The sequence below is a fragment of the Vipera ursinii genome, assembly GCF_947247035.1.
Source record: "Vipera ursinii genome assembly, chromosome: 1".
In the NCBI taxonomy this organism is placed as follows: Eukaryota; Metazoa; Chordata; class Lepidosauria; order Squamata; family Viperidae; genus Vipera; species Vipera ursinii.
In genome coordinates this window covers 6596468-6740646 of record NC_139512.1, presented here as the reverse complement: position 1 = coordinate 6740646, position 144179 = coordinate 6596468, and the positions used below count along the sequence as shown (strand labels likewise).

The 144179-nt window shown below is 45.1% G+C and overlaps 1 protein-coding gene across 1 annotated transcript; it reads left to right on the top strand.

Moving 5' to 3' along the window:
* Window positions 1–55586: 55586 nt before the first annotated feature.
* On the top strand, window positions 55587–139547 carry NCAN (neurocan; the record flags this gene model as incomplete). Its single annotated transcript, XM_083349286.1, has 14 exons — window positions 55587–55632; window positions 68925–69326; window positions 73619–73793; window positions 78825–78952; window positions 85127–85424; window positions 98256–99202; window positions 111673–113052; window positions 120664–120780; window positions 123572–123685; window positions 128180–128338; window positions 128704–128786; window positions 131264–131408; window positions 137168–137350; window positions 139405–139547. The coding sequence occupies 14 exons, from the start codon at window positions 55587–55589 to the stop codon at window positions 139545–139547; spliced, it is 4320 nt and encodes a 1439-aa protein (XP_083205412.1).
* Window positions 139548–144179: the final 4632 nt, after the last annotated feature.

Sequence of the window (144179 nt, the reverse complement as noted above, 5' to 3'; positions counted from 1 at the left end):
GGGGATGCTACAACAGTCATAAGTGTGAAAAACAGTCCTAAGTCACTTTTTGCAGTGCGGTTGTAACTTTGAACAGTCACTAAACAAACTGTTGTAAGTTGAGGACTTTATGTAAAGATAGACCTAGAACAGTGATGGCGAACCTTTTAGAGACCGAGTGCCCAAACTGCAACCCAAAACCCGCTTATGTATCGTTGGGTGCTGGGTGGGCGTGGCCCATTGGGTGGGTGTGGCCCATTGGGTGGGCGTGACCCATTGGGTGGGTGTGGCTGCAGTGGTAACAGCAGACTGGGTGGGACTAAAGTTCAATCAATCAATTCCAACTTGGCAAGATCTTTTTTTTTCCATGAGAAGTTGAAATTGATTGACAACCTTTTTTTTTTTTGCACACGGCGGCGGAGGCCTAAAGCAAAAAGATTTTATAAAACCCAGCTGAAGGCCTAGGACTGGGGCGACAACGCGCGTGCCCACAGAGAGGGCTCTGCGTGCCACCTGTGGCACACGTGCCATAGTTTCGCCACCACGGACCTAGAATCTCTGGTTGTGCTTCTTACCTGGAAGACATATAGACCTCAAATTGTGACACTAATAGAACCTGCCCATCACAAGTTATAACTTGTGATGTTCATAAAGTGGCTTGGTCATGTGATTTTATGATCATCTTTGTGGCGGTTGTTAAGCGAATCCACAGTAGTTAAGCAAACTCCACAGTCATTTAAGCGAACCAATGGTTTGGTATGGGCCAGTTTTGCTGAAAACTGGAAGTTTTAGCAAAAGTGTCCTAAAATGCAGTCAAATGACTGTGAGAGGCTGCAAATGGCTGTAAATGTAGCCTGGTTGCCGAGTGCCCAATATATATGGTCACATGACTGCAAGGGAGGCAACCGTGGAAACTGGGTCGTAAATACCCCCCTGGTTGGTCTGGCAGAACTTCAAATGGTCATTAAGTGACCTAACATGCATTGAGGACTAGCAGTTCTTTGAAGAGCTAACAGCAAGGAACAGCATGAAAGAATTAAGTTGAGATGGTTTGGTCCCATCAAAAAAAGCCCTGAATGAAGATCAAATTGCACAATTAACATATGAACGAAGGACGGTGGGGTAGGGTGGAATGAGCAGGTTGTAATCTTGAAGAAAGTGAACTGAAGCTTCAAGGATGTGAAGCAGAATATAGACCTGATGGAAACAAGGATAGTTGGTAAACTAGACAGAGGTGGAGTACTATAAAAAATGGTGTTGGTATTAATTAAATTTAATTAGATAGTTTTCTTTATGGATGAGCTCATATCTGATTTCTTTGGCTTACTACATCTTACTCCTTGTAGGAGGAAAGCTGTGTTAGTCTACGGTGCTTAAGAAACTCGGGAATCTGATAGCACCTTTTCCAACTAATGCATTTTATTAAAAGACATCAGCTTTTGTGAGTTGCATAAAATACCTTTCTGCATTCTGATACCCCTAAAGGAATAGCATAATTGGCACAGTAGATATTTACTTAAAGAAAGAGAATGAAAGGTGAATCTGTCTGCTAGTGAGAAACTTGCCTCAGACTCTCCTCTGATTTAAAAGATTGTAGGGAACATTTAGTGGGAAAGACTCTGTTCTGCCTTAGACTTAGGCCAGGGGTAGGCAACCTTGGCTCTTTTATGACTCGTGGACTTCAACTCCCAGAATTCCTGAGCCAGCTGTGCTGAGGGGAAAGAGAGAGGTTTCCAAGCTGAGCCATGCTGGCTCAGGAATTCTGGGAGTTGAAGTCCACGAGTCATAAAAGAGCCAAGGTTGCCTATCCCTGACTTAGGCTCAAGGAGTACAAGGAGTGTTGATTTACGATCATAATGGAGCCTGCCCATCATAACTGCAAGTTGTGATGGTTGTAATGCGTGTCACCCACATGACTTATCTGATTTTACAGACTTTTGTGTGGTGGTTGTTAAGTGAATCTACTGTTCGCTGTGGGCCAGTTTTGCAAGAGCCAGAAGTAAATGCCAATTTTTGGCAAAAATACCATAAAATGCCATTGTGTGATGCAGGATGTTACAAATGGCTCTAAATGTAGGCCAGTTGCCAAGCATCTGAAATTTGTTCTTGTGACCATCAGGCTTTGGAACTGGATTATAAATACCCCTGGGAGATCCATTGTAACTTTGAATGGTTTCTGAATGAGCAATCATAAATCAAGGACTAGCTGTATCCCTTTCATGGATTACTGCCTTGTTGTGGCGAAGAGGCTTGCGTAATTCAATGAAGCTATGAGCTATGCCGTGCAGGGCCACCCAAGACGGAAAGGTCATAGCAGAGAGTTCTGACAAAATGTGATCCACTGGAGAAGGAAATGGCAACCCACTCCAGTATCTTTGCCATGAAAACCCTATGGACAGTACCAAAAGGCAAAACGATATGACGCTGGAAGATGAGCCCCTCAGGTTGGAAGGCGTCCAATATGCTACTGGGGAAGAGCAGAGGGCTAGTACTAGTAGCTCCAGAAAGAATGAAGTGACTGGGCCAAAGTCGAAAGGACGCTCAGCTGTGGATGTGTCTGGTGGTGAAAGGAAAGTCTGATGCTGTAAAGATTTTTTTCTCCATAGGAACCTGGAATGTAATATCCATGAATCAAGGAAAGCTGGACGTGGTCAAAAAAGAGATGACAAGACTGAACATCGACATCTTAGGTATCAGCGAACTAAAATGGACAGGAATGGGTGAATTTAATTCAGATGACCATCAGGTATACTATTGCAGGCAAGAATCCCTCAGAAGAAATGGAGTAGCCTTCATAGTCAATAAAAGAGTAGGAAAAGCAATACTGGAATACAATCCTCAAAATGACAGAATGATCTCAGTTCGAATCCAAGGCAAACCATTCAATATCACAGTAGTCCAAGTCTATGCCCCAACCACCAGTGCTGAATAGGATGAAATTGACCAGTTCTATGAAGCCCTACAGCACCTTATAGAACTAACACCAAAAAATGATGTCCTTATCATCATGGGGGATTGGAATGCTAAAGTAGGAAGCCAAAAGATAACCGGAATAACAGGCAAGTTTGGCCTTGGAGTACAAAATGAAGCAGGGCACAGGCTGATAGAATTTTGTCAAGAGAATACAATGGTCATAGCAAACACTCTTTTCCAACAACCCAAGAGACGGCTCTACACATGGACATCACCAGACGGTCAACACAGAAATCAGATTGACTATATGCTCTGCAGCCAAAGATGGAGGAGCTCTATACAGTCAGTAAAAACAAGACCAGGAGCTGACTGTGGCTCAGATCATGAGCTTCTCATTGCAAAGTTTAGGCTTAAACTGAAGAAAGTAGGAAAAAGAACTAGGCCACTCAGGTATGAATTAAATCATATCCCTGTTGAATATACAGTAGAGGTGACAAATAGATTTAAGGAATTAGATCTGATAGACAGAGTGCCTGAAGAACTATGGACAGAGGTTTGCAACATTGTACAACAGGTAGCAACCAAAACCATCCCAAAGAAAAAGAAATGCAAGAAAGCAAAATGGCTGTCTGAGGAAGCTTTGCAAATAGCTGAGGAAAGGAGGGAAGCGAAAGGCAAGGGAGAAAAAGAAAGATACGCCCAATTGAATGCAGAATTCCAGAGAATAGCTAGAAGAGATAAGAATGCCTTCTTAAATGAACACTGCAAAGAAATAGAAGAAAACAATAGAATAGGGAGGACCAGAGATCTCTTCAAGAAAATTGGAGAGATGAAGGGAACATTTCATGCAAAAATGGGCATGATAAAGGATCAAAATGGCAGGGACCTAACAGAGGCAGAAGAGATTAAGAAGAGGTGGCAAAATTACACAGAAGAACTATACAAGAATGAGCTTAACGTCCCTGATAACCACAATGAGGTAGTCACTGACCTTGAGCCAGACATCCTAGAATGTGAAGTGGGCCTTAGAAAAGCTGAGCAACAACAAAGCTAGTGGAGGTGACAGTATTCCAGCTGAGCTATTCAAAATCTTAAAGGACGATGCAGTAAAAGTGCTACACTCAATTTGCCAGCAAATTTGGAAAACTCAACAGTGGCCACAGGTTTGGAAAAGATCAGTTTACATTCCAATTCCAAAGAAAGGCAGTGCCAAAGAATGTTCAAACTATCGCACCATTGCACTCATTTCTCATGCTAGTAAAGTTATGCTTAAAATCCTACAAGCTAGATTCCAGCAGTATGTGGACTGAGAACTACCAGAAGTACTGGCAAGATTTCGAAGAGGCAGAGGAACTAGAGATCAAATTGCCAACATACGTTGGATCATGGAGAAAGCTAGGGAGTTCCAGAAAAACATCTACTTCTGCTTCATTGACTATGCTAAAGCCTTTGATTGTGTGAATCATAACAAACTGTGGCAAGTTCTTAAAGAGATGGGCGTACCAGACCATCTTATTTGTCTCTTGAGAAAACTATATGTGGGCCAAGAAGCAACAGTGAGAATGGGACACGGAACCACTGATTGGTTCAAAATTGGGAAAGGAGTCCGGCAAGGCTGTATACTGTCACCCTGCCTATTTAAGTTATATGCAGACCACATCATGAGAAAGGCAGGGTTAGAGGAATCAAAAGTTGGAATTAAGATTGCTGGAAGAAATATCAACAACTTAAGATATGCAGATGATACCACTCTAATGGCAGAAAGTGAAGAAGAACTAAAGAGCCTCTTGTTGCGGGTGAAGAAGGAGAGTGCAAAACTTGGGTTGAAACTTAACATTAAGAAAACCAAGATCATGGCATCCGGCCCTCTCAATTCCTGGCAAATAGATGGGGAAGAAATGGAGGTAGTGACAGATTTTATTTTCCTGGGCTCCAAAATCACCGCAGACGGGGACTGCAGCCAAGAAATTAAAAGACACTTGCTCCTAGGGAGGAAAGCCATGGCAAATCTAAATAGCACACTAAAGAGCAGAGATATCACCCTGTCAACAAAAGTGCATATAGTCAAGGCTATGGTCTTTCCAGTTGCAATGTATGGCAGCGAAAGTTGGACCATAAAAAAGGCTGAGCGCCAAAGAATTGAGGCCTTTGAACTATGGTGCTGGAGAAGACTCCTGCGAGTCCCTTGGACTGCAAGGCGATCAAACCGGTCAGTCCTAGAGGAGATCAACCCTTGCTCTTTAGAAGGCCAGATCCTGAAGCTAAAACTCAAATACTTTGGCCACCTAATGAGAAGGAAGGACTCACTGGAGAAGAGCCTAATGCTGGGAAAGATTGAGGGCAAGAGAAGAAGGGGACGACAGAGAATGAGGTGGCTGGATGGAGTCACTGAAGCAGTAGGCGTGAGTTTAAATGGACTCCAGAAGATGGTAGAGGACAGGAAGGCCTGGAGGAATGTTGTCCATAGCGTTGCGATGAGTCGGACATGACTTTGCAGCTAACAACAACAGCTATATCAGGTTAGAAAAAATCCACTTTTCATAAAAATGGATCTGTTCAGACAAACATTATCAGATCAGACAACCACTAGATGTCAGCAAAGAGACACAGAAAATCTTGACATTCTACTACCACCCAGTGGTCATCTGTATTTTTGCAGCACAAATTTGTTGCTCTACACCAGAGGTCCCCAACCTTTTGGGCACCAGGGACTGGTTCCGTGGAGAGAGGTTTTTCCATGGATCGGAGGGCGTGTGGTTTTGTGTGCTGGCTATGGATGGGGCTTTGCTTGTTTATGTGGACCGGTTGCTGGCATGCTGTGGCCCGGTACTGGTCCATGGACCGTGGGTTGGGAACCCCTGCCCTACACAACACATTTGTTCTGGTTACTGAACGCACCAATTCTGGAGGTTTACGACAGATGTTAAACTGTAAGCAAATGAACTGAATTCACAAATAATAAACCATACATTCATAATTCTAAACAAGGTTAATACAGATCAGACTTAACACGCTTTGCCAGCATATCTGCTTGACCCTTAACTAACCTGATTAAGCGTGATATAAATAGTGTGTTTAGCATGATATTTGCATACTCAAGATTTTGTGCTTTGTCCTAAGATTTATTGTTCAATGAATTCAAGTGAAGAGGGAGAAATAGATTTTTAGGACAGGGACACCCAACCTTGGCAACTTTAAGACTTGTGGATTTCAGCTCCTAGAATTCTGGGAGTTGAAGTCCAGACATCTTAAAGTTGCCAAGGTTGGACACTCCTGCTTTAGCATGAGCGGATTGTGTGACATGATGCAAACTACCACTAGCTTTTTTTGTTTCAAAAGGAAGATGCATTGAATCACATAACCAGGAAAGCAATTTCTTCTGGCTGTTTCTAAAAAGGAAGAGAGTTGAGTTCTGGGGGCAAATTCCCCCAAACAAGTTTCTTTGTTTTTGATAGCCGGAAGAATGAACATTATTTAAAAAGAAAAAAAAGAAAAGTGCTGCAAAACAGACCTGGGCAGAACTGCAGACCCAGGAAAATATATGCAATTTCTAGAGGCTGCGGTGGAATTTTGGGTGTGTGTACACTAAAGGTTTTGTGTATGTGTTTCGGAGAGGATTTTGTGCATTAACTGTTGCACTCTTCCTTCATCTCTCCACCAGGTACTTTAGTTCCTGATACGACCCAGAGACCAGATCGGGTTTTGTAGCCTCTGGCTTCTCATCCTCAGCTTAGAAAAATCAAGAGAGGGAAAAAGAGGATGGGAAAGTGCCTTGGCAGGAGTGGGTGAGTTTTTGTCTGCCTGCCTGCCTGCCTGCCTGTCTCTGTGTGCATGTGTGTCTCTGTGTGAAGGCAGCCTGGAGAACAAAGAGTTTTCAGGCACATCTTGTAGCCTCTTCTTCAGATCTGAGAATCAGGTCCATTTTGTCTCCCTTTCCTGATGGATTTCTCTCTCTTTCTCTCTCTCTTTTCGGGGAACAAGGAAAAGCTACACTGGAATTTAGCAATATTTTCCAGCCAATGAAATGTTGCAGGGTGGGGAGCTAGTGGGAAGAGAGAAGGGGGAGGGAGGGATGGACTGATGAACAAAGAGGAGGAAACAAGACATACATACAGTAGCGTGCTCCTATGTTATCCTGAATGGAAATGGGAAGGAAGGAAGGAAGGAGAAGGAGAAGGAGAAGGAGAGAAGGAGAAGAAGGAGAAGAAGGAGAAGGAGAAGGAGAAGGAGAAGGAGAAAGGGAAGGAAGGATTAAAAAGAGAATTAATATAAGCTAGAAGGTGGGAGAAAGAAAGAAAGAAAGAAAGAAAGAAAGAAAGAAAGAAAGAAAGAAAGAAAGAAAGAAAGAAAGAAAGAAAGAAAGAAAGAAAGAAAGAAAGAAAGAAAGAAAGAAAGAAAGAAAGAAAGAAAGAAAGAAAGAAAGAAGGAAAGAATTTTGTTTTGGTACATGATAACTGCAGCAAGATTATTGTATGCACAAAAATAGAAAGATTTGGCACTACCCACAAAGGAGGAATGGTTGGTGAAGATGATAGAACTTGCTGAGATGGCTAAATTGACAATTTTTTGATCAGAGGAAAGACAGTATTGTACCCACATTCATTGCTGACTGAAATCTCCTTATGGACTTTTCTGCCTGAATCAGAAAAAGTGAAATTACGATTTATGGCTTTGATGATTAGACAGGACAGATTATAGAGAGAGGTTACGTTGTAACCAGGGAGGTAGATTTATAATTGCACTTTTAACTGCTCTAAAAAAGTTTGGAAGCTACTTCTTTACACTTCTTTTCTTTTTTTTTCTTTTTTTTCTTTTATTCCCCTCTTTTCTGGCTTTCCCTTTGATTTCTTTCTTTTTACTATTCTTTTTCTAACATTACATTAGCTTGTACTAGTTTTTTTCCCCTCTTCCTTTTTATTAAACAACCCTAATAAAAATTACATATATCAAGCAATTAAATCCCAGCTCTCCTTCACGTTGCTGCCAAACTGCCTTTTTTAATCAACAGAAATTAAGTCGATCAAGGAGGAACCCATCATGTTAACAGCCTCGCCTTTCACATAATATCGAATTTACTCTCGTTAAATCAAAGGTCATTTTTTTAGACCGTCCTCCCCCAAGTGTGCCATTCAAAAACCCACTGCGTGAACCCCTAAAATTTGCACAGTTTCGACTCGGGGTTCCATTTGCGATGGCCGGCGGGGGTGATGGGAGATGTGGGCCGACGTTTCTGGGGGTGGGTTGGGAAAGACAAACAGAGTGCTCTTTTCTCGGGCTCACCTGCTCCCTCCTTCCGTCGCCCCCTTTTCTCCACTTCTCTAAACCCTTCGGGGGGGGGGAAGACTGCCTCAATGGCACACAAACGCCCCTGGCTGCCTCAGCTTAACTCCGGTTGCACAGAGCCCAATCCATGCCAAGGGAGCACAATTACCGACCCTGAGACTTTCAATGCCACAAAGGGGCAGGAAGCAGACCCCAGTTTGATATGCAAAGGAGTTATAGAAGAGGCTAGGAAGCCAAACCTTCGCTCTCTATAGGATACAGAGCCCCCTTCCCCACCCCCACCCCTGCACATCCTATGGAAATGAATCGGTGACGTCTCCCTTCCTAGAGATGCTGCCAAAGATAGGCAAAATGAATCCCTTTCTTTCTCCTCCACACACCCCCCCGCCCGCCCACTCCCCCTCAGCTTTTTGCAGGATAAGACAAATTGAGACTTCTGTCTCTACAATGCTGTGTGAATGAGCCCATGTGTGGAAGGAAAAAAGGGTAATGCAGGCCCACTCCACTTCCGTGCAATCCTGTCTCAGGTCATCATTTGCTCAGAGGTGTGGGGGGGAGGGAGATGGTTGCCCCCCCTTCCCCCCCCCTGCCCCAGATGAAGCAGGTCCTAGCACAGGGCTGGCCGGAAAGAGCCCAAGACAGCTCAGGAATTGGCTGACGACAGCTGAACACAGGTAATCCTCGACGTACGACCACAAGCGAGCCCAAAATTTCTGTCATTAAGAGAGACGGTTGTCAAGTGTGTTTCGCCCCATTTTATGACCTCTCTTGCCTCCATTTGTGAAGCGAATCGCTGCAGCTGATAAGCGAAGTGAACCTGGCTTCCCCCATTGACTTTGCTTGTCAGAAGCTCACAAAAGGTGGATCACGTGACCTGGGGACACTCCCACCATCATAAACAGGAACCAGTTTCCTGGCGTCTGGATTTTGATCATGTGACCATGGGGGATGCCGCAAAGGTAGCAATTGTGGGGGGGGGGAAAGTCCCTTTTTTCGAGAGCCGTTGCTAACTTTGAACGGTCAATAAACGAACTGTTGTAAGTCGAGGACTCCCTTTACAGGTGCCCCTCAACTTACAACCATTCCTTTAGCAACTGTTCAAAAAGCGGAAAAATGACTTACAGCCAGCCCTCCTATTTATGACCATTAAAGCAGGTCCATTTGCAATGGCTGCAGCATCCCAGGGTCACGCATTCACCATCTGTCACTTTCCCAGCCAGCTTCCACAAGCAAAGTCAATGGTGGAAGCTGGATTTGTTTAATGATTGTGGCAAAAAGGGTTGTAAAAATCAGTTACAATCATGTGACGACTCACTTAACGACTGCATCACTTAGCGGTGGAAATTCTGGTCCTCATAAGTCGAGGACTAGCTGTGATGGTAGGGTAGCTCCAGGCTGTGTATTAAAGCTCACGCTTGGCAACCATTTCTGGCTGGGGCAAGGGTCTGCAACCTTGACAACTTTAAGACTTGTGGACTTCAGCTCCCAGAATTCCTCTGCCAGCATTGCTGGCTGAGGAATTCTGGGACCTGAAGTCCACAAGTCTTAAAGTTGTCAAGGTTGCAGACCCCTGGTCTAGTGGCTAAGGCACCAGACTAGAAACCAGGAGATGGTGAGTTTTAATCCCACCTGAGCTATGAAAGCCATCTGGGTAACTTTTAGGCCAATCATCAGGAGACTGTGAGTTCAAATCCCACCTTAGCTGTAAAAACCAGCTGGGTGACTCTGGGCTAATCACCAGGAGCATAGCTGGCTGAGGAATTCTGGGACCTGAAGTCCACAAGTCTTAAAGTTGTCAAGGTTGCAGACCCCTGGGCTGGAAAATCCTAGATACTGAAGTCCATGCATCTTAAAGTTGCTGAGGCTGAGAAACCCTGGTTTAAATAAACACCCCTAGTGAAAGAAAGTAAACACTTCCCAAGGCAGTCTGTTCCATTATTAAACGGCTCTTACTTTTGGGATATTCTTAAAGTCCAGCTAAAATTTTAGCTGATTAAAATGACAGCAGTCTTCCAGTATTTGAGAGGCTATTGACAAAGAAGAGGGAGTCAAGCTATTCTCCAAAGCGCCTGAAGGCAGGACAAGAAGCCACAGATGGAAACTAATCAAGGAGAGAAGCAACCTAGAACTAAGGAGAAACTTCCTGATAGTTAGAACAATTAATATCAGTAGAATGGCTTGCCTCCAGAAGTTGTGAAAGTTGCAACCCTGGAGGTTTTTAGGAAGAGATTGAACAACCATTTGTCTGGAATGGTACAGGATCTTCTGCTTGAGCAGGGGGTTGGACTAGAAGACCTCCAGGGTCCCTTCCAAATCTATTATTCTGTCAAATTTTAACCATTATTTCTTGTCCTGCCTTCTGAACAATTTTGGATAATTCTTCCACGCAACAGCCTTTCAGGTACACGAGGAACAGCTATTGTGTCTTCCAACTGTACTCTGTTCTCAGATTAAATATATCCAATTTCTCAGATTCTTCTTTAAATCAATGCTTTATTCGTAATCTTGAGATCTGGAATTAGTTTGGGTGATAAACCAGGTGCTTTCCAAACAGAATCCACAGATTCTCCAGGGCTGGAAAAGAGTCCAAGTCTCTGTGTTGGTGAAGAACATTAAACAAAATTGATAATATGGAATGACATATCTTTTTATACAGTAAGTATAGGCAGTCCTCGGCTTACCAGCACAATTGGACTGGAACTTCTGTTGTTAAGTGAGTCACACCTGATTTTATGGGCTTTTTTGCCATGGTCAAAATCAACGTGGTTGTTAAATGAATCCTGTGGCTTTCCCCTATTGACTTTGCTTGTTGGAAAGCGGACTCAGAAGGTCACAAATGGCAATCACATGACCCCGGGACACTGCAACCATCCTAGATCCATCCATTTGCTAAGAGCCCAAATTTTGATCATCTGACCACATGGATGCCATGATGGTCATAAGTGTGAGGACAAATTGCAAGTCAGTTTTTTAAAAAGTTGTAACTTTAAATGATTGTTATGTAATAATAATAATAGAGTTGGAAGGGACCTTGGAGGTCATCTAGTCCAACCCCCTGCTCAGGCAGGAAACCCTATACCATTTCAGACAAATGGCTGTCCAGTCTCTTCTTAAAAACTTCCAGAGTTGGAGCATTCACCGCTTCTGGAGGCAAGTTGTTCCACTGATTAATTGTTCTAACTGTCAGGAAATTTCTCCTTAGTTCTAGGTTGCTTCTCTCCTTGGTTAGTTTCCATCTGTTGCTTCTTGTCCTGCCCTCAGGTGCTTTGGAAAATAGCTTGACTTCTTTGTGGCAGCCCCTGAGATACTGGAAGACTGCTATCATGTCACCCCTTGTCTTTCTCTTCATTAAACTAAAGGTAAAGGTAAAAGTTCCCCCGCACATGCGTGCTAGTCGTTTCCAACTCTGGGGGCCGGTGCTCATCTCCGTTTCAAAGCCGAAGAACCAGCACTTGTCAGAGGACGTCTCCGTGGTCATGTGACCGGCATGACTAGACGCCAAAGGCGCACGGAACGCTGTTACCTTCCCACCGTAGTGGTCCCTATTTTTCTACTTGCATTTTTACGTGCTTTCAAACTGCTAGGTTGGCTGAAGCTGGAACGAGTAACAGGCGCTCACTCTGTTACGCGGCACTCGGGATTCAACCCGCCAAACTGCCGACCTTCTGATCGACAAGCTCAGCGTCCTAACCCACTGAGCCACCGCGTCCCTAAGTACATTCTTGGAACAATTAAATAATTTCTGTCACAACAGTGTGCAATTCCACTGACTTTCCCTCATCTAGTCCAACCCCCTGCTCAGGCAGGAAACCCTATACCATTTCAGGCAAATGGCTGTCCTGTCTCTTCTTAAAAAGTTCCAGTGTTGGAGCATTCACAGCTTCTGGAGGCAGGTTGTTCCACTGGTTAATTGTTCTAACTGTCAGGAAGTTTCTCCTTAGTTCTAGGTTGCTTCTCTCCTTGGTTAGTTTCCATCTGTTGCTTCTTGTCCTGCTGAAAGAAATTTAAGTAGAGGTCTTCTGATCCAGCCTCCCTCTCAAGCAGGCGACCCTGTACCATTTCAGACAAATGACTGTCCAATCTAAATCTAAAACTTATTGCAGCTGACCCCCCCATATGCAGTTATCTAACCGTTCCTCGGATGCACCCATGAACTTTTTTTTAATTAAAGTCCCCATTGATGGAGGAAGAGAAGAAGAAGAAGAAGAAGAAGAAGAAGAAGAAGAAGAAGAAGAAGAAGAAGAAGAAGAAGAAGAAGAAGAAGAAGAAGAAGAAGAAGAAGAAGAAGAAGAAGAAGAAGAAGAAGAAGAAGAAGGTGGGGGGGGGGGGGGGCAGGAGAAAAATAGGAGATCATTGTCTCTGCCAGCCACCCCTCCCCCCTAGATTTACAGGATGGGGTGAGCCCACGAGCGCATGCGCCGCTCCCACCCACCCCCCCACCCCCTTCTGTCTTGCGATGCCGTTGCGCTCCGTCTTTCTGCCGAGGAGCGGGCGGGCAGGTGGGCAAGGCACCGCGAGCGGGGAGGGTCGGAGAGAGCCGGAGGAAGGGGTTGCATCCTGTCTGGCTCCCCCCATGGAGAAGCAGGGCGCAGGGAGGGGGGGCCTGCCAACCTCTCTGCCGCTCCCCCCCGGCTGAACCGCGCCGGGCGCCCCCTTTGTTTCCCCCAAGCTGCTCGCTGGGATTGGCTGCAGCCCCCCCCGCTCCTTCCCTCCCCCTACGCCCCTCTCCCCCTCCTTTGCAGGGGATGCAACCGATGGGGCTCAGCCCCCTCTGAGCGGGTCGATCGCCCCCACCCACCCACCTTTTTTTTTTTGGAAAATCCCCCTCCGCCTGGGAGCCGGCGGTATTTGAACCCCTGACGGCGCTCGCCTGGAGGAAGGAAGGGGCTTTTTTTTTCGCGGCGACGGAAGCCATGCATTCCTGCGGAGTCTGAAGGCGATTCAGGTAAGGGGGGGGGCGCCGCTGATCTTGGTGGTTTGCGTTCTCCTAACCTTGGGGGGGGAAAGGGGGGGGGGAGAGGAAAGAGAGACAAACTTCCAACTTGGGGAGGAACGGGGAGCTTTGACTGCTCTCTCCCCCCGCCCCCCCCACCCCGGCGCACAACCGGGCTCCGGGCAGCTTTCGGCGCATCTCTGGACTCGCTCAAGTGAGCTTTGTTTCGCCCACCGCGCACGCCCCGAAGCCGGCTGGAGCTCCGTCAAGGTGCGCCTTTTCCTTCTGCTCCATCCAGAAAAGGCTCGGCAAGGCGAGCTTAGCGCTCCGGGGTGGAAGGACAATTCAAGAAGAAAGAGGAGAAAAAAGAAAGAAGAAAGAAGAAAGAGGAGGAGGAGGAGGAGGAGGAGGAGGAGGAGGAGGAGGAGGAGGAGGAGAAGGAGAAGAAGGAGGAGGAGGAGAAGAAGAAGAAGAAGAAGAGGAAGAAGAAGAAGAAGAAGAAGAAGAAGGAGGAGGAGGAGGAGGAGGAGGAGGAGGAGGAGGAGGAGGAGGAGGAGGAGGAGGAAGAAGAAGAAGGAGGAGGAGGAGGAGGAAGAGAAGAAGGAGGAGGAGGAAGAAGAAGAAGAAGAAGGAGGAGGAGGAGGAGAAGAAGGAGGAGGAGGAGGAGGAGGAGGAGAAGGAGGAGGAGAAGGAGGAGGAGAAGAAGAAGAAGAAGAAGAAGAAGAAGAAGAAGAAGAAGAAGAAGAAGAAGAAGAAGAAGAAGAAGAAGGGGGGAAAGGAGAGTATACGTGAGAAGAGAAGGGGAGCTTAATTTGGGGAGGGGGGAGCTTTTGGCAGATAAGGCTGGCGGTGCGGGCGTTTTTGTTAGGTTTGAACCGTGTGTCGGTGGATCTGTCAGGTCAGTTTCACCCTTTGGGAAAAGGACCAGCTGCATTGCCCAGCTCCACAAACCACCAAAGATATATATTTTTTTCTTTTCTTTTTCCTTAGCACTTTGGACAAAGAAGAAGTATTTGTTTGTTTGTTTCTTTATAAGATAGGCTGCCTTTTGCCTTTTTTCGCACATGGAAAAGAAAAGGCTATTTTTTTTGGGGGGGGAGGTGGGGAAGAGAAGCAAAGCGTGGAGGGGGTGTGTGAAGAGTTTAAAAGAGAGAGAAGGAAGGAGGGGGGGGGGTTTTCCATCGAAGTACACGACGACAGCTGCCGAAATTGGAAGATGGAAGGAAAAGAGGGTGGTGTCGTGTGGGGGTTTGTTTTTTTTTGGTGGGTGCCAAGTCCATGTTTTAGAGGTGCTGTAAGACAGCGTGGAGCTTTCCACATGTGGCTGGGGTTGATGGAAACTGTAGTCTGGTGTGTCAGGGGAGAGGTGAGATTGGGGAAGGAGGCAGGGGGGACACCTGCCCCCTTTTGGGAAGTCAGGGAGGGGGGGGAAAGCACAGGAAGCGTGAAGGGAGGGTATGTCAAACAGGTGAGCTTCTGAACAAGGGTTTTACAAAGATGTGTGACTAAAGGGAAGTCAAAAACCGGGTATGAACAGCCAGGGCTTACAAGATAAGCGGAGGGCGAGAGAACTGAGGATCAGCTGATGGAGACATTCTGTGGAAAGCGGATAATTAGGCAAATGAATGAACGGTTGAAGAAACTGTCTTGGCTTAGGGTGTCTGGTGGAAGAGAGAATCCCGAGAATCCCTTTTGACCGGAATGCTCAGATCCTCCAGTGTGCATTAGAATCAGAGTAACACTTGGCCGTGATGATCATCCTCATTATCCTCCTCCGTGGAATGAAAGCTGACTCCTTACCCTTAATGTTTAATTGCGAAATAAAAATTTAAAAAAAAATCTCATTACCAAGGAGTGAGTTCAATTCACTTTCTGCTTGGGAAACCTGCTCAGAAATAAGCTGGAGGGGTTTTGGCAAGACTGTAGATCAAGTTCCATTTTGGGGACACCTTATGATGTGGCGGAATGTCGGCAGTTTTGATGGGAACAATCTTTCTTTTCTTTTCTTTCTTTCTTTTTTAACCCTGGTTGCTGTTAAATGTATCTCTGCCCCTCTCACAGTGTAAAATGGCCCTTAATGGGGTGAGAAAGGAAGGCTCCCAGCCCAAGGCTTAATATCTAGAGGTGATAAATGGAAAGGGGGTGGGAGAGAAAGGAGAAACAAAGGATGAATCTGCTCAAAAACAGGGCTGTGCAGCGGGGGCCTTCGACAGAATTTCTACAGGAATTAATTACAGTTGAGTTCAGGGTTTAGTCTGTAAGCCAGGATTTAGGGCAAAGGGTATTATTTGAAGCCAGTTGAGGTTTATTCAGTAAACCATACCTAAGCAAATGTGGTTAGGCAGGCTATGAACATATATCTTATTGTGTCATATTGGTTATAATAACACCCAGAGCCATCAATCAGCCAACCGCACTTTAGTGGATGGTCTGAACCCAACTAGTTTTGTTGCATTTACAGTTCAGGATATCATGTGAACCCTGAAAAATGGATTAAGCAAACCGTGATTCATTCAAACCTGGAGACGTATACTGTGTGGAATGAGCCTTCATGTTCTCTGGGGCTTACGCCTCAAAGGCGGAGTGCTGGCAATACGATGCGCCCACCAGGGGCTGCTCTCTGGTGCCAAATAAGTATTGCAAAAACTGCCCAAGGAGTGTTGGGTTGCTTGTCTTAAACTAGCTTTTTAGCCAAGTGTGGCAAAAAGATGAATCTAGAACTTCAGTGACTCTGGAGAAAGTCAGTTGTCTTAACAATAGCAACACAACAAGGAGACGCAATGGAGAAAACTGGGTGATTCCTTTTACTGCTGAGATGCAAAAGAAATTCTGGACTTACAGATTTTTATTTCATTTGAATAGTCTTTCTGCAGCCATCCCTGGGGTTTAGAAATGTGTGTATGTGTGTGTGTTAAAAACATGCTCCCAACGTGTCCTTTCTTACTTCATTCAACAGTGGTGTAATTGTGGTTGTTGTGGTTTGTAAGCAAGCATCCAGTTCCCCCCAAGTCCATTCCCGACTTCTTAGAGCTTGTCTTCTAAAGTGATGAGAATTAAGTGTCAAATGTTGTAAATTGCGTGAGACTTAAATTTCTTTCAGCATCTTTGCAAAGCAAACTTTTTCCAATGCAGTATGATGGGATGGTTAGGAAAGAGATATCTCTTGTTCTCTCAAAATTCTGCTCTGATGCTGCTATGCTAAATTACAGGCAGTAATTACAGGCAGTCCTTGACAGATGACCTCAATGGAGCTCAACATTTCTGCTACTAAGCAAGACAGCTGCTAAGTGACTTTTGTTCCATTTTACGACCTTCCTTGCCACAGTTAAGTGGCACTGTTAAGAATCACTGCCGTGGTTAAGTCAGTATAATGCTGGTTAAGTGAAGCTGGCTTCCCCATTGACTTTCCTTGTCAGAAGGTTACAAATGGCAGTCGCGTGACTCCAGGACACGGCCGCCTTCGTAAATATGAACTCGTTGCCAAGCATCCAAATTATGTTCACGTGACCAATGGGATGCTGCAATGGTAGTGTGAAAAACGGGCATGTCACTTTTTCAGTGCTGTTGTAACTTCAAAGGGTCATGGAATGAACAGTTGTAAGTCAAGGACTACCTGTATTTTAACATTTCCATATGGCACCTGGGGATACAGGTATAGTACCCAAGCAGGTTTCATCGCATCTGTTGCACAAGTGTAGGTTTTGCACTTGGGAAGCGTTTGTGAAAATCACTTCCACTAAGAGGGACAGGTTCCCTAATTTGACACAGTGTGGGATATATGGATGAGCCATACTTTAGTCTAATTTACCTCCACGAAGGTTGTGAGGGGGAAAAAAATTACCATCTTGAATTTTATGGAGGAAAGACAGAATTGTAAAAGATAAGATAGGTAGCCTTTTGATTAGAAATGAACAAATTGTTTGCCCACACAAGCTGCAGGATTCTACAGCATTCGCCTTGGGTTAAACAAAAAAAATAAAAAATAAAATACAAATTTTGCTATGCTAAAACAGTATTATTGCTACAACATTGTTCTGTTAATTAGCCCCTAATTGCTGCTTGTTTTCTATATGGCTGTTTGCAAAATTAATTAAAGGAAATAAAAAGCTAAACAAATTTGGGATGGGAACTACATTTGTCAACTGCTACTAGATATAATTGCTACATGGAACCTCTACATCAGATGCTTTGTATTTTAATACCGGTTTTCTGAAATGGATGGGACTTAAATACACCTTAGATGAAAATAAGATTTCAGGGTTAACAGAACATAATTACTATGATCACGAAAGAGACTGTGCCCAGATAAGAAAACATAAGATTCTTAATGTGACAACCTGATTCACACAACCAGCTGAAACATAAATGACTGCACCCTTTTGAATTTTGTCCTGTATGGATGTGCATCTAGTCATAACATTCTTGACAGGATAAGTCTTAAACTAATGGAGCCCCTATTAATGATCTAGCTCTAAATGAATTCAGGGAGGCAAATTACCATCGGGGACACTCTGTGAATCTCTGGATAACTTCAGGAAAGATTCTTCTTACAGCCTTAAAAATAGTTTAGCAATTGTTTGAAAAAGAGGTCAGGACATTCCTAGTGCTTTTGCTAGTTAAGAAATAAAGGTAAAGGTAAAGGTTCCCCCACACATGCATGCTAGTCGTTTCCGACTCTAGGGGCCGGTGCTCATCTCCGTTTCAAAGCCCAAGAGCCAGCGCTTGTCCGAGGACGTCTCTGTGGTCATGTGGCTGGCATGACTGGACGCCAAAGGCGCACGGAACGCTGTTACCTTCCCACTGTAGTGGTCCCTATTTTTCTACTTGCATTTTTACGTGCTTTTGAACTGCTAGGTTGGCAGAAGCTGGGACGAGTAACAGGCGCTCACTCTGTTACGTGGCACTCAGGATTTGACCCGCCAAACTGCCAACCTTCTGATCGACAGGCTCAGCATCCTAACCCACTGAGCCACCACGACCCTTAGTTAAGAAATAGGAGGGGCATTAATCATGAGGTGACAAGAGTCTTACATAGACTTACAATCATTCGTTTAGTGACTGTTCAGAGTTACAACACCACTGAAAAAAAAGTGACCTATGACTAGTTTTCACATTTATGACCGTTGCAACATCCCCATTGCTCACATGATCAAAATTCGGATGCTTGGCAACTGGCATGCACTTATGACAGTTGCACTGTCCTGGTGGTCATGTGATTACCATTTGTGACCTTCCCAGCTGGCTTCCGACAAGCAAAGTCGGTGGGGGAAGCCAGGTTCACAGCTGCATGATCCACTGAATAACTGCAGCGATTTGCTCAACAACTGTGGCCAAAAAAAAAAATGTTGTGAAAGGAGCACAACTTGCTTAACAACTGTCTCCTTTAGCAACAGAAATGTTGGGCTCAATTATGGTTGTAAGTCAGGGGTTTCAAACTGCCAGTCTGCAGGCCGGTTGCTTCATGCAGAGGCCTCAGTCACCCCAGCTCCGGCAATGCGAAAAAAAGTCACGACACGTCACGTGATGCGGTGAGTTTGACACCCGTGTTGTAAGTGGAGGACTACCTGTAATGTAATGGAGCAGCAAAAAAAAAAAAAATAGCAAGCAACCCTCCACTGCAGGAGAGTTTAAGGATGGGGATTTACTTTATTTTGGACCCATAATACACAGCAGGATGCAGTTATCCAGTTTAAACAGGTTTTCTGAAATGCCCAAATATCTTTGACTCCTGTCGTATGGTCCGTCAATAAAATATCTGCGCAGTCTGAGACAGAAGAGGGTAGGATATTAAAAAAAATGGCTTTTAAAAGTATCATGGAGCATTTTCTAAGCCAGGGATTTCACCATTGTTGTTAGTTGCGAAGTCGTGTCCGACCCATCGCGACCCCATGGACAACATTCCTCCAGGCCTTCTTGTCCTCTACCATCTTCTGGAGTCCATTTAAGCTCACGCCTGCTGCTTCAGTGACTCCATCCAGCCACCTCATTCTCTGTCGTCCCCTTCTTCTCTTGCCCTCAACCTTTCCCAGCATTAGGCTCTTCTCCAGTGAGTCCTTCCTTCTCATTAGGTGGCCAAAGTATTTGAGTTTTAGCTTCAGGATCTGGCCTTCTGAAGAGCAGTCAGGGTTGATCTCCTCTAGGACTGACTGGTTTAGGTTGATCTCCTCTAGGACTGACCAGGGCTTAGAGAATAACAAACCACCAAGGGTTGTGACTGTGTAAGCCAACATTTTAAAAGCACAATGGCTTGGTCCACACAGACATTGAGCTTGGAAGGGGTAAAGGAAGAAGTTGCAGAGCAGCTATGCAGTTGCAATGCTCTTTGTGCAGGTCCAGTGAAAATGGTTTAGAACAGTGTTTCTCAGCCTTGGCAACTTGAAGATGTGTGGACTTCAACTCCCATAATTCCCCAGCCAGAGGCTGCATTAACGCAGTACAGAGAACCAGGTTAGCTGAAAACCAAGAGATTGCATTCGTGCAAATATCAACTTGGATTGCAGGTTTTGTGGCTTATGCTGGTGAGCAAATCCATTGGGTTATTGATCGATGTAATCGTGCAAAGAACTCAGGACATGGTTTAATTCAGGAACCAGGGTAAGAAGCCTGGTGCCTGAGTGCAGCTGTTGATATTCGAGGGAGGGTGGAAGCTGCTAGTTTGCTTTTGATTACATCACATCGTAAATCTAGATTTCAAATTGCTTACGTATATGCCAAAATTAGGCCTAACGCAAAGCTGATATCGGTAAGATAGGAAAGAAAGTCTGCTGCAACAGAACAAAACAACCTCATTCTGGGTTGCCATTTCTTCACTTCTCCAACCAAAGCGTCTTTATCATTATCATTATCATTATCATTATCATTTCCATATTTGTGCTGTTCTGCTCCAGTGCCTGCTTGTTAAAGAGCAAAAGTTCCTACAATATTTTCTTTTTCTGCTTCTGGGTTGTTTTTTTTTAAGTCCCGTGTAATGAACTCCTGTTGGGACAGGTTGCCTAAAACAACGTCCCTCCCTCATCTCTTTGCGTTTTCTTCAATCTCATGGATAGATTTTTGTCTTTGAAATAAATTGCACGCATTGCCTCTGAGGAGATGAAGAAGCCTTGTTCATTCCATCAAACAGCTGTCTCCCTTTTAAACCACCTTTTCCGGGTAGCATCAGAGGAGCAAATGCTGAGTAATATAAAAATGCACACCGCTCCCACTGGAGAAGCTGAGGGGGTTGAATGTGGCTTCTGGCTGCTTTGTTCTGGCAAAGCTATTAACTGGCAAGGCGTCAGCCACAATTGGGAGCAATTGACTAGGGTCTCAGCTGCAGTCACTCAAGGGCAACTGTGGCGTCTTTTTTGGCGACAACTTCTGGGGAAGCTAAATAATATCGATGATGATGAACTGCAACTTTCTGTAGCCTGGCATCTGTCACCCTCCAGATGCAGCTGGTCTGCAGCATTTACCAGCTCCAGTCAGCCCAGTCAGTGGAGAGGAATGCTGGGAATTGTAGTCAGGCAGCATCCTAAAGGTTACCCAGTCTTAATCAAGCCAATTTTTAAATGTTGAGAAATGCACTGGATCTCCAGGTATCCTATTGTCACTTGTCATTTAACTTGATGAGTACAGTACAGTTCAGCTCAGATTCTTTTCTATTGAGCAGGAATATACAGGTAGTGTTCTGTACCAGCCTGCTACCGGCCCTGCAGAAAAGGCAGGGACAACCCCTCCACAAACGGCAAGAGACTGGAATTACGCCTGCCAAATTTATTGCAACAAAAACAAACAAGACACGAACCAAGAAACAGAAGCTGAACCATCCAAGCGGTTGCCTTCAGCAAACCAGCCCTCCCAGACATTCCCCTTATATAGAGTTCAGGGCGTGGCTTCTCTCTGCCTCCTTCCGAGAAGCCCCATTGCCTTCCTCTGTTTACTCCTAATTGACTGCCTCCTGTGTCAGGCGTCCTTGAACAGGGCCAGCTGTGGGTCATCTTCATCCACACCTTCAGGCTCACACAGCTGGGTCTCCGTGGTGACCAAGTGGGAGGGGCCTGGCTGAGGGCTCTCATCAGCAAGATCTTCAACCCCCTCAGCAAGGTCTTCAACACCCCCCTCCTCCTCTGAGTCATCCGACCCAACTGCCGAACCCACAGGCTGACCCTGAATCACAACAGGTAGTCCCCGACTCACAGCAGTTCATTTAGTGACTGTTAAAAGTTACAACGGTACTGAAAAAGATACCTTATGACCGTTTGTCACCCCTACGACCATTTGCAGCATCCCCATGGCCATGTGATTAAAATTCAGATGACTCATATTTATGACGGTTGCAGTGTCCCAGGGTCATGTGATGCCCTTTTGTGACCTTCTGACAAGCAAAGCCAATGGGGAAGCCAGATTGACTTAACAGCCATGTGACTAACTTAACAGTGATTCACTTAACATCTGTGGCAAGAAAGGTCGTAAAACAGGGCAACATTCACTTAATAAATCTTCTATAAGCAACAAAAATTTTGGACTTAATTTTGGTCATAAGTCAAGGACTACATTTATAAATACTTTCTCCATGGAACTGGTCCCTGGTGCCCAAAAGCTTGGGGAGCTCTGGGTTAAATGTATATTCCACCATTCCTATAGGAGCTCACACATAGTGCTCCCTCTTCTTTCTTTTATTTTCCCCCACAACAATCCTTTGAGGTAGGCTAAGCTAAGTCTCAGGGACTGGCCCTAAGTCAGATTGTGGATTTTCCTGACTGAATGAAGGCTAGAATTTGGGTTTCAATATTTTCACCTCTGAACTGGCCCAAAATTGCCAGGAGGCTTCTGTAGCTGATGGGTAGGGAGCCTAGGTGTCCACAGTTCAACCTTTCACCACTATCCCACTCTATCTGTAGGGTGAGAGAGGCAGGACTAGAACTCTTGGTCTCCTGGTGATTGGCCCAAAGTCACCAGATATAAGAGACGACCAGGCTAAACCCGAGGGTGGGGTCAAACACATCATGAGTTTGGCATTGAGAGAGACAGATTGGCCCAAAGTCCCTGAGGAAGTTTCTGTGGTTCATGGGGGACTGGAAGGTTGGTCTCCCCACTCCTAACACAGCACATTCACCAATACACCACAGAAGTGGAAAGGGAACTAACCTGGGCTAAGAGGGGACATTTACTTACTCCTGCTTTTAAAAAACTTTTTATAAGCCCTTTGGAGAAGCTAATTCTTAAAGAGGGTAAAAACCAGTTGCTTCTCTCTCATTCAGGACCCAGGACAGCTCCCGAAAGCAGGCGGAGATTTATCCAATACTGTAGACATCTCTGTACCATAAAGTTTGTACCATTCCTCCCAATCAGGCTGCAGATTCCAAAAGTTTTACAATCTGTAGGGTAGTGCTGAGGGGCTGAACTAAGACATGTTTCTAGTTCCATAAATAAATAAATGAACAGATTCAGGGACATAGACAGAATACTGAACATGGATCATTTCATCCACATTTCATCTCCACCTATTGGGATACTGTCTTTTGGGTGGAAAAAGCATCCTCAGCATAAGCAGAGCAGGCAGAGATAAATTTTTGAGTCTTTGGGGGATATATTTTGGGGTAACGATGGTCGATTCCTGTACATGGGTACCTTAAGGCCAGCAAGGGCAAACCACACCGGTTTCTGATCCAGTTGTGAGAAAGCCAAGAAAAATCACATCTGCAGAGTTTTTGTGAGAAGTATGGAGAAACCCAAAATTGGACTATAGCTGAATATGGGTTGCCTGACTTTACGTTATGCTTTCTCTTCAATACTGATGTCTCCACATATGAAGGCTGAAAAAGCTTCTATGCCATTAGAACCAATCTTGATATGATTCTCCATGAAAATATGCAGGATCCTTTTTGTATGGGTAGTCCTCGACTTACAACCATACATTTAGTGACTGTTCAAAGTTAACAATGAAAAAAGTGATTTATGACCAGACGTTACAGTTATGAGCACTGCAGTATCCCCACAGTCATGTGATCAAAATGTGGGTGTTGACTGAGGAATTCTAGGAGTTGAAGTCCACCCATCTGAAAGTTACCAAGCTGGAAAAACATGGCATAGATTAAACTTCCAGAACTAAAGAATTTTAGAATGGGAATCTTTTCATCTTTAGTCAGAGGAGGAATTTATTTGGGAATGGTGGAACAGCTTAATTCAGCTATAAAGGAGGATTTTCCAGCAAGATTTCCAAGGAATTCCATATCTGAAACCCTGAGAAATTGAGAGTGTGGAAAGAAATCGCCTGGACATCAACCAGCCAAAGAACATGAGACTATATTGAGCCAATGGCATTTAAATTTGTGTCAATTTTATGATCAAATTCAGTGCAAATGTAAAGTGGCCAGTGACTCACCATGATTCAGTTTGAGAATGTTTGTTGATTTGCAAGTCAGGTTTTCATTTGATTATTAAATTTGCTGATCTGCTTTTATTTTAATGCAAACCATCAAATATTTGCTTTGCAATTTATGAAATGTTCAGGGAATTAATGAATTTTGTTCAAGCTCAGAAAGATGTTAACTAGAGAGCTATTTCCTTACTCGTAAATCCCACTGCAACCAGGCCAAATTACTTCAGTGCAATCTACCCCTTTGTTTTCTTCTATCTATCCTGATGATCATTCCTTCTAAATCCAATGCTTAGGCAACCTAAGATTTGCAGCAGTAGAAAACAAAAAATTGGGGAGATGGGGGGGCGGGAGAGCAAAAAAGAACTAAGAGACCTTGCCGTTTATTTGGAGATGAAAGCCAAGAGGGAATTTGCAGTGCCATCATAAGAATGGGGGTTCCAAATATATATACGTATATATGTATATATACATATATGTTAACATATGACACATATATGTATGTATATATATGGGTGTGTGTGTGTATGTATGTGTGTGTGTGTGTGTGTGTGTGTAATGTATATGTATATGTATATGTATATGTATATGTATATGTATATGTATATGTATATGTATATGTATATGTATATGTATATGTATCATTGGGACGCGGTGGCTCAGTGGGTTAGGATGCTGAGCTTGTCGATCAGAAGGTCGGCAGTTTGGCGGGTCGAATCCCGAGTGCCGCGTAACAGAGTGAGCGCCTGTTACTCGTCCCAGCTTCTGCCAACCTAGCAGTTCGAAAGCATGTAAAAATGCAAGTAGAAAAATAGGGACCACTCCGGTGGGAAGGTAACGGCGTTCCATGCGCCTTTGGCGTCTAGTCATGCCGGCCACATGACCACGGAGACGTCCTCGGACAAGCGCTGGCTCTTCGGCTTTGAAACGGAGATGAGCACTGGCCCCTAGAGTCGGAAACGACTAGCACGCATGTGCGGGGGAACCTTTACCTTTACCTTTATGTATATGTATATGTATATGTATATGTATATATCCCAAGCCAGTAGAAACCAAGAAATTCATGCATGTGAAAGCTCAAAATAGTTGGGTCTTTCAGGTTTGGACAAAGGATATCTGAAAGGTAGGAAGATCTGAGACACTTAATGAGAGATTTATTGTGATCAGGGACATTTAGAGAATCAAGATGGTGTCTGTGTAAATGAAGACATTGATTGTGTGGTTAGGGCCAGTATATTGACTTTTTTTAAAAAAAATAATCCTGTTCATGGACCTCTCTGAGGCATGAAAAGATTTCCAGAAACATTTTCCTCACTATCCACTAATGATAATTAATGTTAGCTAAATCAGACTGAACCCCCCCAAAAAGAGCAATTTCTCCTAGGGTCCTGGTCATTGGCCCAAAATCACCCAGCTGGCTTACATGCCTAAGGTGGGATTAGAACTCGTGGTCTCCTGGTGATTGGCCCAAAGTCACCGGATATAAGAGACAACCAGGCTAAAACTGAGGGTGGTGTCAAACACATCATGAGTTTGGAATTTCTATACCCCCATTAATGATCTACATCCAGTCCCCCTTTGAGGTCTGTGAACTCTTATCTGGCACAATTCACCCTGACCGTTAGTTCAGATCCTTATGTATAGGTAGCATGAAATAAATGTGTAGCTCTTTTGAACTCTGCCTTGCTTCCTGCCTCTTCTTGCCCCTGACACCCAGCTGGCTTTTATGCTTAAGGCGGGACTGGTTTCTAGCCTGGTGCCTTAACCAACTGACCAAACAGCCTCTCTTGCATGACAATGTACGTAAAATGGTTGGAGTTGCCATCTTGACTTTTTTTTATTTACACACACACACACCAGATTCCCTAGGTTTAGAAAAGAAAGATCTCTTTCAATTAATTCTATGCCTTAAAGCAGGGGTGTGAAACCGCACCCATCCCATTGCCAGCAATGGGGAAAAAATCGCGATACATCGCAACATGTCGCGTGATGTTGTAAGTTTGACACCCCTGCCTTAAAGGGATCCCTTTACCCATGGCTTCACAAAGTCTGTAGCCACCCCCTCTATTTACACCCCACCCCGGCATTTTCCAATTTTTGTTGGATCTGTTGCTTCATTTGATGATGTTTACTTTTCAGCATGGACAGCTACAATGTGCTACCTTATTCCAATTTGGTTAAGAAATGCCAGTCTCATCCAAAAAAGGCAGATTGTTCACATTCACACCATATTGAGAGGAATTGCGGTGAAAAGGGAGGGGGAAATAGCCACCCACCCCACAGATGCAAAGTATTTTCGAAGAGAAATGGGGAGGGTCAGAAAAAAATGTTCATCTATATGGATGTGAATAATCTGGTAGCATCTCTTCCGGCTTGCAACTTTATTAAAAGGCATAAAAGCTTATGCCTTTTAATATGCCTATTAATAGAGGTAGTCCTCAACTTACGACCACAATTGAGCCCAAAATTTATGTTGCTAAGTGAGACATTTGTTAAATGAACATTGCCTCATTTTACAGCTTTTCTTGCCACATTTGTTAAATCAATCTCTGCAGTTATTAATTTAGTACTTAACTGAATTAATTTAGACGTTTAAGTGGCTACATCACCTTGTTTGTGTTGTAGATCCCAGGGACCTGTTTTTGGGGAAACATGATCAGAAGAAATGTTTTTGTTCCTCTGAACCCAGGAATTTTCCTGTAACTTAGGTGAATTCACTAAAAGGTCAACTTCTTTATGGCTGTTGGCCATTAAATAATAATGATAATGATAATGATGATGACAACAACAAAAACATTGGAAGGGACCTTGGAGGTCATCTAGTCCAACCCCCTGCTCAGGTAGGAAACTCGATATCATTTCAGACAAATGGCTGTCCAGTCTCTTCTTAAAAACTTCCAGTGTTGGAGCATTCACCACTTCTGGAGGCAGGTTGTTCCACTGGTTAATTGTTCTGTCAGGAAGTTTCTCCTTAGTTCTAGGTTGCTTCTCTCCTTGGTTAGTTTCCATCCATTACACCTTGTCCTGCCTTCAGGTGCTTTGGATAATAGCTTGACTCCCTCTTCTTTGGGGCAGCCCCTGAGATATTGGAAGACTGCTATCATGTCCCCCCTTGTCCTTCTCTTCGTTAAACTACACATACCCAATTCCAGCAACCGTTCCCTATATGTTTTAGCCTCCAGCCCCCCAATCATCTTTGTGCTCTTCTCTGCACTCTTTCTAGAGTGTCAATAACTTTTTACATGGGAAACGCCACATTCAAGTACAGCATATCTGATGCTGAAGACAAATGTTGGTTTATCTCTTTTTAAAAGAAGTTGTAAACTCTTTAAAAAGATCTGCCATTATTCCAGTGATTACAAGATTGCAAATCACTTTGCCTCATTTATTTTATCAGTTTGTGACAGCCACAGACTGTGTTCTGCTCTATTTTTCTTTATAACCATCTTGTGAGGTACGTCATAGGATACTGACCAACTGGACAATTGTGGTTCTTAAACTGAGGGTAATTATTCCTAAAAAGGTAATTACTCCTAAAAAGGGACGCGGTGGCTCAGTGGGTTAGGATACTGAGCCTGTCGATCAGAAGGTCGGCAGTTTGGTGGGTCAAATCCCGAGTGCCGCGTAACAGAGTGAGCGCCTGTTACTCGTCCCAGCTTCTGCCAACCTAGCAGTTCGAAAGCACATAAAAATGCAAGTAAAAATAGGGACCACTATGGTGGGAAGGTAACAGTGTTCCGTGCGCCTTTGGCGTCTAGTCATGCCGGCCACATGACCACGGAGATGTCCTTGGACAAGCGCTGGCTCTTCGGCTTTGAAACGGAGATGAGCACCGGCCCCTAGAGTTGGAAACGACTAGCACGCATGTGTGGGGGAACTGTTACCTTTTTAATTACTCCTAAGAGGTATTTTGGGCATATTCTGGAGGTATTGTTTTTTTTATTAAAAAGTTTTACAATACATTTTTAAATACAAAAAACTCCCTCCTCCCCCTCCCCTCTCCCCAACCCTCCCCTCCCCTCCCCCCTCCCCGACTTCCCAGAGCTGAATACAGGGTATAGTAATACAAGCATAAGCTAAAATATGCTAACAACAAAAATAAAACATTAAATTCTATCGCACTAACTCTCCATAGTCATAATATTAATAACAAATAACAAATAACTAATTATGCATCATAAAAATCCCCTTCTTATTTAAATGCTAGATCAGACATGTCAAACACAAGGCCCGGGGGCCGGATCCGGCCCGCAAAGTGGTTTCATGTGGCCCGCGAAGCCATCCTGGAAACAGTGAGGGAACGGCCCCCACTGCCTTGGCCCTGGCCCAGAGACCCTCCTTCAGCCAGAGACCCTCAGATCTGTCCCACTCCTGCCCAGGCCCCCATAGGCAGCCTTGATGCGAACGATGTAGAGCTGGCCACACCCACCCACTAGGCCACGCCCACCTTGGCCATACCCACCCGGCCCCCTGAGGGCAACCGCAATGCTGATGCGGCCCTCAATGAAATTGAGTTTGACACCCCTGTGCTAGATGAAACTTTTTAGTCCCATATTTATTCTGAATATATTCAATCCATCTTCTCCATTCCACAGTATATCTCTGTTGCGATTGATCTTTCAAATATGCTGAAATCTTTGCCATTTCCGCCAAGTTAAAAACTTTCAAAGTCCACTCTTCTATAGTCGGCAGTTCCTCCTTCTTCCAATATTGCGCAACTAAAAGTCTTGCTGCCGTGATTAGATTCAACATCAACTTAGTATCTATAACAGTAGTATCTGTAATAATACCCAATAAAAACAACTACGGAGAAAACTTTATCCTTTTCTTAAATATCTTTTGCATATTCCACCAAATTTTAATCCAAAAAGCTTTAACCTTTTTACAAGTCCACCATATATGAAAATACGTTGCATCCTCACAACCACACCTCCAACATTTGGGCTAGCAGTTTGGATACATACTTGCTAATTTTTAGGGTTTAAGTGCCACCTATAAAACATTTTATAAAAACTCTCTCTTAAATTTTGGGCCTGTGTAAATTTTACATTTCTAACCCAAATCTTTTCCCAAGTATCCATTGTTATAACCTCTTGAAAATTCTGGGCCCACTTTATCATACAATCTTTAACAAGTTCCGTTTCTGAATCAATTTCTATCAATGCATTGTATATCCTTTTTATATCTGGAGGTATTGTTGTAATTGTTTTGTTGTGATCCATTTTGAGCTGAGGGATAGAATCAAGATCAGGTGAAGTGTTAATAGCATATTATAATGCCTTGGTAAGATCACATTTGGAATATTGCATCCAATTTTGGTTGCCACGATACAAAAATAATGTTGAAGCTCTAAAAAGAGTGCAGAGAAGGGCAATGAGGATGATTAGGGGACTGGATAAAACTTATGAAGAATGGTTGCTTGAACTGGGTTATGTCTAGTCTAATGAAAAGAAGGACTAGGGGTGACATGATAGCAGTCTTCCAATATCTCAGGGGTTGCCACAGAGAAGAGGGAGTCCAGCTATTCTCCAAAGCACCTGAAAGCAGGAGAAGAAGCAATGGATGGAAACTATCCAATGAAAGATACAATCTAGAACTAAGGAGAAATTTCCTGACAGTGGAACAGCTTGCCTCCAGAACTGCTCAATCACTGGAGGTTTTTAAGAAGAGATTGGGCAGCTATTTGTCTAAAATGGTCTAGGCTCTCCTGCTCCAGCAGGGGGTTGGACCAGAAGACCTCTGAAGTTCCTTAGCTATGGAGACTTTCAATCATATGGGTCATAATTATCCCAAAGGTGCTTTTCCAGATATCTCCCTGATCTCTGAAGGGAGAATATTCCAGAAAACAGGGGCTATAGCAGAGAAGTCACATCTCCTGTTTCCCGCCACACAACAATTCTTGGCCAACAAGACCCCCAGCATGCCCAACCTGCCAGCTGAACAGGACAGGTAGAAATGACTGGAAGAAGATGTTCCCTTAGATAATGCAGCCTCACGCCATGTTGCATTAGGTGTCTTTACTGTTCTGAAAATTTGTTCTGTGCTCTGTTTCCCTAAATATCCTTAGATAGACGGGTCCTTTGTAAGCATCCTCTCCTGTCTGGCAATCCTCCAAGTGAGTGGCAATCCCCACTGCTACGTCTAGGCCAGGGGTAGGCAACCTTGGCTCTTTTATGACTCGTGGACTTCAACTCCCAGAATTCCTGAGCCAGCATGGCTCAGCTTGGAAACTCTCCTTTTCCCCTCAGCATGGCTGGCTCAGGAATTCTGGGAGTTGAAGTCCACGAGTCATAAAAGAGCCAAGGTTGCCTACCCCTGGTCTAGGCAAATGAATCCCCCAGATTCCTTATGCCCTGACTGAAGCATGCTTCTGCACGTTCTCCATTTCCTTCCAGGCATCTCCAGTTCATGGTGCTGGGTCTGGTGGCCAGACCTGCACCGACTGAATGTTGACTGCATCTTTATTTATTTGTTTATAACCCACTTTATTATTTTTACAAATAACTCAAGGCAGCAAGCATATCCAACACGCCTTCCTCCTCGTATTTTTCCCTCAGCAACAACCCTGTGAGGTGAGTTGGGCTGAGAGAGAGAGAGCAACAAGCCCAAAGTCACCCAGCTGAAATTCATGCCTAAGGCGGGACTAGAACTCACTGTCTCCTGGTGATTGGCCCAGAGTCACCCAGCTGTTTTTTACTGCTAAGGTGGGATTTGAACTCACAGTCTCCTGGTGATTGGCCTAAAGTTACCCAGATGGCTTTCATAGCTCAGGTGGGAACTAGAACTCACCATCTCCTGGTTTCTAGTCTGGTGCCTTAGCCACTAGATCAGGGGTCTGCAACCTTGACAACTTTTAAGACTTGTGGGCTTCAGCTCCCAGAGCTGGCTGAGGAATTCTGGGAGCTGAAGTCCACAAGTCTTAAAAGTTGTCAAGGTTGCAGACCCCTGCGCTAGACCATACTGAGAGACTGGGTGGGAAGGGCCTTAAGGACACCAATCTCAAGATCCCAGACAGAATGAAATCTGGGCTAAGCCGTCATCTTCTCTTTGGACCCTGGCATGGCTCTAGGGCACAAACTGTTCTTGCCGACATGGAGAGGAAAGAGGCAATAGACATTTTGGTGTGGGAGGGAGATTCTAATATCTTGCCAAGATTTAAATTGCATTTTATGTGATGCTAATCCCTCCTCATTAGATTGACATATTCATGTGGTTTATGAATTATTCAAAAGATGACAGATGTGAAGGGGGGAGGAGAATGGAGGGAGGGGAAAAAAACTGCCTGTGAAATCTATCCGTCCCTTTGTAGCTTTTTTGCTAGCTGGAATTTTATCTGCCACAAAACGCATTTTCCTCTCTCTCCAGAAAGCAAACTTCTGAGGCTTTGCTTGGAGCTAGGCAAAGCTTTTTTTTCCTTTGAGGAGGGGGCTTACGGGGTCCCGTCCTCAGAAAGGCCTGTATTGACAAGGAAGGCAAATAGGGTGGAAGTATTGGGTTTGAAACCGTAGCTCACCAGTTTCTTCTCTTTGTGAAAATCTGCAGGACTCTCATCCTATTTTCCTGACCACAGAAAAGGCTCCGGCAGTTGAGCTTCAAAGATTTCTTTCTGATTTTCCACCTCTCCCTCCCTCGCTCCTCCGTCCCTCACAAGTGACAATTTCTGAGAAGCAGCTGAAAAGCCTACGTGGGGATCTCTTTCTCTCCTTTTTCTCTCCTTTTATTGTTCTTTCCGTACCTTTTCTTTAAATCGGCAGCAGGTAGAAGCCAGCGAAATAGTCACATCATCTCAATGAACAGTTTTCAGGCCGTATAGCAGCTTGATCTCCATTTGGGGCTCTCCAGATGCGGCAGGTTGTGGCAGAGGTCAGCAACTAGGGGCCGTCGGGCCAAAGCCTGTCCATGAGCCTTCTTTTTTTTGTAGCCCTTTGGCTGGGATAAGGGGTACAAACACCCTAGTGACTGGCTTCTTACCACAGACACACACACGAGCTCTTCCCCAGCTGTTGACAGGTTATCCTCGACTTACAACCGTTCATGTAGTGACCGTTCAAAGTTTACAACGGCATTGGAAAAAAAGTGACTTATGGCCGTTTTTCACACTTAACAACTGTTGCAGCATCCCCACGGTCACGTGATTAAAATTCAGATACTTGGCAACTGGTTTACATTTATGAAATTTGCAGTGTCCCCAGGGGGAGGTGTCACATGATCCCCTTTCACGACCTCCTGACAAGCAGAGTCAACGGGGAAGCCAGATCCACTTAACAACCGTGTTACTAACTGAATGACTGCAGGGATTCTCTTAAGAACAGTGGCAGGGAAAGGTGGGCAAATGGGGCAAAATTCACTTAAGAAACGTTTTGATTAGCCACCAAAATTCTGCATTCCATTGTGGTCGTAAGTCAAGGACTACCTGTGTTTAATTTTTAATTTTTTTAAAAAATGAAAAGGATGCTGGCACGTTGGCAAAGTACCAGCATAATCTGGGTTTCCAGCATTGCCTCCAAGCAGCACAGAGACCCATGGAAGCTTTAAGAGACGAAAATGGGAGGGGCTGCAGTCCCAGGACTTGCTTTGGAAGTGCTCAGGGCCCCAGGGGTAGGCAACCTTGGCTCTTTTATGACTCGTGGACTTCAACTCCCAGAATTCCTGAGCCAGCATGGCTCAGCTCAGAAACCTCTCCCTTTCCCCTCAGCATGGCTGGCTCAGGAATTCTGGGAGTTGAAGTCCACGAGTCATAAAGCGGCCTAGGCCATGGGTAGGCAACCTTGGCTCTTTTATGACTCGTGGACTTCAACTCCCAGAATTCCTGAGCCAGCACGCCTCAGCTCGGAAACCTCTCCCTTTCCCCTCAGCATGGCTGGCTCAGGAATTCTGGGAGTTGAAGTCCACGAGTCATAAAGCGGCCTAGGCCTAGGCCATGGGTAGGCAACCTTGGCACTTTTATGACTCGTGGACTTCAACTCCCAGAATTCCTGAGCCAGCATGGCTCAGCTCGGAAACCTCTCCCTTTCCCCTCAGCATGGCTGGCTCAGGAATTCTTGGAGTTGAAGTCCACGAGTCATAAAAGAGCCAAGGTTGCCTACCCTTGGCCCAGGCAGAAGGCAAGGGGAGCCATGAGGAAACCCGCTGTTTCCACGGCAAAGTGCCTGTCACAAGAACTCTCGGATGGTTTGAACCTTGAGTAACAACATGCCTAAAACCAAGTTAGCAGCCTCCTTTCCCCTCCCCTTCCCCTCCCTCTCTTCCCCCCCCCACTTTCCTTCCCCTAACAAGAAAGGCAGGCACTTAATGGTCAGAGAAAGAAACTTAGCAGCGATCTGCCCTAATGGGTCACCAGCCACTCAGAGCCGCCTCGAAGCGTGAGACGGGCAGCATATAAATTTAATAAGTAAATAAAGCTGTTCGAAGCGGCGATGGGCAGTTTGTGCCTTCAGACTTGCAAGATTGATGTCAGCCCTTCCAGGTAAAGCAGACAGGAGACGGGATTAGCTGAACAAATTCTTCTTTCTTGTGAGGTGTGATTAGCAGGCTCTTGAAAGTCTGAAGACATAAAACATCCCTTGCCAGCAGTTTCAACTGTTTGGTCCATTAGAGTGGATCGTTCCTAAGTTTCTTTCTCTTAGCTGACTGAGGGTCCTGCCTCTCTGCCTGGTTGTTTCCTAGGCAGTTTCTTTCCCCCTTGTTCACCAAGACTATCCACACATCCACATATCCTCTCGTATGGTATTGTGGTTTGGTATGCTGGTCTGACAGCCGCGGATAGGAAAGTATTACAGAGGGAATTGAGCACAGCACAAGACATTGTGGGCTGTTCCCTGACACCACTGGATGACCTCGCCAGGGCTCGTTGCCTTGGAAAAGTGAGGAAGATTCTCAGGGATGACTCACACCCTGGACGGTATCTCTTTACTCTCCTACCATCCGGTAGGAGATATAGGAATATAGCCAGCCGTACCAACAGGCTGAAAAATAGCTTTTATCCGTGGGCTGTTAGGCTTTTAAATGGGACATAATCTCATGCAGAATTGACTTGGGAGGCCGGTGTGTGGTGTAGTTGGTTCACACGGTGTGGTGGGATGGAGGGTTTGTTGTCACTGTGTGTTGGGGGGAGAGAGAGCACGGGGGGGGGGGAGCTCAGCTAATCTCAATGTACACATGTTGTACTTTGACAATAAAGGTTTATTATTTATACATTCCCTTCCCTCCCCTCCCTCCTGCCCTCCCCCTTCCCTCCATTAACTGGTATGCCTCCAGAACAGAGAACCAAATATAACAACAAAAAACACCTCCAGGATCTCAACAGCCCTCCCCCTCCCCTCCCCGCCCCCTCCCTCTTGCCCCTTGGAAGAGCTGCCAATGGGGTTTAGTCCCCCTTTACTCCGTCCTTGTCTGCCGCTTGAAGCAGTTGTCCCATTAAGGATGGAGCCACCCTTAACAAGAATTGAAAGAATGGCCAAAGCTCAAAAAATCTTTAGCAAACCCCACAAAGCTGCACCTCTGAAATAGTTCTGCCAGGGGCTTTGTGTTTCCACTGTCCATGATGTGGATTATTAAGGGAAAATAGCAGATGATGCGTGGGGAAAAGAACAGAGTGTGGCCGCTTGAATTAAAAACTGGGATCCCTCACTGCTTGCGGGCTCCGCTTCCCTCTTCCCATGCTCCATCTTAAGGTTGGCTTCTACTTCAAGACTCTTTCTTTCTTTCTTTCTTTCTTTCTTTCTTTCTTTCTTTCTTTCTTTCTTTCTTTCTTTCTCCTTCCTTCCCTCTCTCTTTCTTTGTCTCTCTTTCCTTCTTTCTCTCTTTCTCTTTCTCTCCCTCCTTCTGTCTTTTCTTCCTCATTACTTTCTTTTTCTGTCTCCTTTCTTCCTTCCTTCCCTGTCTCTCCTTCCTTCCTTCCTTCCTTCATTCCTTCCTTCCTTCCTCTTTCCCTCCTCCTGTCCTTTCTTCCTCCTTCTTTCTCTTTCATTCTTTTTCTGTCTCTTTCCTTTCTCCTTCCTTCCTTCCCTGTCTTCCTTCCCTGTCTTTCTTTCTTTCTTTCTTTCTTTCTTTCTTTCTTTCTTTCTTTCTTTCTTTCTTTCTTTCTTTCTTTCTTTCTTCCTTCCTTCCTTCCTTCCTTCCTTCCTCTCTCTCTCTCTCTCTCTCTCTCTCTCTCTCTCTCTCTCTCTCTCTCTCTCTCTCTCTCTCTAACTCTCTCTCTCTCTCCCTCCCTCCCTCCCTCCCTCCCTCCCTCCCTCCCTCCCTCCCTCTCCCTCCATCTCTTTCTCTTTCTTTCTCTCTCTCTGGCTCATTACCAGCCTGCGAGTATTGTTGAACTTCCAGGCTAATGAAAGTGTTTTGGTGACCTCCAAACTTTGAGGTTGAAGCAAAAGCAGGGGTTTTTCCATTCTGAGGAGCTGATAACAGGCCGGAGACAAGCCAAGTGTAGGATGCATTTGCCAAAAGACTTTGGCACAGCAAACACGAAGCACTGCGTGAAGCAAGGGAGGGGAAGAGCTGCCAACATTCAGTGGCAAAATCATTAAGGTTCGGTGATAGCATTTTGTTTCCTTTCTCTTTTTCGCATCTAAAGGTAGTGATCAGAACAAAAGGCCCTGCTTCCATTGTCAACCTTTAAGTTCCCCAGAAACCTGAAAGAAAAATGTCCTAACCTTTCGTACCCTTCAATTTCTCTCATTTTGGAACTGAAGACAATGTAAGGGGCTATCATGAGATCAGCTTCAAGGAACAGGAGGAAGAGCCGCAACCCAAGACAATGGCCAGATAAGAGAAATCTGAGTCCGGGGCAGAAATGTAATCTGAGATAGTATCATAGACTTGGCCCTTTTGAGTTCTCTTGTAGTTAAAGGCAGAGAGGAGGGAAGCATCTCTGGGCTTGGTTACTCTCTATAATAAAAAGTAGTACAGGTAGTCCTCGACTTACAACCAAAATTGAACCTAAAATTTATGTTGCTAAGTGAGAAATTTGTTAAGTGAGTTTTGCCCTATTTTATGACCTTTCTTGCCGCATTTGTTAAGTGAATCACTGCAGTGGTTAAGTCGGTGACAGGATTGTTAAGTGAATCTGGCTTCCCCCATTGACTTTGCTTGTCAGACGGTCTCAAGAGGTGATCACATGACACCCCCAGGACGCTGCAACCGTCATAAATATGAGCCAATTGTCAAGCATCTGAATGTAAATTATGGGGATGCTTCAATGGTTGCAAGTGTGAAAAATGGTCATAAGTCACTTTTTCGGTGCTGTTATAACTTTGAATGGTCACTAAAAGAACTGTCGTGAAGTCGAGGACTACCCGTAGTTAAGAAGGTAATGGAAAGCCCAGAACATACAACACCCAGATAAGCAGGGATTAACACCAGACAAAGAATCAAGGAGAAAACCACCCTCATCAACATTGGCAGAACTAACCGCTGTATATAAACAGGGAGCGGATCTGACACTCACAAGCACTGATGTTGTTACCTAGTTCGGGCAATGAAACATCTGCAAGAAAACAACCAAGCTCAGAGAATGCCAAGGTCCACCCCCCTAGTATTTATAACTTTGATTTTCTGGTCTGATCTACCACGGAGGGTTGACATTTACCCTGAATTGAGGAGAAGAGTTAAAGGTAGGAAAGACAACAGCCTTCAACTCCATCTCCTAATCCACCCATAAAATCTGCACATGTGAGAAAATGGATTGAACGCTTTTGGCCTGGCAGCTACCTCTAATATCATGACAGCATGCTGAGTGAATTGAGCCCTTGTCATTGGCAAACCGTGGTTTAGAGAGCTCAGAGCGACCCCCCAACGTCTGGGCTTCGATTCCTAGAATTCCCAGTGGTTAGGGAATTCTGAAAACTGAAGTCCATTCAGCTAGAAAGCACTCGGGCTAAGGAACATTGATTTTCAAAAATGATGTTCATATTGAGTCTTCTGTCTGTAGCCAAAGTTTACAACAGGGATTGAGCAATTTTGTTTTGGTTGAAGAATGTCCTTTTCAAAGAACTGGGAGGAGAGGGACTGAGATCCATGGGGGTACAGCCAGTGAGGTCAACCAAGAGGGAGATGGATGGATGGATGGATGGATGGATGGATGGATGGATAGATAGATAGATAGATAGATAGATAGATAGATAGATAGATAGATAGATAGGTGTTTGTGTAGGTGTGGATGTGAGAGATGAGAGAGAGAGTGAGAGAGAGGCACAGATAGCTGCATGAATCAATGGATAGATAGTCAGACAGATGGCTGGGTGAACACATGTATGAATGAATGTATGTGTGGGTGGGTGGGTGGGTGGATGGATGAGTGGGTGGATAGAGAGACAGAATCAGTGGTGGGATTCAGCCGGTTCACAGCACTTTGGCAGAACCGGTAGCTAATTTTTTGTTGTTGTTGCCCAGGCCCAGAATGGACTTCCAGAAGCGGCATCCACACAGAGAACCGGTTGTTCACCTATTTGAATCCCACCACTAGACAGAATGTATAGACTGCCTCCAGTCTAAAAAGGCTCCAAGTCGTATTTTTTCTGAGATTGGTGTGTTAGCATAGTACTGAAGGTTCTGAATTCAATTTTTTCTTAAGGGAACAACTGAAAGACTTGAAAATATTTAACCCCAAGAACAGAAGAGAAGGACTCCAGTTAAGAGTTTCCAAATATCTGAAGGGCTGATGACTGTTTTCTTTCTTTCTTTCTTTCTTTCTTTCTTTCTTTCTTTCTTTCTTTCTTTCTTTCTTTCTTTCTTTCTTTCTTTCTTTCTTTCTTTCTTTCTTTCTTTCTTTCTTTCTTTCTTTCTTGTTAATCAAAGGCCGGGCTAGAAGTGATGAGTAGAACTAGCTATCAAATTGATATGGCGGTAAAGATGACATGAACATACAGGTAGTCCTTGACTTGACATCCACAATGAAGCCCAAAATTTCCATTGCTAAATGAGACAGTTGTGAAGCGAGGTTTGCCTCATTTTACGGCTTTTCTTGCCACAGTTGTTAAGTGAATCACTGCAGTTGTTAAGTTAGTAACACAGTTGTTACGTGAATCTGTGACCCCAGGACACTGCAGCCATCAGAAATATGAACCAGTTATTAAGGGTCTGAATTTTGATCCTGTGACCATGGGGAGGCTGTAACAATCAGGTGCAAAACGGTCATAAGTCACGTTTTTCCCCCAGTGCTGTTGTAACTTTGAACAGTCACATAAATGAATGGTTGTAAGTTGAGGACTACTTGTGTCATAGCAGACAAATCTATTAGGCAAGAGAGGAGGACACTCTTGCCAGCTGGAGAATCCTGGGAGTTGAAGTCCACGCAACCTTAGGCTGCCGAGGCTGACAAACTCTGCTTTAGGAGGACTTTGCCTTCTCTCCAGCCCAGGATACCGTATATGTTACGTTTTGTTCCGGATTTTCGTAATTAAAATCCTACCATTCTCAAACAATGCTGAAAAGGGAGACAGTTATTCTGCGTGGCTGCCTACTGTGGCTGAGCCAATCTGTGGAGGGTGTGTGTGACCCTCAACACAAACTCATACGTTTCCTCCTGATATGCTTTCTCTCTATTCTTCTTTTTCTTCCCACATTCAAGCTGGCCAGCCAGTGAGTTGATGATGATGGGGCATTTTACTTTATTTTAATTTCATCTATTGGTATGTTCCACGGGAGAAATTGTGCAGGGCTCAGATGCCCGCTGGTTCAAGGCTGATGAAAGCTTTCGTTCCCCCTAAGACTTCATTCCTCCAGAGAATTGTGTTCCTTGTGCAGTTTTTTTCAACAGTCAGAAGGGGGGAAAAAGGAAAAAGCCAGGCTGCATCTTATTAATCACAGGCTTGGCTGTGGAGTGTTTAATCTGTAGCATTGGCCACAGGGAGGGAGGGAAAGACAGTTGCTCATGCTGATAAATGGAGTGAAGGTTTCCGTGTGTTTTCCACCAGAAAGGTGGCAATATCCATGTTTTTTTTTCCAGTTGGCAGGGCTGAGAAACACATATATTCCTATTTTCTATTGTTTAGATTCATAGCAACTTACGCTCTGATTTAAAATGCCATTAGCAACACAGCCATCCCGAACAGCACAAATCGTTCATCAAAAGATCACAATTACCTTGCTAGGATTGCAAGGGTGGGGAGGGGGGGAAGAGAAGCTCTTCCAAATTCAGAGGTGATCGCTTTAAAACACATTCCAGTCAAGCCGATCAGAAGTCAGGACACCTGGCTATAAACACAGGACCCGGGTTAGTCCTTGCTCGTTTGCCTGTGGTTCGGATAGTAGGCTATGACTATGGAGATTCTCAAACATCCAGGTCATCCTTGTCCCAAAGGTGCTTTTTTTGGAAGAGAAAAAAAAAGGCAATTGGACTTGAAGAGGTTTTGCTTCTCATCCAAGAAGCTTCTTCAGTTCTGAGTCAGAACCGAAGAAGCTTCTTGGATGAGAAGCAAAAGATCTTCAAGGAAAAACAAAGACCCAGTTGCCTTTTTAAAAAAAAGCATCTTTGGGTTGCTAGGCTATGTTGCCTCTGAAGATGCCGGACGCAGTTGTCACTTAAATGTTAGAAAATCTCTTTTCTAGACCATAGTTACCAAATTCTGAAGCCCACCACTGCCTGACAGACACCAGCCAGGAAAGCCTGTACCAATATATATTTATATAATTTCTTGCAATACTGCTGGTCTACTCTCAGTTTTCTCATAGAAATGCTGAAATTTCAGCCACTTTGCAATATGCAGATGATCCCTTATGAGAGCCCAGGGATTTTGTGCGAAATCTCACAAGATTTCAGACGTCGGGGAGAAAGCTCCAGCGCCATGTCCAAGGTCATATGATGGCGCCAAAGCCCCAAACATATGCTTTTTCCAAAAAGCAACTGGACTGTCTTAGGGTTTGGGATTTTTTTTTTCATTTCACTTCTCATTCGAGAAGCTTCTTCAGTTCTAACTGACTGGTAGGGAGTGGAAGGATTTATATTCTTTGCAGTCATCTGGATACGAGCGTCACTGAGGCCACTTGGGGGTTTATCTGTATCCTCAGAGTCACCTGAAAAAGAGTGCAAATGGGGGTGGAACCTTTTTCAAAGAGAAAAGGGCTTCTGTCAAAATGACAAAATTAAAATTGCATCGTTGCAATATAGAAGAAGGGGACGACAGAGAATGAGGTGGCTGGATGGAGTCACTGAAGCAGTAGGCGTGAGCTTCAATGGACTCCAGAAGATGGTAAAGGACAGGAAGGCCTGGAGGAACGTTGTCCATGGGGTCGCGATGGGTTGGACACGACTTCGCAACTAACAACAACAATACAAAGTCCATTCCTTTCATAGGTGCATGTGACATCACACACATACAAAAGGAGTAGAACTTGAGTTGCATTGGGGTGATGCTGTTGTCATAATTTGCAAAACCCTTGATCATTCGTTAAGTCATGTATAGGTAGTCCTTGAATTATGATCAGTATCTTATTGACTGTTTGAAGTTACAATGGACCACTCCGGGAATACATAGGACCTGGATTCAAATCACCAAGGTTGTTTTCTCATACCTGGTGTCATATGACCACATATATGGCCAGTTGTAGCATCCTGTGATTACATGACTGAATTTTATGACATTTTTTGCCAAAAAAACCCCAGCATTTGCTTCCAGATTTTGGCAAAACCAGCCCAAAACCAGGAGTTGAATGTATGGCTGCAGTGCTCACTTAATAACCACCACACACAAAAAAATGTAAAATCAGTCGGTCATGTGGGTGACCTGAATTATGACTGTTATGACCATGGTGGGCAGTTTCCATTACAGTTGTAGTCCAAATACAGCAGCTAAAAGTCCAAACAAGGTGCAGAGATTAGTATTGTGCTCTGCACTGGCTGCCAGTTGCCTGCCAAACACAATTTAAGGTGTTGGTACTGATTACTAAAGCCTTAAAGACTCAGAGGTAGGCAACCTTGGGTCTTTTATGGACTTCAACTCCCCGAATTCCTGAGCCAGCATGGCTCAACTTGGAAACCTCTCCCTTTCCCCTCAGCATGGCTGGCTCAGGAATTCTGGGAGTTGAAGTCCACGAGTCATAAAAGAGCCAAGGTTGCCTACCCCTGTATAAACTATTCTTGCATGCTCTGGACCAATTCTCCCACACTCGGTTGGAATCAAATCAACTCTCACGTAAAAGTTGACTTACATCCCTTGGCAGATGATGCCTGCTCCTCCTGAATCTCCTATTAGCTCAGCAGAACCAGTATGGATTTTCCTCGCAAGATAAAATTAATTAGAAAAAAAAACACGAAATGCTCAAAAGAAGTTCCTTTGATCATTCCCCCCACCCCACCCCCTGTTTGTTCTTCTGACTCATTCTTGTTTGTGGATGCCTCTGTTCCTCAGTACTTCTTTTTAATTTGCCGTCACCGATGAATAAAACAATAGGGAGACACACACATTTACACACAAACAACATCTACTCCTTAGCCGAGCATATTTGCAATGGCTGGATAGGCCGTAGGATTAGTGACAAGGAAGGAAGGGAAAAGAAGAATTATGCTAAACTCTCGTTCTGTGAGTGACCTCAGGGAACTTCCAGAAACAATATTGCGGGGGGGGGGGGGGGAAACCACCTTCAAATTTGTAAGCCTAGCGGATGGTTTAAATTGATTCGACTCCTAATCTACTCCACGGTCTCCATTTTAAGAACTGAAAAAGCGGAGGCGAATGTTTGTCATTTAAATAAAATATGGGCTATTTACTCACCCGTATTGGCACCCCAGGCCTTCTAGCTGAGCAAACAGAAGTTGAGCACCAGCCGCCACAGCTGTGCTAAAGAAGCTTTTTCCTCTCGTTCTCTCAAAGGTGCGATGGAATAAGTCCTTCCTGTGGTTTGGGGCTCTGCGTCCTGCCAGTGTTGGCTGGTCTCAGCTACGGTAGAATCCCAGGGTGGGAAGGGGTCCTGAAGGCCATCTAGACTGACCTTATTTGGCGGAGGAAAACTACTCTTGTCAGAACACACATACAGGTAGTCCCTGACTTAGGGCCACGGCGAAGCCCAAAATTTCTATTGCTAAGCAAGACAGTTGTTAAGTGATATTTTTTTGCTCCACTTTATGACATTTCTTGCTACAGATTTTAAGTGAATCGCTGTAGCTATTCAGTTACTAACACGGTTTTGAGGTGCATCTGGCTACCCCCATTGGCTTTGTGTGTCAGAAAGGCACAGAAAGGGGATCCCCTGACCCCAAGACACTGCAACCGCCCTAAATATGAATAAGTTGCCATATGCCTGAATTCTGATCACGTGACCATCGGGGATGCTGCAATGGTCGTAAGTGTGAAAAATAGTCATAAGTCACTTTTCCCACTGCCTTTGTAATTTCAGACTGTCACTAGACAAATGGCTGTAAGTCGAGGATTACCTGTTGCTACCTGTACTCCTCAACTTACAACCATTTTCTTTGCCGACCGCTTGAAGTTACAGGGGTATTGAAAAACGTAGCTTATGACCATCACGCGATCGTGATCATGATTTACAATGGGGTCGTATGAACCTCATTTGTGATTTTCCCTGCTGTTCTTCCCACAAGCAAAGTCAATGGATGAAGCTGGATTCACTTAATGACTATGACCAGTGGCGGGATTCCAATATGTGAACAACGGGTTCTCTGTGTGGATGCCACTTCCGGAAGTCCATTCTGGGCCTGGGCAACAAAAAATTAGCTACCGGTTTTGCTGATCTGGTGCGAACCGGCTGAATCCCACCACTGACTGTAATAAAAACAAGTGCAGTCATGTGATGACTCACTGAATGATGGTCCCAATCGTGGTCATAAGTTGAGGACTACCTGCATTGTTTAACCTCACCTTGAATAGCAATAGCAACAGCATTTAGGCTTAAATACCATCCCATAGTGCTTTACAGCACCCTCTGGGTGGTTTACAATGTATTATTTCCATATTGTCCCCCTCAACAATCCGGGTCCTCCTTTTTCCGACCTTGAAAAGGATGAAAGGCTGAGTCAACTTTTAGCGCCGTCTGGATCGAACTCCAGGCTGTGGACAGAGTTTGCCTGCAATACTGCATTCTAGCCATTGGGCCACCAGAATTCCCACGTGAATGCAGCAGGCATGGATCCCTTTAACAAAGTAGCTGGACATGCTTCCGTTGAAGGCCTTTCAGTCCCTGCTTTTCAACATTTATGCATCCTTTTCATTTGTATGAAAAGAGCAACCAAGATGATCCAAGGCCTGGAGACTAAAACATATGAAGAACGGCTGTGGGACTTGGGTTTGGCTAATCTAAAGAAAAGAAGAAATAGAGGCAATCTGATAGTAGTATTCTACTATTTGAGGGGCTGCCACAGAGAAGAGGGCATCAAACTATTCTCCAAAGCGCCAGAGGGCAGGACAAGAAACAATGGTTGGAAACTAACCAAAGAGAGAAGCAACCTAGAACTAAGGAGAAACTTCCTGACAGTGAGGACAATTAACCAGTGGAACAGCTTGCCTCCAGAAATTGTGGGCTCTCCATCATTGGAGGTTTTTAAGAAGAGACTAAACTTGTCTGAAATGGCATAAGTTCTCCTGCTCAAGCAGGGGGCTAGACTAGAAGACCTCCAAGGTCCCTTCCAGCTCTATTCTATTCTATTCTATTCTATTCTATTCTATTCTATTCTATTCTATTCTATTCTATTCTATTCTATTCTATTCTATTCTATTCTATTCTATTCTATTCTATTCTCCTCCCCATCCTACAGGTAGTCCTCAACTTACAACCACAACTGAGCCCAATATTGATTTTGCTAAGTGAGACAATTGATAAGTGAGTTTGGTCTCATTTTGTGATTTTTCTTGCCACAGTTAAGTGAATCAGTTGTTAAGGTGGTCACGTGGTTGTGACGAGAATCTGGTTTTCCCCATTGCCTTTGCCTGTCAGAAGGTCGCAAAAGGGGATCACACGACCCCGGGACACTGCAACTGTCATAAATGGGAGTCAGCATCCGAGTGTAAATCATGTGACCCTAGGGATGATGCAACGGTTATAAGTGTGAAAATGGTCATAAGTCATTTTTTTCACTGTCATTGTAACTTTGAGCGGTGACTAAGCGAACTTTTGTAGGCTTCTACTCCCAACTCCCAATGAGATATAATAATAGTAATAGTAATAATAGTAATAAAGTTGGAAGGGAACTTGGAGGTCATCTAGTCCAACCCCCTGCTCAGGCAGGAAACCCTATACCATTTCAGACAAATGGCTGTCCAGTCTCTTCTTAAAAACTTCCAGCGTTGGAACATTCACCGCTTCTGGAGGCAGGTTGTTCCTCTGGTTAATTGTTTGATAAACTCTAACCCGGGAAATCAAGATATTTGCATCTGGGCCCATCTGCTACTTAAAGCATCATTGTGGCTGCTTATAATTCCTCCTTTGCCATTTATTGTGGATTGCTGGGTTATCAATTTGTTCTCTTCCCAGTTCTCTTGGCTGGGAGGGGAAGGACGGGCTGAAGACAGAGATTTGCAAGAAATCTTTTTTTGGGTGAGCCCCCTCCCTTTCCTCCCCAAGGGAAAATCGGTGAGACATTATTGCACACTTGAATGCCTGGATCCATTCCATTGAGATGCAAATTTTGACTTTCTCCCAGACAGGGAGACATCTTAGCTTGCCATCACAAATAATTAGCTGTGATGGGGAAGGAGGAATCGCATTGCTAAGAGACCATGGACCGCAGAGTCAGTCCTGTCTTTCTTCTTCCTTCCTTCCTTCCCATTCTTCTGCATTCTTCGGCAGGTTGCATAGTTCTGTACAAGTCGTCCTCGACTTACAACCGTTTCGTTTAGTGACCATTTGAAGTTACAACGGAACTGAAAAAAAGCGACTTATGGCCGTTTTCACACTTACGATCAATCGCAGCACACACACACACACACACACACACACACACACACACACCGTGGTCACATGATCCAAATTCAGATGCTTGGTGTGTATTTATGCCTGTTGCAGGGCCCTGGGATCATGTGATCCCCTTTTGTGATCTTTTGATAAGCAAAGTCAATGGGGAAAGTCAGATTCACCTAGCCACCATGTTACTGAGGTAACAGTGATTCGATTACCAACTGTGGCAAGAAAAGTCATAAAATGGGACACAACTCTCTTAACAACCGTCTTGCTTAGCAACAGAAATTTTGGGCTTACTTGCGGTCGTAAGTCAAGGCCTACTTGTAATCTTCACCTGATCTTGTTGGTGGAAGGTACATTTGAAGCTTTGTGCCTCTTCATGTAGACACACAAATAAGCCAGATGTATTTTGGCTTTCACTGATCGTTTTATTAGGTGGTGCCCTAGGATTACTTTTAAAATCTTACCAAATGTTAAAATATGGGGTCTTTTTTAAATTTCCAGGGCTGTGTTTCTCAACCTTAGCAACTCTTAAGAGGCGTGAACATCTACTCCCAGAATTCCCCAGCCAGCAAACTTCATCAGAGATGGGCAATAAATAAATAAAATCTGTCAACAATTTCTGTCTTGTTGTGCCCCCCCCCCCCCCCAAATTAGGTAGTGCTGTCCATGAAGAGACCCAGGAGCTGAACTTGACTCAAAGGGTTTTATTTCTTGTGTTTACAAGTGGTCTTTGACTTATGACTGTAATGAATCCTGCTCATTATGGTTGTATGTCGTGATAGTCATAAAGTGGCTCCACCCACGTGACCAATCCGATTTTACAACCTTTTTTGTGGTGGTTGTTAAGTGCATTCCCTGGTTGTTAAGTAGATCCATTGTTTGTTAGGGCCGGTTTTACTGAAAATTGGAAGTAAATGATGGGGGGGGGGGGAGACAGTTGTCAGAATTTTGGAACTGGGTCCTATGTACCCCAAGAGAGGTCTGTTGAACTTTCAGTGGTCCCTAAGCAATCAGTCATAAGTTGAAGACTACTGTTCTGTCCCAGCCTATGTACGTCCTTGTTACTTCAAAAAGACAACCCCTCTTTTAACAGTAGACTGGAAAAATAAACCCTTTTTATTTGAGTTACAGACCTGATAATTTTCCCAGAAAAACAAAAGCAACAAAACACTTTTCCAACGCAGACCTTGTCCGAAAGCAAAATGGAGCACAAGTAAAACAGGAAATAACTCACAGACAAAATAAACAGACCATGATCTCTTGACACTGAAGTTCTTTGCAAACGGTTGCCTCCAGCAACCAGCCCTGCCCACACGTTTCCTTTTTGTTACGCAGCCCCCAAGGCGTGGCTTCTCGCTGCTTTCTCCTTCTACCCTGGAGTCGCCCCATTGCCTCCCTCTGACCTCGTGTGACCTGTCTACATTTACAAGCAGACAGGTCTCTGAGGTCTTCAAGCTGGGCTTCCTCCGAGTCTGACTCAGCCTCCCAGCACAGCTGGCTCTGAGCTTGATCACGAGTGGAGGGGCCAGGTTCTTCCTCACTTTGTAAGTCCTGTAGCTCATCAGAGCCTTCCTCCGACTCTGATGCTCCCCAGGCCCCTCCTCCTCCTCTTCCTCTGATTCCCCGGACTCAACTGCCGGGATCACAGGCTGGCACGGAATCACAACAACTACCTGTATAAGGCTGCACATCTTGCCCTAGTGCCTCCAAGTGGCAAACAAAACATAAAATAGATGAAAATAAAATAAATGCAATCCAGATGTTGGATTGCAACAACCGGCCCAGTTGGGAGGAAGGGTCAAGCAGGGAATTTAGACTCACTACATGAACACAAGAGGGCAAGGTATGACCTCCCACCGAATACCTTTGAGCCTTATCTGGTCTTTCCCAGTCTGGAGAGATTCCTGTGTTATAGGCAGAGAACAATAAAGTAACCAGTTTGAACTCTACATGTGTGAATCTGGTTGTTTGTGCCTGACACCAAGACAATATAATTCAACGTTTGCAATAGCAGCAAATATCTGTACCTCGGGTGTAGGATGAGGGTGAAAGTTCGGTCTCAAAGCTTGGGGTTTGGTTTCTGAATATTTCATTACCAGGCTAGGTAACGTCTTCAGCAGAGTTTAGAGGATGTCAGCGTCGAGGTTCTGTTTATAAGGGCTTCAGGTGAGGGTGTGTCAAGTGAGGGTCTTGTGATTGGTCAGGTGTGAGTCATTGGTGAGAGGCTTGTGATGGGGAGGTTACATCAGGTCAGGGCCGCTGGGAGGTGAAATATTGGTGGGGGGGCCCTGCGTGGGTTGGATGAGGGTCAAGGGTTGGTGCTGTCTCTGGCACCGCATAGTTCAGGGGTCTGCAACCTTGATAACTTTACAAGTGGTGGACTTCAACTCCCAGAATTCCTCAGTCAGCATAGCTGCAAAGAACAGCTGTCCGATGAATTCTGAGAGTTGAAGTCCACAAGCCGTAAAGTTGTCAAGGTTGGAGACCCCTGGCATAGTCAACTAGAGACAGTAGGCAGCAAGCCCCCCCTCCCCCACACCATCAGTTCACTTCCCAATGACCCTGACCTGATGTAACTTCCCCATCACAAGACTCTTACTGATGACTCACACCTGGCCCATCACAAGAGCCACCACAGGTCCTCACTTGGCACACCCACACCTGAGGCCCTTATAAACAGAAGAATGCTGACACTGCCACCCCCTAAACCAGGGGTCTTCAAACTCGGCCCTTTTATGACTCGTGGACTTCAACTCCCAGAATTCCTCAGCCAGGCATGCTGGCTGAGGAATTCTGGGAATTGAAGTCCACGAGTCATAAAAGGGCCGAGTTGGAAGACCCCTGCCCTAAACTCTGCTGAAGATGTTACCTAGCCTCGTAACGAAATGTTCAGAAACCAACCCACAAGCTCGGAGAATGAACCTTCATTCACCCTCATAATTCAGTGCAAATGAGACTGGAAACCTCAGCTAAAGCACATCGTAAAGCAGGGCTCCTCAAACTTGGCCACTTTAAGACTTGTGGACTTCAGCTCCCAGAATTCCATGGGAGTTGAAGTCCAGAATTCTGGGAGTTGAAGTCCAGAAGTCTTAAAGTGGCCAGGTTTGAGGAGCCCTGTCATAAAGCATACATACCAGACCCACTTAAAATTCTGGGCCCAATAAGTGAGAAATGCCTTCTGGAAACGCAGCAGGCCTGGGGCCATCTAAATCTCAGGAGGGAAGTTGTTTCCTGGGAGAGAAACAGCGCCGGCACACCTGAGCCCAGTAGGGGATTCATGAATTTGATGAATGAAGAGGAAAGGATACATTCTTCCCTGCTTTCAAATTCCAACATATAGGCTTATCTAATGAAAAAAGGCTGCAGTTCATTTAATTCCCTCAAAAGTAAATATTTCTCAGTTACGCTTGTAATTGATTTTGGAAAAACTGAGATGCAGGGATAGAAAGAAGAGCTATAATTCAAGCTTAGCACAACCTTTGGCACATTCAGCCTCTGCTATTTTCCGGGGGGGGGGGAGGACCCAGCAACACTAATTCCTTCTTTTCTCACCCTCTGGTTGGACTACTAGGAAGCACTCTACTTGGGGCTGCCCTTGAAGATGACTCAGAAATTTCAGTTGGTCCAAAATGCAGCAGCCTGCATGTGTTTATTTTTTTTTAGCATCCAGTGTTGGGAGCATACAACACCACAGTTTTCAACCCTGCACTGGTTGCCAGTTGGTTTCTGGATAGTTTAAGGTGATGGTTTAAACCTATAAATAATAACAATAACAACAATAACAATGATAATAATGTTGGATGGGATCTTGGAGGTCATCTAGTAGTCCAACCCCCTGCTTACGCAGGAAACCCTATACCATTTCAGACAAATGGCTGTCCAGTCTCTTCTTAAAAACTTCCAGTGTTGGAGCATTCACTGCTTCTGGAGGCAGGTTGTTCCACTGGTTAATTGTTATAACTGTCAGGAAGTTTCTCCTTAGTTCTAGGTTGCTTCTCTCTTTGGTTAGTTTCCATCCGTTGCTTCTTGTCCTGCCTTCAGGTGCTTTGGAGAATAGCTTGACTCCCTCTTCTTTGTAGCAACCCCTGAGATATTGGAAGACTGCTATCCTGTCACCCCTCATCCTTCTCTTCGTTAAACCAGACATTCCCAATTCCAGCAACCGTTCCTTATATATTTTAGCCTCCACTCCAAGAGCACCTTTGTTGCTCTTCTCTGCACTCTTTCTAGAGTCTCAACATCTTTTTTTATGGCTGGGTGCCTACATGTATGAACGACCATCTATTCAAACCACTAACAATCCAAACGATCAAATCAAACCCAGAGAAATATGTTCCAATAAAAGAGGATCTCTGTAGCTCAGGGTTGAACTGTGAAGTCCTTGGTGCTCTCTCTGAGCTTGGGTGTTTTCTTGCAGATGTTTCATTACCCAACTAGGTAACATCATCAGTGTTGGTGAGTGTGGAGTTTGCTTCTTGTTTATATTACAGTAGCTTGCTCTTCCAGTGTTTGGTGGTGTGGGTGAGGTTCTTCTTGGTAGTTCTTTGATCCTTACAGAGACAAACCACATTTACATACTATTCAAAAGAGTCAGTAAAAAAGTTAGGAAGGAAACAGGAAGACCAGAACATATCCTCTCCAGCAACCAATACCCAGATAAGCAAGGATTAACGCCAGACAAACAATCAAGAAGAAAACTACCCTAATCAAGGAGAAAACTAACCTCCACCAACATTGGCAGGGCAAACTACTATATATAAACAGGGAGTGAGCCCAACACTCACAAGCACTGATGATATTATCTAGTCGGGTAATGAAATGTCTGCATGCAAACAAACAACCTCAGGGAGCACCAGGGACTCCATGGCAGAAACTTATTATTCAGAGGTTTTCATGACATTTGGAGGGTTGATGGGAGAAGCTGCTGCTTTCTGAAATAACCTCCCGGTAGAGATCAAGCTAGAAGGGAAAGACTTGCCTGGTGGTGAAACATGACACAGATTTTCTTTTTAATTGTTATTATTATCAAATGCCGGCATCAAATGCCCTTCGCCCAGTGCGCTCCCACAGGGAGGGTCTGCTCAGGGTTCCGCCGGTGAGAGATTGCCGGCGGACGACACCCAGGGATAGGGCCTTCTCAGTGGGAGCGCCTGCCCTCTGGAACCAGCTGCCGGTGGAGCTGAGAACTGCCCCCGACCTCCGATCATTCCGCCGGGGCCTGAAGACCTGGCTCTTTGAGCTCTCGGGCCCAGGCTGAGGAGAAATTTTTAATTGGGGTTTTAATTGTGTACAGGGTCAATTTAATATTTTTTAATTTGGTTTTAACTTTTGTATGTTGGATTTTTTAATTCCCTGTAAACCGCCCTGAGTCCTCAGGGAAAGGGCGGTATATAAATGTAACTAAATAAATAAATAAATAAATTATTATTCATATTTTTTTCTCTCCAGAGTGGAAGAAATGCTGCTGAAAGCTAGAGGCAAGAATTACGCCCAGGCCCCTCAGTCCTTTAGGACAGTTTGGGGAATGGGTTGACTTGTTCTAAGAAGTCCATTTGCATCCATGGCTCCTTCCAAGGAGAAATGGGATTGCAACAGGAAGCACCCAGCCTGGGCATCTGTGGCTGGGAAGGATAAGGAGGTGGTTGGGCAAGGGGTGGGGGCTGGAGAAAATAAAGGAGGAATATGAGGAGGAACATGGAAGAAAGTAATGAGCAGGGCAAAGGAGAAGGAGGGGAGGGAGGGAGGGAGGGAAGCAAGGGAGGGAGGGAGGAGGAGAGGGAGGGAGAGGAAAGGAAAGGAAAGGAAAGGAAAGGAAAGGAAGAACAGGAGAGGGGAATGAAAAGGAGAAAGAAAGAAGGGAAGAGCGAATAGGGCAATGGAGGGAGGGAGTAAAAGAACATTTTGAAGTTAAAGAAGGAAAAAAGAAAGAGATGTGCAATGCCGGAAAGAAGGAAGAAAATACAATGCAGAGTAGAAAAAGAGATGGAAAGAAAGAGAGGTATTTAGGGGAGGAAAAATATGTACAAAGAGAACAGTTCAGGCCACTGGAGATTCATATTCCCCCCTCTCTTTATTCCTCCAGATTAAGGATGGTCCATCTAGTGCAAGATATTGGCTGCTGGTTCCTGCTTGGCTACTTCCTCTGTCTCTCAGCTCTGGGTAAGTGAAAAGGATAATACAAAATGATAAGTATGTGAGTAGCTTGATTTATCTAGACAGAATTCATTCCTCAGCCTGTGATGCTCAACCCCAATGATGAAATATTGTGGGGGAATTTTGTTGACTTTCTGATCTTCCCAGGTGCTTCTGGGTTCCTAAAAAAAAAATCTGTTTGGATGTTGTTTGAAGCTGTGTGCTGGGCTGTCTGTCATTTATTTATTTTTCTACATTGATGGATCTTTCCTTTGGTCTGTTTTTGAACAAGTATTCCTCAGTCTACTCCAGTGTTTCACAACCTTGTCAAGTTTAAGATGGGTGGATGCCGACTAGGGAATTCTGGGAAGTGAAGTCCACCCGTCTTAAACTTGACAAGTTAGAGAAATACTGGTCTAGTCAAAAGAACTTATCAAATGGAGGTAGTCTCTGACTTACAACCATTCGTTTAGTGACCTAAGTTACAACAGCACTCCAACAGCCAATTACAACTAGTCCTGTGCTTATGACTGTCATAGCATCCCCCATGGTCATGTGATCAGAATTCAGGACACTTGACAACTGGCTTGTATTTACGACGGTTGCAGCATCCTGTCACTATTTGCTTCCTTCCAAGCTGGCTTCTCACAAGTAAAGCCAATGGGGGAAGCCAGATTTGCTTCATGAGCGCATGATTCACTTAACAACTGCAGTGATTCACTTAACAACCGTGGCAAAAACAACTGCGTGAATGTCTCATTATCCTTCAGATCCTTCAACACTCAAGTGGGACTATTGTTGCCACAGTGAAACATTTTGACTAAGGTTTGCGAATGCGTACAAAATATGCACAGATGTCAAGGAGATCAACCATGTCAAAAGTGCTCTGAAGTGTATGTGTGCACCTTTGTATAAGGTGTGTTATCAAGGTACACAAAGAAGAAGAGGTTGCAACAAACTGAAGGAATTAAGCATTGCTTAATTTTTGATCGTATGCTATCAAGTGGTGGCCAATTTTTAGCAACCACATGGAGAGTTTTCTACACGTTGTGATCTGTCTTAAAGCTGCTCCTTCCAGCATCCGTTGCTGTTAAGTCCACCCATTTACTCATAATCATAATCATAATAGTAAAGTTGGAAGGTACCTTGGAGGTCATCTAGTCCAACCCCCTGCTCATGCAGGAAACCCTATACCAATGGCTGTCCAGTCTCTTCTTAAAAACTTTCATTGTTGGAGCATTCACAGCTTCTGGAGGCAGGTTGTTCCACTGGTTAATTGTTCTCACTGTCAGGAAGTTTCTCCTTAGTTCTAGGTTGCTTCTCTCCTTGATTAATTTCCATCTGTTGCTTCTTGTCCTGCCTTCAGGCACTTTGGAGAATAGCTTGACTCCCTCTTCTTTGGGGCAGCCCCTGAGATACTGGAAGACTGCTGTCCTGTCCCCCCTCATCCTTCTCTTCATTAAACTAGACATACCCGATTCCAGCAGCCGTTCCTTATATGTTTTAGCCTCCAGTCCCCTAATCATCTTTGTTACTGGTTGTGTTCTTCTTCTCTTCCCTTCCCAGCATTATGGGCTCTCCAGGAAAGTAGGTCTTTGAATAATGTGCCCAAAGCACGATAATTTGAGCCTGGCCATTTGTACCTTGAACCTGAACCTTTATTATTATCAAAGTACAACATGTGTACAGTGAGATTGTCCTCCCCCCAACAACTCACAGTGACAACAAACCCACCATCTTATTACACCATGTGAGCTAATTGCACAACACAGCGGCCTCGCAAGTCAATCATATACATAAGAGTTGTTTCCCATTCAGTAGCCTATGTTCTATTTGTTTTCTTGGTTATCCATTGTATCCTCAAGAGTCTTTCCAACACCAAAATGCGAAACTGTCAGTATTCTATCCAGTTTCTTCTAAGTCCAATTGCTTCAGAGCTCATCTTGAACTGAATTTAAGAAGAATATTCTCAGAATAACAGAGTTGGATGGGACCTTGGAGGTCTTCTAGTCCAACCCTCTGCCTCAAGGAGGAAACCCTTGTACCGTTTCAGACAAATGGCTGTCCAAATCTCTTCTGAAAAACCTCCAGTTTTCAAATCTGACAGCTTCTGGAGGCAAGCCATGCCACTGATTCATTGCTCTCACTGTCAGGAAATTTCTCCTTAGTTCTAGGTTGGTTTTCTCTTTGATTAGTTTCCATCCGTTGCTCCTTGCCCTGCCTTCGGGTGCTTTGGAGAATAGCTTGACCACTAGGTAAAGGTAAAGGTTCCCCCGCACATGCGTGCTAGTCGTTTCCAACTCTAGGGGCCGGTGCTCATCTCCGTTTCAGAGCCGAAGAGCCAGCGCTTGTCCGAGGACGTCTCCGTGGTCATGTGGCCGGCATGACTAGACGCCAAAGGCGCACGGAATGCTGTTACCTTCCCACCGGAGTGGTCCCTATTTTTCTACTTGCATTTTTACGTGCTTTCGAACTGCTAGGTTGGCAGAAGCTGGGACGAGTAACAGGCGCTCACTCTGTTACGCGGCACTCGGGATTCGACCTGCCAAACTGCCGACCTTCTGATCGACAAGCTCAGCGTCCTAACCCACTGAGCCACCGCGTCCCTTGCTTGACCACTACCACCCCCTTTTTTGCTGTCATCCCTTTGTACAGATTGCCCTCAACCCTGTCCCTGCTCCCCGGTGGCCTGATTCAGCCATGGGAAGAGCTACAGGTTACCCTTGACTTCTTCCGCAACCAGCATCTCCTTTTCATCTCCATGGGCCAAGAACTGCCCCCTTACACGTGGTGAAAGGCCTCTCCTTTTTCTGACACCACCGAGAGGAAACAAGCCCTACATGGGTACTGAATTCCAAGCTGCAAATAATGCACAGGCAATTAATTATTAACGGTAACTGTAAGAAAGCATAAATAAAGAATGAAGGTAAAAGAAAAGAAACACAGCTTCAAAATACTCGCCACTAATGTCAGCTGGACTTCCTTTCCTTGCGCTCATTCAACACTCGACAAACCACTCTCGGGGTCCAGATAATAGGTTCCCAATTGCAAAATTCTGTGCTGAGTACACACACACACACACACACACACACACACAGACACACATGCACACAAACGCACACTTTCACCTGCCTTTTTCTTAGAAACAGAAATATTATATTAATGGGATAAATTAGCAAAATGTGACCTCTACTTATAGGATACTTTGTAGATCCTGGTCTGAGTCCAAAGGTCTCTCCCTGCCGAAGATAATAATAATAATAATAATAATAATAATAATAATAATAATAATAATAATAATAATAATAATAATAATAATAATAATAATAATAAAAAGTTGGAAGGGACCTTGGAGGTCATCTAGTCCAACCCCCTGGTCAGACAGGAAATGTCTAGTTTAATGAAGAGAAAGACGAGTGGTGATGTGATAGCAGCCTTCCAGTATCTCAGGGGCTGCCCCAAAGAAGAGGGAGTCAAGCTATTCTCCAGAGCGCCTGAAGGCATGACTAGAAGCAACGGATGGAAACTAACAAAAGAGAGAAGCAACCTAGAACTAAGGAGAAACTTCCTGACAGTGAGAACAATTAACCAGTGGAACAACCTGCCTCCAGAAGCTGTGAATGCTCCAACACTGGAAGTTTTTAAGACGAGCCTGGACGGCCATTTGTCTGAAATGGTATAGGCAGGGTTTCCTGCCTGAGCAGGGGGTTGGACTGGATGACCTCCAAGGTCCCTTCCAAGTTTATTGTTTATTATTATTATTATTATTATTATTATTATTATTATTATTATTATATCTCCAGGATGAGACATCCAAACCCCTATCAGAAACCTTCTGGGTGGGGAAGTGGGGAGGAAAGAGATGGGGAGCAGGAGAAAAGAGAAATGAGGTAGTTTTGTCCACCTGCCCCACTGTCAACCGTGGCTGTCATATTCCATGAGAAAATGTGATTTCCGGTAGAAGGAAGAAACCTCCGTGTTTTCATGCTCTGGGAAAATCCCATAGACTCCAGCTTCCTCTAAACAAAGGTAGTCCTCGATTTACAACAGCCCATTTAGTGACCGTTCCAAGTTAACAACAGCACTGTAAAAAGGTTACTCGTGACCGTTTTTCACACTTACGACCATTGCAGCGTCCCCCCACGAGGATGCCGGATTCATTTTACAGCTGTGTTACCGACTTAACAACTGCAGAGATTCACTTTAAAAAAATGCGGCAAGAAAGGTCGTAAAACGGGGCAGAGTTCAGTTAAGAAATGTCATCCTTAGCAACAGAAATTTTGGACTCAGTTATGGTCATTAAGTCGAGGACTACCTGTAACAAATAGATTCCTAAATTGTTTATGTGCCATTGCATTAGTGTAGAGACTCTTGACCACCATGAAGGAAGAGTTTATTTATTTATTTATTTATTTATTTATTTATTTATTTATTTATTTATTTATTTATTTATTTATTTATTTATTTATTTATTTATGGGACTTATATGCCGCCCTATCTCCCGAAGGACTCAGGGCGGCTCACAACAATAAAACAGCTATTAAAAAAACAGTAATACAAATATTAAAAAAGAATTAAATTACAAAGCCCCATAATTAATTACTAAAAGCAATAAAAATTAAAACAATATTAAAAAACCCCATCCTCAGTCCAGGTCAGCCAGTTGGAAAAGATACGTCTTTAGGTCGCGACGAAAGGACCGGAGATCTGGGGCCATCCGAAGTTCTCGGGGGAGCTGATTCCAAAGGGCAGGCGCCCCGACAGAGAAGGCCCTCCCCCTGGGGTTCGCCAGCCGACACTGTCTAGCCGACGGCACCCTGAGGAGACCCTCTCTGTGTGAGCGCACAGGGCGGAGGGAAGTCGTTCCTGGCAGCAGACAGTCCTGTAAGTATCCCGGACCTAAGCCATTAGAGTTACTCCAGGAGGACCATCTTCTTCCAGGAGGTTCTGCTTCTTCAGGTCTTCCATCAAGATCCACTTTTTCAGGTCTCAACCTCTTTCTTCAAGTCTTCCCAAGGTCCTCCTATCACTGCTGTAATTCAGTTCATCCTCCTGAACTTTGCTGGTCATCCTCCTCTTCTCTTTCTTTCCACCTTTCCCAGCAATAGAGTCTGCTCCAGAGAATTGGGTCTTTGCGTAATGAATCCAGAACGGGATCATTTAAGCCTGGCCATTTATGTCTCAAGTGAGAACTCTTGAGTTGATTTCTTGATCCATCGGTTTGTTTTCTTGGCTACCCACCATATTCTCAGGAGTGTTCCCCAACACCAAAGTTCAAAAGCATCAATACTTTTCCTGTCCTGCTTCTTTAGACTCCCAATATGTCCTTCCACCTGGGGTCCCAGTGAAGACCATGGCTTGTATGATTCTCATCTTTGTAGACACAGCATCTGAATATCTTGTCTAAGGCCTTCATCGAAGAAGTATTGTGCAAGATCGGAAGATGTGGAGAGACCTGGCCCATAGAAGTACAGCCAATTTTGGTCACCGTACCACAAAAAAGATGTTGAGAGTTTGGAAAAAGAATTCAGAAAAGAGCAACTATGATGATCCAAGGCCTGGAGACTAAAACATACGAAGAACGGCTGCGGGACTTGGGTTTGGCCAGTCTAAAGAAAAGAAGAAATAGGGGAGACACGATAGCAGCGTTCCAGTATCTGAGGGGCTGCCACAAGGCAGAGGGGGCCAGGTTGTTCAGCAGAGCACCAGAGGGAAGGACGAGAAACAATGGTTGGAAACTGATCAAGGAGAGAAGCAACCTGGAATTAAGGAAAAAACGTCTTGACAGTGACGACAATCAACCAGTGGAACAGCTTACCCCCGGAAATTGTGGGCACTCCATTACTGGAGATTTTTAAGAGGAGATTGGATATTCACCTGTCTGAGATGGTATAGGTTCTCCTGCTTCAGCAGGGGGCTGAAGAGCTCCAAGGCCCCTTCCAGCTCTATTCTATTCAATAAGAATTGCCAAGAGTTGGATATGACTGACTGAATGGATAACATCGCCATAGAAGAATAACAGAATTGGAAGGGACCTTGGAGGTCTTCTAGTCCAACAACGTCCTGCTCAAGCAGAACACCCTATACCACTCCAAACTGTTCTTGAAAGCCTCCAGTGATGGAGCACCCACAACTTCTGAAGGCAAGTCGTCCCACTGGTTAATTGTTCTAACTGTTCTAACTAATTTCTCCTCAATTTCAGGTTGCTTCTCTCTTTGATTTAGCTCCCATCCGTTGCTTCTTGTCCTGCCTTCAGGTGCTTTGGAGAATAGGTTGACCTCCTCTTCTTTGGGGCAGCTCCTCAAATATTGGAATGCTGTTCTACAAAGTAGAGTAGAAACACAAACAAATAGCTTTCGTGAGTGGGACTGAACCCTCTTTTTTCCATATTTGATGGCTGAGATGAGGCTGTTCTCTACCAGCCTGCTACCGGCCCTGCAGCAAAAGCAGGGACAACCCCTTTACAAACGGCAAGAGGCTGGAATAAAGCCTGCCAAATTTATTAACATAAAACAGAGCAAGACAAGACACCAACCATGAAACAGGAGCTATGAAACAGGAACTATCCAAGCGGTTGCCTTCAGCAAACCAGCCCTCCCACACATTCCCCTTAAATACAGTTCAGGGCGTGGCCTCTCTCTGCCTCCTTCCGAGGTGCCCCATTGCCTTCCTCTGTTTACTCCTGATTGACTGCCTCCTGCGTCGGTTGTCCTTGAACAGGGCCAGCTGTGGGTCATCTTCATCCACGCTGTCAGGCTCACACAGCTGGGTCTCCGTCGTGACCAGGTGGGAGGGGCCTGGCTGAGGGCTCTGCGGAGCCTCAAGGCCATCATCAGCAAGCTCTTCAACACCCCCTCCTCCTCCTCTGAGTCGTCTGACCCAACTGCCGAAGCCACAGGCTGACCCTGAATCACAACAGAGGCCATAGGGATAGTTGCTTGGGCAAATGAGGCTGGTCACATGTTCAAATTCTGCACTGGTTGCCAATTGGTTTCTAGATAGTTTAAGGTGCTGGTTTAAAGCTATAAAGCTGTTTATGTCTGGGTGTCTAAATTTATGAAACACCATTTATTCAGATTACTAACAATCCAATTGATCAGCTCAAACATGGGGAAACATATTCTAATAAAAGAGAATCTCCGTAGCTCATGGTTGAACTATGAAGTCCTTGGTGCTCTCTGAGCTTGGGTGTTTTCTTGCAGATGTTTCATTACCGGTAGTTCTTGGTTGTTAAGCGAGTCACACACCATTTTACAACCTTTTTGCCATGGTAGTTAAGCAAATCTCTGCTACTGTTAAGTGAGTCACATGGTTGTTAAGCAATTTCAGCTTCCTCCATTGACTTGGCTTGTTGGAAGCTGGGTAGGAAAGTCGCAAATGGTGATCCTATGAATTGTTGGAATTGTCATTAATACAGGCTGGTTGCCAAACAGCTGAATATTGATCACATGACTGTGGGGATGCTCCGGCGGTCATAAGTGCAAGGACTGGTCATACCCCACTTTTTTCAGTGCCGTCATATCTTTGAATGGTCACCAAATGAATGGTTGTAAGTCAAGGACTACATGTAATTTACTAGGCAGCTGGGTTGAAGGGGTCTAGCAAGAATAGTTCAGCTGTTTCCTCCCCTCCTTGCTCAGCTTTAAATAGATAATAAAAACTCTTCTTGTCCCCCTGCTTTTTAAAAAAAATCCTGTATGAAGTTTCAATAGCAGCCTTTCATTGTATAAGGTAGCCTAACTTCCTTTTTGAATTCTACGCGTTCCTTGCTTTTGAATAGTAAAATTTAATCAACATTTTACTGAATGTAGCCCCGATTGCACGGTAAAAGCGGAAGAGGCCATGTATCAACTTAATAACTAAAGGAATGAATATACCTACCAACCAAATAGACCTTTTTGCATTTTATGTTCCTTAATAACCATATCTGCAAGCAGATCATGCCACTCTGTAAGTCTCCTTGGCTATGTTTCTTCAAAAGAAAAGGATGCGCTATTCACAGTTCTACAGCGAACCTTTCAGTGAAAAATCCAAAGTGGGGGTGTCGTATCTGTGGGAGCGCCAGCCCTGTGGAACCAGCTCCCCCCTGAGCTTCGGATGGCCCCAGATCTCCAGTCCTTTCGCCGCGGCCTCAAAACACTCCTTTTCCACCTGGCTGACCTGGACCGACAGGGATTTTAATTATGTTTTTAATTTTTAACTCTAATTTTTAATTTATTTTAATTTTAATAATTTATTGTAAAGAGGCCTTTAATTTTAATTTCATCTTAACTTCTGTATTTATTATATGTCATTGTTGTTAGCCGCCCTGAGTCCTTCGGGAGATAGGGCGGCATATAAGTCCCAATAATAAATAAATAAATAAATCACACACGTAGAGAGGAATGTGATTTTCTTTCCCCCCCCCCAAATGTTCAGAAGGTGGGGGTTTTTTTGTTTTTTTTTGCCTTTGGTTTTTTTCTAAATGGCTGAAGTGTTTACACACACATGCCGTCTTTCCTTTTGCAAATACTGTAACTAGATGGGTCCTTTACTGCCTCACGGGCCTCTGTTCCTGGTTATAACCAGTTTCCGCATTTTTTTAAAAAATTCCATTTATATCCCGCCCTTCTCCGAAGACTCAGGGCGGCTTACAAGCTTAGCAGTAGCCTTCATTCTATGTATATGCCTGCTTATTAGGGCTTTCACACACACACACCAAGCGGCATTATTACAAAGTCAGCTTAATTGCCCCCAACAATCTGGGTCCTCATTTTACCTACCTCGGAAGGATGGAAGGCTGAGTCAACCTTGAGCCTGGTGGGACTCGAACCTGCACTAATTGCAGGCAGCTGGTGTTACTTAAGGAGGCATTAGCCCACTGCGCCACCAAGGCTCTTTTTGTTTGTTTGTTTTACGACTACTGTTTCTTGTTGTCGTCTTCTGAGGCAGTCTTGATTCCTAGTGACTGTGTGTCAACAGGTGCAATGCAGTTGTCTTGACAACATTTTAATTTAATTTAATTTATTCGATTTAAACACTGCCTGAAGTTGGTACCTAAATTGAATTACTTTAATTTCAATTAAATTTCCAGGAGTGGTTAACCCCTGTCCTCTTCTGGGTTGCTTTTCGATTTCCCAGTCTAAAGCTGAGAAGGATAGATGGGCCCAAAGATTCGTAGGAAGATTCTATGGCATAGAAGGTTTAAAAAAAAAAACTAAGTCCCCCCCCACTCCTAATCCATCCCTTTCCCCACTCCATCTAATTGGCTCTTGGGCTGAGAGGGAGGGGCTGAAACAAATTCAGCCAGTGAATTTCTGAGGCTGAAGGGGGACTGGAACCTGGGTTTCCCATGTCTAGTCCAGCCCCTTCCTCATTCCACCTGATTGGTTCTTGGGCTCAGAGGGAGGGGCTCACCCAAATTCAGCCAATGAGCTTTCAGCCTGAAAGGGGACTAGAACCTGGATTTCCCATATCTAGTCTAGCCCCTTCCCCAGTCCACCTGATTGACTCTTGAGCTTAGAGGGAGGGGCTGGCCCAAATTCAGCCAATGAGCTTCAAGGCTGAAAGGGGATTAGAACTTGCGTTTCCCATGTCTAGTTCAGCCCCTTTCCCGCTCCATCTGATTGGGTCTTGGGCTGAGAGGGAGGGGCTGTCCCAAATTTAACCAATGAGCTATAGAGGCTGGAGTGGGAAACTAGACCCTAGATCTCCTCACTCTTAGTTCGGCACCTTTATAAAACTCCATGCTAGCTCTTGGGCTGAGAGAAAGAGATTTCACTCAAAATATCATTCAGGAAAAGTTAAACGAAAACAATAAGAGATCAGAAATAACAAACCATTATCCAGCAAATAGAAAAAATAAAAATAAAATAGCAGAACAAACTGGTGAATTCAGGAAAATTGCTAGCCAAAGGCTGGCTGAATAAGTCAGATCCTTATGGTCTTCATGAATGCCAATAAAGCTAGGGCAACAAGGACCTCGAGACAGGATTGTGGGAGAGAGACTGTCCCAGTCGGGAGGAGGCGTCAAGCAGGGTATCAGTCTGGAATCATTACATAGACACAAGAGGGCAGGATCCAACCTCCTTGAATGCTAATGGGCCTTATCTAGTCTTTCTCAGTCTGAGAAGATTGCTGTGAAATAAGCACTGAGCAATCAAGTAACTGGTTTATTCTCTACACCAGGGGTCTTCAAACTTGGCAACTTTAAGACTTGTGGACTTCAACTCCCAGAATTCCTCAGCCAGCCCGGGCTGGCTGAGGAATTCTGGGAGTTGAAGTCCACAAGTCTTAAAGTTGCCAAGTTTGAAGACCCCTGCTCTACACATGTGGGTGGGGTGCTTTGCTTTTGTTTCAGAAGACAGGAGTAGTAACAGAAAGGCATTCCTCCAGGATCCATAAGAGTGACATTTCTTCACTGAGTAGAGCATGCTGACCCTACTGGATCTTATGAGACATAGAGAGGCAACTGAAGACACTTAGAGAGACATGTTCCTGTGAATAATGAGATCCTAAGCCATGGATGGCTTTAGAGATGTCCATCAATTGAAACCTGAAGCCAACTGGCAAGCAGTACAGCTCATCTAGTAGCACTACATGCGTATATTGAAGTGCGCCCGTAAGTACAGATAGTCCTGGACTTATGATCATTACTGATCAAAGTTACAATGGCACTGGAAAAAGTGACTTATGACCATTTTCCACATTTATGACCCTTGTAGCCTCTCCACTGTCCCGTGATCAAATTCTGAACGCTTGGCCACTGCCTTGTATTTATGATAATTGCAGTGTCCCTGGGATCCCCTTTTGCGACCTTCTGACAAGCAAAGTCAAGGGGGAAGCCAGATTCACTTAACAACCGTGTTACTGACTTAAACAGCTGCAGTGATTCTGTGGCAAGAAAGGTCGTAAAATGAGGCAAATCTCACTCTACAACTGTCTTGCTGAGCAATAGGGATTTTGGGCTCAGACGTGGTTGCAAGTTGAGAATTCCCTGTGGTTGTGTCCTCCTATTCCAGACTGGTTGCATTTGAAAGCAACCGGTGACTTCCCTCAGGGTAAATGGATGACAAAGCCAAGAAGATTTTATTCTCTGGAGACTGTCATTGGAGAGTGTTGGGGGAGAAAAAAGACAACTTTATTATTGTACAGCTAGGGATAATTTAAGCTTTTCTCTCTCCCTCAAGCGTTGGCGACAAGATAAAGACAGCCTCATGACAACTAGCAATGATCTATGAGGAAGACCTTGAGAGTCAAGGGGGGGGGGAAACGCTGCCTAGGGAACAGTCAGATAAGAGAAGGCATAGCCCGCAGCTGCATAATGTGTGGAGAGAAAGCTTAGAAGGGATGCAAAGGGGCAGTTCAAAGGCTGTAAAGGAGTCAGCGGGAGGTTTGTACTTTCAGACTTTGCAAGATTTTGTTAAAGTAGCCTTACAATGGAGTAGAATTAGCTTATCTGTCATGTTTCCTGTCCGGTCTTCCTACTCAGCAGAGCAAAGAAAATGTCACGACACATCTCAGAAGGTTAGGTGCAATCCAGCTGCATCGCATAAATAGTGTCAATTCCTTCCTTGGGGGGATCATATGGGTAATAGGGTCATCCTCATTGGGGGAGGGCATCCTGAAAGTTGAGACTGGACAATTGTTTGATTAACAACAACAACAACGATGATGATGATGATGGAAGGTACCTTGGAGGTCATCTAGTCCAACCCCCTGCTCAGGCAGGAAACCCTAAGGCAGGTATAGGCAACCTTGGCTCTTTTATGACTCGTGGACTTCAACTCCCAGAATTCCTGAGCCAGCATGGCTCAGCTTGGAAACCTCTCCCTTTCCCCTCAGCATGGCTGGCTCAGGAATTCTGGGAGTTGAAGTCCACATGTCACAAAAGGGCCAAGGTTTCCTACCCCTGCCCTAAGGTAATAAATAAATTTTATTTATTAACCAGATTGACAGCCTGCTACAATTTCAGGGATTATCAGGGGGCTCACACAATATCAATAAGAGCATAAAAACACAATGCAATTATAACCTCCAACAGTACATGCCACTGGATTCCCCCTGAGTCCTTTACGAAAGCTGTCTTCAACATTATCCAGAACACAGAGACTGTTGGAGACCAAAGAACCTCCAACAGAAAGCCCCAAAGGTGCTTTTTCAGAAGGCAATTGGACCTCTGTCTTTTGAAAAAGCATCCTTGAGACAACAATGGCCTGGATGACTGAAAATCTCCATAGACATACTTCTAACAGAAGGTAATTCCAATAGGCTATCCCCATCACTGAAAACCATACTGTTTTTTATCATGTTGTAAGCCACCCAGAGTCACATAATAGCAAGATGGGCAGAATACACATCGAAGGAATTAATTAATTAATTAATTAATTAATTAAAACAATGCTTCTGGTTTTCAGTCTTCCTGATTCCTGAAAATGGGGGACAACCAGATGCTTCTCCTGACACAAATGCAGTGGTTGGAGCAACTTTAGTAGGGAGATGTGGCTCTATAGGTAACCCAGCACCAAGTCATAAAAAGCTTCATAAATTAAAATTAACACATTAAACTTAAATTAAACTTAAATTAATTTAAACTCAAATTAAGGTTAAAAATTTAATTAAATTAAAATTAAAATTAACTTACTTAAATTAAGATTAAATTAAATGGGACGTACATTCAAACGGGGCATGGCTTTAATCACACAGTCATGGATGATACCATGACTTTTCGGACAACTCGTCTCCCATGGATGCTCCTGGCTAGTTCCTCTCTCATCTTAAAGCCTGGAGTTAAAAGGAGCAAAAGTATATGGCCTTCACTTCTTCACCCTCATCCTTGATGTAAAAAGAGATGCTGCAGAGAAGCTGGCAGAAGTTTACCAAACTAGAGTCTGAAGGAGGGCAATAGGTTAGAGCAGCCTGTTTGAAGGATTGCAGTACAGGGCTAATTTCTACCAAAGATCAAGGGGAAAATGGATAAAGATAAAACCTGGCAATGTCTTACAACTGGAACTTTTTTAAAAAAAGAAAGAAAGAAACTGAAGGCTTGATTTTGGCTGTGCAAGAGCAAGCTATTTGAAGTAGTATAATTAAGGCAAGGGATGCGGTGGCTCAGTGGGTTAGGATGCTGACCTTGTCGATCAGAAGGTCGGCAGTTTGGCGGGTCGAATCCCGAGTGCCGCGTAACAGAGTGAGCGCCTGTTACTTGTCCCAGCTTCTGCCAACCTAGCAGTTCGAAAGCATGTAAAAATGCAAGTAGAAAAATAGGGACCATTCCGGTGGGAAGGTAACAGCGTTCCGTGCGCCTTTGGCATCTAGTCATGCCGGCCACATGACCATGGAGACGTCCTCGGACAAGCGCTGGTTCTTCGGCTTTGAAACGGAGATGAGCACCGGCCCCTAGAGTTGGAAACGACTAGCACGCATGTGCAGGGGAACCTTTACCTTTACCTTTTACCTAATTAAGGCAAACTATGATGCTGGAGAAGACTCCTGCGAGTCCCTTGGACTGCAAGGCGATCAAACCGGTCACTCCTAGAGGAGATCAACCCCGACTGCTCTTTAGAAGGCCTGATCCTGAAGTTGAAACTCAAATACTTTGGCCACCTAATGAGAAGGAAGGACTCACTGGAGAAGAGCCTAATGGTGGGAAAGATTGAGGGCAAGAGAAGAAGGGGATGACAGAGAATGAGGTGGCTGGATGGAGTCTCTGAAGCAGTAGGCGTGAGCTTAAACGGACTCCAGAAGATGGTAGAGGACAGGAAGGCCTGGAGGAACATTGTCCACAGGGTTGCGATGGGTCAGACACAACTTCGCAGCTAACAACAACAACAAATTAACAGCAGAACTGAAAAATCACCAAATGATTCAAAGTGCAGATCGCGCAAAGCAGCAGAAGGAACAATAGATCAGATACTCAGCTTACGCAAGAAGATTGCACAAGCTGATTATGAACAACAACATATCACGATTGGCAAAATGATTCACTGGAACATCTGTAAAAATTATCATGTGTTGGTAATGAAAAACTGGTGAGAACATAGAATTGAAAAAGTAGTTGCAAATGAGCAAAGCAAAATATTGTGGCATTTCCAACTACAAACTGATAAAGTCTTGGTCCATAATACACCCGACTGAGCTGTGGTTGAACAGGAAAAAAAAGTGAATAATTGATGTGGCAATACCAGGCGATTGAAGACGAAGAATTGGTTAAGATTACAAAGTATTAAGATCTGAAAATCAAAACTGAAAGATTATGCAATAACCCAGAGATGGAGGTCACAGTGGTTATTGGCACAATGGTACCGTACCCCAGAATTTTAGATGGCACTTGAAAAAATCTACACATTGACGATATTTCCATCAGTCAATCACAAATGGCTGCACTGCTTGAATCTTCTCTTATGCAATGCCAATACATGGCAACATGCCAGGTTTTGGGGGAAGAAATCAATGTTTTTAAGACCAATACCAGCTAAAGAACTGGCAGCTGTGATTTCACATTGTTGTAAACAGGAAAGAATATAATATATTAAATTCTGCCAGCTTCCACTGATTCTTGACAGTCATTAAAGCAACAATAAAGCAACTCATGAAAGCAGCTGTGTCTTTTTTCTAAACTCAACCAACAGGCGCTGTGTTCACACTCTTACCTTTTTTTGAAGCATCTCTTCTGGACAGATACCAAAGCACTGCACAGTGCTGAAAAAACACTTCATTTGCAACTGGGTCCCTCTGTCTTGTGGCTAATGCTTCATTTCAAGATGCTCAAGATGACATAGAAATATAGAAAAGCAACAGCAGAAGTCTGCCCTTTGAGATTTTTTTTAAAAAACTATTTCATTTTTGTCAGATGATGGACATGTGTTTATCCCAAGCATGTTTAAACTCAGTTAGTAATAATTGATCCACTACCTCATCTGGAAGTTGGTTCCATGCATATTCTCTTCTTGCTTCATTCTCACAGCACCACTGCAAAGCAGGTTTGGCTTAGAGGCCACCATCTCGTAACACTTGCAGAGACCTTCACAGATGCAAAGATTGTTTTTAAACCTGGTTAGAAGTGTGTGAATGCGTGTGTGTTGGAGGCTTAGCATGTTGGGCAAACCCAACCAACTTGCTTAGTTTATGATTCCATCCATTGCGGAACACTAATTTTTGTTGATGAAGGTTATGATTACCAGATATCTGAGCAGGCAAAGAGAGACATGGAGAAAAGAAGACATACTAACTGTTTGAACAGTGAAAAACTGCAAAAAAGTATGCTTAGGCCTCCTCCCAGAAGGTGACAAGGAAAACAGGTTGTGAAGAGAATATGTAGTGTCCCAGACAATCCTGCAGACTTCACTGTCTCTTTGTCCTCTGGAATGCAGCCCCTCATTCCATGAAATCCCAACTATATTCCATCACACTATATAAGAAATTACTTTTTCCAGCATCAAAAAGACTGGTTTTCCAATCGCTGTACAGGAAGGCGGTGCAGAGAGTGGTGAGGACGGCTGAAAAGATCATTGGCAGTTCCCTCCCTCCCATCCAGGACACAGCACAGAAGCGTTGCTTGAGCAGGGTCCGTAAGATTATCTGGGACACGACACATCCTCTTTACGACCTGTTTTCTTTGTTACCTTCTGGGAGGAGGGGGCTTTGTGGTATCCGTAGCAGAACATCCAGATTCAGCCATAGTTTCATTCCATACAGCATTAACCTTGTGAACTCTCAAGCTTCCTCCTTCCATTATATATTCAAGATGGACAGCGATTAATATTTATATGTTACTTATATGTAAGGGTGTAGGTCTATACATAGGTTGTATATAATATGTTTTTAAATGTGTGTTATATATGTCTACACTTTGAGAGCAAGCAACTAAAATTTATTTTTAATGCATGCCATTGTGCCCACAGGAAAAAAAATGACAATAAAGGTTATCATCATCATCATATTTTCCCAACAAATCTTTATCTTCAAAAACCTACGCTAGCGGCAATATAGGATTGGACAACAAAATGCTTTTCAAATTTCACCGAAGAATCGTATGACATGTCATGTGATCTACAGATTGCAGTGATTATAGATTTGTAAGGGCTGGATTGAAACCAATTACTGGAATCAGAAAATCAGCTGAATAACATAAATCGAGGCTGTCGAGTCTGTAGATCGACACGGGAAAGGAAGAAAGAAACGGATAATTATAAATGACTAAATAAATAGATAAGACACTCAAAAAATGGACAATATTTGATTGCAAGGCTATGCCTGTTGGACAGAGGAGATTAAAACAAAAAGGGGTATTTGAATGGCTGTCACAGAGAAGAGGCGGGCTGACCTATTCTCGAAAGCATCTGAGGCAGTGGTGGGATTCAAATATGTGAACAACCGGTTCTCTGTGTGGATGCCGCTTCCGGAAGTCTCCATTCTGGGCCTGGGCAACCATAAATTAGCTACCGGTTCTGCCAAAGTGGTGCGAACTGGCTGAATCCCACCACTGATCTGAGGCCTGGAGGAGAAGTAACAAGTAAAAGATCATTAAAGAAAGATCCAACCAAGAATTAAGGAGAAGTTTCTTGACAGTGAGAACAATTAATCAGCGGAATGATTTGCCTCTAGAAGTTGTGGGTGCTCCATCAACTGGAGGTTTTCAAGAAGAGACTGGGCAGCCATTTGTCCAGTACGGCACTATCGGATCTCCTGCTTGAGTAGGGGGTTCGACAAAAGACCTCCAACGTCCCTTCTAAACCTATTATTTTATATTTTATGTTCCTTTTGCCAGATACCTAGTAACCCTAATGGAGGATCACAATCTCTTGGAGGGCCATATGGTGGATGGAGCCCCAACCAGTGTTGGGCGGTGCTAAAACAAAGACTCGTCTTTTTTCATTCTGCTCAGCAGACTCCTGGGGCAAAGGGGAAAGACCGTTCACCCTGGCCAGAGATCACTTTAAGGGAACTTTCGGAGTTTAGCTGGGGGGAGGGGCAAGCCCTTGCTGTAACCACTGCTCCACACTATTTTTCTAGCTAGAATTTCTCTAGAAAAACAAGTGATTACGGTACTCCTTATTCTTGATCACGTTCGTTTAGCTTGATTTCTAGGGGGAGTGAAGCTGGACTTTGAAAGTAGCTCCTTGGCTAGAATTATCGTTACTCATTGCACTCAATGGGATCGCTGAGACAGCAAAACCCATCCGTTAAGTCCCCGAGAGTAGCAGCTTCCCCTACCTTCCTCTTTCCTTCCCATTTGCTATAATTGGGTCCAGTTGGCTGCAGAGAAAAATCAATCAGAAGGACGAGAAAATATCTGCCTCTGCACAGGGATGATTGATTTCAGCCTAGCCCAGTCTGGGGAGAGGAAAACAGGTTTTTCATCACTGTGAAAAAGTGCACCCATAATCTGTTGCAGGGGAGGGGGCTGAGAGATCTGATTTATACGTATTTTAAGTCTTTAACTAAATTTAGGGTGGAAGGAAGAGATACTGATATATTAAACTCTGAGGAGCGACTCCCAATTGAAATCTTACTATCAGAGAAAGTGCAAAAAAGATCTTGTTCAAACTTCTGCCTGGTCCTGAGCAGAATGTTGAGGCAGAAGATTTTCCCCTGTGTTCATACGACATGCTAGGCTAAGATAAAAGGGAGGTGATCTCCTCTGTGGTTCAGCACATTGTCTTAGTAGTCTGTTGTATAATCTGGTAAAAGTACTTGGTTTGTGGAGGGAATAACAAGTTATGGGTAGTCCTTGACTTAACCATCACAGTTGGGACTAGAACATTGAAGACTAGGTGATGCCATTGCTAAGGGAGGCGGTGCCTTATTTTACAACTTTTTCTGATTGTTAAGTGAATCACAACGTTGTTAAGCAAATCTGGCTTCTCCCATTGATTTTGCTTGTTGGAAGCCCCCTGGGAAAGTTGCAAATGATGATCACGTGATCCCAGGATGCTACGACTGTCATAAATATATGCCCGCTGCCTAGCACCCCAATTTGATCACATGACTGCTAGGATGCTGTACAGGTAGTTCTCGACTTACGACCAATTGTTGTAATACAGTTGTCGTAGCACAGTTGCAAAGTGAATCTGGCTTCCACTTTGACTTTGCCTGTCAGAAGGTCACAAAAGGAGATCACATGAGCCCAGGACACTGCAGTGGTCATAAATACAAACCAGTTACCAAGCATCTGAATTCTGATCACGTGAGCATGGGCTACAATGGTCATAAATGTAAAAAATGGTCACAAGTCACTTTTTTCAGCGCTGTTGTAACTTTCAGTGGTCACTAAATGAATGGTTGTAAGTCAAGGACTACCTGTAACGATCGTAAGTTTGAGAACTGGTCATAAGTCACTTTTTTCAGTGCCATTGTAACTTTGTACAGTCGTTAAATGAACAGTCGTAAGTCAAGGACTACCTGTGTGTGAAAACAGCCAGGTCTGTCTTTCAGGAAGAAATCATTTCAGATTTAGGCGTGTACCTCCTCCAACTCATGGCCATATTCTGCCTTTAGGTTCACAGGACCCTGGAAAAGTGATCCACATTAACAAAGTCAGCCATCAGCCCGTGCGGGTCGGGCTGGCAGAACCGGTCTCCCTGCCGTGCCTGTTTCAATTGCAAGTCTCCGTCCACCCAAACCCCGGTGAGCTGCCTGATCCCCCCCGTATCAAGTGGAGCAAAGTACAGTCTGCCACCGGACAGCCGGAAGATCTCTCCGTGCTGGTAGCCAAGGATAACGTGGTGAAGGTCTCCAAAAGCTACGAGGGTAGAATCGCCTTGCCCGCATATCCCTACCACCGAGAAAACGCCACCCTCTTGTTTCTTTCTGCTCGGGCCAGCGATGCGGGACTTTATCGTTGTGAGATTGTCACTGGGATTCATGATGAGCAAGACTTGGTCCCTCTGGAGGTCACAGGTAAGAAAAGGGCTCTGTCTGTCTGTCTGTCTGTCTGTCTGTCTGTCTGTCTGTCTGTCTCTCTCTCTCTCTCTCTCTCTCTCTCTCTCTATCTTTGGTCATTCGGGTTTTTTCCCACATAAAATTGGAGGTATCAGGGCAACGTTTCGACGAAATCTCATCCGTCATCCTCAGGCTGGTGACTTCGGCTTCGTTCTTCTGGGAGAAGTGTGGGGAAAGTGTGGGGAAAAAAACCCAAATGACCAAAGATCTACATACAAACACCCAGAAAAACCTCAGAAAACATATATATCTGTCTCCATCTCTGTCTCCGTCTCCATCTCCATCTATCTCTATCTCTAAATAATAATAATAATAATAATAATAATAATAATAATAATAATAATAATAATAATAATAATAATAATAATAATAATAATAATAATAATAATAATAATAAAAAGTTGGAAGGGACCTTGGAGGTCATCTAGTCCAACCCCCTGCTCAGGCAGGAAACCCTATACCATTTCAGGCAAATGGCTGTCCAGTCTCATCTTAAAAACTTCCAGTGTTGGAGCATTCACCACTTCTGGAGGCAGGTTGTTCCACTGGTTAATTGTTCTAACTGTCAGGAAGTTTCTCCTTAGTTCTAGGTTGCCTCTCTCCTTGACTAGTTTCCATCCGTTGCTTCTTGTCCTGCTTTCAGGTGCTTTGGAGAATAGCTTGACTCCCTCTTCTTTGTGGTAGCCCCTGAGATATTGGAAAACTGCTATCATGTCACCCCTCACCCTTCTCTTCATTAAATTACGTTCCCTATATGTTTTAGCCTCCAGCCCCCTAATCATCTTTGTTGCTCTTCTCTGTACCCTTTCTAGAGTCTCGACATCTTTTTTACATCGTGGTGACCAAAACTGGATGCAGTATTCCAGGTGTGGCCTTACCAAAGCATTGTAAAGTGGTATTAGTACTTCACTTGATCTTGATTCTATCCCTCTGTTAATGCAGCCTAGGACTGTGTTGGCTTTTTTGGCAGCTGCAGCATACTGCTGGCTCATATTGAAGTGATTGTCTACTAAGACTCTGAGATCCCTCTCACAGTTACTACTATTGAGCAAGGTACCACCTGTACTATACCTATGCATTTGATTTTTCCTGCCTAAATGTAGAACCTTACTTTTTTCACCATTGAATTTCATTTTGTTAGATAGTGCCCAGTGATATAGATCTATATCTATATCTATATCTATATCTATATCTATATCTATATCTATATCTATATCTATATCTATATATCTATATCTATATCTATATCAACCTGACATAACAATTAACCAGTGGAACAACCTGCCTCCAGAAGTGGTGAATGCTCCAACACTGGAAGTTTTTAAGAAGAGACTGGCCAGCCATTTGTCAAAATGATATAGGGGGTTGGAATAGATGACCTCCAAGCTCCCTTCCAACATTATTTTTATTAGTAGTAGTAATAATAACAATAACAATAATAATAATAATAATAATAATAATAATAATAAATCTTTATCTTGATATAGATAAATCTTTATCTTGATATATCTATATCTATATAGATATAGATATATTAAGGATGGGTGGAAGACATTTGCAGGGCTCTGTTTTATGCCTCTCAGAAGGAGATGAGAACTATTTGGTGACTGATGGAAGAGAGGCAAAAACGCTTCTAAACACTGATCAAAACTGCAAAATAATCACCGAAGATGATGTGACAAGATTCTATTATGCAGTGCTTCTCATGCCTCTGTGTAAATTACCTAAAATTGAGCAAAATTGTTTTTTCTTTGGGTAACGACGCAGGAGCCCTTTACCCAAACAAAACAGGTGTTTTTAATTGACTTAAACTGATTTAATTTTGCCATGTGTACTAAAATACATTCAGAAATCCCCCCAAAGGATTGATGGAAATTGATGGAAATTGATGAAATTACCAACGGTGATCTGTTGAAATGACATAAAAGGTCATTCAGTGATAAGGTTTTTATAATGCAGGTAGTCCTTGAGTTACGACCATTCGTTCACTGTCTGCTCGGAGTTACAGCAGTGCTGAAGGAAAAGCATTGCACTTGGTCCTCAAAGTTTGATTGAGACTTTCTGATAAGCAGTTTTGAGTAATAAAGGAAGAAAATTGGGAAGCATTGCATTAATGCCATCTATAGGCGATCCTCGATTTATGGCCACAATTGAGCCCAAAATTTATGTTGCTAAGTGAGACATTTCTTAAGTGAGTTTTGCTCTATTTTACCCCAGTTCTTGCCACAGTTGTTAAGTGAATCGCTGCACTTATTAAATTAGTAACACAGTTGTTAAGTGAATCTGGCTTCCCCATTACCTTTGCTTCTCAGAAGGTCCCAAAAGGTGATTACATGACCCTGGGACACGGCAACTGTCGTAAATACATGCCAGTTGCCAAGCCTCTGAATGTTAATCACATGACCATGTCAGGGGCAGGCAACCTTGGCTCTTTTATGACTCGTGGACTTTAACTCCCAGAATTCCTGAGCCAGCATGGCTCAGCTCGGAAACCTCTCCCTTTCCCCTCAGCATGGCTGGCTCAGAAATTCTGGGAGTTGAAGTCCACGAGTCATAAAAGAGCCAAGGTTGCCTACCCCTGAATGGGGATGCTGCAGCAGTCATAAGTATGAAAAATGATCATAGGTCACTTTTGTCGGTGCCGTTGTATCTTCGAACGGTCACTAAATGAATGGTTGTAAGTCAAGGATTACGTCTATGAGGGAATCTGGCCGCACTTTTTCCAATGAAAGATTTTTTTCAAAAGACAGCAGCTTTCAGGAGCCACAGCTCAATTTGTTCAAAGTCTTTTAAAAATGGTTCTGTCTCTTAAAAGGTGTGGCCAGACTTATCATGATTTAATGCCGATGTCAAGGCTGCTTACATCAGATGTTTTTGAATTGACAACAGATGGAAATGTAGCCATCTTTTCCCCTTTCGCTTTTAGAGTTAGATGGTGCTGGGAGGGGGGGGGGAGAAATGTGAATGCGAGTCCAGCTAGACATAACAACACTAAACGTAGAGTGAGAATCAAGGTTACTGAGCCCAGTACTGATAAAGAATTGGCGGGCTGGAGAGGAAGCCCGTGCTTCAAGCTAATTGGGGAATGTGATTTATGACTGTTAATTGGAGGAGGGAATTGTGCTTTGATACTAGGTGCCCAGGGGAGGGGAATTCAGTTTTTGGCTTCGATTATGTAAGTGCCAATGTTATGCTACTCGAATAAAAGATCCTTTAAGGTAAACAATGCCTAGAAGTTCTTTTGAAGAATTTGATCTGTCGGAACCAGGGCAACCGATCCCTTCAGCACACATTTATGGAGTTGGCAGGCCCAGATGATTAGTCATTTACTCTCTCTTTCTCCCCCCACCCCGTTGAATTTGATACAGGGCCTCGTGAGAAGCAATTCAGTCTCAGCTTTTCATTTCTATCGGTTTAATCATATTCCTGCCTCTGCCTTCCTACCAAAGGGGTGTGTGGGTGTGCATGAATGAAAAACTACAGAAAACAATCTGGTTGTGATTGCATGTAGACTTTGAGCCTCACTTGTATGCTAATTAAAGGACTTCATGGTGCTTTATGAAGTTCAATAATTTGACAGCCTCTGTCATGGAGCTTTTGGAGCAAGAGACATGACACGAAAAGGACAAAGGAAGGAGGAGGCAGAAGGTTGTGCCGTGCTCAATCAGTGTGCAAGAGATCCTTCAGAAAGAATTCAGACGGCAGTGGTCAAAGGTTGTATTGCACAATATTTTATTAAAAGGAGAGAAGATGCCCTTGAGGTGTGCGATTGCCTCCATCGCAAATATCTTAGCAACACTGCCGCGCAGAAGTGGTTTGACCTAGCCTTTTCCCAAGAGTTTTATTTTCCGTTCAGCCAGACGCTTTCCCATCCAAGAACTAACCAGGATTGATCCCGCTTAGCTTTAGAGATCAGCCAAGAACAGTTAGACACCCTCTGTCAGGTGTCAGCCAAGTTTGATTAAGTGCTGCTCTGTTTTGTTTTGGTGGTTTTTTTTGGTTCTAGCAAGTTTTGTTTTGTTTTGTTTTACTCCTGCCTGGAAAATCTCTGCAGTTTTCTTGGGAAGTTGAGCTGAGAGTCATGGTCCAAGTTCAACCAGCAAGAGTTATTTTCCAAATCTAGACTAGAACTCCCAGTCTCCCAGTCTGATGCCTTTCACCATCCTACCAAACTGGCCCTGCCTGTTAATGACCTCCTGTTTGCCTCTAACTTACATCTCTTTGTCTTCTCGCTTTTCAACCCTGCCTAGGTGTGGTTTTTCACTACCGAGCGGCTAGCAACCGCTACGCTTTGACTTTCTCAGAGGCGCAGAAGGCCTGCGAAGAGAACTCGGCCGTCATTGCTTCCCCTGCTCATCTTGAGGAGGCCTTTCAGGATGGTTACGACAACTGTGATGCCGGATGGCTCTCTGACCACACTGTTAGGTATATGGAAGAACGTACATTCTAACTAGCTTGATTTTGGATGGAATATTCTTTTGTCCTGATTTTTTTTCCCCTTTCAAGAGGAAGAGGCGATGCCTTCCCTGTTCTCTCTGTACAGCATATTTTGTGTATTTCCAAATGTTACACCACCAAAGGTGTGCTCAGGTGCATTTTGATTTTTTTTTAATTGCAGCGAAATATAGCTGCAGGCTAAACTAAACTTTGGGCTGCCTTGACATAAACCTACAGGTAAACCTTGACTTACGACCATAACGGAGCCTGCCATGACGGTCGTTAAGTCATAACCGTTGTAAAACAGGATGTCATTGTGACCAACCCGAAGTTATGACCTTTTTCTGTGGTGGTTGTTAAGGAAACGCCACAGTTTTTAAATAAACCATTTTTTTTTACTGTGGGTTAGTTTTGCTGAAAATTGGAAGTAAATGCAAATGCCAGTTTTTGGCAAAAATGTGACCCTGCAAACGGCTGTAAATGCAGGCCATTGTTGAGTATGTGAAATGCAGTCATGTGACTCCAGGAAATTTACAATTGGGTTGTAAGTGTCCCCGAGGAGTTGTGTCAGACTCTGAGTGGTTGCCAAGTCGTAAGTCGAGAACTACCTGTAGTCCATCCTCATCTGATATGCTTGCTCCAGACAGCTGCATTTTAAGAAGGACTATGCAATCTGCACCTCTTTGAGTCATTGCTTCAGAGATATTTCCTTATCAGATTCCTCATGCCTTCAACAATGGCAGAACTGGACAAATTCTTAAAAAACCAGGGAGAGATTCTGAGTATTTGAATTTATGCATCTGTCTTGAAAGTAGCCCATGTTGAACTGTAAAGCACAGTCAAACATCGGGAATTGACCACAGGAAATAATGAATAGAATAGAATAGAATAGAATAGAATAGAATAGAATAGAATAGAATAGAATAGAATAGAATAGAATAGAATAGAATAGAATAGAATAGAATAGAACAGAATAGCTTTATTGTCACTTTAAATGTACACTAATCGGCATACATTAAAATGAAATTTTGTTGCATACAGCTCTCAAGGGGTCACCACCTCCAATATGCACTATATAATATGGGGGGGGGAAATTCATATACCCACATACCCATATATACTCCATGACACAGAGAAACAACACAGTCTAGTTCAGATGTATACATGTACATGGCAAGAAACACGAATCTTGCGAGTTTACCAGACGGATGGCATAGGAAACAAAGTGGTTAAAGAATGGGGTAGTCCTGCTTGAAATACTTGGAAACCTCCTGCCAGAGGGGAGCAACAGAAACAGACCATAAGGTCGGGGTGTGGGGTGTCTAACAATGCTTTGAGCTCTAAGCACATAGTGCTTATAAGCAGTGTCCTGAATAAATGTCTTAGTGACATTCTGTATTATGTCATAAAATGCTTTATGATAATGTTTATGTCATAAAATGTTTTATAAAATTTGCCAAATTTTGGCTCCCTGGGAGTCACGGATCCTAGATTTTTGATGCATTTTGTAAATCAGCCTATTTGAGGTACCTTGGTTGAAAACGTTTTGCCCCTCTGATGCACCATTTCACCCAGTTAAAAGATACAGACTAGAGAGAGTGGGAGAAATACAATGAAGATGGCTTATAGGTATGATAGTCAAATCTCAGATTGAAGAAACTGGGCATGTTTCGCTTCCAGAAGAAAAATTGGAGTGGAGGTGAGAAAGTAGGCCTCTGCAGTGCTTCAAATTCTGTTTGGAGGCAGATGCAGCTATTTTAATGACTCACAGAAAGGGCTACAGTCACACCCCACCATTTTCCAAAACCCCTCTTCCCTATCAGATCCAAATACAAAGTTGTCTATATAGTTATCCACAATAGGTCTTCTGCAATCCTTAAAGGTCTGATATGGAAGAAGAACACTGTAAAAAGCAAGGCAAGACCGAACAGGTTTCAGTTTAAAAAGGGTAGATTTGATGAACAAAATCTTCCCTCCTGCAGGTTCAATTGAACAATGGAGTTGATTAGTTAGAGCAGCTATAGCATTTTTGATGCTGTGGCTCAGGATCTCGCATCAAGCAGAGATTAAGCTATATTTAGCGCAGCATCCTAGACTAGGCTAAAATGGGACTCAGCATGTTCTGGGTTCCCAGTCATTGACCTAGCATGCTATAGGTCAGGGGTAGGCAACCTTGGCTCTGTTATGACTCGTGGACTTCAACTCCCAGAATTCCTGAGCCAGCATGGCTCAGCTTAGAAACCTCTCTCTTTCCCCTCAGCATGGCTGGCTCAGGAATTGACCTATAAAGCCCTAAATGGCTTGGGTCCGGATTATCTGAGGGAACACTGCTGCCGGCATCAACTTCCCATCGTCCTGTGTGCTCCCACAGGAAGGGCCTTCTTAGGGTACCGCCGGTGAAGGATTGCCGGCGGGTGACTCTCAGAGAGAGGGCCTTCTCTGTGAGTGCGCCTGCCCTTTGGAACCAACTTCCGATGGAACTTAGGACTGCCTCCGACCTTCGCTCATTCCGCCAGGACCTGAAAACTTGGCTCTTTGAGCTGTCGGGCCTAGACTGAGGGGTTTTAATTGGGTTTTTAATGTTTTAACTTTTTAAATGTTGGGCTTTAAATTTAATTAATTGTTTTAATTTTTTTTAAACTTTTGTACGGTATGATTTTAATTGCCCTGTAAACTGCCCTGAGTCCTACGGGAATAGGGCGGTATATAAGTCAAAATAATAAATAAATAAAATAAATAAATTCTGGGAGTTGGTCCATGAGTCATAAAAAAGCCAAGGTTGCCTACCCCTGCTATAGGTAGTCCTTGACTTACAAATTCAGTGACCGTTTGAAGTTACAACAGCACTGAGAAAAGTGACTTATGACTGTTTTTCACGCTTAACGACCGCTGTAGCGTCCCCATGATCACGTAACGAAAATTCAGATATTTGGTAACTGACTCATATTTATGACAGTTGCAGTGTCCTGGGGTCACGTGATCACCTTTTGCAACCTTCTGGCAAGCAAAGTCAATGGGGAAGCCAGATTCACGTAATAACAGTGTTACTAATTTAACAGCTACAGTGATTCACTTAACAACTGCAGCAAGAATGGTCGTAAAAGGGGGAAAATTCACTTAACAAATGTCTCACTTAGCAACAAAAATTTTGGGCTCCATTGTGGTTGTAAGTCGAGGGCTACCTGTATGGCATGCTATGAGCCTCAGCTTTTACGTTTACAATTATGCACGTATGGACCTAAAGCAAGACACCACTTTCAGTCCAGCCACAATCCCTATGTCCCCATAGCAGATAATCTGTAGTCTTCTAAATGTCAGTGAACTTCAGGTCCCAGCAACACCTACCTGCAGGGGCCAAATGGGAGGCATGCTGGGAATTGTAGTTCAGCAACATAGATGACCAACCAGACTTCTAAATGTTGGCCAATGCATCGGAATAGCAGTTTTTCTATTGTCCACATCCTTCAGATATATCAGCTGGATCATCAGTTCTTTAGATGCGTTCCTTTCCCATTGTGCAGCGACATTCGCTGCACAAAAAAAACACCTTGTTGCAATTGTCTGCATAAACACAGGGATTTTGCTACTCCTCTCTCCCCATGGTATCCTGTATTATTGTATCAATGTGCCCGCAATCATCAGTAATGGGGATAGGAGGGAATCCCTGGAAGTTGCTCCTGAATAGGAGTAACTAAGCGGCAAAAAGACCATACAGAGCACTCAATACTGGAATTAATTTTATAAATTCTCCTAGTTAAATTGGAATTAGGGAAGAGAAGTGAATTGAGCAGAACGACACAAAAGAGCAATAAAAGAACTGAACCAAGGGGAAATCGCTCGTTGCTCACTGCAAGAGACCGATTTGGGGATTGCCATTTTGAAGATGCAAATTAGTAGAAAGACATTTGACAATTTGTGACAAGGCATGTTAAAGGCAAGAAGGACTTGGGCAGTTTGCCACTGCGGTCCTTTTGCAAAAGAATTCAGGTCTGGTCTTGAGACAAAGATGGGAGAAGGAAAATTATTATTCAGTCCTGGAAAAGGAGGAAGTGTGTGTGGGGGGGGGAAAGACACAGAACGGCAGTACTTTGATTTTTGTTCTTCAACAGAGTAAGCTTTCAAGGTTCTGCTAATACAGACATGTCAAACACAAGGCCCGGGGGCCAGATCCGGCCCGTGAAGTGGTTTCATGCGGCCCACAAAGCCATCCTGGAAACAGTGAGGGAACGGCCCCCACTGCCTTGGCCCTGGCCCAGAGACCCTCCTCCCGCCAGAGACCCTCAGATCTGTCCCACTCCTGCCCAGGCCCCCATTGGCACCCTTGATGCGAACGAGGTAGAGCTGGCCACGCCCATCCAGTAGGCCATACGCACTTTAACCACGCCCACCCAGTAGGCCACACCTACCCAGGCCACACCCACCCGCCCCCCTGAGGGCAACCGCAATGGTGATGCGGCCCTCAATGAAATTGAGTTTGACACCCCTGTGCTAATAGACTCTGCAACAGACCTGGGGCATTTTTACAGCCCCCAGCAAACATCTAGCTCTTTGGCTGTCCGTGTCTGGACCTGTGCGAGCTTAATCGGAAATTAGAAATCAAATGTAAATAAACACATGTCATGCATGCAATACAGGTAGTCCTTGACTTAACGGCCACAACTGAGCCCTGATCACTTGGAGAATAGCTTGACTGACTCTTCTTTGTGGCAACCCCTGAGATATTGGATAACTGGATAATCACATCACACACACCCCATCCTTCTTTTCACTAGACTAGACATACCCAATTCCTGCAACTATTCTCCAGTCCCCTAATCACCTTTGTTGATCTTCTCTGTACTCTTTCCAGAATCTTAAGGATTGACACCTTTGTCCCTTAAACCCACCCATGCTTTTCCTGACCTCTTTATGGTATGGCTTTCCCTCAGAGGTAAAAGAAGCCTTAGTGATGGAGTTTAAAGCAGCTGCATCCTTTTACTTCCCTCAATTCCACTCCCACTCCCCTCGGTCTTCATACAGGTATCCCATCACCCTGTCAAGACCTGGTTGCTATGGAGATCGCAATAGCCTCCCAGGAGTCCGCAGCTATGGCAAGAGAGATGTCAAAGAAGCATACGATGTCTACTGCTATTCCAGAGAACTCCAAGGCAAGTTACGAGCAGAATATACTGGATTTATTGGACTCTTTCCAGGGCTAAAATGCATGGTTATTTTGGGGGTGGGGGGAAATGGAGAGAATATTGTGCTTGGTGCACCAATGGATTTGGAATCTGTGTGGGGTTGTGTAATAGAGATGAAAACATTTCTCACTTGGAATCCCATGTTCAGGATTAAAAACAGGGGTTCTGACTTTCCTGGAAATGTTCCAGTACAGGTGGTCTTCAACTTATGACCACAACTGAATTTTCTGTTGCTAAGCAAGACAATGGTTAAGTGCCCCATTTTACGGCCTTTCTTGCCCCAGTTGTTAAGCAAATCAATGCAGTTGTTAAGTTAGTAATACAGTTTCTTAAGTGAATCTGGCTTCCCCATTGACTTGGCTTGTCAGAAGGTCAGAAAAGGTGATCACGTGGCCCCGGGGCCGTCATAAATATGAGTCAGTTGCCAAGCATCTGAATTTTCATCACATGATTTTGGGCATGCTGCACATTTGTACAGTAAGTGTGAAAAACAGTCATAAGTCACTTTTTTCAGTGCTGTTGTAACTTTGAATGGTCATTAAACGAACTGTTGTAAGTCGAGGACTATCTGTATTTTAAACTGTCAATCGTTCTTTTGACTGTGAAATAGGAATATTTCAGGCTTGACATATTTTGAATGTGAAATTTTTTTCCCATCTCTAGCTTTGTATCCCCTGAACTCCAATCGATGGAATTTAGGCAGAGAATGCATAAAATATGCAAAGCTAAACACCCCAGGTTAGCAGGCCTCAGGCTGTCTGCTAAATGGTAGGTAGGCAGAGACTCAAAAGTGAGTGGAGCCAGGAAGAAAAAAAAATCCCCAATTGAATTAACTGAGTTTTATTTCCATTAAATTCATTAAATATTGTTGATTTAATTATTAGGGCTGAGGGATTCTGTCCAAAAGACATGCTTTGAAGATTGCAGGAATGCAAATGTAGCACCTGCCTATAGCATTTGAAACTGGTTGCCTCTTTTGGTTTATCTCTTTAGCCCGACAGGTAGTCTTCAAATTATGACCATAATGGAGCCCGCCCATCACAGTTGTAAGCTGTGATGGTCGTAAATGGGGTCACCTGGGTGGACTGGTCCAACTTTGTGACCTTTTTTGCAGCAGTCGTTAAGTGAATGTTGTGGCTGTTAAGCAAACCAGTGGTTTTCGCTGAAAAGCAAAACTTAATGCTGGTTTTTGGCAAAAAAAAATGTTGTAAAATGTGGTCACATGACTGAGATGCTGCAAACAGCCATTAGTGTGGGCTATTTGCTGAGCACCCAACATGTGGTTATGTGACTGTGGGGATGGTGGCCATCAAACCTTCGGAACTGGCTTGTAACTATTCCCAGGGAAGTCCGTCATAACCAGTTGTAAATGTAGTACAAACTACTATCTTAATTTGCACACTTTAAGCTAAAACACACAGCAGAATAAACCTGAAATGTTTTTGCACGGAAATGGCCCTGTGCTGTTTTCCAAAACTGGAAAATGGGTTTTATCTTACATTTGCTCCCTATTTATCAATCAGCCTCTAAATGCCACTCTGCTAGGACAGACTGTGGAGGCTTCTCAGAAACAACTTATAGGTCATTCTGGGAAGCAGTAAAATGTACTTCAAGGACCTATTTTGAGCAGATGGCTGATGATTGAATGATACCTGCCAGAAGCAAATGAAATGCCACTCTCTTAGAAGCTCCTTGGAAACTCTTGTTGCTGATTGTTGGAAAAGAGCTGAAGCTGGCTTCATCTTGAGTAACCCAATTGAGCATCACTTTGTGTTGCAAAATGGAGTTCCAAGTTTCCCTTCTATCCCAGTCCTGCCTAAACCCAAATTGTGTTGGCTTAAGCAAGTTGGCTTGATCCTATCTGCTCAATCCATTCCTCACATATCTTGTGTACATCCCTTGTTTATATTTACAGAGGAACATAAACAAATGAGAAATCCCCAATCCTTGGGAACTTACAGTTAATTAAAACTAAGAAGGGGACATGGAATGAGGCTCCATTCAAAAGTGGGTTTGATGTTGGCCCCAAGCAAATACCGGTATTTGGCTTCCTGCGTGGTACCTATCCCGCCTGTTGTTGTTGTTGTTGTTAGTTGTGAAGTCATGTCCGACCCATTGTGACCCTATGGACAATGTTCCTCCAGGCCTTCCTGTCCTCTACCATCTTCTGGAGTCCATTTAGACTCACGCCTACTGCTTCAGTGACTCCATCCAGCCACCTCATTCTCTGTCGTCCCCTTCTTCTCTTGCCCTCAACCTTTCCCAGCATTAGGCTCTTCTCCAGTGAGTCCTTCCTTTTCATTAGGTGGCCAAAGGATTTGAGTTTCAGCTTCAGGATCTGGCCTTCTAAAGAGCAGTCAGGGTTGATCTCCTCTAGGACTGACCGGTTTGATCGCCTTGCAGTCCAAGGGACTCGCAGGAGTCTTCTCCAGCACCACAGTTCAAAGGCCTCAATTCTTTGGCGCTCAGCCTTTTTTATGGTCCAGCTTTCACTGCCATACATTGCAACTGGGAAGACCATAGCCTTGACTGTACCTATCCCGCCTAGTGTAATGCAAAGCTATGTCTGGCCGTTTTTACAGAGGTTCAGATGTTTTTTCAGCAAAAGAAATAGACCGAAGAGGGACCAGACTTCTGGCCAGGTGGCCATCTCATTCTCTTCCAGAAAAACCAGCCATTAACTCTGATGGTGTAGAAGAAGCCTTGGCTTGGTTGGTGCTTCAGAGATGAGAAATAGTAGTTGTAGCCAAGCACCCTTTGGCCAAGGAACAATGAATAGGGAAGAGAGAGGGAGGATTGGATAAAGGACAAGAGAGAGAGAAGCTGAACAGAAGGTGGGATATAGAGAGGGATGAAACAAAGAGCTGAAACAGAAGGAAAAGCTGGAAGCAGGTGGTGGGAACAGAGAATGGGAGGAATAGAGGAGAAGAGGAAGACAAAGAAGAAAGACAGGAAGATGGAGAGAGAGAGAGAAGCAGACAGAAGGGAACATAGGTGAGAGGGAAGTGAAGAGAGAAAAGGAGAAAGGCTGAGAGGACACAGAGGGGAAAAGAGGAGAAAGTCTTTAAGATGATGGGGGAAACAGAAAGACAGCTTGAGAACCAAAACTGCGAGTTTCAAAACAAAACAAAACAAAACAAAAATCCTTGGAATCAAAACTTTTTTTAAAAAAATGAATAAGGTTTGAAAATAAATGAAGTTGAAACTGCAGAATCATCAGCTGCTCTTTCATTTAACCCCTGATTTCAGTGTTGATTCTTGTACATGTCACCGAAACCTCAAATCTTAAAAAAAAAACATCCTCCAAGGGAATGAAATCAGCAAACAAAGGCTGTTCGTGAAAAATAATGATAACAGTGTACAGGAACACATTTGAATTGAAAAGCTGTAAAAATAAATAAATCCCTGTCTTCAAACTCGGAGCAGGATGTCCTTAATCCACTTCCCTGGCAATTATCGTTTGTTCTCCCTAATTAAATGCAACATTAGTGGATTGATTTGCCATTGAAACCCATGAAAGGTTGCCAGGAGCCTTTCTTATTTACCACCGATCAATCACATTTTCAAACCTGAAATTGGATCTTTTCACTATTGTTCGGGCTCCCGAGATGCCAGCAGGCAAATTTACAATCCAAAAAAAAAAATATGTCTGCGACAGGCTGATAAATGTTCCTCTAGCTTTGTTTGGAAACAGGTGACACTGACACACAATCCCACACGTTGACCAAAGTGAATCCTGAATCCTCTGTTTCGTCCATCAAAAAGGAACAGACACGGCCATTTTGGGGGGAAATGTTCCTAATGAAATGAAAGAGGCCATCAAAACTGTTGTTCTGTCTCCCGAGAGCCTTGAGGGGAAGATCGGAAAGACGGGTGGCTTTGATAAACCGGCCTGCTGCTCAGTTACTTTTCTCTTGTCTGTTCCTGGAGAGAAGAAGGCTGGGCAACTTATCCTTCACTGGGCTTTGTTCCTTAAGTAATGAAGTTTTTCCCCCCTCCTTAACACTCAGCTGCCTCTTTGAAGATGAACAGACCAAAAGAAAGACAGATTTAACCTAAACAGCCAGAGCTGAGGGAACCTCTTTCAAAACAACTCCACCCTTTCCAATAAAAGTCCTTTTTTCTATCCGGCAGAGAGTTGAATTTGCTTACAGGCAGTCCTCGGCTTACGAACACAATTGAGCCATTGCTAAGCAAAACAGTTGTTAAGTGAATTGTCCTCCATTTTACGAACTTTCTTGTCCTGGTTGTAAATGAATCATGCGGTTGTTAAGCGAATCTGGCTTCCTCAAGTGAGTTTGCTTGTCGGAAGCCGGCTGGGAAGTTTACCAATGGTGATCAGGATAGTGCAACTGTCAGAAGTACATGACAGTTGCCAAGTGCCCAAATTTTGATTATGTGACCGTGGAGATGCTGTGGATGAAAGTGTGAAAATAATGGATCAAAAGTCACTTTTTTCACTACCTGGAAACTGTTTCTGGACTTTGTGCTTGAGGTGGGGAAAAAATGAAACTTTAATTTTGAGTTTTACTGATTTGATTGATTTGTTGTTATAGAAATGGCTAGTTTATACCACGGAAAAGTAAAAACTTGAGGTTTGCTATTAATGCTTTAGTCTACCCGCAACAGAGGGAGTTCAAAATCACTTTTTTTTCTTTCCCCCCCCTTCCACACTTTTCTCTTTCCCTTCCCCTCCCCTGTTTCCTACTATTTGCATTTTTGTATTTTATACTGTAAGCCAGACATGTCAAACACAAGGCCCGGGGGCCGGATCAGGCCCGCAGAGTGGTTTCATGTGGCCCGCGAAGCCATCCTGGAAACTGAGGGAACGGCCCCCACTGTCTTGGCCCTGGCCCAGAGACCCTCCTTCTGCCAGAGACCCTCAGATCTGTCCCACTCCTGCCCAGGCACCCATAGGCACCCTTGATGCGAACGATGTAGAGCTGGCCACGCCCACCCAGTAGGCCATACGCACTCTAGCCATGCCCACCCAGTAGGCCACGCCCACCCTGGCCACACCCACCCGGCCCCTTGAGGGCAACCGCAATGCTGATGCGGCCCTCAATGAAATTGAGTTTGACACCCCTGCTGTAAGCCAATAAAAAATTAAGAATTCAAAACAAGTCACTTTTTTCAGGACTTTTATAACTTCGAACGGTGACTAAATGAAGTCACCTGTATTGAATCAATCCATTTTTCACACAATACACGGAACCAAAAATCAAGTAAAAGTCATTTGCTGCCCGTTTTTAGACATTTAATGTGAAAAAAAGCTAGATGTTTCCAAAACCACGTGTAAATGTACAGGTAGTCCTCAACTTACAACTGTTCCTTTAGAGACCATTCAAAGTTACAATGGCACTGAAAAAAAGTTATTTATGACCAGTTTTCACGCTTTGGACCCGTTGAAGCATTCCACGATCAAAATTCGGATGCTTTGCAACTTGCTGCATATTTATGACGGTTGCGGTGTCCCAGGGGTGTGTGTATGTGCCATGTGATCCCCTTTTGCGACCGGACAAGCAAAGTCAATGGGGAAGCCAAGTTTTCCCTTCACAACCATGTTACTAACTTAACAACTGCAGTGATTCACTTAACAACCGGGGCAAGAAAAGTCATAAAATGTCTAAATTTGGTTGTGGTTGTAAGTCAAGGATTACCAGTATACAAGTGGAAAACTAGAGGTAGGGTAATGTCCTGCCTGGGTCCACCCCAGGGATAGGCAACCTTGGCTCTTTTATGACTCATGGACTTCAACTCCCAGAATTCCTGAGCCAGCCGTGCTGAGGGGAAAGGGAGAGGTTTCCAAGCTGAGCCATGCTGCCTCAGGAATTCTGGGAGTTGAAGTCCACAAGTCATAAAAGAGCCAAGGTTCCCCACCCCTGTTATAGACCAACTCTACATCCGGTGGAACTACTGGTTTGTAAGTTTAGAGCAGGGTTCTTCAAACTTGGCCCTTTTATGACTCGTGGACTTCAACTCCCAGAATTCCTGAGCCAGCCATGCTGAGGGGAAAGGGAGAGGTTTCCAAGCTGAGCCATGCTGGCTCAGGAATTCTGGGAGTTGAAGTCCACGAGTCATAAAAGAGCCAAGGTTGCCTACCCCTGGTCCACCCTAATGATGTTTTTCCTGTGATTTTAGGAAAAGTGTTTTACACAACCAGCCCAGGTCGGCTGACATTTCAAATGGCCCAGAAGCACTGCCTGAGTCGAGGGGCTCAACTAGCAACCACGGGACAGTTATACCTTGCCTGGCAGGAAGGACTGGACCAGTGTGACCCAGGATGGCTGGCTGACGGAAGTGTGCGCTATCCAATCCAAACCCCACGGAAGAAATGTGGCGGAGATGAACCTGGTGTAAGGACCACCTATCAATTCTCAAACAGGACTGGCTTCCCAGATCCAGCATCCAAATTTGATGCTTACTGCTACAAAGGTTTGTAGGATTTGGGGTTTTTAAAAAAATTATATCTCAATTTTTGTTTCATCGTCTTGATTTGGATCCTGCTTGCTTGAAATATCCTGGGCATGATGCAAACTCCTTGTTGCAATCTCCATTTAAAAAAGAGTTTAAAAGCACGCTGCCCATATTTTGTAGATGCTTCCAGAATATGTGTTTCTCCCTGTATTATCATATCTTACATCTTTGATTTGGTTTTCAGTGTCATCCAGTTGATTGATGGATTATGTGCCATCAGGTCATTTCCAACTCCTAGTGACCACATCACTGGAGGTTTTTAAGAAGAGACTGAACAGTCATTTGTCTGAGATGGTATAGGTTCTCCTGCTTGAGCAGGGGGCTGGACTAGAAGACCTCCAAGGTCCCTTCCAGCTCTATTCTATTCTATTCTATTCTATTCTATTCTATTCTATTCTATTCTATTCTATTCTATTCTATTCTATTCTATTCTATTCTATTCTATTCTATTCTATTCTATTCTATTCTATTCTATTCTACATAGATATTCTCCATGATGATCTGTTCTTAACAGGTCTTTCAGGTCTTCCCATTGTTTGCCCAATTTTACAACCTTTTTGGTCGCATTGTTAAGCAAATCACCGCAGTTGAAGTGAATTGCATGGTCATTAAGTGAATCTGGCAACCGGCCAGTATTGACTTTGCTTGTTGGAAGCCAGCTGGGGAGATCACAAATGGCGATCATGTGACCCTGGTGGTACACTGCAACATGGTAAATACGTGTTGGTTGCCACGCACCCGAATTTTGATCACGTAACTGTAGGGATGCTGCGATGGGCGTAGGTGCGAGGACCAGTTATAAGTGACTTCTTTCAGTCCTGTTGTACCTTTGAACAGTCACTAAATGAAAGGTTGTAAGTCAAAGATTCCCTGTATTTGAGAGATGGTTTGCCTGTGCCTTATTTCATTGAATTATTTTCATTTATTTACTGTATATCCCGCCTTTGTTATTTGCACGAATAACTCAAGGCAGCAAACATATCCAAAACATTTTCCTTCTCCTATTTTCCACACAACAACAACAACCCTGTGAGGTGAGGTGGGTTGAGCTGAGAGGGAGGGACCACACCAAGGTCATCCGGTCGGCTTGCATGACTAAAATGGGACTTAAACTCATGGTCTCTTGCTTTCTAGCCTAGTGTCATAACCACTAGACCAAACTGTCTGCCTGCCTGCCTGCCTGCTTGCCTATCTATCTATCTGTCTGTCTGTCTGTCTGTCTGTCTGTCTGTCTGTCTGTCTGTCTGTCTATCTATCTATCTATCTATCTATCTATCTATCTATCTATCTATCTATCTATCTATCTATCTATCTATCTATCTAATAGAATCCTTTATTGGCCAAGTGTGGTTGAACACACAAGTAATTTAATTTATAGAAGTCTATTGTATCTATCTCTAGATACTTTACCAATTTTGCAGGGTAATAGAAAGATAGATAGATAAATAGATAGATAGATAGATAGATAGATAGATAGATAGATAGATAGATAGATAGACAGACAGACAGACAGACAGACAGACAGACAGACAGACAGACAGACAGACATGGACTTCCCAGGCCTCTCCTATCCAAATACAGGCCAACCCTGCTCACCTGCTGAACATTACATGCTATAACTAATTCTTTCAACTGGTAGTATCTCCATTTGAACTAGCAAAGTTCTGTAGGCAAAGATTCTAGTCCACATGCTTCTGAATAAAGGGTGAATGCAGTCAGAATTCTTGAGGTCAGCCTAGGTTAAGAGATTTCTCCAGTCTGAAGGCAGAAATTGTTTTTTGCTACCCCCTATTATTCACAACCATGAACTAGGAACTTTTTATGTAAGAAGCTGGTTTTCACCCTGAGTAATGGTTGCAATTATTTTCTCGGTAAAAGCCAGCCTAAATGGCCTCTCTCTGGTCCTTGTGTGTGCATTGCAAAAAAGCACAATTGGCCTATTGGTGCCTGGGCTTTCAAGTCTCTGGGAAAAAAGAGCATTAATGTGAGCAATTCTCTGTCAGCATCTCCCAAAAGCATCCCTATTATTGATGGATTGATTTAATTTATACCCTGCTTTCCAGCTTGGCAAAACCATCAAAGTTGCAGCGACACAAATAGAAGCAAAGACACAGTGTACAAAATAGAAAAGAATGATCTAATGCCAGTCACAGTTTCTCAGCCCAGCCTACTTCTGAAGTTTCTTTTTTTATGGATATATAATTGGAAGACAGTATCCTACAGAGCTTACATAGACCTGCTGGGGGAAAGAGGGATGTAAATCCAATTAATCAAACAAATCACCGAAAAAAAGTAGAAGGCAAAGCTCAAAACCTTCTTTAAGAATAAGATCTGGTCCAAAAGGTGTCCAAATGATATGGATCTGATTTATCTGAATGCAATGAAAACAGGCAACAGACCCACAAGTTTAGAAACAATTCAGGATGGAGCATTTTCCTGCTTGCTGACAAACAGAGCTTGTAAAAGGATTTCTACTTCCAATTTTAGTGTCTGGAGAGGTCGCTAAGGTACTTAGGCTTTAAATTAGTTAGCACTTTGAAGAGGGAAGCCAATATATTGAATTGTATTTGGAAAATAAGTGGCAACCAGTCTTAAATGTCTATGGAGATTCTCAGTCATCCAGGTCATGGCTGTCCCAAAAGTGCTTTTTCAAAAGACAAGTGGACTCCATAACAGACAAAGGAGAGAACAATAAATGAAGCAGTGTTGCCATTCCACACATTGCAGAACTATCCCCAAAAGCTCAGGAGGATTTTCAATCAACACAGCATACATCCAAACTTTAAACTCAAGAATACACCAAGGCAGAAGCTTGTCCACCCCAAGGATAAAAACACTCAGACCACAAACTGAGCAATGTGATATATGCAGCACAATGCATATGCATCTATACATTGGAGAAACAAAACAACCACTTCACCAAACCTAGGAGGACACAACCTATAGGAGAACAAACCTATCACTTGCAGCCTGTATCTACAGCAGAGGCATGCGTGGGGGGAAGTCAAGGAAGACACATGTGTACGAAGGTCGTCGTGCAAATGCCCCAGCTTCTCTACCTGCATCAGTTGTTAGGAGGCATGTATGTCGTGACGGGGTGGCTCAGTGGGTTAGGACGCTGAGCTTGTCAATCAGAAGGTCGGCAGTTTGGCGGGTCGAATCCCGAGTGCCGCGTAACAGAGTGAGCGCCTGTTACTCTTCCCAGCTTCTGCCAACCTAGCAGTTCGAAAGCACCTAAAAATGCAAGTAGAAAAATAGGGACCATCACGGTAGGAAGGTAACAGCGTTCTGTGAGCCTTTGGCGTCTAGTCATGCTGGCCACATGACCATGGAGATGTCCTCGGACAAACGCTGGCTCTTCGGCTTTGAAACGGAGATGAGCACCGGCCCCTAGAGTTGGAAACGACTAGCACGCATGTGCGGGGGAAACTTTACCTTTACTTTACCTATGTCATGGTATTTGTATGACAATGCCATAGTGCACATGTGGCCCTTGTGGCTTGCAGCTGCGAATGCCCCTTGCCTACGGTCTTCAAAACAGCCAGGGATGAAATCTGCTTACATCGCTTGTTTCTTCTTTGTCAGTCAGCATAACTGCTACTATTTCGGCTTGGGATTTCCTGCTGCTCACCCGTCTTCCTTAATTAGCTGGAGCTTTTTTTTTTTTTTTTTGCTGCTTCTCCAATGACTTCCTGGTCAGCGGTAGACTTTCCTGAAGTTGCGAGTCGCTTATTTGCAGCTGCATGGCATCTCCCCCTCCCCCTAAACAAGTAGTTGGGATAACAACCAGGGAGGGGAAAGGGACATGTTGGGATTTATAACCCACCCTGAGATGCCAGCACTAGAGTAAACAAGGCAGGCACTTTGTTTTATTTAAAGGGAGAGGGTTTGAAAGAAGCGGCATGCGTGTCTCCTTCCTCTTTCCAGCAGCCTACTCATAAATCAGCCCGCCAGGCCAGGGAGTGGGCCAGCCCGCTTTGGCTGACAAAAGGAAAATTGAGTCCCTGGCCCTCCAACCGGCTTGCAGCTCCGAGCATTTGCAATAATTGCCCCTTCAATCCTGCTTTCTCAATCAGAGAGGCAGAGAGGGAAGGGGAGTTAGCTGAGGGAAGCAAAATGGGGTGCCCCTCTCCTGCTCTCCTTTGAAAAAGTAGCCTTCTGTTTTAGGAGTGGTTTTAGGAGAATAGCTCTTCAGTTGCAGCTCTATTTAAACAAAAAAAGGAATCAAAATGCCCCAAAGTGGATTTATTTTATTTTTATTTTTAATTTTAATCCCATTTATATCCCGCCCTTCTCCGAAGACTCAGGGCGGCATACAATCTAAAGCACAAATCAATGTGCTTAGCAATAGCCTTCATTCTATGTATATGCCTGTTTATTAGGGCTTTCGCCCCCCCCCAAGCGGCATTATTATAAAGTCAGCTTATTGCCCCCAACAATCTGGGTCCTCATTTTACCCACCTCGGAAGGATGGAAGGCTGAGTCAACCTTGAGCCTGGTGGGACTCGAACCTGCACTAATTGCAGGCAGCTGGTATTACTTAAGGAGGCATTAGCCCACTGCTCCACCAAGGCTCTTTGGAACTCAAATATATAAAGAACGGTTGTTGGAATTGGGTATGTCTAGATTAATGACAAGAAGGACGATGGGGGACAGGATAGCAGTCTTCCGGTATTTGAAGGGCTGCCCCAAAGAAGATGGAGTCAAGCGATTCTCCAAAGCACCTAAAGGCAGGATAAGAAGCAATGGATGGAAACTAATCAAGGAGAGACGCAGCCTAGAACTAAGGAATAATTTTCTAATAGAACAATTAGCCAGTGGAACGACTTGCCTCCAGAAGCTGTGGATGCTCCAATACTGGGAGTTTTTTTAAGAAGAGACTGGACAGCCGTTGGTTTGAAATGGTATAACATTTCTCGCTTGGGCAGGGGATTGGACTGGAAGATCTGCAAGGTCCCTTCCAACTCTGTAATTCTGTATTCCGTATTCTGTAAAAAAAAAACCTAACCCATAGAGGTAATAAAGGTAGTCCTTGACTTACAGCTATTTTTTTAGTGACTGTTCTAAGTTACCATGGCACCGAAGAAGGGACGTATGCCCCAGTTCTTGCACTTGCTCTATAAGCCACATGATCAAATTTGGGGCACTTGGTAACAGGTATGTATCTACGATGACTGCAGAAGCAACCCAGGGTCCTATGATCACCACTTGCAACCTTTCTAACCAGCTTCTGACAAGCAAAGTCAATGGGGGTAGCTGGAGTCATTTAATGACCCCATGATTCACTTAAGAACTGCAGTGATTTGCTTGACAACTGCGGCCCCCCCAAAAAAAGTCCTAAAATCAGGCGCAGCTCACTGAACAATCATCTGGCTTAGCAAGGGGAATTCTGGTTTCAGGTGTGTGTGTGTGTGTGTGTGTGTGTGTGTGTAAGTACAAGGACTATCTGCATCCCAAGAGAAAATTGTGTAATTTGTAAGCCGCTCAGAGTCGCCTTGTAAGGAAGATGGGCGGCATAAAAATTGAATAAATAAATGGAAGCACTAAAGACAGTTTCATAGAGCTGTTTTTATGATCTTAGTCTCAAAAGATGGCAAGCTTACTTAAAACACAAACACTGCCATGGTTCCTACAGATGAAACTCTTCAAAAGAACTTCGAGGAGTTGTTTACCCTAAAGGATCTTTTATTCGAGTAGCATAACATCGGCACTTACATAATCGAAGCCAAAAACTGAATTCCCCGCCGCTGGGCACCTAGTATCAAAGCACAATTCCCTCCTCCAATTAACAGTCATAAATCACATTCCCCAATTAGCTTAAAGCGCGGGCTTCCTCTCCAGCATTTCAGCCCACCAATTCTTTTATCAACTCCGATTTCAATAACCTTGATTCTCACGCTAAACTCAGTGTTGTTATGTCTGGCTGGACTCTCATTCACATCCCCCTTCTCCCAGCATCATCTAACCCTAAAAGTGAAAGGTAAAAAATGGCTACATTTCCATCTCTTGTCAATGCAAAAACATCCAATGTTAGCAGCGTTGACAAACACACTGTAGGAGGTGACCAGGTGGAGCCTGAGGGGCGGGGTGTCAAATGTATCATCAATTTGGAGTCTCTAACCGCCCCCCTCCCCGAGACATCAATCGGCCTCCCTTGAAGTCCGTTGACTCTTCCCAGCTGCCTTGACCGTTAGTAGTTCATATCCTTGTTGTTTAGTTTGCATGAAATAAACCCGTGTTACTTTTAAAATCTATCCTGGCTGCTGACATCTTGCACCTGACACATACCAACAGTATGATGTACAGAGAGCCTTCAACTTACAACAGCTCATTTAGTGACTGTTCAAAGCTACAATAGCACTGAAAAACGTGACTTATGATGGCTTTTTCACAGTTACGACCGTTGCGGCATCCCTATGATCATGTGATCAAAATCTGGACCCTTGGCAACTGGATGATATTTTTTTTTATTAAAGAGTTTTACAAAAAACAAAATTTTACAATATATCCCCAAATCCCTCCCACCCCAAACCCACCCACTTCCCCCCCACACTTCCCAGAGCTAAATAATTTAATTTAATTTAATTTAATAATATTTGTATACCGCCCTTCTCCCTGAGGACTCAGGGCGGTTCACAGGGCAGAATAAAATACTAAATACAAACATTAAAAAAAAAGATTAAATGATTGCCCAAGTTAAAACAATTGGAATAAAATTCTAAAACACCAAGTTAAAATTAAGACACCAAAAATAAAAAACCCCACCAATCCCCATCAGGCTAGGCCGGCTTGAACAAACAGAAACGTCTTAAGATCGCGACGAAAGGAGCGAAGATCGGGCGCCATCGGGAGCTCTACCGGTAGCTGATTCCACAGCTCTGGGGTGCCCACAGAGAAGGATCTCCCCCTGGGGGCCACCAATCGACATTCTCTGATCGGTGGCACCCTGAGGAGGCCCTCTCTGTGGGAACGCACAGGGCGCAGGGAGCTTGATGCCGGCAGCAGATGTTCCCTAAGGTACTCCGGCCCCATGCCATGGAGGGCTTTAAACACCGTTACCAGTACCTTGAATCTCACCCGGAAGACAACTGGCAACCAATGCAGCTCACGGAGCAGAGGTGTAACGTGGGAGTATCGGGAGACTCCCAACACAACTCTCGCGGCTGCATTCTGTACCAGTTGGAGCTTCCGGGTGGTCCTCAAGGGCAGCCCCATGTAGAGAGCGTTGCAGTAGTCCAGACGAGAGGACACGAGCGCATGAGTGACCGTGCACAAATCATCCCGGCTAAGATAGGGCCGCAACTGGCGCACCAGGCGAACCTGGGCGAAGGCCCCCCTAGTCACAGCTCCTATATGGTCTTCCAAGGTGAGCCGTGAATCTAGGAGGACTCCCAAGTTGCGAGCCCTATCTACGGGGGGTAATAGTTCACCCCCCATAGCCAGAGGTGGAATGTCCGAATAAACCCGGGATGAAGGTATGCAAAGCCACTCAGTCTTGTCGGGGTTGAGTTGAAGTCTGTTCCTCCCCATCCAGACCCGAACCGCCTCCAGGCAACGGGACATCACGTTGAGGGCATCACTGGGGTGGTTTGGGGTCGAAAGGAAAAGTTGGGTATCATCAGCGTACTGATGATACCCAACTCCAAAGCCACGAATGATCTCACCCAGCGGTTTCATGTAGATGTTGAACAGGAGAGGCGAGAGGACCGACCCCTGAGGAACTCCACAAATGAGAGACCTCGCGGTCGACCTCTGCCCCCCTGCCAACACCGACTGCGAAGGTCCCTGGAGATAGGAGGAGAACCACTGTAAGACTGTGCCTCCCACTCCCAATCCCCTGAGACGCCGCAGCAAGATACCATGGTCGATGGTATCGAAAGCCGCCGAGAGGTCTAATAGGACTAGAACAGAGGAATATCCCCTGTCCCGAGCCCTCCAGATATCATTCACCAGCGCGACCAATGCCGTCTCCATGCTGTGCCCGGGCCTGAAACCCGATTGGTACGGGTCCAGATAATCCGCTTCATCCAGGACCAGAGGGAGCTGATGCGCCACCACACTCTCAACAACCTTCGCAAGAAAGCGAAGGTTGGAGACAGGACGAAAGTTGTTCAATACAGCTGGGTCCAAGGCAGGCTTCTTGAGGAGAGGCCTCACCACCGCCTCTTTCAAGATGGCGGGGAAGCTACCCTCACTCAGAGAAGCCGATATAACTGCCTGGAACCAGCTGCGTGTCCTCTCCCGGGCTGCATAGACCAGCCAGGAAGGGCACGGGTCCAATAAACATGTGGTGGTGCTCAGCCTCCCCATGATCCTGTCCACTTCCTCCAGAGTCACAGAATCAAACTCCTCCCAGGTGATCTCGACAAGACCGCCCGTGTCCTGATCATCAGACTCTGCCCAGTCAGAGTCCAGACCGGTCCGAATCCGAGCGATTTTGTCCGACAGATGTTGGTTAAACTCCTCGGCACGACCCTGCAAGGGATCCTCCCTCACCTCCTGATTTAGGAGGGAGCGAGTCACCCTAAACAGGGCGGCCGGGCGATTATCTGCGGACGCGATAAGGGTGGCGAAGTGGTTAGACCTCGCCTCCCTTATCGCAGCGAGATAAGACCTAATGTAGGCTCTTAGTCGCAATCGGTCGGCTTCGGATCGGCTGGACCTCCAACCGCTCTCTAGGCCCCGTCTCCGACGCTTCATCTCCCGGAGCTCCGCAGAGAACCATGGAGCTCGACGGGATCTGCACCGGGTCAGGGGCCGCAGGGATACAACCCGGTCAAGAGCCTCAGTGGCCGTCCTTTCCCAGGCTTCCACTAAGGCATCTGCCGAGCTGTGAGCAAGGGAGGCAGGTGGGGACCCCAGCGATGCCTGGAACCTCTGGGGATCCATCAAGCGTCTGGGGCGGTACCATTTAATTGGTTCCAAACACCCACGGCGGGGGGTGGCAAAACGGAAGACCAGCCGCAGGAGATGATGATCGGTCCATGACAGGGGCATAATAATTGGAGAGCCCCCACCAAGATCATCTAACCACCGTCCAGATAAGAAAACTAGGTCAAGGGTGTGGCCTCCCTCATGAGTCGGTCCCGAAATTACTTGCGTCAGGTCCATGGCCGTCATGGAAGCCATGAACTCCCGAGCCAACTCAGATTATAGTTACAATAACCATATTCTAAATAAAAATTATGCATAAATTATGCAACTGGATTATATTTATGATGCACGCAGTATCCCAAGATCACGTGATCACCTTTTGTGACAAGCAAAGTCCATGGGGAAGCCAGGTTCATTTAACAACCAGGTTACTCACATCGGTTGCAGGGATTGACTTAACAAGGGTGGCAAAAAAGGTTGTAAAGTGGTGCAAAACTCATTTAACAAATGTCTCACTGAACAACAGAAATTTTGGGCTCAGTTGTGGTCTTAAGTTGAGGACTACCAATACTTAACTGGGGTGACGGGAAAGGAATTATTTTAGTATCAAACAAGGCTATGGTCTGTTTGAAGCTAAATCAACTCCCTGCAGTAAAGACCCATTGAAGTGTGCCATCCAATGGACTGTTTTCTATCACCAACTGTGCTCACTGAATGTATTTAAGTTAGTTACTGCATTCTCATTTTCTAGGCTCACGTATACACTGAAGCATGAACTAACCAGCAGGCTCGGTTAAAACTAATCAAGCTTAGCATGTGGTCCAGTTGCAGTTGTTCAGCAGACCTGCTAAAGCATGTCATACAAACCCAGGCATGGTGGAATCCATCTGTTGGACTACACTTACCATTCCCTTTCCCATCTCTCTGAGCTCAAATGGGTGGTGGTGGGAGGGGAATACAGCCTCCCCCGACCTGTCCTTTGCAACATCGATCATGATCAGATATTGCTGTTGTTGTTGTATAGATTGTGGTCTTCAATCTAAGGGAAAATAAAGAAAACATACCCCCACACACTTATAAATACATACTGTTATTTCTTCAATAGCTTAAAGAGGTATACATGACATGCTTGCTTCCAATTATAATATAAATTGTTTTTTTTACAGATTTTATTGATTTTCTAATATTACATTCACATATTTGAATAGCAACGTAGTGGCTGGGTAGTAGTAATTCAATTACATACAGATATCATTAGTACAGATTTCAAATTGCTACCATAAACATTTCCTCTCTTTTTCCCTTTATATATGCTGTCTATTTGTAGATTTAAAGACAAGTTTCATCCTATCAATCACATAGAACAGACATGTCAAACACAAGGCCCGGGGGGGGGGAGGGCGGATCTGGCCCGCGAAGTGGTTTCATGCGGCCCGTGAAGCCATCCTGGAAACAGTGAGGGAACGGCCCCCACTGCCTTGGTCCTGGCCCAGAGACCCTCCTTCTGCCAGAGACCCTCAGATCTGTCCCACTCCTGCCCAGGCCCCCATAGGCACCCTTGATGCGAACGATGTAGAGCTGGCCACGCCCACCCAGTAGGCCATACGCACTCTAGCCACGCCCACCCAGTAGGCCACGCCCACCCTGGCCATACCCACCCGGCCCCTTGAGGGCAACCGCAATGCTGATGCGGCCCTCAATGAAATTGAGTTTGCCACCCCTGCTCTATAACATATTACAGATATATAACATATTACAGATTTAAGGTTACAACAGTACTGAAAAAAGTGACTTATGACTGTTTCTCACACTTACTGTACAAATGTGGCAGCATCCCCATAATCATGTGATGAAAATTCAGAGGCCATGTGTTTATGACAGTTGCAGTGTCCCAGGATAATATGATCACCTTTTGCAACCTTCTGATAAATAAAGTCAATGGGAAAACCAGATCCACTTAACAGCTGTGTTACTAACTTAACAACTGCAGTGATTCACTTAACAATTGTGGCAGGAAAAGTCATAAAATGGGGCAAAACTCCCTTAACAAATGTCTTCCTTAGCAACATAAATTTTGGGCTCAGTTGTGGTCGTACGTTGAGGACTACCTGTACAGTGTAAGGGCTATACAGATAGTTTCTGACTTACAACCACAACGGAGCCTAAAATTGCTGTTGCTAGGCAAGACAGTTGTTAATTGAGTTTTGCCCCATTTTACGACCTTTTTTGCCACAGTTGTTAAGTGAGTCACTGTAGTTGTTATATTAGTAACATGGTTGTTAAGTGAATCTGGCTTCCCCATTGACTTTGCTTCTCAGAAGATCATGTGACCCCCAGGGACAGTGCAATCGTCATAAATATGAGTCAGTTGCCAAGCGTCTGAATTTGGATCAAGTGACTGTGGGGAAGCTACAATGGTCGTAAATGTGAAAAACAGTTATAAGTCACTTTTATCCCTGTACCGTTGTAATTTTGAAGAGTTACTAACTGAGGGGTTTACTTTTCTTTTCCTTTTGGGCAGAAACCAGAATGCGGTTTCTGGCGAAAAACGTAAATGTGACTGTGGGACACTGCAAACTGCCATAAACGCAGGCTGGTTGTCAAGTGCCCAAAATGCGGTCACATGATCCCAGGGAGACAGCCATTGGAACATGGAATCTGGGTTGTACGTAGCCCTGGGGAGGCCTGCCATAAGTTCAACTGTTCGCTAAGTGACCATCATAAGTCGAGGACTTACCTGAACTGATTCAGATTCAAAGCTTTCCTTTCAGCATATATAGACCAAGATTCCTCGGGCAACTTGTCCAACGTAGACTGGAATAATGATGAAGATCGTTGCTAAGTTAATTTTGCTTGCAGGCCGGCCTTCTCTGCACTCCCTCTTAAGGCTCATATGTGCCCCCACATTCTGTGCTTCAGGGGAGGCCCATTAGTATGCCAGAGGCATTGCCTGAACGCATCTGTCTGAGCTGCACGCGTGAATGTTTCTCCCCTCCCTCTTACCCTTTCCCATTTTGAATATAAATGCTTTCAATCCAAGCTTTGCATGCCTCACTTGCTGATTTGTTTTTTTAATCTATCTTTTCTCTCTTTTAATTTTTCTAGCACAGCCCTTGGCAATTCTTTACCTCAGGTGTACTGGACTTCAACTTCCAGAATACCTCAGTCAGGACGGCCATGACTAAAGGTTCTGGGAGTTGCAGTCCAGCACATTTAACAGAATAACAGAGTTGGAAGGGACTTTGGAGGTCTTCCAGTCCAACCCTCTGCTCAAGCAGGAAACCCTATACCAAGGGTAGACAACCTCGGCTCTTTTATGACTCATGGACTTCAACTTCCAGAATTCCTGAGTCAGCATAGCTGATTCAGGAATTCTGGGAGTTGAAGTCCATGAATCATAAAAGAGCCGAGGTTGCCTACCCCTACCCTATACCATTTCAGACAAATGGTTGTCCAATCTCTTCTTGAACACCTCTGGTGGTGGAGCACCCACAACTTCTGGAGACGTCATTCTATTGATTAATTGTTCCCACTGTCAGGAAATTTCTTTTTAATTCTAGGTTGGTTCTCTTCTTGATTACTTTCCACCCATTGCTTCTTCTCCTGCCTCCAGTTGCTTTGGAGAAGAGGTTAACCCCCTCTTCCTTGTGGCAGCCCCTCAAATATTGGAAGACTGCTATCATGTCCTTCTTTTCATCAATCTAGACATACCCAATTCCTGCAAATGTTCCTCATATGTTTTAACCTCCAGTCCCCTGATCATCTTGGTTGCCGTTTTCTGCACTTTTTCCAGAGTCTCAATTTGGAAGGCTTTTCTTCTGGTATTGAGTTTTTCCTGAATCTACTCAACCCTGAGCCAAGTTAACATTTTCTATTTTTATCCCTTTGCAGGGCATCAGTTGGCCAAGATAACAGACAGAGCACCCTTTGTAGAAGGAAAGGTCCAGCAGCCCATGGACCAATATTCTGAGGGAAGCCACGAATCAGGAATTGAGAACATCTTGGTGGAGCACGATCCTGATCTGTCCTTCATTAGCCAGAATGAGCTATTCCCCAGAGAAAATGAGGAAGCTATCATGTCAGCAGACTCCAGAGAATCAGCCAAGGATATTTATGGCCCCTTACACAAAGTGGCAGTGCCATTACTGGAAGAAGACGAGCAGCTCCAGATGGTAACAACTTTCCCAGTGGGAAGAGAAAGCATGGAAGAGAGGTCCACGGCACCCAATATCTCTTTTCTAAATGGGGAAGTTAAAGGAGCTTCCACAGAACCCTCTGTAGATGTTCTTCACGATGGCAAACTGTTCGCTGTAGCTGAGGATGCCGATCAGATAAACGTCACGGAAGAGTCACCGAGCGTGGTTTCAGTGATGGGCAAGATGTCTTTGGAAAGGGACCCTGAAGATGGCATCTCACCAGAAGCCATCCCTCATCCAGTCACCCCAACCTGGTTGCAGGGAAATACAGAGGGTTTATTCCCACAGCATACTGCTTCTCCTCAACCATATCAAATTCAAATCCTAAAGGAGCATCCCACAATTCCCTTCCTAATTCCTTTCCCCACGTCTCCAAAAGATCACCCCACTGCCACTGGGGCAACACCATCTTTGGCTGGCATCCCTGAGAAGAATGTTTACACTGGACTGAATGGGCGGTACTTCCAGGAACAGTGGAAAGAAGAGCTGGATGTTGATGGGAACCCAGAAAGTAGCACCATGCTACCCACTGCGTTGACTGTCTTGGCCTCAGCAGGGCATGAAATGGTAGACAATGCCATTGAGACTTCAGCTGGTACAGTCCCAAGCTCTGCCTCTGCTCTGGAGGGAGGTGTAAGCTACTCGCTGTCCAATGAAGTTGATGGAAACAGTAAGTTGATTTGGGATTTGGTTTCTACTGAAACATCCTTCCGTCGAGCGTAGGGTGACTGCAGATTGTGGAAGCACCTTAAGACAGAGGGATCTTTCCTAATGGGAGTGGCTGGGCTTAGTTCCCATTTTCAGAGCCGTGGTGGTGCAGTGGTTAGAATGCAGTCTTGCAGGCTATTTCTGCCGACTGCCAGGAGTTCAATTCTGACCGACTCAAGGTTGACTCAGCCTTCCATCTTTCCAAGATCGGTAAAATGAGGACCCAGATTGTTGGGGGCAACAGGCTGACTCTATAAACTGCTTAGAGAGGGTCGTAGAGCACTGTGAAGCTCTATATAAGTCTAAGTGTTATTCATATCCCATAGTACTGTGAAGGGGTACCAAATCAGGATTATTGCTGGACACTGAGCTTGTCGATCAGAAGGTCGGCAGTTTGGTGGGTCGAATCCCAAGTGCCACTTAACAGAGTGAGCACCTGTTACTCATCCCAGCTTCTGCAAACCTAGCAGTTCGAAAGCACGTAAAAATGCAAGTAGAAAAATAGGGACCACTGCGGTGGGAAGGTAACAGCGTTCTGTGCGCCTTTGGCGTCTAGTCATGCCAGCCACATGACCACGGAGACGTCCTCGGACAAGCGCTGGCTCTTCGGCTTTGAAACGGAGATGAGCACCGGCCCGTAGAGTCGGAAACGACTAGCACGCATGTGCGGGGGAACCTTTACCTTTACCTATTACAGTAGCTAGACTTGGTACACGAGAGGAAGACCTCGACTTATAACCACAGTTGGGATCAGAAAATTCATCATTAAGCAGTGTGGATGTTAAGTGAGGCATCATGTAACTCAAGGGTGCCAAACACAATTTCACCGAGGGCCGCATCAGCATTATGCTTGTCCTCAAAGGGCCAGTTACACGCAAGACTATCATATTAGTCCCACACACACACACCGCGTCGACCCTCCTGTCTTACGTTTCCTCCCATCTTTGGAGAAGAGTCTGCAAGGCGAGCGGCTACTTGTGGGAAAGGGCAGCACAGATGATAGGAAGAGGGGGAGGAAAAGGTGATGAGGCAGGGAGGGGTGAGAACTGAAGAAACACACAACCGGAGCGCCTTCCGGTCTGTTCTCTTTCCTTCCCTCCTTTTCCTTCCCTCGCTAGCTACTGGTTCTCAGGCAGAGGACACTTTAGCCATGCCCGCCACGTGTTGGAGAGGCTCCCACTGTCTGTCCTCTGCTAGGACTGCTGCCCATGCGAGACACCCAAAGAGTGAGGAGGTAACAACTCAATCACCTCCTCATCCTCATCTGTTTGTAGGCCAGATCTAAACACCTCACGGGCCGGATCTGGCCCACAGGCCTTGAGTTTGACATGTCTGATGTAACTGAACCTCATTTTATGAACCTTTTTGCCCTGGTCTTCGCAGGACCATGACTTGCAACCTTCCCTGCTAGCTTCCCCACTGACTTTGCTTGTTGGAAGCCTGTTGAGGAGGTCACAAATGGCAAATTGAATTGAATAATGTATTTGACCAAGTCTGACTAGACACGCAAGGAGTTTGTCTCTGGTACAGAAGTACTCAGTGTGATCCCATGATAGCAGGATGCTGCAATGACTGTAAGTGTGAGCTGCGTGCCAAGGGCCCAAATCACATTCACGTGACTTATGGATATCCTGTGACAGTCATATGTATGAGGACTGGTCATAAATCATTTTTTTCCATGCTGTTGTATCTTCAAACCGTCACTAAATGAATGGGTTATAAGTCAAGGATTACCTATAATTCTGGTTGTAAGCCACAGAAGGGGTACAGTATATTGGATAAGTATGATGTCCATTTTGATCAAGTGCTACATTTCAGTTTTATGTCCTATCTCATCTCCAGATTAGACGGGGGGGCAGCTTGGTGTCTCCTCTTTGGTGCGTTGCCTGTGGCCAACAAATTTAATTTAAAAAGAGGGGGGAAACTAGCAGAATTGTTTTTTCTTTATAACATTTTTCACATACATTAATTGCTAAAGTTAAAAGAACACATGGGGAGTGCCAGGGTAGGTGTGGAAGAATTGACTCACTCTCCATATGCTAATAAATTGCTTACATTAGTCCCTGTTGCAGAAAGCAATCTGGGATAGCGGTGTTCAGATTTTTACCCCAGAGCCCTCTCTGAAATAATCACTGCTTTCTTGATTGTGGGTACATCTGGAGCGGGTTGTGGGTACATCTGGGGCTCTTGAGCGGGTCGTGGGACTACCAATTCCCACGACGGGGAAAGGCAGCAGGCGGATAGACAGGGGGCCATATCGTTACCGGGAGGGCCGTCTCCGCTGTCTTCAAGCGGTGAGGCGCTCCGACCCTCTGGTTCTTCCCCGAGGTCCCGGGAGCGGGGATGTGCAGCCTCCTGAGCTCCGGCTGGTGTACCTGAATGCCAGGTCCGTGGTTAATAAAGCTCCCCTCGTTAGGGATCTAGTTGAGGGTGAGCATGCGGACCTGGCTTGCATCACGGAGACTTGGTTGGGCCCAGAGGGTGGGGTCCCTTTGGTTGACCTCTGCCCACCAGGTTTCCGGGTGCTACACCGGCCACGAGCTCAAGGTAGGGGTGGGGGAGTGGCGGTTACCATTAGGGAGACCTTATGTCCGCGGGAGGCCACCGTTTCTCAGATAGTCGGGTGTGAGTCTCTCTTCATGAGATTTGGTCCTGGGGCGCAGTTGGGCTTGCTGCTGGTGTACATTTCGCCTAGTCTCACAGCGGCAGCCCTGCCCGAGCTGCTCGATATCCTCTCGGGTTTGGTGGTTGAGTTTCCCAAACTTATAGTTTTGGGAGACTTCAATCTACCATCTCTGGGAGGTTCATCTGAGCTAGCTCGGGAGTTCATGGCTTCCATGGCGGCCATGGACCTGACGCAAGTAATTTCAGAGCCAACTCATGAGGGAGGCCACACCCTTGACCTGATTTTTTTATCTAGACGGTGGTTGGATGATCTAGGTGGGGGCTCTCCATTTATTATGCCCCTGTCATGGACCGATCATCATCTCCTGCGGCTGGTCTTCCGCTTTGCCACCCCCCGCCGTGGGGGTACGGAGCCAATTAGATGGTACCGCCCCAGACGCTTAATGGATCCTGACAGATTCCAAGCGGCGCTGGGGTCCCCACCTGCCTCCACTGCTCACTGCTCGGCTGATGCCTTAGTGGAAGCCTGGGGAAGGGCAGCCACTGAGGCACTTGACCGGGTTGTACCCTTGCGGCCCCTGACCCGGCGCAGATCCCAGCGAGCTCCATGGTTTTCCGCGGAGCTCCGGGAGATGAAGCGCCGGAAACGGGGCCTAGAGAGCTGCTGGAGGTCTAGCCGATCCGAACCCGACCGATTGCGGTTAAGAACCTATATTAGGTCTTATCTCGCAGCGATGAGGGTGGCGAGGTGTAATTACTTCTCCACCCTCATCGCGTCCGCAGATAATCGCCCGGCCGCCTTGTTTAGGGTGACTCGCTCACTTCTCAATCAGGAGGTGAGAGAGGATCCCTTGCAAGGTCGTGCCGAGGAATTTAGTCATCATCTGTCGGATAAAATCGCTCGGATTCGGACCGGTTTGGACTCCAGCTGGGCAGAGTCAGGCGATCAGGACACGGGCGGTCTTGTCAATGTTATCTGGGAAGAGTTTGATTCTGTGACCCCTGATGAAGTGGACAGGATTATGGGGAGGCTGAGCTCCTCCACATGTTTGTTGGACCCGTGCCCTTCCTGGCTGGTTTATGCAGCTAGGGAGAGGACACGAGGCTGGTTCCAGGCGGTTATATCTGCTTCTTTGAGTGAGGGTTATTTTCCCGCCGTCTTGAAGGAGGCGGTGGTGAGACCTCTCCTCAAGAAGCCTGTCCTGGACCCAGCCGTTTTGAACAACTTTCGTCCAGTCTCCAACCTTCGCTTTCTTGCGAAGGTTGTTGAGAGTGTGGTGGCGCATCAGCTCCCTCTGGTCCTGGATGAAGCGGATTATCTGGACCCCTACCAATCGGGTTTCAGGCCCGGGTACAGCACGGAGACGGCATTGGTCGCTCTGGTGAATGATCTCTGGAGGGCGCGGGATAGGGGACATTCCTCTATCCTAGTCCTATTAGACCTCTCAGCGGCTTTCGATACCATCGACCATGGTATCTTGCTGCGGCGTCTCAGGGGATTGGGAGTGGGAGGCACAGTTCTTCAGTGGTTCTCCTCCTATCTCCTGGGACGCTCGGAGTCGGTGTTGGCAGGGGGGCAGAGATCGGCCCCTAGGTCTCTCGTTTGTGGAGTCCCTCAGGGGTCGGTTCTCTCGCCTCTCCTGTTCAACATCTATATGAAACCGCTGGGTGAGATCATTCGTGGTTTTGGAGTTGGGTATCATCAGTATGCCGATGATACCCAACTTTTCTTTTCGACCCCAAACCACCCCAGTGATGCCCTCGCCGTGATGTCCCGTTGCCTGGAGGCGGTTCGGGTCTGGATGGGGAGGAACAGACTTCAGCTCAACCCTGACAAGACTGAGTGGCTGTGCATTCCGGCATCCCGGGACATTCCAAATGTTCCATCTCTTTCTATGGGGGGTGAGCTCTTACCCCCCGTGGATAGGGCTCGCAACTTGGGAGTCCTTCTAGATTCGCGGCTTACTTTGGAAGAGCATATAGTGGCCGTGACTAGGGGGGCTTTCGCCCAGGTTCGCCTGGTGCGCCAGTTGCGGCCCTATCTAAACCGGGATGCCCTGTGTACAGTCACTCATGCGCTCGTGACCTCTCGCCTTGACTACTGTAATGCTCTCTACATGGGGCTTCCCTTGAAGACCACCCGGAGGCTCCAACTGGTACAGAATGCGGCCGCGAGAGTTGTCTTGGGAGTTTCCCGGTACTCCCATGTTACACCTTTGCTCCGCGAGCTGCATTGGTTACCAGTTGTCTTTCGGGTGAGGTTCAAGGTGTTGGTTACGATCTTTAAGGCCCTACATGGCATGGGTCCGGGTTACCTCAGGGACCACCTGCTGCCGGCATCGACTCCCCTCCGCTCTGTGCGTTCCCACAGAGAGGGCCTCCTCAGGGTGCCGCCAGTCAGGGAATGTCGACTGGTGGCCCCCAGGGGGAGGGCCTTCTCTGTGGGGGCCCCGGCTTTATGGAATCAGTTGCCGGTGGAGCTCCGGATGGCACCAGACCTTCGAACTTTCCGTCGGGGCCTGAAGACCCATCTGTTCGAATTAGCTGGTCTGGCCTGATGGGGATTATGGGTTTTTTAATTGTTTTTAATCTGTATTACTGTTTTATTGGGCAAGGGTTTAATTCTTTTTAATTTTTGTATAGTGTTTTTGTTTTTTATATGTGCCCTGTGAACCGCCCTGAGTCCTACCAAGGAGAAGGGCGGTATATAAATCAAATAAATAATAATAATAATAATTTGGCTGGGCTCAAATCCCCACTTGGCCCTAAAGCTTTATGCAAATCTTATCTGTCGACTGCTTTACCTCACAGGGTTGTCGAGAAGATTTTCAAGCAATGACCTCTATCACTTGTGCAGTCTTAACATTTAACATGAGCTGTGGTAGCACAGTGCTTAGGATGCAGGATTGCAGGCTGAAGCTCTGCTCACTGTCAGGAGTTCGATCCTGACCAGCTCAAGTTTGACTCAGCCTTCCATCATTCTGAGATTTGTAAAATGAGGACCCAGATTGTTGGGGGCAATAGGCTGACTCTGTAAACCACTTAGAGAGGGCCATAGAGCAGTATGAAGTGGTATGTAAGACTATGGCAAGGGTCCCCAACCCCCAGTCCGTGGACCAGTACCGGGCCGTGGCATGCCAGCAACTGGTCCGCACAAACAAGCAACACCCCATCCGTGGGATGCAGGCAGCACACAAAACTACGCACCTTCCGGTCCACGCAAAAAACCTCTCTCCACGGAATTGGTCCCCGGTGCCCAAAAGGTTGGGGACCACTGGTCTATGGAGATTCTCAGTCATCCATCTCTATTCCATTCTATTCTATTCTATGTTTGTCTCAAAGGTGCTTTTTTCACAAGGCAACTGGACTATGTTTTTCCTTGAGAAAGAAGAAGATGTTTTGCTTCCCATCCCTGAACTGATAAAGCTTCTTGGATGAAGAGCAAAATGTCTTTTTCTTCCTCAAGGGAAAAACAGTTGCCTTCTGGGGGAAAAAAAGCACCTTTGAGATCAGTCTAAGTGCCGTTGCTATTTATTCATTTATTAAATTTATATGCCGCCCATCTCATGATCGAGCGACTCTGGGTGATTTGATATAGGAAATGGGATGGAAATGTAGTTTACAGCCTCCATAATGTATATATATGATGGGTCATATTTCTTAGGAAGATGCCTGTGTTTATGTTTGAGGGGATATCAGATGGAATTCTCCCAGCCTTCCAATTTCAAACCCACTCTGCCTTTCGGGCTGCTGATCCCCTAAACAAAGATGATTAGGGGACTGGAGGCTAAAACATATAAGGAACGGCTGCTGGAATTGGGTATGTCTAGTTTAATGAAGACAGTGTTCCAATATCTCAGGGGCTGCCACAAAGAAGAGGGAGTCAAGCTATTCTCCAAAGCACCTGAAGGAAGGACAAGAAGCAACAGATGGAAACTAACCAAGGAGAGAAGCAACCTAGAACTAAGGAGAAACTTCCTGACAGTTAAAACAATTAACCAGTGGAACAACTGGCCTCCAGAAGCTGTGAATGCTCCAACGCTGGAAGTTTTTAAGAAGAGACTGGACAGCCATTTGTCTGAAATGCTATAGGGTTTCCTGCCTGAGCAGGGGGTTGGACTAGATGACCTCCAAGGTCCCTTCCAACTTTACTATTATGATTATGATTATCTTGGGTGGGTTTTAACTCTCTTTCCCTCTGCTCCAAAATCCGTTTCCTGCCTGGCTTTAAAACTCTGCCTCCAGAAAGGGGCTAAGTAGCCATTGGTGCCAATTAGCGCATGTTTGCAACCTGATGTAATGCACTCAGGCATAATTTTGGCTGGAAAAAGTGTTAGCACCAATTAAGAGGGGGGATGAGAGAGCGCAGTCTCTGAAGGCAGAGTTATTTTGCAAGTGTGCATAATTTTGACACTTACGGCTGCACAGAGGTTTGGGCGAGTCGTTGCCAATGCCCAAATTAAGAAAAAGCATCTGGTGCAGTGCTGAGCTGTGGGGGTGGCAGATGCCAGAGCTGGCAGGGGAGGGGAGGGAGAAAAAGACCAAAAAAGAACCATAAATCAGGATAGGAAAAACTGAATTCTAGAAAGTTAACCTGCTTGCTATACAAGTAGTCCTCAAGTTAGGACCGGTCACTTAGCAAATATTCAAAATTATGGCCTACCTTAAAAAGGGACTTATGACCCGATAGTCCTCCCCAATCACGTTGCGCTCAGCAACACCAGCTGCATTTAGGGCCATTTGCAGCACCCTGTGGTCACATGACCACAATGGGCAATGTTTTTGCTGAAAAATCGACATTTACTTCTAGTTTTGAACAAAGCCCTGCCATAGCAAGCAATGGCATTCACTTAACGACCACTGCCAAACACATAAAATTGAGCTGGTTACGTGATCAGTTTTACGACCATTATGACTTATAACTTACGACTTATGTAATGGCCATTCAAGCAAAACCTGGAGAAAGGGGTCAGGGTGGGGGGGGGGGGGGGGCTCTGATATCTTAATGATACCAGTAAGAATATTAGGTTTATCACACCCACATCAAGAGGGATGGCTTTAATCTGGATTCTTGGAAAAGCAGTCCAGGTGTCAACGCTGCTAACACCGGATGTTTTTGCATTGACAACAGATGGAAATGTAGCCATCTTTTCTCTTTCGCTTTTAGAGTGAGATGATGATGGGGGAGGGGGGGGAATGTGAATGAGAGTCCAGCTAGACATAACAACACTAAACATAGCATGAGAATCAAGGTTATTGAGCCCAGAGCTGATAAAGAATTTGCGGGCTGGAGAGCTGGAGAGAAAGCCTGTGCTTCAAGCTAATTGGGGAATGTGATTTATGACTGTTAATTGGAGGAGGGAATTGTGCTTTGATACTAGGTGCCCAGTGGAGGGGAAATTAGTTTTGGCTTCGATTATGTAAGTGCCAATGTTATGCTACTCGAATAAAAGATCCTTTAAGGTAAACAATGCCTCAAAGTTCTTTTGAAGAGTTTCATCTGTCGGATGAACCAGGACACCAAGAAGTCTTCCATTCTCTCCTGCCCTCCTTCTGAGATTCCTGGAGGATCTGGGTGGTCCCTGTAAGGTACAGGATGCTGAATTAGGAAATCCCATGATCTATTCCAATGCTATCCCATTAGGGTCTTAAAGATTTTATCTATATAGCAACTGCCACCAAATCTTGTAGCTTGAAGTGCTTTTCTTTAGCACTGCAGCTTCTCTACTCTATATCCTATCCAGTCCCTTGACATTAAGAATTCAATACAATATGAGCAGCCATATAAATGTCTTCAATAAATCAATCAATCAGTAAACAGTCAGCAGCCCTGTCCAATTAAAGCAGACATGTCAAACACAAGGCCCGGGGGCCGGATCCGGCCCACGAAGTGGTTTCATGTGGCCCGCGAAGCCATCCTGGAAACAGTGAGGGAACGGCCTCCACTGCCTTGGCCCTGGCCCAGAGACCCTCCTTCTGCCAGAGACCCTCAGATCTGTCCCACTCCTGCCCAGGCCCCCATAGGCACCCTTGATGCAAACGATGCCCACCCAGTAGGCCATACGCACTCTAGCCACGCCCACCCAGTAGGCCATGCCCACCCTGGCCATACCCACCCGGCCCCCTAAGGGCAAACCCCAGTGCTGATGTGACCCTCAATGAAATCGAGTTTGACACCCCTGAATTAAAGGGTGTGTGTGTCTCCTTCTCTATAGGTAGTCCTCAACTTGCAATCACAATTGAGCCCAAAATTTCACTTGCTAAGTGAGACAGTTCTTAACTGAGTTTTACCCCATGATACGACCTTTCCTGCCACAGTTGTTAAGTGAATCACTGCAGTTGTTCATTTAGTGATTCGGTTGTTGAGTGAATCTGGCTTCCCCCTTTGACTTTGATTTTCAGAAGGTCGCAAAATGGGATCCCAGGACACTGAAACCGTCATAAATATGAACCAGTTGCCAAGCACCCAAATTTTGATCACGGAAAGGCTGTGACGGTCATTAAGTGTGAAAAATGGTCGTGTCACTTTTTCAGTGCTGTTGTAACTTTCGGTGGTCACTAAACGAACGGTTGTAAGTAGAGGACTCTGTACAAACCTAAAAGCAGGTTGTCCTAAGGTATTTGTATCTCCGCAAATCTTCAGAGTTCTCCTGATCCTATTAATGTCCTATTAAGTCCTTGGAGGCAGGAGAGGAGGATTTTTTTGTTGTTTTTTTAAAAATAAACACTGACCGTGTGAATGTCCAAATATTTTCAGCCATCCTCTTCAGGAGAATTCTATATGAACTTGGGCAGACAACCATGCCCTGTTGTGGGCATTTTGGGGGAAAAAAAAACCCCAGATGGATTCATTATTATTTTTCATTAGCCGGGCTATATTCTTTTGCATTCTTATGGCCCCTGGAAAAAAAATGATGTATTAATGGTTGCTTATGCTTCATCCCTCATTCCAGTGGGCGCTCAAACTAGTGTACAGGGATCAGGTGCCACGACGAACAATATGAAATAATACAGTATAAATCGCCGAATGAAAAGGCCAAAGACACATTTTTCCTTGCTGGAACGGAGGGAAAAGCCAATGGTAATGCGCACAGCTGCTTTTCATGCTGGTGTGTAAAAGGAGACCGTTTTGATATCTGGCACCTTGGAAGGCATTTCAGAGTCATGATCCTTCTGTAGAGAAAGCCCTCCTCGCTGTGCTTTGACATGGTCTTCTCTTAACAAAAGACCCATCCGGTAATCCTGCCAAAGAAAGGCTTTTTTCCCCTCCTCTACGAGAGAAAGACAGATCTTTCTGAATTTTAAACAAAAAGCATGGGCTGAAACTGACTAAGTATTCTGGACTGAGGGGAATACATTGTTCATGGGACTGAAAGAAACGGAGGAAAAGGAAAGGAAAGGAAAGGAAAGGAAAGGAAAGGAAAGGAAAGGAAAGGAAAGGAAAGGAAAGGAAAGGAAAGGAAAGGAAAGGAAAGGCGCATGAGAGGTAGACAACCATAGAAAAGTAACTAGATAGGCAGATTGATCATAGACACGGACAGGTAAAGAGAAGGAATTAGAGAGCATTTAATAAGTAGATATATAACTACTGAAAGCCAATTCTTTAATTGCTATAGAAACTGTCCCCCCTTTCTGCTATACATTCTCTCTTCTCTTCTCTTCTCTTCTCTTCTCTTCTCTTCTCTTCTCTTCTCTTCTCTTCTCTTCTCTTCTCTTCTCTTCTCTTCTCTCTCTCTTCTCTCTCTCTCTCTCTCTCTCTCTCTCTCTCTCTCTCTCTCTCTCTCTCTCTCTCTCTCACACACACACACACACACACACACACACACACAGAATTGTCCCTACAAACTCCCAACATTCAAGGTTGTTCCTTCTTTCCTCTACCAGACTGTTCATCTTGCTCTGCTTATCTCAGCCCCCCTTCTCTCCCCCCCCACTCTCAAACCCAGCCCCTTACCCTCCCAGGGAGATTAAGAGCCTTAGACATTTAGGAACCCCCCCTGCTGAACCCCATTAGCTCAAAGGACTGTAGCTGCAAGGCGATGCAGCTTAAAAGGAGGCAGTTGCCACAGAAACCCTTCCCACATGCTCCTTGGCTTTGTAACCGTTGCCAAATGCCTGTGATGCTGCCCTTCCACACAGGCATTTTCTGAGGCCCAGATGGAGAGGTGCCAATTTCCTGTACTTATTAACACCCAGACAGATGGGCTGGCCATGGGAGAGTGAGCAAGAGGGGAAGGGAAGAAACTTTAATAGAAGGTGGCATAGAATCTGAAATCTTGATTTAACAGGCCTTAAGGCAGGGGTGGGCGAACACCCGGGCTCAGGAATTCTGGGAGTTGAAGTCCACAAGACATAAATTTGCCGTAGTTGCCCAGCCCGCCTTAAGGCAATGAACTTTGCATGCCATGGGCTAAATGTCTACATGGTATACTTTATTTGCATGATGGCAGCATCTGTCATGGTTCCGATAGATGAGACCAGTAGAAATAAGAACTCTGAGGCAATTGCTTTCCTCAAAGAACACTTTTTAATGGCTACATAATATCAGCACGAGCAAAGATGAAACCAAGACTGAAAGTTACCCTCCCCCCAAAAAGTTACAAAGTAAAAGTTGAATTCACCACCCCTTACTGTGTCTTAAATCACAATCCCCAATTAACACCTTTGGCGGGCTTCCTAACGGTAGCTCCAGCCCGCCAAACATTAAGGCTGCTTGACCTTGGTTCCCACAAGAAAATTATTGTTTTGACTGAACTATAAGAATGCATCTCCCCTCCCTCCCATTGCTGTGGCAACCAAAAAACAAAGAAACATGGCTGTATTCAGAGTGTTTGAAGGTTTGACAGCATGGTTATATGATGAAAATACCATGGCGCCCTTCTCTTCAATTTCGTGGACCTTTCTAAGTTAGCAATAAAAAGATAAAAGTTTCCCCTGTCCAGTCGTGTTTGACTCTAAGGGGTGGTGCTCATCTCAGATTCACAGCTGAAGAACCAGAGCTTGCCGAAGACATTTCCGTGGTCATGTGACTATATGCCAAAAGCACACGGAACACTGTTGCCTTCCCACTGAAGTGGCACCTATTTATCTACTTATATTTGCATGCTTTTGAACTACTAAGTTGGCAGGAACTGGAGCAAGTAATGGAAGCTTGCTCCGTCATCCGGTATGTGGGTCTTGAACTATCAATCTTCTGGTTGACAAACCCAGCGTCTTAACTGCTAGGTCACCATGCTCCACAGGTTAGAGATAACCACCTCACAATTACTGTACCAGCACTCCTTGTTTATTAACTGCTTCATTCACAGTTATGATGGTGATGAAAAAGTAACTTTATGACCAATCTTTACATTTACGATCTTTGCAGGTTTACAGGCTGTAGAGCAGAGCAAAGCTGAAGTAAGATCGTAAGCACAGTTGCAGTTTCACTTAGCAGCCGCTTTGCTTAATGGCCAAGTTGCTAGTCCCAATTATGGTCACTAAATGAGGATCACCTGCAGTTCATTAAAAGGAGGTTTCACTCTGTCTATATACTGGATATGAGCATACTTGTATGTGCTTTGGAGTAGATGGGGACATGAACCCAGCATCTGTCTGCAACTCTTTAAAGCAGCTGCAATTTTGTCCTAAGATTTGAAGCTGTCCTGAGTGTGTGATCCCAGGAAAAGGCAGGGCTACTTTAAGAAGTTAGCGACAGATGCTGTATTCACACCCCTGCATATTCTGAAACATTTTAGGGAATTAAATTGGAAACATTGTATATTCCTAACATATGCCTATGTTTTAATCCTGTGCATATCTTCCCAGGGTTACCCTTACTTGAGAATCGAGACCATAAGGAAATCACCTTTTCTCCTGCATCAACACCTCATTCTTTGGAAGAAGACACAAGTGCTGAAAGAACCAACCAAGAATATTGGACCATTTCTGGGCCAAGAAGCCAGGAGAAGGATGTACATAATGAGCACATTCCCACATCATTGCCGGTCTCAGCTAACGTTCTACTTGATCTGCAGAAAGTTGTTGTGACTACAGGATATGATCCTGAAGATGCTTCCATGGGGACCAGCGTGCGAGGTGGCTATCTTCAAGGGATGACCCAAGCTGGAGACCATGAAGATGATTCTTCTGGCTATGGACAGGTGGTTACCCCAGCAGAATCCCTTCTATCCTCTGAGCACCAGAGGAACAAACCACACATTGATGAGGCAAGTGGGGAATATGATTACAGCTCCCGAGAAAGTCACATCAAGATAATGAGCTTTGGCGAAGAGCTTCCAGGACCTGCTTTTGAGGACCACCAAAACTTGCCAGAGAATGCAGGTGGAGAAATGGAGGGAGAAACTCTACATTTTGTTAACCAAGAGGAGACAGTGAGCCTCCTCGATATCGCAGGAAAGGACACTGTCTTGAAACAGAGCAGCCAACATTCAGAAGAAGCATCTGAGCTGAGGGGACAAGAAGCTATGACTCTGTCCCCAAAAGACATCATCTCCCCAACTCCAGGAAATGTGTACTTGGAGGAAGCTCAATTCCTCCCTGAGAAACCTGAGGCGTGGCTGGTGCCTGACCGCAACCAGGATAATATGGAGACCACCAAATCAAACAAAGGAATCCTAGGGCCTCCAGATGGTTCCACTTTCACGGAAGTCCTGGATCTTTCTGAGGCACAAGGCAGCTGGGAAGTGGCTACTCAAAGCGTGGAGAACCACCTTGAATCCAGCATGATAGAGCCAAGTCACCGTGAAAGCCCAGAGGAAGACAACGGTGGCTCCCATTGGCCAGACGGCGCCACTGCGAGACCTCCTGCTCACAATCCCACCATCTTCTTTTCTTCTGCTCAATCCCTTCCAGGTGAGGCCAAGAAAGGAGCAGAGACCACAGCCCTGAGTTTGCCGGAGGTGAGGACTCCATTCCCACTCCACAGCACCTCAGAATTTATACAACTTCCACAGCCATCTGCCTTTGACAACCCGCTTGTGGTGCCAAGCTCGCAACCTTCCATCGATCCCACCGAAGGAGAGGTGGAAGCCAAGATGGATCTGGAAGGATACATCCCCTCTGATCCTGGAGACTTTCTCCCCATGGAGACCAGCAGTGGGAGTGGAGAGGAGAAAGAAGATGTTCCAGGACTCAAAGGAATCCCCCGTCTGGTGTGGGCTCAGGAGATGAATGACAGCTTGCTTGGTAAGAATCTCTCTCCCTTCCCCGTATAGTGACTTTGTAGGGAGGGGAAAAGATGGTAATGTCAAGACAGGTCGGCCAGCAAACATACATCAGCTCCATTCCTTCTTGTATACAAGTTCTTAGGAGGTCCCCCATCCTTATGTAGCCCCAGGAAGGTGGGTTTTTTTACAGGTAGTTCTTGACTTACAACCATTTGTTCAGCGACCCTGCAAAGTAAAAAAGGCATGGAAAAAAGTAACTTATGACCGTTTTTCATGCTTACAATCCTTGCAGCATTCCGATGGTCTCGTGATCAAAATCTGGACGCTTGGCAACTGGCTCATGTTTATGACGATTGCAGCGTCTCCTTTTGCGACCTCAATAGGGAAGCCAGATGCACTTGACAGCCACGTTACAAAGTTAATGTGTGTAATGATTCACTTAACAACCGTGGCAAGAAAGATTGTGAAAACTCACTTAACAACTGCCTTATTGAGCAATGGAAACGTTGGGCTCAACTGTGGTCGTAAGTCGAGGACAACCCGTAAATAGGCATCTCTGTAATTTGTAAGTACACCCCAACAGGGGACCCTCGACACTTGGGTGAGGCCCCCCAGTGTCCCTCCAAAAAATGTGCCCCCCCCCAAGTTGTAATTTCTCATGTTAGCAGAAAAAGAAACTTGACGAAATGCACAATTATGGACTGTTTCTTAAATGAGCGGAGTTGCCTTGTATTACACTGGCTCAATTTTTATTTTATTTTCTCTTGCTTTATTGGAGAATATGTGGTCGCTATGAGCCAGAAATGACACATAATCAACCAACCAATAAATTCTCTTGTTGGCAGTGATGTTCCAGGATCTGTCATCTGAAAGAGCTTTCTTCTTCCCGCGGAGTTCTTCAAATGAGTAGACTTCCCCTCTGGTTCCAAATTTTTATTAGTTTACCAAAATATAAAATATGAAGAAAAATGAAAATAGTGGGAAAATTGGAAAGGGAAAAAGGAAGAGGAAAAGGTGTAGAGGAAAGGAGAGGAAAGAAAGAAAAGCATTGACTTCCCACTCTTTTTAGAGCAGTAGAATAAAATAAGATAACCTTTATTGTTTTGTTTTTACTGTGGGCACAACGGCACACATCAAAAATGAAATTTAGTTGCCTGCTCTCAGAGTGAAACACATACATGACGCACACCTAACCATACTATATACAACATATGTATAGACCTACACCCTTACATATAAGTAACATATAAATATTAATCGCCGTTCATCTTGAATACATAACGGACGGAGAAAGCTTGAGAGTTCACCAAGATTAATACTCTATAGAATGAAACTATGGCTGAATCTGGATGTTCTGCTGTGTATCCCACGAACCCTGTGCCCTGAAGGTAACGAGGAAAACAGGTCGTGAAGAGGATGTGTCGTGTCCCAGATAATCTTACGGACCCTGTTCAAGCAACGCTTCTGTGCTATGTCCTGGATGGGAGGGAGGGAACTGCCAATGATCTTTTCGGCCGTCCTCACCACTCTCTGCACCGCCTTCCTGTCTGAAGCAGGGATGCTTCCAAACCAGACTGTGATGCCGTATGACAGGATGCTCTCAATCGTCCCCCTGTAGGAAGTGGTCAGGACAGGGGAAGGAAGATGAGCTTTTCTCATGCGATGCAGAAAATGCAGGCGCTGCTGTGCCTGCTTCACAGTTTTTCACTGTTGAGTGACCAAGCCAGCCTACTCGTTAGCTGCACACCCAGGAATTACACACAGCTTCACCTTTTTACTTTTACATAATAGTAGGTAGTAACCATTTATGTAACAACAGACCTACCTAGTCAGCAGAACCCAAAGTCAAATTCTCATTTTTGGAATTAACAGAGATGGCTAAACTGACTACCTTAATCAAAGAAAACAGTACAGTTAACTTTATTTCCGCTTCACTTGGAAACCACTTGGGGACTTTGTGCTCGAGTGGGGGAAAAACGAATAGACTTCAGCTCACAAAAATCCCAGCCACAGCCATGCTAGCAAATGAGATTCTGGAAGTTGAAGACCCATCCAACATCAGGAGAATGCCTGAATTCAGGAATGGAGGCACTTTTACGAGTCTGGTGTTGGATTGTTTCTGTTTAAATTGTTGACGTTCACGATGGAACTGATCAGCATGCAAAGCGTGTGTCCCGCCACTAGAGAGCTAGGGCCCAGGAGAAGAGCTGCTTTCAAATTCTCTGTTTTTTTCCTCTAAAATTCTCTGCATTGGTTGGGGGAATTTGTGACAGGATCTGTGCTACCTGGATTTGCTGATGGCAGGTCGGAACCCCTGGGCAAAGGTTGAATTTTGTTCTTTTTAAAGTGTTTGGGGAAGGAAGAGACCTAGAACGAGATTTGGTGGAATGGGAAAAGTAGAGACAGGGAAGAGAAACAGCGAGGTTGCAGACTGTCCTGGGAGTGTCATGTGATGAGAAACAAAACCAGTCCTCGATTTATGACTACAATTAGGAGACAAAAATTCCATTGCTAAGCAAAGCAATTGTTAAGCGAGTCGTGCCTGGTTTTGTGACCTTTATTGCCCAGGTTGTTAAGCGAATCATTGCAGTTATTAAGTGAATCATGCTGTTGTTAAGTGAATCCAGCTTCCCTCATCGATTTCGCTCATCGGAAACCAGCCACGGGAAGGTTACAAACGGTAGCCATGTGACCCCAGGATGCTACAATTGTCAAAAATAGACGGTCGCTAAGTGCCCCGAATTTGATCATGTGACCGTGGGGGCTGCTACAATGGATGTAACTGTGAACAGAGTTCGTAAATCACTTTTTTTTAGCGCTGTTGTAACTCTGAGCAGAGATGAATGGCTGTATGGTTGTAAGTTGAGGATTACTTGCAATGGCTTCTCCGGAGGCAGGAAACAACAGCAGACATGTCTTCCTTTCCAGAGCTGGAGAAGAGGGGGGGAAATTGGCAGTCGGCGTAATTGTGTGTTTTGCTGGAAGGGCTGCGCTGTTCAAGACTCCCCACTGTGTCCAGTGACACTCGTGCAGCTAACTGAGTCCTGTTCCCCCCAAAGCGTGCTCGGATGTCACGTTTTCTTTCCTAACTACAAAGGCTTCGAAGCGCTAAGCCCTTGGGACTGTCATTCGTTACGATTCGAAATGGGTCTTCTGACATAACCATTCCAAAGTCTTTGCCTTGTATTTTGCAAAGCTCGTGTAATGCGCTTTTGTGGAAAATACATTCGGGATATTGATTAACTGGATTTATTCTCTTGTTCCTAATGTGGTTACAAAGCAGAAGCATGTCCTGCTCAGGCAGCCCAGATGCCTAATGGGGCTCCACAGATATTTTTTTTCCCTGCTAAATACACAAAACGCTTCTGCACAGTTTCCTTACCCCTTGTTGTTGTTGTTAATTGCAAAGTCGTGTCCGACCCATCGCGACCCCATGGATAACGTTCCTCCAGGCCTTCCTGTCCTCTACCATCTTCTTGAGTCCATTTAGGCTCATGCCTACTGCTTCAGTGACTCCATCCAGTCACCTCATTCTCTGTCGTCCCCTTCTTCTCTTGCCCTCAACCTTTCCCAGCATTAGGCTCTTCTCCAGTGAGTCCTTCCTTCTCATTAGGTGGCCAAAGGATTTGAGTTTTAGCTTCAGGATCTGGCCTTCTAAAGAGCAGTCAGGGTTGATTTCCTCTAGGACTGACCGGTTTGATCGCCTTGCAATCCAAGGGACTCGCAGGAGTCTTCTCCAGCACCAGAGTTCAAAGGCCTTCCTTACCCTTTTGGGCATTTGGACCCCAGAGCTGTGAGTACAGGTAAGTCCTTGACTTATGACCTCATTTGAGCCCCAAATTTCTTAACACCAATGGCAAGAAAGGTTGTAAAATGGGGCAAAATTCACGGAACAAATTTCTTGCTTAGCAACATAAATTTTGGGCTCAAGGGTGGTCGTAAGTCGAGGACTGACTGTATTCCACAATGGAATGGTCCCCCCAAATCTTGTACATAGTAGCAAGTATATTGCAGGGGTGGTTTAAGAAGCTTCAGGAGACAGTTCAGAGGCATCTGATGATCCTTGTGAATTGCCAGATGCCAAAGTAGGTAGATCCTTGGTCTGATCAAATTCAAGGTTGCTTCTTATGCTCTTGTGAACTGTTTGAGGAAGGAAGGTCTACTTCTATTTCTATGAGTTTCCTCCTTGGGCCATAATTACTCCTTGGGCCATAACTTTGTGGTCACGTGACCGTGATTGTTCTAAGGCAGGGCTCCTCAAACTTGGCCACTTTAAGACTTGTGGACTTCAACTCCCAGAATTCCCCAGCCAGTCGGCTGGGGAATTCTGGGAGTTGAAGTCCACAAGTCTTAAAGTGGCCAAGTTTGAGGAGCCCTGTTCTAAGGAAGTCATCCCAGAACAGGTAGTCCTTGACTTACAACCTATTATTTAGCGACTGTTCAAAGATACAATGGCACTAAAAAAAAAAGACCTCACACTTACGACCATTGTGGCATCCCACGACCATGTGATCAGAATTTGGGCACTAGGCAATTGTTATGTATTTATGACAGTTGCAGCGTCCCGTGCTCATTTGATTGCCACTTGTGACCTTCTCAGCCGGCTTGCAACAAGCAAAGTCAATAGGAGAGGGCAGATTCCCTCGATGACCTGCAGCGATTTGGCAACAAGGTCGTAAAAATCAGGGTTGACTCACATACGCCCCTTGCTTAGCAACGGCAATTCTGGTCCCCACTTTAGTTGTAAGTCGAGGCCTATCTGTAATGAATTCCAGGATGACCACCACAGTTGACTCACCAAACAGATGCCCACGGCCATTTCACCAATGCCTGGCGGTGAGAATTGGGCTCGTAAAAGGCCACCTGACCCCATGGAAGCAATGTTGGGCTTTTCATTGAGGCAATGAGGGGACACGCGCGCACACATCGGAGCATTTGAGCTCCCCTGGCTTGCTCCACCAGCAGTTGTAAAAATCAGAAGAGGCCTTTGTGCAGGAGATGGCCAATTGAGGCAGGCAAAGCACGCACTCAGCTGCAGTGTCACTCATCAGAGCAAAGGGCTTGCCCAGATAGAAGGGGAATCCAGTGTAGGAGGATGGCAAAGAGGTGGTAATCAGAGGACTGGAATGGTTATTGTGTCAGTCAGGCAAGAGGGGAACAAGTAACCTAGTGCAATTTAAGGCCAGCCTCGGTCCAGCCCCTGAATCATCTCCTTCATTTGGCCTCCAACGCAGCTGCTCCCTACAGTTCACTAGCCAAATTAAGAAATACAGTGCAAATCAGTCAACACAGAGAGCCAGTCTGGTCTAGAGGTTAAGGCGCCGGCCTAGAAACCAGGAGTCTGTGAGTTCTAGTCCCACCTCGGACATGAAGTGAGTTCAGGCCCAGCTTCAGCCATCAAAGCCAGTTTGCGGGCCAGTCGTTCCTTCTTAGCTCAATTCACCTCACAGGGTTGTTGTGGGGGGGAAAGGAAGAGGAAGGTGTGGGTTGGACATTTTTGCTGCCTTGGGTTGTTGGTAAAAATAATAAAGGCAGGATACCAATGAATGAATAAATAAATAAATACAAAATGAAAGCTAGCTGGGTGACTTGTGAGTTCTAGTCCTGCCTTGGGCAAGAAACATGTGTCACAGGTTCGCCATCACTGTCGTAGTTCAAGGTTTCGGGGATGACCCAGATCTCCATGTTCTTCTAGAAGGCTTAAAAGGTACAAACCAGCGGAATCTCAGGTGGGAGGCTGTTCCAAAGGACTGGGGTAGCTACAGTGAAGGTGCCTCCAAGGCCCCATGACATGGCAGGGAGGGGGTCTGAAGTGTACCCATCCTTTTTGTGGAGCGTGACTACACTTGGTGTAGCCTTGGTGGAGCAGTGGGCCAATGCCTCCTTAAGTAACACCAGCTGCCTGCCATTAGTGCAGGTTCGCATCCCACCAGGCTCAAGGTTGACTCAGCCTTCCATCCTTCCCAGGTAGGTAAAATGAGGACCCAGATTGTTGGGGGCAATTAAGCTGACTTTGTAATGATGCCGCTTGGGGGGTGTATGAAAGCCCTAACAAGCAGGCATATACATAGAATGAAGGCTACTGCTAAGCTTGTAAGCCGCCCTGAGTCTTCGGAGAAGGGCAGGATATAAATGGAATTTTTTTAAAAAAACTTGGATTACTGCATTCAGTTTTGGTTGCCACAATGTAAAAAAGATGTTGAGACTCTAGAAAAGTGCAGAGAAGAGCTACAAAGATGATTAGGGGACTGGAGCTAAAACATATGAAGGACGGTTGCAGGAACTGGGCGTGTCTGTAATGAAAAGAAGGACAAGGGGTGACATGGTAGTGGCCTTCCAATGTTTGAGGAGCTGCCACAAAGAAGAGGGCGTCAAGCTATTCTCCAGAGCACCTGAAGGCATAGCCAGAAGCAAAGGATGGAAACGTATCAACCTAGAACCAAAGAGAAATTTCCCGATGGTTAGAAGAAGGAACGGCTTGCCTCCAGAAGTTGTGGGTGCTCCAACACTGGAGATATTAAAGAAGAGATTGGGCAATCATTGGTCTGAAGTGCTACAGGGTTTCCTGCTCAAGCAAGGGGTTGTGCTAGAAGACCTCCAAGGTCCATTCCAACTCTGTCATTCTGCTGTTTGACCGAGTGGGATGGGCAGATGCCCTGTGCCATGTAAGGCTTTAAAGCTGTAACTCACCCCTTTAACAGCCATTTGCCTGAAATGGTATATGGTTTCCTGCCTGAGCAGGGGGTTGGACTAGATGACCTCCAAGGTCCCTTCCAACTTCTTCTTCTTCTTCTGGTGATGACCTATAAAGCCCTAAATGGCTTGGATCCGGGATATCTGAGGGAACACCTCCTGCCAGCATCAAACTCCCTTCGTCCAGTGCGCTCCCACAGGGAGGGTCTTCTCAGGGTGCCGCCGGTAAAAGATTGCCGGCGGATAACACCCAGGGGGAGGGCCTTCTCTGTGGGTGCACCTGCTCTCTGGAACCAGCTGCCCGTGGAGCTTAGGACCGCCCCTGACCTTCGTTCATTCTGCCGGGACCTGAAGACCTGGCTCTTTGAGCTCTCCGGCCCAGGCTGAGAATTTTTAACTGAGGTTTTTAGTTAAGGGATAATTTAATCTTTTTTAAATTGTTTTTTAACTTTTGTATTTCGTACTGTTTGATTTTAAATACCCTGTAAACCGCCCTGAGTCCTTCGGGAAAGGGCGGTATATAAATTTATTAAAATTAAATTAAATTCTTCTTCTTCTTCTTCTTCTTCTTCTTCTTCTTCTTCTTCTTCTTCTTCTTATTATTATTATTATTATTATTATTATTATTATTATTATTATTATTATTATTATTATTATTATTATAACTGCACTCAGAAAGCAACCAGGAGTCAATGCAGCTCACACAACAGGTGAATTATGAAGCACCCAGAACTGAGTGTGCTCTTCTCTTTTAGACCAGATGCCGCTTCAAGGGCAGACCCCTGTAGCACATATGGCAGTAGTCCCGTCAGAAGACGGACCAAACCCCGGTGACCCGAGCAATCTCTCTGCAACCTGGATTGCCTGAACCACCACCACCCCACCAAAAAAAAAAAAACCCTCTCTTCTCATTTCCTGCTTGTTTCCTTTTTTGCAGACGAAACTGACCCCTGTGATAACGATCCGTGTTTGCATGGAGGCACTTGCCAGTCCAGTGGAAACCTTTCCAGCTGCAACTGTCTGCCGGGATTCACGGGCGAAAACTGTGAAATAGGTGAGAAGATGGGGGTGGATGGGAGCCTCCGCTGGCAAAGTTTATGGGAAACAATTCCCGAACCCATCACAGGTAGTCTTCGACTTATAGGAATTCATTTAATGACCATCCGAACTTACAACGGCGGTGAAAAGGCTGACTTAGGACCGCTTTTTCACACTTGCGACCCGTTGCAGCATCCCTATGGTCACACGATCAAAATTCAGACGCTTGGCAACTGACTCACATTTATGAAGGTTGCAGTGTCCTGGGGTCACGTGATCCCCTTTTCCGTCCTTCTGACAAGCAAAGTGAATGGGGGGGAGGGGGAGCCAGAGTCTTAACAACCGTGTTACTAACTGAACTGCATTGATTCACTTAAGAGCCGTGGCAAAAAAAGGTCATAAAGTGGGGCAAAACTCACTTAACACGTTTCCCACTCAGCAACGGACATTTTGGACTCAATTGTGGTCATAAGTCGAGGACTATCTGTATGAATCCTTTCTTCCACTGTATTGTCCCTTTCTCTTTGCATCCGTTGGTTTAGCCCAGGGGTCTTCAAACTTGGCAACTTTCAGACTTGTGGACTTCAACTCCCAGAATTCCTCAGCCAGCTGGCTGAGGAATTCTGGGAGTTGAAGTCCACAAGTCTGAAAGTTGCCAAGTTTGAAGACCCCCCTGCTTTTAACCAGTCCTAAAATGTTGGGAGATCAAATTCAGAAAGCTCCTCTGGAGATTTTGCTTCTGAAATCTGTTTTGTGACACTGCCCAGCCAGCTTGCCTCTTGAGGACCTCACTCAGCAGCTCTGGAGATAGCTCTGCGAGAAATTTAAGAGAAGACAGGAAAAGCATCTTGGTGGAGCAGTGGGCTAATGCCTCCTTAAGTAACACCAGTTGCCTGCAATTAGTGCAGGTTCGCATCCCACCAGGCTCAAGGTTGACTCAGCCTTCCATCCTTCCGAGGTAGGTAAAATGAGGACCCAGATTGTTGGGGGCAATTAAGCTGACTTTGTAATAATGCCGCTTGGGGTGTGTGTGAAAGCCCTAATAAGCAGGTATATACATAGAATGAAGGCTACTGCTAAGTTTGTAAAGCCGCCTTGAGTCTTTGGAGAAGGGCGGGATATAAATGGAATAAAAATAAAAATAAAATAAATAAAATAAATATAAGATAGTCCTCAAATTACAGGTAGTCCTTGATTTACCACCACAGTTAAGCCCAACATCTCCATAGACGTTTGTGCCCGTAAGTCAAGGACCACCTGTGTTTGTTGGCAAATACATTGGAGTGTCTCGCTTTTGCAGATATGTTTGACCCAATCCTCCCCTTGCTCTAAATTCTGAGAAAGAACCGGAATGGCTATAGTCAGCCAAAGAAGCGAGACTTGAAGTTTCAGACCAATTTTATGCACACGCTTGGCTGTCGCGCTCCCAGATGGATGTCACTGCATTTATCTGCTGGATTGTTGAGTTGTTAATCTTTGCTTTGGATGCAGCTGGCTGCTGTTCCTCTAACTCCGATAAGCTCTGAGGATTTGTTTCCAGCCCTGAGCTTGTCTGTGTTTCAAGCCAACTCACACGCACAGATTATATTTCCTGAGAGAGTTCAGGGCATCCAGTGGTATTATTTCTCTAGGGCAATTTGGCAATTTGACCATGTGTGGACTTCAACTCCCAGAATTTTCCAGCCAGCCATGAAATAGAAAAAGTAGTTTCAGATTTTCTTTACAGCAATTATAAGTACAAATACAAAGTTACCTCTTACTGTATTGTTTTTTTTTAAAAAAAAACCCTCTCTTTTTATAATTTTATTTTTTTTCTAATCATCAAAACCGTAAAGCGTAAGTTCATTGTTTTCCTGTTACTGTATATGCAAAAAGCCAATTTGGTCTAGTGATTAAAGTACCAGGTGTGAAAGCAGGAGATGTGAGTTCTAGTTCCGCCTTAGCCGTGAAAGCCAGCTGGGTGATATTGGGCCAGTTCTAGTCCCGCCTTAGGCGTGAAAGCCAGCTGGGTGATATGGGGCCAATCATAAGGAGACTGAGAGTTCTAGTTCCGCCTTAGCCATGAAAGCCAGCTGGGTGATATTGGGCCAATCATAAGGAGACTGAGAGTTCTAGTCCCGCCTTAGGCGTGAAAGCCAGCTGGGTGATATTGGGCCAATCATAAGGAGACTGAGAGTTCTAGTCCCGCCTTAGGCGTGAAAGCCAGCTGGGTGATATTGGGCCAATCATAAGGAGACTGAGAGTTCTAGTCCCGCCTTAGGCGTGAAAGCCAGCTGGGTGATATTGGGCCAATCATAAGGAGACTGAGAGTTCTAGTTCTGCCTTAGCCATGAAAGCCAGCTGGGTGATATCGGGCCAATCATAAGGAGACTGAGAGTTCTAGTCCCGCCTTAGGCGTGAAAGCCAGCTGGGTGATATTGGGCCAATCATAAGGAGACTGAGAGTTCTAGTTCCTCCTTAGGCATGAAAGCCAGCTAGGTGATATAGGTGATATTGGGCCAATGATAAGGAGACTGAGAGTTCTAGTCCCGCCTTAGGCATGAAAGCCAGCTGGGTGACTTTGGGCCAGTCCTTCTATCTTAGCCCAATCCAAAATAGCAGGAGGGAAGCATGTTGGATATGTTCACTGCCTAGATTTACTTGTAAAGACAATAAAGGCAGGACATAAATAATTTAAAATTAAATAAAAAGCCTATCAGGGGTTTCCTGATAAACAGAACCCAGACAATCGGGATTTGTGAATTCCGTGCAGCAGCAGCCATAATGTGAAGGAGTCTCCATCTTTAAACAGGCTCTTCTCTCCACAGATATTGATGACTGCTTATCGAACCCTTGTCAAAATGGCGGGACTTGCATTGACGAGATCAACGCCTTTGTCTGCCTGTGCTTGCCCAGCTACGGAGGGAGCTTATGCAACCGAGGTGAGACGGAGGCTCCAACCCTCTGCAATTTTTTACAAAAATCATTCAAGACAAGGAATAAAGCATCCCAAAGCATGTACAGCTTCTTTGGGTGTCTGGCAGGAACCACAGTGATGTCAAAATGATGTCCTGCATGTCGTGACCTCAGTCTGCAAATCTCACGGTTATGCACTGAGTACAGTTGCAGCATGGGGCGAAATGCCAGAGGTGCAGAATTTGTACTGTCGATGCAAGGCCAGCAGGATATGGATGTTGTCACATTCCCCTAACCCAGTAGACACTCGTGACCATTAAAATAAAGTGGAGCTCAATCCTGATGCCTCCGTGGAGATGTAATAGTGAAGGAGGTAGTGATCATTGTTATCTACCTGAATGACTTTTTTCCAACTTCCTAATCTAGTCCAGGGCTTTTCAACCAGTGGTACAGACACCACCTGTGGTACATTGGCACCTGGCAGGTGGTACGCGACCATCCTAGAAAAGTAGTGAGGGAGGGGAATGAGCTGAACCAGTGGCAGCACCGCACAAGCCTGAGTGAGAGATGGTTGGAGCTGCAGGGCTGTGAGGGCTCAGTGGAAGCACCAAGATCAGAGCCAGGCTCCAACTGGAGCTCAGCACTGATCCTGGCACTTCTGCTGAGCCCAGAAGAAGCGCCGATCAGCTGGAATGTTGCGGCATCTCCAGGGTCTTATGATTTACATTCAGATGCTTGGCAACTGATTCGTATTTATGATGGCCACAGTGTCCCAGGGTCATATGAAGTGACCAAAACCTGCTGCAACCACCCAGCAGAAGGGGGGGAATAAAAACCAAACACCCCCCCCACTGCCAATCCTCAACAGAAACACAACAATGAAAACCTTGGATAGGAGGAAGAGCGCCGCTGGACAGGCAGGCAGGTGTCTTGCTCGGCTGTGGCTTGGGGGGCACTTTTTTCAGTGCCGTTGTAACTTCGAACAGTCACTAAGCGAACTGTTGTAAGTCGAGGACTACCTGTACTTCATCACTTTTTTCCTTTTTATTTTTGGTCAAGTTTTTTGACAGCTTACTAGGCGACTGGTGGTACTTGGATGTTGCCCTATCCTAAAAGTGGTACAGTGAGTGAAAAGGTTGAAAAGCCCTTATCTAGTCCACAGCCAAGAGGATCTCTTGGTGGTTTCCCATCCAATTGCTAGTCAAATGGAGTCTCATTTTGCTTTTCAAGCTCAGAGAAGGCTGGCAAGGACAGTACCTTGTATGTATATGTGTGTTTGCATATGTGTGCGTGTGTGTGTGTGTGTGTGTGTATATATATCCCTGTTTCATATGATCAGATTCAGGTGCTTGGCAACCGGCATGTATTTATGAGACTTGCAGCATCCTGTGGTCATGTGATCTCCATTTGCGACGGTCCCTGCCATCTTTTGACAAGCAAAGTCAATAGCAGAAGCCAGATGTCACAGTTCCGACACACAGAGATTAATAAAGCAGAACTCCAAGGCTTGCAAATTCCTCAAAGAGCATGTTTATTTGTTACAAAGTATTGGCAGGGTCAAAAGTGAAACCAAGTCTGAATTCCCCATAACAATCCCTTAGCATAAAGTTCCCAAAGCTATGTAATTGACTATGTTTCCCAATAAATGCATTTTGCGGGCTTTCATATACAACGCCCAGTCCCCAATCGTGGGAGCAACAGATGACCTTTGTTCCCACGGGGCAGCTGATTGTTTTGACTAGCAAAGTACATGGGCAAGCCCCCTCCCTCCGTTCCATGTGACAACCTCAAATGAGGGGAAAAGATGGTTAGAATAGAATAGAGCTGGAAGGGACCTTGGAGGTCTTGTAGTCCAGCCCTCTGCTCAAGCAGGAGAACCTATGCTGTCTCAGACAGGTGAATGTCTAGTCTCTTCTTCAAAATCTCCAGTGATGGAGCGCCCACGATTTCTGGGGGTAAGCTGTTCCACTGGTTGATTGTCCCTACTGTCAGGAAGTTTCTCCTTAGTTCTAGGTTGCTTTTCTCTTTGATCAGTTTCCAACCATTGTTTCTCGTCCTTCCCTCTGGTGCTCTGCTGAACAACCTGGCCCCCTCTGCCTTGTGGCAGCCCCTCAGATACTGGAACACTGTTATCATGTCTCCCCTATTTCTTCTTTTCTTTAGATTAGCCAAACCCAAGTCCCGCAGCCGTTCTTTGTAGGTTTTAGCCTCCGGGCCTTTGATCATCTTAGTTGCTCTTTGATTTTTTTCCAAACTCTCAACATCTTTTTTGCAATATGATGACCAAAATTGGCTGCAGTATTCCAGGTGTGGCCTTACTAGGGTACTAATACTGCTGAAGCCAGGCTCATTTGCAGAGTTGACACCGGATTTGCTTAACATCCATTGATTCACTTAACAGCCATGGCAAAAAAAGATGATGCATCCGGGCATTACTCACTTAACAACCACCTTGCTTAGCAATACAGATTGTGGCCCCAACTGTGGTTGTAAGTTGAGGACTAGCTGTCAACAAATTTTTAGTCCCATCGATCAATCATCCCAGAGATAAAACGATTCTAAAGTTTTGAAAGCTCCACCTTAGTGAACTCACTATTAGAGGACAGGAGAGACTCTCCTATCACAGGTCTCCTGATTCTGTACTCTAACCCAGGGGTCCCCAAACCCTGGGTTGTGGACCAGTACTGGTCCGCAGCATGCCAGCAACCAGTCCACACAAGTAAACAAAGCCCCATCTGCCAGGCCCCCTCCGGTCCATGGAAAAACCTCTATCCACGGAACCGGTCCCCGGTGCCCAAAAGGTTGGGGACCTCTACTCTAACCCTTAATTCTTAGCATTAAAATTCACTCAAGAAGGTCTGGCTGAATCTTGTTTCCTTAACCGCACTCTGCATTTAATAGGCTTGGCAAGGATTCTAAATGGCTGAGCTCACCCCACACTATTATCCTGGTCAATTAATTAATCCACCTTCTGTGTTCCCTGAATCTTAAATTAATCAAGCGGGCTGAGTTTGTACATCACACTACACCATATTGACTATCAGCCAAACTTCGCACTTTGCACCTTGTCAGCCACTCTATCTTGATGTGGTTAAGTCAGCCAGTCGTACAAACCCAAACCAATGTCAAACATGGTTTGAAATTGGAATATTGCATCAGTTTCTCCTGACAGAAGCTGGCCATTGAATTTTAAAAAGAAAAGCATGGCTTTTGAGTGAGAACACACGTGTGCCTAGCACACACATGCACTCCCTCCAAACTCAGAGGAAAGGGTTTTCACGGGTGTTTGTATGTGGATCTTTGGTCATTCGGGTTTTTCCCGCGTAGAATTGAAGGTGTAGGAGCAACGTTTCGACGGAATCCCATCCGTCATCCTCAGGCTGGTGGCTTCAGCTTCCTTCTTCTGGGAGAAGCATGTGGTAGTGGCTGTTTGTTCCTCTTTTTTAAACTGCCAGAGGGGGTGTGTTCTGTGGGTGGAGGTGTGCTCTGATTGGGTGGGGGATTAGGTGTGTTCTGTTTGGGTGGGAGTGTGTTTTGAATGGTGGGTGTGTTCTGACATGGTTGGCTTGGAAGAGCAAGTGGGATAGGAAATGATGATCAGGGACAGTCCCACAAATCAAGCCCCAAATACAAATGGAGGGACTACAGTGGAGGAAAAACAATCTGTCCTAAGTTTTTTGGTATGTGGATGTGCCTTCGAGCCAGGGTTGAGCTTGGCGACTGCCTGGAGTAGTTCTTGCAGTTTTCTTGGCCTGGTTACAGATGTGGTTTGCCATTGCCTCCTTTCTAGGGGTGGGAGAGAGGGGCTGGCCCAATCCCCTTCCCAAGGCAGGACCAGAAATTGGAGTCACCCATTTTCTAGCTTGGGGCTTTAACCAGTATACCAAACTGGCTCTTTTCATAAGATAAGTCAGGTAATCCTTGACTTAAAAGCACAGTTGGGACCAGAATTGTCATTGCTAAGCCAGGGGATTGTCAAGTGAGGCATCGCTGACTTTACGACCTTTTATGCCACAGTTGTTAAGCAAATCACTGCAGTTATTGAGTGAATCGTGCGGTCATTAAGTGAATCCAGCTATCCCCTTTGACATTTGCTTGTCTGAAGCCAATTAGAAAGGTCGCAAGCAGTAATTGCACGATCCTGAGATGCTGCCATCATCATAGATACATGCTTATTACCAAGCGTCCAAAATTTGATCCCATGACTTTAGCAATATTTGCGATGGTCGTCAATGCAAAAACCGGTCACAAGGCACTTTTTTCCAATGCCACCATCATTTCAAATGGGGACTGCCTGTAACCTCTCTAGCGCTAATGCAGAGAGAGTCATTAGCTCTCTTCCTCCTATTCCAGTTTCACTTACTAGAAAATGCCATAAGTGATCCCACCGCTTCCCAGCATGACAATATCTTCCAACAGCTCTTCCGTTTGTCAGCTGCAAATTGGTGCACTCGTTAAAAAGGGGGATAAAGCTGACCATTTAGTTGTGCCCCCTTTTGATGCTATTTTCCTCCCTTCAGACACAGAAGGCTGCGACCACACGTGGCGTAAGTTCCAGGGTCACTGCTATCGCTACTTCGCGCATCGGCGCGCATGGGAAGACGCGGAGAGGGATTGCCGACGGCGGTCAGGACATCTCACCAGCATTCACTCCTGGGAAGAACATAATTTCATTAGCAGTAAGTTGGAACACTTGAGAGACGGAGAGAAGAAGGGAGCCAATTGCCTCCAGATGGCAGCAAAGAGTTAGGAGGTTCTGTATCTCTTTGCTGCCATCTAGTACTTCTTTTGCTTTGGCAATCCTGATGTGCAGCTCTAGCAATTGTGCAGGTTGTTCACATATACACGCACACGCAAACACACACACACCATCCCACAAGGCCTTTTTCTTTACAAAATCCCACCCAATCCATCATACCCCATTTTGAATATCGGAGCCTCCTATAGACAGCTGCCAATCAATAAAGCAAATCAATAATCCGGGAAGAACTCAAGCCCCTGAGAAATGCATTGTCCCTACTCCAAGCTCTTCTCTCCCCTTCAGGTTTCAGCCACGAGAACACTTGGATCGGCCTCAACGATCGCATCGTGGAACAGGATTTCCAGTGGACGGACAACACCGGATTGGTGAGTCTGTGGAAGAGGAGATTCAGTCTGGGTTGATGCAACTTTTTTCCACGCAGGTCCCTGGGTTGAGACTCACCAATTGAAGCGGCCAAGAGGGAAGTTGGGAAGTTCTCCCAATTCTCCCAGACAGGAGATTTATTTATTTATTTTATTTTATTTTAATTCCATTTATATCCCGCCCTTCTCCGAAGACTCAGGGAGGCTTACAAGCTTAGCAGTAGCCTTCATTCTATGTATATGCCTGCTTATTAGGGCTTTCACACACACACCCAAGCAGCATTATTACAAAGTCAGCTTAATTGCCCCCAACAATCTAGGTCCATTCTATGGACATTCTATGCCCCAGGGCAGGACCAAATAGGAATCTCTATGCCCCTGCAAGGGATCTAAATCCAGCTCCACTTAAGTCCGTTGACTTTGACAGGGGTGACATGGTAGCAGCGTTCCAATATCTCAGGGGCTTCCGCAGAGAATAATAATAATAATAATAATAATAATTTTATTTGTATACTGCCCTTCTCCCGAAGGACTCAGGGTGGTGAACAGGGCAAACATATAAAAATACAAAAATACAAAAGTTAAGAAAGAATTAAACGAGATGCCCAAGTTATAACAATAGGTTAAAATACATTTAAAACAACAATAAAATCCAAACCCATCCCCCATCAGTCCAGGCCGGCTTGTTCGAACAAATAAGTCTTCAGATCGCGTCGTAAGGAGCGAAGGTCGGGCGCCATCCGGAGCTCAACCGGCAAACGATTCCATAAATCCGGGGCGCCCACAGAGAAGGACCTCCCCCTGGGGGCCACCAGATGACATTCTCTGACCGGTGGCACCCTGAGGAGGCCCTCTCTGTGGGAACGCACAGGGCGGAGGGAAGTTGACGCCGGCAGAAGAGGGAATCAGGCTATTTTCCAAAGCACCAGAAGGCGAGACAAGAAGCAACGGATGGAATCTAATCAAGGAGAGAAACAACCTGGAATTAAGGAGAAATTTCCTGACAGTGAGAACGATTAATCAGTGGAATGGCTTGCCTCCATAAATTGTGGGTGCTCCAAGGTTTTCAAGGAGAAACAGGACAGCCACTTGCCTGGAATGGTATAGGATCTCCTGCTTGAGCAGTAGGTTGGACTATTCTAGAACAGGGCTTTTCAACCAGTGGTACGGGTACCACCTGTGGTACATTGGCACCTGGCAGGTGGTACGCGACCACCCTAGAAAAGTGGTAGAGGGGGAGGGGAATGAGCTGAACCGGTGGCAGTACTGCACAAGCCTAAGCAAGAGATGGCTGGAGCTAGGCAACCGGTGGTACTCGGATGTTGCCCTATCCTAAAAGTGGTACAATGGGTGAAAAGGTTGAAAAGCCCTGGACTAGAAGACCTCAAGGGTCCCTCCCAACTCTGTTAGTCTGCAATGACTCTTATTTGGTGCCAGTTCGCCTTGACCGTTAGTAATTCAGATTCTTGTGAATAGATAGCATGAAATAAACTCGTAATACCCTTGAACCTTATCCTGAACGGTTCCTTTGGATCCCATTTCAAAGGGGAGTGGGGGGCTCTTGCTGTTACTCTTTGTATATTGGGTTTTTATTGTTTGTAAGCTGCCTAGAGTCACTGAAGGTGAGTGAGCTGCCGTATAAATTTTGTAAATAAATAATTTTCTTGCGCCTGACATCTGTTGCAACAGACCATGCCAAGCTAGATAGGAGAACCAAGGGCTTAAACCCAGCTTGGCCTGGAGGTAAAGTCCCTCCCTTGCAGACAATCTTCCCAGATTTGAGCTATAAAAGGGCCAGGTTATGGAGAAAGCTCTTCTCTTCCTGAATCAATAGCAAGCTGCAATCAATGGACAGAATACTGGAACACATAACAAAAATTGATAGTCTACTCTCCACCACCATGGGTGGTTCACAGTAATCAAAGATATTACAATAAAATCAATAAAAATAAAAGATGGGAACTGCAGTGGAGCCAGGTGCAGTGAAATGGTCCAGGTGGCAGACACAACGGTACAATCAAAGGCCTGCCTGTTTTTATGTGAGTGGCATGTTTTATGTGCAACGCCCATTAAAAAAAACAGGCAGAGCTTCAATCCTACTGTTGTGGCTGCCATCTTGACTTTTTGGCTGAAACCCTGTAGAAATCACTATGTGGTGGAAATGACACAAGACATTATCCCACTAGATTAGTGGGGTCCGGGAGGTACACAACCCTAACAACAAATTATAAAAGCAGCATTGTGCTGATGCAATACATGCTCCACCCCTTTTGAACATGCATGATCTAGAACAGGGATGTCCAATCTTGGCAACTTTAAGACACGCTGGCTGGGGGATTCTGGGAGTTGAAGTCCACAAGTCTTAAAGTTGCCAAGATTGGACACTCCTGATCCAGAAGAAAAATTAAAAGGAAGGGGCAGTGAAGGTGCAATCTGGGGAACTATTTTTAACGTCCGTGCCATTCGCTGTTGTTTGATAGCAATACGAGAATTGGCGTGAAAACCAGCCAGATAATTTCTTTGCCGGCGGCGAGGATTGTGTGGTGTTGGTGTCCCATGAGACTGGCAAGTGGAACGATGTCCCATGCAACTACAAACTTCCGTATGTCTGCAAAAAAGATACAGGTAATAAAGGCGTGCATTTTAATTTACTTTTTACTTCTTCCTTTGAGTAGACCTTGGGAGAAACCCCATTGGCTGTTTTTCACAGGATTATCAGCCCATTTCTCTTACCCTCCTTATACAGGTGGTCCTCGATTTGCAACCGGTTCCCTCTCCCGGTGGTCACATGACTTCATTTTGGATTCTCCATAACCGAACGGCATTTACAGCTCTTTGCAGCATCCCACAGTCACGTGGCTGCAATTTACAATGCTTTTGCCCCCAAAGTATCATTTACTTCTGGTTTCCAGCAAAAATAGCCCCTGGTGAACCATGGGTTCACTTAATGACTGTGGTGTTCGTTTTAACAACTGCCACTAAAAAGGTTATAAAAACAGGTCCTGTCATGTGGTGACCCACTTTATGATGTCTCAACATATGTACTTAATAGGCAGACTCCATTCCTGTCATAAGCTGACACAATTACAGTTCAGTTGAGTTAACCTGTATCAAGAAGAGTCAAGATGGAACAGTCTTGAGTTTCTTTCTCAAAGCTTCCTGTTTTCCTGGCCTAGTTTCCTATTTTCACATGTTATCCTCTCTTTTTCTTCAAATCCATCCTCATGTTCTTCGACACTTTCCTACACTCCAAACAATTACTGAGCAAAAGAGAAGCCGGGATCCAAATACTGGGTGCCTTCAAGTTATAGACATAGAGCAGGGGTGTCAAACTCAATTTCATTGAGGGCCGCATCAGCATTGCAGTTGCCCTCAGGGGGCTGGGTGGGTGTGGCCAGGGTGGGCGTGGCCTACTGGGTGGGCGTGGCTAGAGTGCGTATGGCCTACTGGGTGGGCGTGGCCAGCTCTACATCGTTCACATCAAGGGTGCCTATGGGGGCCTGGGCAGGAGTGGGACAGATCTGGGGGTCTCTGGCACAAGGAGGGTCTCTGGGCCAGGGCCAAGGCAGTGGGGGCCGTTCCCTCATTGTTTCCAGGATGGCTTCGCGGGCCACATGAAACCACTTCGCGGGCCGGATCTGGCCCCTGGGCCTTGTGTTTGACATGTCTGACATAGAGCCTGCCCATCGTGGTTATAACCCACGATGGTCATAAATTAAATCACCCCCCTATGGCCAACATAATTAATCAACCTTTTTTTACAGCAGTTGTTAAACAAATTGTTAAGTAAACACTACAGTCATTAAGTGATCTGATGGTTCACTATGGGTACGGTTTTGCAAAAAAATGGAAGTCAATGTTGGTTTTCAGCAAAATGTTGTGCGATCCTAGGATGCTGCAAACAGCTGTCAATGCAGCCCAATTGCTGAGCAACCATGCAGGGAAAGGTAACCGTCGTAACTTCAAATCCAGATCCTAAGTACTCCTAGGGAGGTCCATCGTAACTTCAAATTTATAGGTTGTAAGTCGAGAACTATCTGTAAAGATAGTCCTCGACTTACAACAGTTCATGTAGTGACCGTTCAAAGTTACAATGGCACTCAAACAAGTGACTTACGACCGTTTTTCACACGTACAACCTTTGCAGCATCCCCATGGTCACCTGATCAAGATTCAGATGCTCGGCATATTTATAACAGTCGCAGTGTCCCGGGGTCATGTGATCACCTTTTGTGACTTTCTGACAAGCAATATCAATGGGGAAGCCTGATTCACTTAACAATTGAGGCAAGGAAGGTCATAAAACGGGGCAAAGCTCACTTAACCAATGTCTCACTTAACAAGAGAAATTTTAGGCTCAATTGTGGCTTTCCCACATCAGGGATTTTTTTTTTTCAAAAACCACTGGGTGTTCTTACTCAGAGATCCTAAATTCTCTGTTTTCCAGTTGCTGGAGGCAGGAATGAAATAATCCCCTTTGGGGCTGTTTTCTCCCACTACGTTAATTTGCCTTTGAAATTCTCCCATTAAAACTATCAAGACCCTCCATTGCTTATTGGAAAAGTCACATTAACCTCCAGCTGTTTGTGACAGATTTGAGAAATGGGTCTTTTCCATTTCCAAGGCTAATGATATATTAGCTCTGATAAAAGTTGGTAATTAAATACAGAAATCCCCCTTCCCCATATACCCCAACTACTGGAGTATAACTTCATCCCCAAATGGGCCCTTTGGCATCAGTTGGATTTATAAAGGTCCTAGAACATCTGAAAATATAAATTGCTTAAGAAGAAAGAAAACCCCTTGAGTGTGTCTTCAGAATTCAGATCATTTTTTTCCTTTAAACCCAGATTGGTAAAGGCAGCGGTTCCCTCTCCCACATCTCCTACAATGATAAAACACAGATTGTAAACCTTCCAAGGCAGAGATTCATCCTGTTCCCTTATCGCCTTTTGTGAAGCAGAGCAATCTCAGATTTGAATCAGCATCACTTAATGCAGAAATATCCACAGAGAGAGACTGAGTCTGATTAAATTCAGGAGGAAAATAGTGAAGGCAACATCAAATCCAGCATCTCTGGTGACTCACAGGGACACTTCAATGTCATTTTTTTTGGCAATAATATGAACATGCGGGGTCCTTGGTGCTCTCTAAGCTTGGCTGTTTTCTTGCAGATGTTTCATTATCCATCTGGGTAATACAATCAGTGCCAGGAGGTCATCCTCGTTTAACGGCTGGTGGCTTAATTGTTGTTGTTGTTAGTTGCGAAGTCGTGTCCGACCCATCCCGACCCTATGGACAATGTTCCTCCAGGCCTTCCTGTCCTCTACCATCTTCTGGAGTCCATTTAAGCTCACACCTACGGCTTCAGTGACTCCATCCAGCCACCTCATTCTCTGTCGTCCCCTTCTTCTCTTGCCCTCCATCTTTCCCGGCATTAGGCTCTTCTCCAGTGAGTCCTTCCTTCTCATTAGGTGGCCAAAGTATTTGAGTTTTAGCTTCAGGATCTGGCCTTCTAAAGAGCACTCAGGGTTGATCTCCTCTAGGACTGACCGGTTTGATCGCCTTGCAGTCCAAGGGACTCGCAGGAGTCTTCTCCAGCACCATAGTTCAAAGGCCTCAATTCTTTGGCACTCAGCCTTTTTTATGGTCCAGCTTTCACTGCCATACATTGCAACTGGGATTAGCCTTGACTATACGCACTTTTGTTGGCAGGGTGATGTCTCTGCTTTTTAGTGTGCTGTCTAGATTTGCCATGGCTTTCCTCCCAAGGAGCAAGCGTCTTTTAATTTCTTGGCTGCAGTCTCCATCTGCAGTGATCTTGGAGCCCAGGAAAATAAAATCTGTCACTACCTCCATTTCTTCCCCATCTATTTGCCAGGAATTGAGAGGGCCGGATGCCATGATCTTGGTTTTCTTAATGTTTAGTTTCAACCCAACTTTTGCACTCTCCTTCTTCACTCGCAACAAGAGGCTCTTCAGTTCCTCTTCATGGTGGCTTAATTACCATTCAAAATTATGACAGACACAACAAATGTTACAGGTAGTCCTTGTCTTACAACCTCAATTGAGCCTAAGATTTATGTTGCTAATTGAGACATTTGTTAAATGACTTTTTCCCCATTTTACGACCTTTCTTGCCGCAGTTGTTAAGTGAATCACTGCCCTTCGCCCAGTGCGCTCCCACAGGGAGGGTCTGCTCAGGGTTCCGCCGGTGAGAGATTGCCGGCGGGTGACACCCAGGGATAGGGCCTTCTCAGTGGGAGCGCCTGCCCTCTGGAACCAGCTGCCGGTAGAGCTGAGGACTGCTCCCGACCTCCGATCATTCCGCCGGGGCCTGAAGACCTGGCTCTTCGAGCCCTTGGGCCCAGACTGAGGAGAAAATTTTAACTGGGGTTTTAATCTACAGGGTGAATTTAATGCTTTTTTAATTGGTTTTAACTTTTGTATGTTTCGATTTTAATTCCCTGTGAACCGCCCTGAGTCCTCAGGGAAAGGGCGGTATACAAATGCAAATATTAAATTAAATTAAATTTGGTAGTAATACAGTTGTTAAGTGAATCTGGCATCCCCATTGACTGTATTCGTCAGAAAGTTGGAATAGGTGATCGCATGACCCCGGGACACTGCAACCGTCATAACTATGAGCCAGCTTCCAAGCATCTGAATTTTGATCATGTGACCATGGGGATGCTGCAACAGCGTTAAGCGTGAAAAATGGTCATAAGTTACTTTTTACAACGCCGTTGTAACTTTGAACGGTCACTAAATGAACTGTTGTAAGTCGTGGACTACCTTTACTTACGTCTTGAAGTGCCCATGTGATCGTATTTCAGGTTGCTTGGTAACCAGCTTGCATTTAGGACCATTGCGGCATCCTGAAGTCACGTGACCACAGGGGTTTTTTTTGTTGTTTTCTGGCAGAAGATGGCAAAAACCACTCATTAAATATACTGGATTCACTTCACAACCATGTGATTTGTTTAACGTCTGCAGTGACTCACTCTAAAAACAGTCACATGGTGACCCACCTAATGACCTCAATGGCTTAACAACCAAAGTCCAGGCTCAATTGTGCTCGTAAGTTGAGGACTACCTGTAGGGGGTCTATGACAACTCACCACGGACAACTTGACATGGCCAAGCTGTCGTGGGACAAGAGTTACGCTAATAGTGGAAAGGAATCATTAAAGAAAGGATGCCAAAGGAGGGGCAAAATGAAATGTGAATGACAAAAATTAAAGTAATTTTTTATTTTTATTTTTTGTAAATTTTTTAATTAATTTTTTTCAATACAATTCAATAGTACTTATTCAACGTGTTGTCTGAGTTTATCCTTCCCTAGTACAAATTTAATTCCTAATCCTTTATTCTTTTCTCCAGCCATTGATAAAACATGTCCCAAGCCTGATAGTGTTCTGTTTCTTCTTTTTCTTTCGATCTCGTAGTAAGTCTGTCCATTTCCACACACTCCAATAATTTTTTAAATTATTTCTTCCTCTGATGGTGTTTCTTCCTTTTTCCAATATTGTGCAAGTATGATTCTTGCCGCTGTGATCACATGTTAAATCAAACATATACTTTGTTTATCAATCTTTTCCGGCATAATTATTGAAAATAATTAAAAGATTACTTTATTATGCCAGTACAATAATTTCAATAATTAAATTGAATCGTTGCATTGTCCTGTGGTGAGTTGGCTGTGGCTAGTTGGCTGTGGCGAGTTGTAGGGCCCTCCACGCAATGCGATCCGGTGATCAGAAGCTTCTTTGGGGAGGGACCGGGTGCTCCCATCAGCCTCAAAGGAGAGGGCAGCGAATCTGTTCGAAAAGACTTCCAAAATACACGATGAGTATAAAATCAGATAAATTTTGCTTCTTGCTTTAGAATCTTTTCTTTCTACGCATTTCGAAAACACACCTCCAAAAAGTCAGCTGAGTAGTGAACAATCAGATGTTGCAAGTCACTAAAAAGAAATTATAATTACAGCCGCAGTTTTCAGGAAACTGATCGTATTACCGAAGCGATCAAAGGCCTACCAGGGTGAGCGAGTTGTGTGATTGTCAGCTTATTGGAGTTGTAAGTGGCAATAGCGCACGCTGTGCACCAAAGCACTCGCTCAAGGGTTAAATAGAGTTTTACAGAATTGTTGCCTTATGATACCAACGGGTGCTGGTGTCATTTAAATTGTGATTCCTAGTAAATGGGGTGAAAATGTCCAAGAAAAAAAATAAATTGTTCTGGGCTGGAAATCATAAGCCTAAAACTGAAAAATTCATAGGGGAAAACAAAGTAACAGGAAGGAACCTTTTTGAAATGCCTAACGGCTGTCGTAAGGCAGGTTTTTCACGCCTTCCTGTCTACAACTTGTATGGTCTTTGTAGTGCTGTGTGGGCCGCCCCCTCTGGTGGAAAACGCTTCCCCCATTGGAAAGAAGAAGGAGAAGTACAGCGTGCACTCGATCGTCCGATACCAGTGCACAGAAGGCTTCCTCCAGAGACGTTTGCCCACCATCAAATGTCATGTCAACGGCCTGTGGGAGAACCCCAAGCTCCTCTGCACAAAACGTGAGTTCCTGCCGTCACTTTCAGGGACAAAGGTGGAAACGGCTGATTGGGAGGCGCAGAAATCTCCCTTTCTCTTTCTTCCCTCTTGGCTGGGCAGGCCGGCAGGTGGTCTGGGGAAGGAAACCTGGCAAAGGGCTCGCATGGCGCTAAGAACAAGCGCCTCCCAGGGTCGGACTGGGAGAGCTCTTTTGCTCCTTGGGATGAAAAAGAGTAGGTGGGATGGGGAGGGAAAGGAGAGGAGAAAGGCACCAGAATATGTGGATTCACATATTGAAAAGTAATACACATACGCACTAGGTAAATTAGCTCAATTCTTGATAAAAAAATATATATGAAAATGTTGGTGTATATTTCCTTCCTCTCTCCCTCCCTTTTTTGATCCTTCCCTTTCTCCCTCCTTTCCTTTCCTTTCCTTTCCTTTCCTTTCCTTTCCTTTCCTTTCCTTTCCTTTCCTTTCCTTTCCTTTCCTTTCCTTTCCTTTCCTTTCCTTTCCTTTCCTTTCCTTTCCTTCCCTTCCCTTCCCTTCCCTTCCCTTCCCTTCCCTTCCCTTCCCTCTCTCCACTTCCTGCTCCAATAGTCATGATATTTCCTAGTGGAAATATCAAGGTGTGACCAAGTCTGACTTGCCTTCATTCTGAGATCAGCCAAGGGGCAGCTGGGTGCTCACACCTAGGTCAGGAAGGAAATATGGCGGTGGGGGGTGGGGCTGATACTGGGAGAAATATAGGTAGATAGATGAATATGTGGTGTGGATCGGTGAGTTTCTTATTTATTTGATTTATAATTGCAATGTCGCGTGGTTGTACGGAGAGGCGGACACTTGAGCTGGGTAGTACTTCTTTATTGAGTCAGAAATGAAGCTGGAGCAAAGGGGTTACCTGGCGTCCCTTTATACCTGCCCAGGTGAGTGGTGAATGGTGACCAACCTGGGCTTCCCTCCAGTGCAGGTGGCCAATGGATTTAAACCCTGGCTTCCCACCAGAGCTGACCATGCCCTGGGGCTGTCAACGACTTGCTCTATTCAGGCTTTCCCGCCAAAACGGTTATAGCCTGGAGCTGTCCAGCCCCCTGCTGTGCTGACATTTCCGTGTATGCTTTACAGCAGGGGTGTCAAACTCAATTTCATTGAGGGCCGCATCAGCATTGCGGTTGCCCTCGAGGGGCCGGGTGGGTGTGGCCTGGGTGGGCGTGGCCTACTGGGTGGGCGTGGCTAAAGTGCGTATGGCCTACTGGTGGGTGTGGCCAGCTCTACCTCGTTCGCATCAAGGGTGCCTACGGGGGGCCTGGGCAGGAGTGGGACAGATCTGAGGGTCTCTGGCAGAAGGAGGGTCTCTGGGCCAGGGCCAAGGCAGTGGGGGCCGTTCCCTCACTGTTTCCAGGATGGCTTCGTGGGCCGCATGAAACCACTTCGCGGGCCGGATCCGGCCCCCGGGCCTTGTGTTTGACATGTCTGCTTTACAGGCATACACTACAATAATCCATTTTCATTTGTAAAACTACCAAACTGCCTCGTCTTCCGATGACAACAGTCGTGCGGGGTAGGACGGGCTAGGAGGGAGGGACTATCCCAAAGTCGACCACCCAACTTTTCTACCAAAGGAGAGAATAGAACTCAGAATCTCCTGGTTTCTAGTCCAGCAGTTTTGCCCTTCTGCCAAATTGGCTCTCAATGTGTCCTGTTTGTGCAGGCAATGTCTTTTAGAAAAGTTGAGGACAGGCAGTCCTCGTTTAGCAACCACCATTGGCGCCTGCAGCTCAGTCACTAAAATGAAACGGTGGCTAAGTGAAACCGCAATTACGTTTATGATCTTAGTTCGACTTTCCTCGGCTTTTCAGACCTGCAAAGGTCATAAAGGCAAGGACTGGTTGCAAAGTTAGGGTTTTGTTTTTTTTATCACCGCCGTAACTGCAAAGGGTCACTCAACGAGGCAGTTGTTAAACGAGGACTTCCTGCATGTAGAACTGTGGTAGTAGCTAGCCCTTGTTGCACTTACCACCTAGTCTGGGCCGAGTGACTAACGCCTCCCTCTTTCCTGGCTGTTGATTCCTTATAGCCAGACGGTCCCACAGAACCCGGCGGCACCGTCGTCATCACCGCCGGCAACATCACCATCACAAATCCCGCAAGGAGCGGAGGAAACACCAGAAGCAGCGTCCAAAGCTGGACTGGGCAGAGGATGGCAGCAACTACTTTTAACCTCTGACCCCAATGGAAGCACAAGCTTTGATCCCTCCCCCGTACCTACAGCCCCCTCCTCCTCCTCCACCTCCCTCTTCCTCCCGACCATCCAGGATGTGACGGGGTTTCCATGTGTGATGGGAGTGGCTGATGGCCTTTTCTTCCCCTCTCGTTTCTCTATACCCAGGGCCCGCTGCAGGATGGCACAGCTGCGTGCAGTGCATGCCCACTGGCATTCAGGCAGATACGCTGAAAACCTGGCACTTAAAATGATTCCAGTGAGGTCAACACGTTCCTCACGCCTCCCCCCCCACACACACACACACAGAGACACCTCCAGCAAAACTGGGGTGCTAATTTCTGAGAATTTGCTCTCCTTTTTAAAAGAGAAGTTGCAAAAGCTCGTCTTGGTTGCAAAGATCCTCTGGGAAATGGGGGCTTAAAATTCAGAGGGGCAAATAAATTGCCCAATGATTGGAGAGTTGGATGGTTCTGCTTTGGCCTTCTTAGCCCCCAACTCACCCCGATCCTCCCCCCCCCAGTCAGCAACTTCCACAAAGTAACAAAAGAAGAACAATGCTTTGCAAAAAAAAAATAATCCCATAATTTTAGAGAAGTTAACGGAAGACATTTTTCTCAGCACAAGAGTCAGGTGGCCTGTCTTGCCCCTTCCGAAGGTTTTGGTGTCCCACCACCATGGGCCTGATCAGGTGATGGGAATTGTAGTCCAAACTACCTGGAGGCAGCTGAATTGAACATAGCTGGTTTAAGACATTTTCTTTGCTGCCTGCTCTCTCTGGTTGCTACTTAGCCAGTTTCTGATTTATCCAAGGGAAGAAGGTGAAGCTGATTCTATTCGATTGCCATCTGTTCCAGGGATGGATGACATCTGTCATTCCCACTTTTAAGGAAATAGGTGCCCTGAGACATGGCTGGCTGAGGAATTCTGGGAGTTGAAGTCCAGAAGTCCTAAAATTTGGAGACCTTGGTATGTGGGAATGACTTTGGCAGACAAGAGGGAGAGCTATAGATTGGATAACCAGGATGTAAAAGATGTCCACCAAAGGACAGAAACCATGGGAAACCTAGCACTTGCCCAATCTGTGGCTCCCTCTCCCATCTCACAAGGCCATTCTCACACACCATTACAGGCCTGTTGCATAAACGACCTAGGAAACTAAGTTCCTTAGCCTGCAAATGCTTCCAGAGAAACATAGCTCTTCTTCAAACATGGTCTGGGATTCTCCACGAACTAGGCCACTTCCCCAGAAACTTCAAGCCACACCTTTTCTGATCTCATTTTTATTCTATTACTTCTTTGAAACATTGTTAGGATGGGGAAGAAACAGCATATGTTTCTCACCCTTGGCAGCTTTAGGATTCATAGACTTCAGCTTAACTGGCTGGAGAATTCTGGGAATTGAAATCCACACATCTTACAATGGCTAAGGTTGAGAAGTGTCATGAATTTCCCACCATACCCCACAGCTCTGACATAGCACAATCTTGGGCCACCAGTGAGAGATTAAAATGGATGCTGCCCAGCCCAGCAGCTATATTCATAGGAGTATATTGTCTCTAGGAAGTCTGAGCCTAGAGCATGATCTTAAAACAGGTCATGAAAATGTCAGCTCTAGTGATACTTTCTCAAGTCTCCTCTTCTTTTGTTTAAATTTTGCAGATATAAGGAATTTTGCATTGTTCTTGTTCTTAGGACTAGGTTGCAAAACTCAAGTAACACACTAGATGGCAGGAAGGTGCTTGGGTTTGCTGTTTGCTGCCATCTGGTGGACATGAAGGATGTGGCAACCCACATAAATGGTAGTCCTGGTTGTTTGCTCTCTTTGCCCACACAAAGCACAAGGCAAGGCCCTCTGTCAGCAAAGTCCCCTTGATCTAAATTTATTTTTCATTCAAACATAAATTAAATTAACTGGTTAAAATGGGAAACTTTCAATTCAGAGGCATCTGCAGAGAAGTCTGTGATCGAAGCCCTGCCTCTTTTTACAGGCAATAAAATGGAAGGAGGGGGCTCAGTAACACAAGCGTGGCTACATCTTGACTTTTTTGACCTTGGGAACACTGCTGAGTCTGATCTCTAAATCAAACATGATCTAGATTTTCCCTGTGTCACACCTCACTTTTTTCAACATCAGCCCTTAGAGGTAGACTATACTTAGTCCTCACTTAATGACCAGACCCAAAATTTTGTTCATCAGTCATTGCAGTTGTTAAATGGATTACTGCGTGACCTAACTCGATATTACAAAAGTTCTTACAGTGGCTGTAAAATGAGTCACCATGGTCATTAAGCAAATCCTGTGGTTGTAAAGTAAATCCAGCATATCCAAAGCCTTTTTTGCTGGAAAATAGCAAAAAAAGGTTTTAAAATGTAGTCATGTGATGAGAGACATTGTAAAAGGTTGTAAATGCAAGCTGGTTGCCAAGTTCCCAAAATGTATCACATGACAGCAGGGGTGCAGTTGTCATAATTTTGAGAATGGGTCATCAGCAATCTGTTGTAACACCGAAGAGTCATTAAGTGAGGACTACTTGAAGGTGAGGAACTGGATTCCACAATGTGTGCTAGAATTTGATTCTCTTGGTATAGAGTATAATAACAGAAAATCTTCATTCGCCTTCCCCCTCTTATCCTCTTGGGTTGTTTTTCTTTTTCTTTTTGGCCTCTATACCCATAATTCCATCCATTTTTGCATCTGGCTCTGTCCAGGGGTGTCCACAGGAAGGATAAAAAACAAAAATCAAGATGGCAGACGTGACTGTATGAAGGAAGCCCCGCCCCTTTTTTACACACATCATAGAACCTTAACCATGCTGCTGCTGCCATCTTGACTTTTTTGACCCTCTGGGGACATCCTTGGCGGTGTTGCTGCATGTATTAATCGGAAGCTTGTTTGCCATGATGGCTTTCTCTACAAGGAGATGTAGGCTGGCCTTGACAAAAATCTCTCAGTGGCCTCTGCATCCTAAGGCCACAGTGGTGAAACTGTGTGGCTTTCCAGATCTGTGAGCACTACAACTCCCATCATCGGTGGCCACTAGATAAAATTCAGTCGACAGGTGTTTGGTGAGCAGGGCACAGCCCTAGAGAAAAGCTTGAATTGGCGGCACATTATACTTTAATTTAGGCTGTCCAGGGGAATTCAGCAAGATGAAGTCCACCCCAGGATGCTGCAACTATTGTAAATACAAGGCAGTTGCCAAGCTCCCAAATTTTGATTACTTGATTGCAGGAAGCTGCAATAGTTTTAAGTGCGAGGACTAGTTGTAAGTAACTTTTTTCAGTAGCATTGTAACTTTGAACAGTCACTAAATGATTGTAGGTGGAGCACTAGGAGTTCCTGTTCCCCTTGTATTCACCTATACCAGGGGTAGGCAACCTTGGCTCTTTTATGACTCATGGACTTCAACTCCCAGAATTCCTGAATCAGCTATGCTATGCTGACTCAGGAATTCTGGGAGTTGAAGTCCATGAGTCATAAAAGAGCCAAGATTGCCTACCCCTGACCTATACTGATAACAGTGGGACTTCCTTCCAAGCCAAGACCTAAAGCAGGGGTGGGGAACAGTGACCCTTTTATGACTTGTGGACTTCAACTCCCAGAATTCCTGAGCCAGCCATGTAAAGATCTAGTGAAGCAAAGTTGGATCAGGAGTGGCAACTGCATGGAAGAAGGAGTTTTTTTTTTAAAAAAAGTCAAAATGGTGGCCACGCTCGTGATTGTGCCATGTAGCCAAGACTGCCATCTTAATTTTTATGACCACAGGGATGCCCTTGACAGGGAGAAGAGGTCCATGAGGAAATCTTTATATTTGTCTCAATTTTTTTTCCTGTCTATTCAGTGGAAAAAGCAGTGCCTAAAATGGTGGACTTGTCTTGGTTGCTGGCTTTCAAAAACAGACCTTCGAACTACCAAGCAATCATATTGGAGGACCTGTTTTCCAGCACTGGCAGAGGGTTAGTCTAGATGACCTTTGAGGTCACCCCTCAACACTAGAGAGAGGAACAACCTAGGAACAGGTGGCAGGAAATCTAGTCCTGTCTTCTAAAATGATCTTGCTGGAAGCTTCTGGTGGGTGTTCCTGTTCCTGAGTTAATCCAGAAGACTTCTGGGCTACCACATCCTTTGCAAACGCAATTGCTTCCAAACTGTTTTCCCTGCGAGCAAAATGTGTCACATCTGAAACTGGGTTTTGACTTGTGGGTGTATGTACAAGTGTGGGTGTGTTTGTATGTGTGAGTGCGGTGTGTGCAGTCAGCACCTTTCCAACCTCTGCTGTTTCAACATAACTGCAGTGTCCAGTCCTCCTCTGTGTGTAACCCCTCCCTCTTGCCCCTTGGGTGGTTCCCCCCTCCCAAAAAAGGGGGGGAAGTGGGGGAGAGAAAACAAGACCCTTTGCAGTTTCTGTACTGCTGGACATTTTAATAAATTTTTTTAACAGTTCCTAAGACCGCCGTCTGCTTTCTTCCACCATCATTATCTCTTCCAGAAGATTAGCATCCAGGTTAAAATGGCGGTTGTGTGAAACGTGCACACAGCCGCACTTCCTGCAGAAAAGTGCCAGGGCAATGGACTTAACATATAAGACCATATCTGTCTGCAAGACACAGCTGGCAATGAAACTCAT